Genomic DNA, 144,179 nt, shown 5'->3' with positions numbered 1-144,179 from the left:
AAAATCTGCCAAAGTGGCTACTCCTTTCGCAAATGCAGACATTTATGGATAGGAGAAGAGAAGATTGTACTCCATTGATAAAACTTTCACCTCTATCCAGACCCTGCTGTTGGCCTACCTTGTGAAAACGTAGCGGAAGTCTTATGACACCGCTAGCAGAACGTATTTAAGTAAAATTTCATAGATGTTTGTCATAAAGTATATAGTTACTTGCAGATTTTATGCCTTTTAAAATTATTGCAATTGCGCCTTCTTTTAGATCCACAAACTTTCTGATGATGCATACTGGCTCATCGAAGCTGTATTTTGAAATGATTTTGTAATCGCAAGAAAATAAAAGATGATGAGTAGTCAGTCAGATCGTCTGACAACATGTCATTTTTTTCCAAAATGTTTAACACTATTTATAGATATATGACGAATTCTGCGATATATGGATTGTACATCAATAGTCATAAGTATTAATAATCCACTGAAACAGCATTAAAATGTTGTAATTTTAATGAAATGAGATTGCTTGAAGCTTTCGAGGAGACCTGTAAGCTTGATATCTAAAAGAAATGAAGAATTCACGGTCTTTCTCACACTTATATTTGTTTGAGAATATAACTGTTTTCGGATTTACTTAAGTCTCAGCGTTCTTAGTGAAATAAGAACATGAGCCTATTACCCACAGACGAAAAACAAATATATTTATTACATTAGAAATCAGTGCCACAGACGACACCTAGTAGTAAAATGAGCTAATTAACAAGGTTGATGATACTAAAAACAATGCTCAAACACCACAAATATTACACTTGATTTAGCGACCTGTGACAAACCTCGAACAATCCAGTGTTGACTAAGAGTGATTAAATATCGGGAGGTGCCGTCAAAAACAATATTGTTACTTATTTTACCTGTTTATGTTACACATTCCTCTACATATTTCATAAATTCTGAAATATCTATGTTTTTATTTTTCTGTTATACATCTGGCGATTGTTGTAAGGACTAAAGTAAATTATCTGTTAAAATAAATAAAAGTATGACTAAGTCGGCGAATTATACAGTTGAGGAAATAATTAACTGTACTCTTTTGCCAGGAGAACGAGTTGTAAACAAGAAATATCTGTTCCTTGTAACGTAATTATGTGTTTTTACGAAAGAAAAATAAGTTCGTAACGGTTTCAACAAGTGTTTGTTTTTGGGCACTCAGGTATCTTACACACACACACACACACACACACACACACACACACACACACACACAAGCGTGCGCGCGCGCGAATCTATGGATGATAGAAGGTCATGAAATTGGAATAGATTATTTTCTTGTACCTAACGTGAAAAACAATAAGAGAATAGAGCAATATTTATTGTTGGATCATTCTCAGTAATGTACACCAGTACGTAGAAACGATAAAGTATAAACACATATGCAAACAACAACAAAAATCGAAGTTTAAAATGAAACTACTCATTGTTTTTTAAAGACTACCTAAGGAACGAAGTTAGAAGGTACCAGATGAGGACAGATACATTTGATATTTGATCAACTGCGCTATGAAACAGATGAATGTGGTGGTGAACATGAGATTAATGACGTTAGCGACAGAGATTTTGCAAGTGGTGTATACAGTAGTCCTGTAACGTTGGCTCGCCTGCATATAACCTGTCCATGTACGGTCTGTAACTCCACATCCATCCGACAAGCACTGCGAGGCGTTCTGCTGGCCGTTCGAACTTTTCATTTGGAGAGACAGTTCAGTGTATGTGGGTCTGATGTTACTTACTTGGAAGTCCTTCACGTTTTCCAGCACTGTCATAGAGCCTAAAATGTTGCCGCCACCGTCTCATTCAGAGTAACGGTGGGCGCATCCAGCGTGGTATAGTACTTTGGACTGCTCGCATCACTCACTGTTCCGTCTGTTTCACTCGCCACGTAAATCATGTAAGTGGTATCCAGCTGCAGCACGCCTCAGCCCATTTGCTCCACGGCCCATAGAAAGTGCGCTTCGACCGTTCCTCGTTCACGTTCACAGCTCTGATGGCCAGCCGATAGATGCGGTTAGGGTCGCGTTACTCTGGAATCTTTATATCAGCTGTCCTCTTGGCGGCCTGCGTCGCCGTTATGTTGTACACCCAGGTCTCGTTGGCGACGTCGGACGGTTTCACGCGCATCTGGTAGTAGTCCAGTTTCCCGCCGGCGTGTTCCGGTACTCTCCATTTGAAAACGATCCTAGAAAGTTTTTGCACACGTGCTACGGGCCTCTCCATTGTAACCGGCAGCCCTATCTCGGTGCGCGCCGTGACCGGCTCTGTAAAATTCGAACATTCAACGTTGGACGCCCTCACAGACATATTGTACACGGTGTAGCTGTTGAGGTTCCTGAGAGTGACCAATTCCTCTTCGTGGGACCGTAACTCGACGAGATGATGGTTGTACAGAACGTCGTAATGGCGGAGTCTACCATTCATAGACAGCGGAGGCAGCCACAACAGTGTAATAGAGTCATTCGTTACTTCCCTCAGTCACATACCGCGGAATGGTGGGCGCCGCTTCAAGTGTTGTAATGTACTTGGGATTACTCGCATCACTCACTGTTCCGTTTGCCTCCCTCGCCACGCAAATCATGTAAGTGGTACCCGGCTGCAGACTCGTAATATTCGCCTGTACAGACACGTTATGACCGCGCACTATCAGCACGTCCTCCTCTGTCCTGCACGTCGCGTTGTGAGGCGACACTATGGGGCAGTAGTAAATATTGTACTGTGACACATTCTGCAGTCGATTTTGACACTCCATCTTGAAATATACCGTGATATACGTGGAGCCCAAACTACTTATCTCGATTTCAGGGACCGACGTCGTGGCGGACACGATGACCAGCAGCAGCAACGTCACAACAACACCGTTCCGCGTGCAGACTTTTGAATTAGTCACGTTGCGGCTACGCTCTGAGCCCAGCTCGTGGTTCTTTTTAGGCAAGTAGTCACTGTCAGTAGCGGAGCAGCGATGATGCCCATCAGCTAGGTGCTGTGCGGAAGCACACAGACGAATCCGTGCGAGGCGTACACTGAGCAGTGGGAGGTTCCAGGCAGCGTTTATACACATTTACAGCTGACCCTGAAGGACTTCCAAGTAAGTAACCGCTGACCCTCCACAAGGAAAAGGCCTCGTCAACAAGTGTGCAGGGCAACTGCGTTATCATCAGGCAGCCTTAAGAGGCTTTCCTAGATACCACCGCGCAGAAATTCCGCTACTGTGCTGGCTGTTAACATACGAACTTGCGCAGTTTCTCATGGCACGCTCCGTGGACCCACACATACTGTCAGGTGGAGAAAAGAACTGGCTGGTGAAAATGTGTAGCTTCGGGCTTACCCGAATGAAGTGTTGTACAACCATTACTTTTCACAGCGTACCAGTATGCCCTGTAAGAGCTGTCAGACGCATTTATTGCGGTATTTTGCAGTTTCGTTTTTGCATAGTTGCAGTCACCGCAAACAAATACTGCCTATTTCGTCTCTCATGAGACTCCCAGAGCCGGCCGGAGTGGCTGTGCGGTTCTGGGCGCTACAGTCTGGAGCAAAGCGACCGCTACGGTCGCAGGTTCGAATCCTGCCTCGGGCATGGATGTGTGTGATGTCCTTAGGTTAGTTCGGTTTAACTAGTTCTAAGTTCTAGGCGACTGATGACCTCATAAGTGCCGGCCGGTGTGGCCAAGCGGTTAAAGGCGCTACAGTCTGGAACCGAGTGACCGCTACGGTCGCAGGTTCGAATCCTACCTCGGGCATGGATGTGTGTGATGTCCTTAGGTTAGTTAGGTTTAATTAGTTCTAAGTTCTAGGCGACTGATGACCTCAGAAGTTAAGTGGCATAGTACTCAGAGCCATCTGACACTTGATGAAAAGATTGGCCGCTGATCCCCTCCATCAGCAAATGTAACGTACTTCGCATAAGTAGGAAGAAATAAGCATTATTTTATGATTAGACGATTGCACAACAGTCACTGTAAGGAGTCACATTTATAAAATATCTAAATATCTGGGAGGATGCGTACGGAGTGATTCAAATCGGAGCGGTGGGGCCACTGGGTGCTGGTGCTGCGGATATTTCCAGGACAGTCAAGAACTCACAGAATTCCTAGGAACAGCTAGAGCAAGCAAGAAGACATAAGCGCTTGATGGAAGCAGTAGCCACTGGGAAAGGAATATACTTGAAACAATACAAGAAATTGGGTGTAGAAAAATACCCGCTACCAGTCACAATAAAAGGTTATTTATTTGTCACACGACCGGTTTCGGGCTTGCGCCGATCTTCGGGTGTTTACACATTCATGTATATGTTTGTACTGTTGGAGATCACTGTATAAATGCAAAAAAAGAAAACAAATTACTGTTGACTACACAGATACAAGTGGGACAATTGTAAGTGGTAAGGCAGCATTTGAGGAAAATGTATCTGTACTTACGTAAAGATGAAGCACCATTATTACAGTTATGGTGTGGTGATAGTTTTGCCACTTAGTTACACACTTATGGTCATTTTCACGTCCATATTTCAGTTTTACCAAGTATAGCTTCATATTACACTATTATGATGTGCACTCGTGAAATACACTATGTCTACATACAAACATGTGGGCTGTGGTCAAAGAACTTAGATGTAGCAGATGTAAAGATGTTGCTCATACAGAAACTTGTAGGTTATGGTCAAAGAACCTAGCCACAGGAAGTGCAAGGGTATTGCATATATAGAAATTTAAAAAGCTATTATAGACTGCAACGTTTCTTGATACACATTATGAATTTTTTTTATTCACATTTTTGTCGGAGAACTTAGATCTAGGAAGCACAATGTTGTTAGATATATGAGATTACTCAAAGCTATTACAAATTATAAAAATGACAGCTAGAACTGTTTTGAGCCACACTGTCGTCAGAGAACTTAGATTTAGAAGGTGAAAATGACCACAAGTGTGTAACTAAGTGGCAAAACTATCACCACAGCATAACTGTAATAATGGTGCTTCATCTTTATGTAAGTACAGATATATTTTCGTCAAATGCTGCCTTACCACTTACAATTGTCCCACTTGTATCTGTGTAGTCACCAGCAAATAATTTTTTTGTATTTATACAGTGATCTCCAACATTACAAACATGTACATGAATATATAAACACCTGAAGATGGGCGCAAGCCCGAAACCGTACGTGTGACAAATAAATAACCTTTTATTGTGACTGGTGGCGGATATTTTTCTATATCTAATAAAAGAACAGTCACGGAGTTCGTCAGCATCCACTATGGATAAAATTCATTTAATACAAGAAATGATTAAATATAAAAACAGGCCCCTTAGCAATCGTACCAGATAGACCTCACCAACACAGATCTGCTTAAGTATGTGAGAAATAAGTTCAATATCCCAAATTTCGAGGTGTGTTCATGCGGCATACATTATCGAAGACTATGTCGAAATCCCGAGACTGTGGAATTGTGAGCTTAGATGTTGCTGGAGGACCTGGAACCACTGGGTGACGTATGTTAAAAAAAGAAAGAAAAATACAAATAACGTCTACTGTTTCGACTCATTTGGTGACCTGCAACCTCCGCAAGAATTACAGCGATACTTGCCAAATTTCAACGCTAGCAGGGCTTTAATATTTACCTGTGTGATCATCTATGTTCCTCCTGACGTTTACCAAGAAGGATATATAGTGAGTTGCATTAAGCATCCATTCACCAATTGAGGTCCAGATACAATGTCGTATAGTCTGACTTTAAACCACGATCGTCAGTATAATGTTCAAATTACCTCCCACCAACTGATCCATCCACTGAAGATTGGAGTATTGCGCAGACTGCTAGAGACATACGACAGCATCCGAAATATCACAGAGGCTAACAATAAACTGCACCTGGAAATTAACGATGTAAAAGAAATTGTGGTAATAGATCGCGGTGCATACAATATTGGTGATCTAAACAAAGTTTTAAAACAATCTGGAAAAGGGATTGAACTACGTGCGAATGTCAATACACTTAAATCTAAAATAAGGGCAGTGAAATGATTGACTTCAACCAGAAAGCTTCAGTAGGACAACAACTGGGTTTCACAAAGGGACTGGTTGTGAAGGAGGGTCCTAGTAAATTGTACACGTATTATCAGATTGTGTATATAATACCCGTCTGTTCAATGTGTGTCGAGTGTAACATTGCAACAAAAACCTGTCTCAGCGATAGATTGATTCATACAAGTTACGGATTCTTCCCCACGGTTTAATAGGGGTATAAGTTTTCTGAGTCCTCCAACAACGCTATATACCTTCCACTGACAGTTCAGACGTTGGACTATCTGGAGCTGCGTATTGTGGATCAGAATAATGAAGTTGTTGACCTTCGAGGAGATCAAATCACAATGCGACTACATCAAAGACAGGATGGACGTAAAGTATAAAATCACCACACACAAACCACAGCGCGGCACTTCACAGTAAAACGGTTCAAATGGCTCTGAACACTATGGGACTTAACATCTGAGCTCATCAGTCCCCTAGAACTTAGAACTACTTAAACCTAACTAACCTAAGGACATCACACACATCCATGCCCGAGGCAGGATTCGAACCTGCGACCGTAGCGGTCGCGCGGTTCCAGACTGAAGCGCCTAGAACCGCTCGGCCAGACCGGCCGGCACTTCACAGCAGAACCGCAAAGTGTTAACACGTGTGAACTACGAGTTTCTTAAACAGGAGGCATGAAACCCTGCAGTCACGTCCCTCTGTATAACGATTCCGGTAGAAAATGATGAGTGAATTATACGTCGGGCATAGTTCTCACATAAACCTTTTGCGTCAGCCACATTTAACAGGAACGATGAAATTAGGATTGTCATCCAGCACGAAGAAGATTTAACACTTTCACGCAACGGTTACATATATTCGTATGGAGAATTTAGGAAAAAAAGATGATTCTGCTACAGTGGCATCGAAGCTTACTCGTAATGCTTTAGCATTCCTTTTTCAAGAGTTAAGGCATGAATTTAACAGGGTTGAGGTCGACTGTACACGTAATGTAGGCATAGCACCAACCCTTAAAACATATGTCTGGGTCTCGACCTCAGATCTGAAAGGTTTAGAAAACGGAGAATGGTTCATAGATGAGCCAGTGGGTAGAACAGCGGAAGAGTAGAAGCGACTTACTGCATGCATACCTCTAAAAATTCTTTTTCGATACTTTGAGGCTATAAGGCGAATTATTACGAATGCGAAGCAGGAACTTATTCAGGTTGTGTGCGACAGACAACAGCTCGTGCGTATCTGCCATTAAGTTTACGTTCAAATGGTTCTAATGGCTATGAGCACTATGGGACTCAACATCTTAGGTCAGAAGTCCCCTAGAACTTAGAACTACTTAAACTTCACTAACCTAAGGACATCACACACATCCATGCCCGAGGCAGGATTCGAACCTGCGACCGTAGCAGTCCCGCGGTTCCGGACTGCAGCGCCTAGAACCCCACGGCCACCGCGGCCGGCAAGTCTACGTTCATTGCAGCTTTTTCATAACCAGTGCTACCGACGGCGACCAACAAACCTGGGCTATTGAAATCTCTATTGAAATCTTTGTTCAACTGGAGACACCTAGATTCGTCACATTTGCGTTTCAGACCATCATAAGGGATAATATAGCAGTGATTCCCGTGCATTTGACAAGCGCAAGTTAAGTGATGCCAGAGTGTGCTTGAATTGAGAATTCTGTCCATATGACAACTTACTGCTACAGTGGGAAGAAAGTAAGTACAGTCTAGCATTCGACATGTATGTGAGGTTCAGCGTCTCTTACTATGAAGATGCTGAAGAGGAAGGATGTTTACTCAGTCCACAGAAATTCAAGTAGCTGCCACCAATCATCGTAATAGACAACTCAAAACAGAACGAGATAATTAAATGTGGGCCGACAGATGTACGAATTGAATTTGAATGCTCTAGTTCTGCTAGATCATTTGTATACAGGGTGCCCCAACTAACAATCGTGAGGCCAAATTTCTGTGGTATTTCGGCAGATATTCGCAGTTTCGTTGTTGCAGTTGTAATATTTCTGGCTTAGTCAGCCATCACATTAGGCTCCAAGAAGTTGTTCCCAGAGCAGTGGAGATGCAAGATGTATATAGATGACGAAATGTGGTGTGAGGTACCTGTGACAGATGTTAAGATTCGGTACCATTCCCGTGAGAAAGACCGCCTGCATAATGCTACTGCTCTGTGATTGGCTGCTGCGTTCGGATTAAGGGCGCCAAAACGTTAAAGATAGTTATTATTATTAGTTAAACCACTCATTGGAATGACTTCACTTTTTGATATAAATTCTCTCAACAGCTGACTATCAGTCAGTCATTTTAGAATTATTAAAAAAAATTTAAATCAAAAACAAAAGACTGAGGAAAGTGCAGACGAAGCACTTCGGAAGCGTTCGGGTCACGACTTTTCTGGTATGGCGCGCGAAGTGTTTCGGGCTGTTCGTCACTCTGGATTAGGCAGTCGAGAAGAACAGACATGTTATCTGTGGCAGGATGTGTTTGCCAGTATTCAGTATTAAAAGATTCACTCCGGTAGTCATGAGGCACAGACACGTGCCGCAAATAGTGTAAAGATACATTTTCGTAAACATTGTATTTGATCATGCACTTTGCTGTATGAGAAGGTGTTGTGTTAAGATCATGTAGTCTTCTCTTGTGGCTATATTAAAATACGCGAGTGGCATCCCAAAGATGTGATACATTATTTCAGAACAGAATCTCGCTAAAAGTCAGTTTCAGCCTCAAGATACAGAACCTACGACCTGCGTGCAGTTTTCTGCGCTGGGGACATCAACTTGAAGACAGCAGGTTAGTGAACTATAACAGAACCTTCGTATTCCACACAGTGCAGTGGAAACAACTAGGCGCCTCACGTGTACTGCGTGCGCAGAACAAATGTGCTCTGCAGTAATGCAGAGGAGGTAAAGGAGGATGGTCGTTATTAACAACAACAACAATCAATTCAGTCTTCCTTTCTTGCCGTACAATGTGCAGGAGCAGGTACCCCAAATAAATCTCTCATCACGTCTGTCTTGCTATGGCCAGTGTAGGGTGAAAGCGTCTATTTGTTTTCCATTACATGAAAAACACTTTTCAATGAGGCATTTTCCGTGTCCGTTCGATAGACCAGTCGCGAATTGGTCTACTGCGAAATAAGTTTTATGGATATGTGTCATCATGGACATCAAAACACGAAGAATGGTCAGTTTTCTAGCAGCGACGAAGCTGTCCTGCAGCACGGCGGAACGAACACACAAAGTTAACCGCAGGTAAAGCAAATGGCAGACTGAGACTCATTGGAAGAATCCTCAGGAAGGGTATTCCAGTCACAATCGAGGTAGCTTACAAAACCCTCATTCAACCAATACTTGGATATTGCTCGTCACTGTGGCATCTGGACAAGTTAGCTCTGGTCGCGGAAACAGAGAAGAGCCAAATAAAAATCAGTAGTTTTCACGATAGGCTCATTCAGTAAACACGAAAGCGTCACGGAGATGATTAACCAACTCCAGTGGCAGATGTTGGAAGAGAGGCTCTGTGGTTTACTGATAAAGTTCCAGAGAGTACTTTCTTAGGAGCGTCAACCAATATACTTCTTCCTCGTCCGCATATTTTATGAAAAGATCACGAAGACAAAATTATAGAGATTCGAGGAGGCATACCAACTATCGTTCTACCTGCTAATTATTCGAGACTGAGACGGGAAAACGGAGATGTGGAAGTGATAAACCAAATAACCTATACCACACGCCATAAGAAGGCTCGCTGAGAATCGACTTTGATGTAGTTCTTGTAGTATCATTTGATTTTTAGTCTATTTTAATTTTTTTCATGTTTCGTGAATCATATTTGTGAGCTCTCGCTATGGTGTGGGGCTAGTGGGGTAGTGACAAAGTCATAAAGTTATACCACATAATCAACGGCATCGTGGAATCATCGAAGGATGCTGATAGGTGTTGATATTCACAGAGAATCAGATTAATATTGTGTTAGGTTAAAGAAAGGTTCCATGACGTCAAATACTTTTTTTTTTCAATTGCGGCAGCTATCACTGAAAAGGTTCATGTATTTCACGTCAAGGAACCTTCTTTTAGCGTGATGTAATCCTGGTCGCTTGACCGAATCTGATATCTGTTCTTTATATACCGTACGTTACGGCTGTACATTGCATATTCTCAGTGAAAAATATCGCAACAGCATACTGAGCTTTGTGCTTCAAATTGCTTTCCTGTTTTTTACTTTCATTGACTTGCTACGTCTTGTTTCTCTCTCTCTCTCTCTCTCTCTCTCTCTCTCTTCCCCCCCCCCCCCTCCACCCCTCTGTCTCCCTCTCTGTACCTATCTCTTTCTCTAACGCACACACACACACACACACACACACACACACACACATACACACACACACACACACACACACACACTGGAGATATCTGGGCCATTTGGGCCATTTTGGGTACCACAAGTTACCATTTGCTATCATGAAAAACTGAGTCAGCATTCCTCAGAAAGAGGAAAAGATGTTAGCACTTTGCTACGCATACCTTTGGGTAAGTATTTCTAGAAAGGAAAAAAGAAGGGAAAAAACATAAAGTGAAGGTGTTACGTGGCATGCTGAATGTTTTATAAGAATTATTATTATTATTTATTTGTATAGCATTTTGAACCCATGAACCATGTACCTTGCCGTTGGAGGGGAGGCTTGTGTGCCTCAACGATACAGATAGTTGTCCGGTAGGTGCAACCACAACAGAGGGGTAGCTGTTGAGAGGCCAGACAAACGTTTGGTTCCTGGAGAGGGGCAGCAGCCTTTTCAGTAGTTGCAGGGGCAACAGCCTGGATGATTGACTGATCTGGCCTTGTAACTCTAACCAAAACAGCCTTGCTGTGCTGGTACTGTGAACGGCTAAAAACTAGGGGAAGCTACAGCTGTAATTTTTCCTGAGGGCATGCAGCTTTACTGTATGGTTAAATGATGATGGCGTCCTCTTGGGTAAAATATTCCGGACGTAAAATGGTCCCCCATTCGGATCTCCGGGCAGGCAATACTCAGGAGTCGTTGTTATCACGAAAAACAAAACTGGTGTTCTACAGATCGGAGCGTGGAATCTCAGATCCCATAATCGGTCAGGTAGGTTAGAAAAATTAAAAAGGGCAATGGATAGGTTAAAGTGAGATACAGTGGGCATTAGTGAAGTTCAGTGGTAGGAGGGACAAGACTACTGGTCGGGTGAATACAGGGTTATAAATACAAAATCAAATATGGGTAATGCAGGAGTAGATATAATAATGAATAAAAAAATAGGAATGCGAGTAAGCTACTACAAACAGCCTAGTGAACGCATTATTGTGGCCAAGATAGATACGAAGCCCACGCCTGCCACAGTAGTACAAGTTTATTTGCCAACTAGCTCCGCAGATGACGAAGAGATTGATGAAATGTATGATGAGATAAAAGAAATTATTTAGGTAGTGAAGAGAGACGAAAATTTAATAGTCATACGTGACTAGAATTCGATAATGGACAAAGGGAGAGAAGGAAATGTACTAGGTCAATATGGATTCGGGGTAAGAAATGAGAGAGGAAGCCGTCTAGTAGAATTTTGCACAGAGCGTAACTTAATCATAGCTAACACTTGGTTCAAGAACCATGAAAGGAAGTTGTATACATGGAAGAGGACTGGGGATACTGGAAGGTAAGACAGAGATTTAGAAACCAGGTTTTAAGTTGTAAGACATTTCCAGGGGCAGATGTGGACTCTGGCCACAATCTATTGAACAATAAATTGACAGAACCAGAGGTTGTAGAGTGTTTCAGGGAGAGCATCAGGAAACGATTGACAGGAATGGGGGAAAGAGATACAGTAGAATAAGAATGGTAGCTTTGAGGGATGAAATAAGGAAGGCAGCAGAATATAAAGTAGAAAAAAGACGAGGGCTAGTAGAAATCCTTGGGTAACAGAAGATATACTGAATTTAATAGATGAAATGACAAAATAAAAAAAAGGCAAAAAGGAATAAAAACGTCTCAAAAATGAGATCGATAGGTAGTGCAAAACGGCTAAGCAGTGATGGCTACAGGACAATGTAAGGATGTAGAGGAATATCTCACAAGGGGTAAGGCAGATACTGCCTACAGGAAAATTAAAGGGACCTTTGGAGAAAAGAAACCCCTTGTATGAATATCAGGAGATGAGATGGAAAACCAGTTCTAAGCAAAGGAGGGAAAGCAGAAAGGTAGAGGGAGTATACAGAGGGCATGTACAAGGGCAATGTACTTGAGGACAATGTTATAGAAATGGAAGAGGATGTAGATGAAGATGAAATGGGAGATATGGTACTGTGTGAAGAGTTTGACACTGCACTGAAAGACCTAAGTCGAAGCAAGGCCCCAGGAGTAGACAACATTCCATTGGAGCTCCAGACAGCCTTGGTAGAGCCAACCCAGACAGAACTCTACCATCTGGTGAGCAAGATGTATGAGACAGGCGATATACCCTCAGACTTCAAGAAGAATATAATAATTCCAATCCCAAAGAAAGCATGTGTTGAAAGATGCGAAAAATACCAAACTATCAGTTTAATAAGCCAAGGCTGCAATATAATAACACGAATTCTTCACAGACGAATCGAGAAACTGGTAGAAGCCGACCTCGGGAGCGAAAAACTATTTACAATTTGTACAGAAAACAGATGGCAGTTATAAGAGTTGAGGGGCATGAAAAGGAAGCAGTGGTTGGAAAGGGAGTGAAACAGGGTTGTAACCTATCCCCGATGTTATTCAATCTGTATACTGAGCAAGCAGTGAAGGAAACAAAAGAAAAGTTCGGAGTAGGAATTAAAATCGATGGAGAGGAAATAAAAACTTTGAGGTTCGCCGATGACATTGTAATTCTGTCAGAGAGAGCAAATTACATGAAAGAGCAGTTGAACGGAATGGACAGTGTCTTGAAAGGAGGATATAAGATGAACATCAACAAAAGCAATATGAGTTAATGGAATGTAGTAGAATTAATTCGGGTAATTCTGAGGGAATTAGATTAGGAAATGAGACACTTAAAGTAGTAGACGAGTTTTGCTATTTGAGGAGCACAATAACTGACAATGGTCGAAGTAGAGAGGAAGTAAAATGCAGACTGGCAATGACAAGGGAAGCGTTTCTGGAGAAGAGAGATTTGTTAACATGGAGTATAGATTTAAGTGTCAGGAAGTCGTTTCTGAAAGTACTTGTATGGAGTGTAGCCATGTACGGATAAGAAGAGAATAGAAGCTTTCGTAATGTGGTGCTACAGTAGGGTGCTGAAGATTAGGTGGGTAGATAACATAACTAATGAGGAGGTATTGAATAGAATTGTGGAGAAGAGGAGTTTGTGGCACAACTTGACTAAAAGAAGGGATAGGTTGGTAGGACATGTTCTGAGGCATCAAGTGATCACATATTTAGTATTGGAGGGCAGCGTAGAGGGTAAAAAACGCAAAGGGAGACCAAGAGATGAATACACTATGCAGTTTCAGAAGCATGTAGGTTGCAGTAGATACTCAGATATGAAGAAGCTTGCACAGGATAGAGTAGCATGGAGAGCTGCATCAAACCAGTCTCCCGACTGAAGACCACAACAACAGCAACAACAACAACATTTTCTTATCAAATCCCTACCTTGTTTTATCTAAGTAATCTTTCAATGTATAAAATTTATAGCAAAACTGGTACTTTTAGCTGCCTTTTTAAATAACTGTATTTCTGCAATTTCTTTAATCTCTTTTGGTAATTTATTGTACAGTATTATTCCTTGGTATAAAATGCTGTTATGAGTTTTATGTTTTTTTTCTTGGTAAATGTAAGTTGAGTCTGTCTCTTGCTGCGTGGTCATGGACAGAGCTGTTTGTGCTGTAATTACCAATGTTATTTTTAATGTGTACAACTCACTGGTAAATGTATTCATTTGGAGCGATTAAAACCACCAGTGTTTTGAACAGATCTTTACAATGGGTTCTACTAGTATTTTTTGTTATTATTCTTATTGCTCTTTTCTGGAGTTTGAAAACTGTGTTCATATTTTGTGCATTTGTTCCCCAAAAAAGAATGCCATAGGTAAGAACTGAGTGTACATATGAATAATATGTAACTAAAAGACACGGCATGTTACACACTGATGATAGGATTCTAAGGGCACAACATGTTGATGACATTTTCTTTGCAAGTACCTTTCTGTGTTCACACCACTTCAACTGAGACACAGTAATCAATCCTAGAAATTTTTCATTTGTTACACGGTCTATACAGGTGCCATCTACATTTAATTTAACATTATCATTTTTCTTCTTCAAACTAAAATTCGTGGCATTAGTTTTCTATGTGTCCAATGTCACTTTATTGTTTATTGGCCAATCATAAACTTCCTTGAGAGTTTGCTTTCTCAGCAAGGAGTTCTCTTGTTTTATCAATGACTATTGTATTGCTGTCATCAGCGAAGAGAATTTTTTCACCATGAGTAACACTACTGGGAAAGTCATTGATGTATATCAGGAACAGTATTGGTCCAAATGTGCTACATTGCAGAACCGCTATATTAATGTATTTTGGTTCTGATAAGTGTTTTACTAAATGTTTAGATCTATTTGAAGTTAGTGTTATCTCTACTCTTTGTACCCTATCTGTTAGGTATGTTCGAAACCAGTTATTAGCTACGCCTCTTATTCTTAATGCATCTAATTTATTTAAAAGAATCTTGTGGTCTACTATATCAAACGCCTTAGAAAGATCCAAAAATATGCCTGTGACACACTCATCTTTATCAAGAGCATCAGTTAAAAAAAAGGGTTCTGAGCACTATGGGACTTAACATCTGAAATCTTCAGTCCCCTAGAACTTAGAACTACTTAAACCTAACTAACCTAAGGACATCACACACATCCATGCCCGAGGCAGGATTCGAAACTGCGACCATAGCGGTCGCGCGGTTCCAGACTTAAGTGCCTAGAACCGCTTGGCCACACTGGCCGGCCATCAATTAAAACTTTTGTGAACTCTGCTATGGCTGACTCCTTATTTTTGCCACTTCAGAAACCAAACTGTGATTTGCACAAAGATTGTATTTATTCAGGTTATTCATTAATCTGTCATCCATGTTGTTGTTGTTGTTGTGGTCTTCAGTCCTGAGACTGGTTTGATGCAGCTCTCCATGCTACTCTATCCTGTGCAAGCTTTTTCATCTCCCAGTACCTACTGCAACCTACATCCTTCTGAATCTGCTTAGTGTATTCATCTCTTGGTCTCCCTCTACGATTTTTACCCTCCACGCTGCCCTCCAATACTAAATTGGTGATCCCTTGATGCCTCAGAACATGTCCTACCAACCGATCCCTTCTTCTGGTCAAGTTGTGCCACAAACTTCTCTTCTCCCCAATCCTATTCAATACTTCCTCATTAGTTATGTGATCTACCCATCTAATCTTCAGCATTCTTCTGTAGCACCACATTTCGAAAGCTTCTATTCTCTTCTTGTCCAAACTATTTATCGTCCATGTTTCACTTCCATACATGGCTACACTCCATACGAATACTTTCAGAAATGACTTCCTGACACTTAAATCAATACTGGATGTTAAGAAATTTCTCTTCTTCAGAAACGCTTTCCTTGCCATTGCCAGCCTACATTTTATATCCTCTCTACTTCGACCATCATCAGTTATTTTGCTCCCCAAATAGCAAAACTCCTTTACTACTTTAAGTGCCTCATTTCCTAATCTAACTCCCTCAGCATCACCCGACTTAATTAGACTACATTCCATTATCCTTGTTTTGCTTTTGTTGATGTTCATCTTATATCCTCCTTTCAAGACACTGTCCATTCCATTCAACTGCTCTTTCAAGTCCTTTGCTGTCTCTGACAGAATTACAATGTCATCGGCGAACCTCAAAGTTTTTATTTCTTCTCCATGAATTTTAATACCTACTCCGAATTTTTCTTTTGTTTCCTTTACTGCTTGCTCAATATACAGATTGAACAACATCGGGGAGAGGCTACAACCCTGTCTTACTCCCTTCCCAACAACTGCTTCCCTTTCATGTCCCTCGACTCTTATAACTGCCATCTGGTTTCTGTACAAATTGTAAATAGCCTTTCGCTCCCTGTATTTTACCCCTGCCACCTTTAGAATTTGAAAGAGAGTATTCCAGTCCACATTGTCAAAAGCTTTCTCTAAGTCTACAAATGCTAGAAACGTAGGTTTGCCTTTCCTTAATCTTTCTTCTAAGATAAGTCGTAAGGTCAGTACTGCCTCACGTGTTCCAGTCATCCATAATTGCTTCTATTGTTTATAGAATGATGACAGCAGGGAAGTGGGCCAGTAATTTTCTACGTCTTCTCCATTATCTTTCTTAAGCGGAAGTACAACACTTGCCTGTTTTAACTGCTCTGGAAATGCCCCTGATGTGAAGGATTCATTTATTATATGCGCTAAGGGGCCTTGTATAATCCCTATCCATGGTTTCAGTAAACACATTGGTACTTCATCTAAGCCTACTGATTTCTTATTTTTTTGTTTTTGAACAGGTTTCCTGACTTCATTCTATGTGGTTGGAAGTAACATCATTGTGTTTAGTGCAACATTATTTACAGGTGTTGTATTTGTTTTGGGTAATATTTGCTGTAACTTCTCTGCAGTACTTTAAAAATGGTCGTTTACATAGTTTGATAAGTGTTGTGGATCACTTATTACCTTATCCCCCTCCATTAGCAGCTTGTTATTCTGCGTTTGTTTGCCTCTCCCTGTTTCCTTTTTTATAACATCCCAACTGCTTTGCTTTTATTCTCTGCATTATATATTATTTTGTCATTAAATGACTTTTTTGCAGCAATCAGCACCTTCCTATAGATCTTTTCGTTTCTATGATAGAAAATTAAGAATTCTGGATCATTGTGAATCTTTTTCATGGAACTGAGGTGTTTCAGTGTTAGGAGGACTTCTTAATACCTGCTGTTAACCTTTTTTTGTGAGATGTTGATACAGACATGCATACTTTTTGAAATGCCTTTTCAAAGTTCAATTTAAACTATGTGGAGGATTTAGAGAAAATCATATTCAGTTGGTTTCCTTATACACCATCCCAGCTTTGTTTTTGCTAGTTCCTTTGAAACATCTTTCATTTTGATTTCTGATAGATGTTGTTTGTAGGCTTATAGTTTAGGGAATGATTCGATGCCTGATTTTACTGTTGTTATTTACAGCTACATCACGTTTTCCCCTGACCATATTTGTGGCCAAATGATCAATTACTGATGCAGTCGTTGTAGTAACCCTTGTTGCACTATTGACCAATAGGGACATGCCAAAACTTTCAAGGATTTTATGAACGTGCTGCTGGACTTATTTATTATATTAGTGCTGATGTTAATGCACCCACGCAGAATTATGTTTACCTTTATACTCTCTGTGAGCATACCAGTGGCAGTCAACCCAGGTGTGGAATGGGTCCTTGTGGATAATGCAAAGGGCACAGGGTGCAGCCAACTGCTGGTGATGACTGATGTCAGTACCAAGAGACTTTATCTGGAAATTCCGTTAATTTATTGAAAAAGTGCCCACACTAAATGTTATCAAGCCCAGTTAATTCAATAGCTGATATTTCGAAGTGCTTGTCTTCACTTGCTGTACTGAGGTCATGTATTGATTTGAACTAAGTTCCTTTTCTAATATAAATGCATGATCCTCCATCCCATGAAGTAGTTCTGTAGTAAGAGTTTGTCTTTTCATACAATGATAATACTACTGTGGGATTTCTGTGTCACTTACCAGTGCTCAGTAATACAATCCACTGTGCAGTTCAAAGTTTGGATCTCCACTTCTAATAGTTGTATTTTATTTTTTATTGATTGCACGTTTTGATGGAGGATTGTTAAGTCAGTGAAATGCTCCATGTTACTCTTTCCAGTGGTTTGTTTTTCTTTGTAACATCTGGTATATGTGATATTTGAAGTGTTAAAATCTTTTGTGAGTGATTGTTTCAGTATTTTTTTAAACTGCTGGAGATACTCTTTAGGCAGGGGGAAGTGGTGTCTTGATTTAGCCTAAAAAAAAGACCTACTTCTCCTACCTATGACAACAGCTATTCGACCATGTGTGGCCCGAGATCCACCCACTATACTTTCATGAATCAGCTGTACCAATCTTCCCTTCCCAGGCCTGTTTAGGTATAGGCCATGCCTAGTAAAACCCCACCTGTTGATAGACCCGACGGGCAGCAGAGACACATGAGCGAAGTTGGCTGTCTCAGAGCCATCCCAATCCCTACATTGATTCGTCTTTTAGCTTCATCAAGGTGTGGTCGATCATGACGAGAGAGCAGCTCATCAAAGTGTACGTTGGCGTCATGAGTCAGGGAAGCTATCTTGTCCAGGTCACCACCTATGTCATATGGCCCACACCTGTCCAAACTGTATCCCGCCTCACCCACTATCACTTCATGGTCCTCTTTTGTAAAGTCTTTACGTAATGACCCTAGGTCCTCTATCACATGACTTAGCCTTGCATTTGGCTTGAAGGTACTGGTAGCCTGGTACGCTGCCCCTAAACTTTCCTGTAACTGAGGGCCTACACCTCGCCCATGGCTACTACCTAGCAGCAGCACTTTCTTATTCCTAAGATTTTGTACGTTCATAGGCTTCTTGGCCTCAGTTAAATTATGCTGCACATTTCCTGCTCCACGTTTTACCTGAGGCTCTTCTCCACTTAACCCTGGCAGTGGTAGATACCTGTTTTTGGTGTTGATGATAAAACTGTCAGATCGCGTTCTCTTTCTCCCTATCCTCCTACCAGATGCCAGTTCCCAACCACCCCCCTCCCCCCTATCTCCATTGATCCTTCCTTGCTTCCTCCAACTGTGCCGGAAAGGCACAGATTTTCCTTTGCTGTTCCCCAATCAAAATGTTCCTACTGCATTCTCAGCAGTTCCAGGAGAGCAGGAGAGAGCCTCTTCTGTTCTCCCAACACTCTCCCCACTGCAACCCCCTGTGACCGCTCAATGTCATTCAATACGATCACGACGAAATCCCTCGATCGACGTTAGCACTCGTGGTGTTACTCGCCTTCATACATGGCAGTGGACGTTTGAAAATTCGTGGCGCTAGCTCAATGGTCGTCAATTGATTTAAATGTTATTCCCGGCTGACTCTTAATTCAATTACTGCCACGAGGGTGAGGAGAAAGAACACATCCTGGTGATACCAGCATTACGCGTATTTAGATGTTCGATTAATCTGAATGGTTTTCAATGTTCCAGCGATTCTATTCGAACTCTATGCTGATGTACCGACAAGGACCATTTTCGCAGATAAACATGCAAGTACGTAATGGATGTTCAGTTTCTCAATATAGTTCGTGGCACTCACACATTATACGTCCATTGTAAGAACAGTTTCATGCATTTACATTTTTGGTGTCCCACAATATTGGTTGGCTAAATATTATGACGATACATTGTATACAACTTCCACAGATATTGTTTATCATGTAGTCAAGACTACGTAATGAAGCCACAACCGTGGATAAAATTGAAATGTAGTGTGTTTATTAACTCTTTTCTTTTCACTAAGTAAATATGAAATATGAATCGTGATTAGAGGTGATGATCCTATCCTTCTTTTCAGTATTAGAATGGTCGATATCGTGTGCTGAATAACGTGTGTCATATAATGTCCAAATAACGACACGACCCAGGCTCTCAATTCGGCACTTAAATATCTATTCTTCGCTCTCGAAATGTTCGATGTGATTGTCTTTCACACGCAGGGTTCAATTTAACGGTGTATGCACTGTTTTTAGTATTTTAGGCCCCCGTTAATTAATATCTGGTAGTTAATAACCGAACTATTTTTATGCTGGCGCGTTGTTTGTATCAGTTACCCCCGCAACCGTCCAAGGATAAGATTTTCTTAATGTTCCGCGCACACGCGTCTCACAATTTCATAAAATGAAGAATTACGTAAACTCTAGCTTTCCGTTGCGTACAATTTTCGTGGGTTCCACAACCATAATAGTTTCCCAACAGTATTTTTCCCAGCTAACACAAAGTTCGAACTATGTTGTCGGAATCATTTTCACTTCACCCGACAATAAACGTCTCTATCACTTAGTCACACGTAATGTACTTTAAACGTGCTTGAAAAGTCTTTAAATAACCTCCTTAACGAATTTCGCAGTCGCGTACCACTTTTTCATCGATTAGCCCGATCGCGGTAACTGAAGGAAGAGAGCTCAATAATGTGTTACATGTCCTTTTGTATGTACTGAAAAACAAACGCGCCCCTATATCTTTCTGTCCCGCTTGGTGTTTGCTACTTTGCTTTTTATTACTCTTCATTATATTGCTTCTTAGTAATACTGTGCAGTTATTAAGTTTCATATTACTTTCCCCTTTTTAATTCTTCCAAAATAAAGTCTATTTATCCCCGATTTTAATTAATATGATGCTAACTGACACGCCTGCCCGCAAAGTACCGTTATACCCCCCCCCCCCCCCCCTCCACACACTCACAGTGAAAATATTTCCTGCAAGATTGCCAACAAATCCCTCTGCTCACTATCCTATAACAGCTCCCACATTTCTCACTCATGATCAGTTTCGAAAGAATAATTAAGTTTAAAGAATGTTACAAAGTTGTCAAGGACGTGAGACTGGCAGTGTGTAAACAAAAAACGACACAAAGGTCTTATATGCGGTGGTTGTTGTTTTTGTACTGATTTAGAGATACAGTGACAGAAGAATGAATTTTTAATTACTTTGCTTTTAGAGAATTTACGTTATCAGGCGTATTTGTTCAGGTTTTTAAACGTTTATAACTCGGAAAATTTAGGCCTAGATCACGTCTATCTAACTAGTAAACAATACGAAATGTGTTAATTAAATATGACTTAGAAACGTTTAATTACACTTTTATTGCGAAAATAGACACTGATGAAACTAGTAGTTGTCTTTTTTAAACGAATTTTGCGCTATCAAGGAAACTTGAATAGAAATTTTTGTGTTTATGTCACGCAAAATTGCGGGTTATGTCGCGATTATCGGGACTTCAGCTAAAGGACAAGTTTTTTCAAGAAAAAGCTCTGCTGGGACGCTAACATTCAGTTGTGTGACAAGAACGGACACTGCAGCAAATATACAGAACAAAGAAAATTTAAATTTGACACTATTTCCTCTTAAATAAGTTCTTTTAGCGGACGAAGAAAACACTTGTGATCTCACTCAGCGGCATCTTGGTTGACTGATTGTTGGCAACAAACTTCATAGAGCAGTAAATTTACTGTGACTATGTTACTGGACTGCCAAACTATATAAAGAAGTCTCTAAAACATTTTAAAACATTTTCTAGAGCGAACACCACATAAAAAAGTCTGTGGCATAAGCCGGTGCCAGAGGTATGGGCCCCACTGCAGGTATAGTACAGTGGGAGTAGGAGGGGGCGACTGGCGAGCTCGCGATAATGTCGCTACTGTTCGTTCAACAGCAGGCTGAGCGGACCTGCAGCCTTCTGGCAAGGTCTGGAACTGACACCAGAAACTCCAGGAATGGAGTCTAGTGCTCTACCTGCTAGACGAGCACAACCACAGACACAGATATCTTTATTGACTACCTGAATGCAACAGATACTTTGTTTCGTCACTGATGCCTTAGACGCTAGTGAGTGAAGCACCAAAGTAACTGGTATACGCATGCTTATTCAAATACAGAGATATGTAAACGGGAGGAATACGGCGCTGAGGTCGGCAACGCCTATATAAGACAACAAGTATCTGGCGCAATTATTACATCGGTAATAGCTGCTACAATGGTAGATTTTCAATATTTAAGTGCGTCTGAATGTGGTGTTATAGTCGGTGCATGGGCGATGGCACACAGCATCCCCGAGGTAGCTATGAAGTGGGGATTTTCCCGTACGACCATTTCACGAGTATACCGTGAAAGGCAGGACCGGAAAAGTATTTTGCAACAACGGGACCAATGCCGACTGAAGAGAATCGTTCAACTTGACAGAAGTGAAACCCTTTCGCAAATTGCTGCAGACTCCAATGCTGGGCCATCAACAAGTGTCAGCGTGCAAGCCATTCAACAAAACATCATCGATATGGGCTTTCGGAGCAGAAGGCCCTCAGCGTGCAAGCCATTCAACAAAACATCATCGATATGGGCTTTCGGAGCAGAAGGCCCCCTCGTGTATCCCTTGTGACTGCACGGCACGACGTTTTATGACTCGGTTGGGCCCGTCAGAACCGACATTGGACTGTTGATGACGGGAAGGATGTTCCCTAGTCGGATGAGTCTCATTTCAAATTGTATCGAGCGGATGGACGTGTACGGGTGTGGAGTACGGGTGTGGAGACAACCTCATGAATCAATGAACCTGCGTTTTAGCAGGGGATTGTGCATACTGATGGAGGCTCAGTAATGGTGTGGGGCGTGTGCAGTGATATGGATCATCTAGATGCGACTGTGACAGGTGACACGTGTGTGAGCATCCTGTCTGATCACTTGCTTCCATTCATGTCCATTGTGAATTCCGACGTACTTGGCAATTCCAGCAGGACAACGCGACATCCTATCCCACGCGTCCAGAGTTGCTACAGAGTGGCTCCAAGAACACTGTTCTGAGTTAAAACACGTCGGCTGGCCGCCAAACATCCCAGTAATGAACACTGTTGAGCATGTCTGGGATGCCTTGCAACGTTCTGTTCAGAAGAGATCTCCACCTCCTCGTACTCTTACGGATTTATGGACAGCCATGCAGGATTCATGGTGTCAATTCTCTCCAGCGCTACTTCACACATTAGTCGAGTCCATGCCATGTCGTGTTGCGGCACTTCTGCGTGCTTGTGAAGGCCCTACACGATATTAGGCAGGTGTACCAGTTTCTTTGACTCTTCGGCGTAGAAAAATTAATTGAAATTTTGACATGTTCGTCTGCAAAAGCTGATATTATTGCAAATATTGCATAGCACAGAGCTTAAGAAGCCAGTTGAGATACTTATGGAAATTAACAGCGAAGAATTTAGAGCGTTCTGTTCCATTTAGTGATTTACCCCATCATTATTCCCAATGGCGTTGTCAGACCTTATGTCGTAGAGAACTGCAGGTACTGTGTTTTATCTATGTAGAGTGACAATCTGTTTTCAGAAACTTAGTTACTAAACTGCTGACACGGTAGCTCAGAGTGTTCGGTCAGAAGGCTTGGAGCCCTCCGTAATAAAGAAACTGAGTAAAGGAATCAAAGATCAACGTGAACGAATGTCCTGTGACGTCCACCCACACAAAACGTAACGAACAATACCGAACAACGTGAATACACATAAAAAACAAGAAAGTCGGTAGAGCACTTGCACGCGAATGGCGAAGACCCCGAGTTCGAGGATTGGTCTACCAAAAAGTTTTGTTGTTATTGTGGTCTTCACTCCTGAGACTGGTTTGATGCAGCTGTACATGCTACTCTATCCTGTGGAAACTGCTTCATCTCCCAGTACGTACTGCAGCCTACATCCTTCTGAATCTGCTTAGGATATTCATCTCTTGGTCTCCCTCTAACATTTTTACCCTCCACGCTGCCCTCCAATACTAAATTGGTGATCCCTTGATGCCTCAGAACATGTCCTACCAACCGATCCCTTCTTCTAGTCAAGTTGTGCCACAAACTTCTCTTCTCCCCAGTTCTATTCAATACCTCCTCATTAGTTATGCGGTCTGTCCACCTAATCTTCAGCATTTTTCTGTAGCTCCACATTTCGAAAGCTGCTATTCTCTTCTTGTCCAAACTATTTATCGTCCATGTTTCACTTCCATACATGGCTACACTTCATACAAATACTTTCAGAAACGACTTCCTGACACTTAAATCTATACTCGATGTTAACAAATTTCTCTTCTTCAGAAACGCTTTCCTTGCCATTGTCAGTCTACAATTTATATCCTCTCTACTTCGACCATCATCAGTTATTTTGCTCCCCAAATAGCAAAACGCATTTACTGCTTTAAGTGTCTCATTTCCTAATCTAATTCCCTCAGCATCACCCGAGTTAACTCGACTACATTCCATTATCCTCGTTTTGCTTTTGTTGATGTTCATCTTATATCCTCCCTTCAAGACACTGTCCATTCCGTTCAACTGCTCTTCCAAGTCCTTTGCTGTCTCTGACAGAATTACAATGTCATCGGCGAACCTTAAAGTTTTTATTTCTTCTCCATGGATTTTAATACCTATTCCGAATTTTTCTTTTGTTTCCTTTACTGCTTGCTCAATATACAGATTGAACAACTCCCTTCTCAACCACTGCTTCCCTTTCATGTCCCTCGACTCTTATAACTGCGATTCGGTTTCTGTACAAATTGTAAATAGCCTTTCGCTCCCTGTATTTTACCCCTGCTACATTCAGAATTTGAAAGAGAGTATTCCAACCAACAATGTTAAAAGCTTTCTCTAAGTCTACAAATGCTAGAGACATAGGTTTGGCTTTTCTTAATCTAGCTTCTAAGATAAGCCGTAGGGTCAGTAAAGTTTTAATCTGCCAGAAAGTTTCATGGCCGCCTAAACATTAAACAATCTCATCTCGACTTCAGGCACAAGTCGATTTTACTTTCACAGATTTTGTTTTGCTCCTATTACATGGTGTTTCTCCACTGCGGAATAGTGCAACAAGAGGAGAGGATATGATGGAGCACCATGGTTTGCCCTGCTACAAAAGATATCACCGACAGAATAAAATTCACCGACCTGATGTGAATGGAATCAGTTTCGGCGAATTGGATGAAATATAATGAGTTGAAATCACAAAAGTAGAAATTTGTTCAGAAATAGTGAACGTCTAGTGGCGTGACTATGTTGTGACAAATGTCATCCTTTTCAGACTGGGGGACGAACCCAGATCTCCCGCTTATCGCAAGGAGTCGCCTCATTATTAACCAGAGCGAGCATGTCTTCAGTATAAACAGAGATGTTCAGTCTTATTTCTGTTTTTGTCATATTTTTCCGGACGTCTTATCACAGATTCTCCCTTCGAAAAATGTATCAACAGAGGATGCGTTTGAGACCCGCCAGGGTAGCCGAGAGCACTAATGCGCTGCCTCCTGGTCTCGGGTAGGCGCGCCAACCCTGGATCGAATCCGCCCGGTGGATTAACGACGAGGACGGCATGCGGGCCAGCCTGGATGTGGTTTTTAGGCGGTTTTCCATATCCTGCTAGGTGAATACTTGGCTGGTCCCCACGTTCCGCCTCAGTTACATGACTCGGAGACGTTTGAACACATGCACACTATTCCATGGCTTACTCAAGATGCAGACAGCTGGGGTACACTAATTCTGTGCTGGGGGTTCGGGGTGGTGGCAGGCAGGGGATCTGGCCACCCTCTGCAACTAACACTGCCAAATCAATAGTATCACGCCCGACCCCGCGTGACGCGACACAAAGGCCCCAAACAAGAGAGGAAGAAAGAGGATGCGTTTGAGAACCATGGCTTACCCGAAAATCGGCGACACTGATTGAAAGTTGACATTTCAGGAAACATAACACAGAAGGAAAGGAGCTACTTTCTTCTTTTCCCAAACGTTTATCTCGTCTAGTACAGGGTCTGTTTTTTCAGACTTTTTCAAATTTTGTTTTTATTAATTACCTTTGTTGACAAATGCCCTTCCTGACGTCACAGTCAAAGTAACATTAGGAGTGGTAACCATATGCACAGTCAGTCAGCGTATTATGTAAACTTTGTTCTGTGTGCTGTCGCATTTCAGCTGTTCGCGTACCGAATTGTTCGGGGAGGAAGTTAGGGACCCGTGCAGCAATAGCCTAAACGAGTCTGGGAAACCGCCTAAAAATCACCGTCACGCTAGCCGGTGCCACAGCCCACGGTCGTGAACCCGCTGTGCGGTTTCAATCTATGTCTGATCTATCTCTACGCCCTGCATATTACGCTAGATGAGCGGATCGATCGAGAGAGTAATACGCGGCGATAAATACGAGGATCGTTCTGAAAGTAATGCCTCGTACTTTTTTCTGGTGAATTTGGATGTCTGCACCAGATGTAGGTGGTGTAATGCTAATGCTTGAACCTTTCTCTTTCATTTGCAGGTGGTTCCGTTGTTCTGCGGTTGTTGGCGCCAGAAGAGGAATGCTCCCAAATGGATTCAGATGTGGATTCGCTTATAAAACTGCGATGTGTGATTGAATTCCTCAATGCTGAAGAAACTGCGCCGATTGAAACCCATCGACGCTTGCTAAACGTGTATGGAGACGATACAGTAGGCGTGAGCAATGTGAGACAATGAGTACAGCATTCTCAAGTTGACGAATGGGATACGCATGAGAAGCCACGGCCTAGTCAGGCTGTTATCCCTCGCAATGAAAACCGTCTTGAACTACTCAGAATTGTGTGCAAAGCTGAATGTTGTCTGTAATGCCTTGGAAACAGTGTTGAAACATCTTAGTCATCGCAAAGTCTGTGCGAGATGGGTACCGCGGATGCTTACAGAAGAACAAAAAACTCATCGAACAGAAAATTGTTGGGACCTGCTGGACCAATGTGAAGCTGAAGGTGCCAATTTTCTGAATAGCATCGTCACCGGAGATGAGATGTGGTGTCACCACGACTAGCCGGAAACCAAAAGACGGTCAATGGAATGGTGACAGGCGAATTCCCCGTCAAACAAGAAATTCAAGACATAGCAGCCAGTAGGCTGCAGGCAAAGAGATGTGCACAGTCTTCTAGGGGGTTCTTTTGGATGTCCTGGAGCCTGAACAAATTGTCAGTTCATTACGCTACAAGACGACACTGGCTAAGCTGAAAGCCCTAATTTCCAGGGTAAGGCCAGAGAAGAAGACTAACTTTCACTTGCAACATGATAACACCAGGCTCCATACCAGTTTTGCGACCACGCAGATCCTTGCAAAACTCGGTTGGACTGTCTTACCACATCCACGGTACAGCCCCGATTTAACACCTTCAGACTTCCATCTCTTTGGGCCTCTGAAAGATGGACTACGTGGTGAACTTTTTCAAGACTCGGATACTGTTGTCAAAGCTATGAGGAAGTGGTTAGCCTCAGCTGGTTCCGATTTTTACAAGCGTGGCATGCAGGCTGTGACTCATGGTTGGTCAAAGTGCGTAACGAATGGTGGTGACTATGTGGAAAAATGACAGTCTGTAGCTGAAATATTGCTATATGTAGCTGTGCTGTTGTGATTTATGTATCTCCTCAAGTTTCCTGAATAAATTAGGAGGAATTACTTTCGGAAAAACCCTCTTATTGTTGAAAATGTATTAGGACTGCTTCGAATGTTAAATGAATTTACTGTGAGTGACAAGCTGCAATCCTGTATGGTAAGTAACTGATTTTGGTATGTACAGCGCGTTTTCTGATTGCCTCCACATATCTTGACCCAACAGTTTCATTTGTTTTATTTACGAGTACGATAAAGTGTCTGTCTATATTTAGTTGCTGCTGCTAATGCCGCATAACGCACTTACTTAATTGTCCATATCGATGAGTTCACATTAAAACTGAAACTATTTGTTAATAGTAGTACTACGTGCAGTAGTACTTTTTTTGTCTCATCCAGAACACGGTAACAAAAAAGCTACAGATCACTTACAAAAAACACCACCTACACTTCTTATTCCAAAACCATTACTCACTTTTTGAATATAATCTATGAACTATTGTAATTTTCACTTGTTGTGTGAACAAAACACTTACTGTATGTTGGGCAGCCTTAAACATAACACGATATTTTGTTCTTCCATAGCCAGACATGCTGCAACGAAGTATCTTTGCCATCATCACAAACCTCATGTGTAAAGTATACAGCAGTATTCACAAACATATTTGCACGACTATACAGGGTGGTCCACAGATAGTGACCGGGCCAAATATCTCACGAAATAAGCATCAAACGAAAAAACTACAAAGAACGAAACTCGTATAGCTTGAAGAGGAAAACCAGACGGCGCTATGGTTGGCCCGCAGGATGGCGCTGCCATAGGTCAAACGGATATCAACTGCGTTCTTTTAAATAGGAACCCCATTTTTATTACATATTCGTGTAGTACGTAAAGAAATATGAATGTTTTAGTCGGACCACTTTTTCTTTTTGTGATAGAAGGCGTTGTAATAGTCATAAACGTATAAGTACGTCGTATTACGTAACATTCCTCCAGTGCGGATGGTATTTGCTTCGTGATTCATTACCCGTGTTAAAATGGACCGTTTACCAATTGCAGAAAAGATCGATATCGTGTTGATGTATGACTACTGTGGTCAAAATGCCCAACGGGCTTGTGCTATGCATGCTGCTCGGTATCCTGGACGACATCATCCAAATGTCCTGGCCGTTCACCGGATAGTTACGTTATTTAAGGAACAGGAAGTGTCCAGCCACATGTGAAACGTCAACCACGACCTGCAACGAATGATGATGCCCAAGTAGGTGTTTTAGCTGCTGTCGCGGCTAATCCGCACGTCAGTAGCAGACAAACTGCGCGAGACTCGAGAATCTCAAAAACGTCGTTGTTGAGAATGCTACATCAACATCGATTGCACCAGTACCATATTTCTGTGCATCAGGAATTGAATGGCGACGACTTTGAACGTCGTGTACAATTCTGCCACTGGGCAGAAGAGAAATTACGGGACGATGACAGATTTTTTGCACGCGTTCTATTTAGCGACGAAGCGTCATTCACCAGCAGCAGTAACGTAAACTGGCATAATATGCACTATTGGGCAACGGAAAATCCACGATGGCTGCTACAAGCGGAACATCAGTGACCTTGGCGTGTTAATGTATGGTGCGGCATTATGGGAAGAAGGCTAATTGGCTCCCATTTTATCGATGGCAATCTAAATGGTGCAATGTATGCTGATTTCCTACGTAATGTTCTACCGATGTTACTACAAGATGTTTCACTGCATGACAGAATGGCGATGTACTTCCAACGTGATGGATGTCCGACACATAGCTAGTATGCCGATGAAGCGGTATTGAAAAGCATATTTCATGACAGGTGGATTGGTCTTCGAAGCACCATACCATGGCCCGCACGTTCACCGGATCTGACGTCCCCGGATTTCTTTCTGTAGGGAAAATTGAAGGATATTTGCTATCGTGATCCACCGACAACGCTTGACAACATGTGTCAGCGCATTGTTAATGCATGTGCGAACATTACGGTAGGCGAACTACTCGCTGTTGAGAGGAATGTCGTTACACGTATTCCCAAAAGCATTGAGGTTGACGTACATCATTTTGAGCATTTATTGCATTAATGTGGTATTTACAGGTAAACACGCTGTAACAGCATGCGTTCTCAGAAATAATAAGTTCACAAAGGTACATGTATCACATTGGAACAACCGAAATAAAATGTTCAAACGTACCTACGTTCTGTATTTTAATTTAAAGAACCTACCTGTTACCAAATGTCCGTCTAAAATTGTGAGCCATATGTTTATGAATATTACAGAGGCATCCATCACAATGCGAAAAATGAGGTCCAACTAAAACATTCATATTTCTTTACGTACTACACGAATATGTAATAAAAATGGGGGTTCCTATTTAAAAAAAAAACGCAGTTCATTTCCGTTTGACCTATGGCAGCCCCATCTAGCGGGCCGACCATAGCGCCATCTGGTTTCCCCCTTCAAGCTAAACAAGTTTCGTTCTTTGTAGTTTTTTCGTTTGACGCTTATTTCGTGAGATATTTGGCCCGGCCACGATCAATGGACCACCCTGTACATTGGCCAGTGACGTAGGTAGTATTTTTAAAGATTGCTTTACATACTGAGAAACGATTCAGATTTGATAGAACATGAGAAATAAACATAATCAGAACATTATCTGTAAACTATTGAAATTATGAATGGCGTAAAGAGTTGGTGTTACAAGTTTTCTCAGTTCCCTCATTCCTCTAATGGGCAGTAATCACAATAAATTGTGACCCTCGACACAAGATAACAGCATTGTTGGCGACCCTTATCAGAACTGTTTCCTTAATAATAATAATAATAATAATAATAACATAATAAAGTTCCTTCGTTGCTAAGAGGCAGCGATCGCTTGCGCGATAAAATCGTCGTTTGCATAGAACGCGGCACAGACAAGCTTTCGTGATTTCGCAGAAGCAGACTGTTACAAACTAGCGCTTTAATGTGTTAAACATGAAACCGACATATGCCTGTTAAGCGCAGCATGATTTCCTTCTGGCGGCTGCGGACACGAAATGAAATGACACTTGGTGACCAAATCATAACGTTGCCCGATCCGTACGTCGACAATGGTGAGAGAGCCAGTTAGACTGTATCTTCGAATATAGCAACTGGGTAATATGTCTGCGAAGCAAAGTATACTGGTGAAAGTACGAAGATGAGATATCCAACACAACTTTCTCGCCTTCTAGCAGCAGTCTGCCATACATCGCTGGATAAATGAAGCGATGAACATCCATATGTCGCATTTTTCACACTGTCTGCGTCCCTGTACCACGCCTACTTACCCAGATAGGCAAGTGAATAGACCAGTGTCGCTGATGTGAACCTATCGGACAATTTTGGAGCGCGTTTTATGCTCGCGTATAATGAGTTTTGGAGATGCAAATCTCGACTGTAGGAATCGAGAGATCGATCCCGCAAGCAGCGCCCTGGTGAAACGCGCACCTTCTTTTCGTGTGCTAGACCCCGAAGATGGTAGGCACCAGTTCCGGACCGAATTCGTACAGTTCACTCTTTCACTCTACATCTACATCTACATCTACATCTATACCTACATTTATACTCCGCAAGCCACCCAACGGTGTGTGGCGGAGGGCACTTTACGTGCCACTGTCATTACCTCCCTTTCCTGTTCCAGTCGCGTATGGTTCGCGTGAAGAACGACTGTCTGAAAGCCTCCGTGCGCGCTCGAATCTCTCTAATTTTACATTCGTGATCTCCTCGGGAGGTATAAGTAGGGGGAAGCAATATATTCGATACCTCATCCAGAAACGCACCCTCTCGAAACCTGGCGAGCAAGCTACACGGCCATGCAGAGCGCCTCTCTTGCAGAGTCTGCCACTTGAGTTTGTTAAGCATCTCCGTAACGCTATCACGGTTGCCAAATAACCCTGTGACGAAACGCGCCGCTCTTCTTTGGATCTTCTCTATCTCCTCCGTCAACCCGATCTGGTACGAATCCCACACTGATGAGCAATACTCAAGTATAGGTCGAACGAGTGTTTTGTAAGCCACCTCTTTTGTTGATGGACTACATTTTCTGAGGACTCTCCCAATGAATCTCAACCTGGTACCCGCCTTACCAACAATTAATTTTATATGATCATTCCACTTCAAATCGTACCGCACGCATATTCCCAGATATTTTACAGAAGTAACTGCTACCAGTGTTTGTTCCGCTATCATATAATCATACAATAAAGGATCCTTCTTTCTATGTATTCGCAATACATTACATTTGTCTATGTTAAGGGTCAGTTGCCATTCCCTGCACCAAGTGCCTATCCGATGCAGATCTTCCTGCATTTCACTACAATTTTCTAATGCTGCAACTTCTCTGTATACTACAGCATCATCCGCGAAAAGCCGCATGGAACTTCCGACACTAACTACTAGGTCATTTACATATATTGTGAAAAGCAATGGTCCCATAAAACTTCCCTGTGGCACGCCAGAGGTTGCTTTAACGTCTGTAGACGTCTCTCCATTGATAACAACATGCTGTGTTCTGTTTTCTAAAAACTCTTCAATCCAGCCACACAGCTGGTCTGATATTCCGTAGGCTCTTACTTTGTTTACAAGGCGACAGTGCGGAACTGTATCGAATGCCTTCCGGAAGTCAAGGAAAATAGCATCTACCTGGGAGCCTGTATCTAATATTTTCTGGGTCTCATGAACAAATAAAGCGAGTTGGGTCTCACACGGTCGCTGTTTCCGGAATCCATGTTGATTCCTACAGAGTATATTCTGGGTTTCCAAAAACGACATGATACTCGAGCAAAAAGCATGTTCTAAAATTCTACAACAGATCGACGTCAGAGATATAGGTCTATATCTGCTCGACGACCCTTCTTGAAGACTGGGACTACCTGTGCTCTTTTCCAATCATTTGGAACCTTCCGTTCCTCTAGAGACTTGCGGTACACGGCTGTTAGAAAGGGGGCAAGTTCTTTCGCGTACTCTGCGTGGAATCGAATTGGTATCCCGTCAGGTCCGGTGGACTTCCCTCTGTTGAGTGATTCCAGTTGCTTTTCTATTCCTTGGACACTTATTTCGATGTCAGCCATTTTTTCGTTTGTGCGAGGATTTAGAGAAGAAACTGCAGTCCGGTCTTCCTCTGTGAACGGACGAAATACGGGCGTAAGGAGTATCAGACCAGTTTTGGTGACTGAATTGAAGCGTTCCTAGCAAATAGAACACTGTAAAGGTTCAAATGGTTCAAATGGCTCTGAGCACTAAGCGACTTAACTTCTGAGGTCATCAGTCGTCTAGAACTTAGAACTAACTAACCTAAGGACATCACACACATCCATGCCCGAGGCAGGATTCGAACCTACGACCGTAGCGGTCGCACGGTTCCAGACTGTAGCGCCTAGAACCGCACGGCCACTCCGGCCGGCACAGTGTAAAGGACATAAATCTTAAGGTATAAAAGTAACTTAGGGTCTACCCTAAGATGATTTCAGGGGAACATTACTCTTTACTGTGCATGTAAATGGATAAACTCGGAAGCTCTATGGGGCTGTTGAAGAAAGATGCGGATGAAACTAGTGAAATCACAAGGCTACAAAATTTTAGTGACATGAGGAAGACATGCAAAGGTTCGACACTTGATGCAGGCTTGGCAGTTGACCCTCGACATAAACCAATGTAACTTATTGCGCGTAAGCATTCGGAAACGCCCGTTATTGCGTGATTACACGATTGCCGAACTTTCACCCTTTGGAAGTGTAGTCCACATAGGATTATTACTCTCCATTCTATCTGATAGAGAAAGTAGAGGAAATACATAAGCGACTGCATATTTCGTCACGAGTTCGTTTAATAAGCGCGAAAGCGTCATGGATATGCTCATCCGACTCCGGTGGCACGTGGCAGAGCCTACAACAGCGGCATTGTGCATCAGCAGAGTGATTTATTGTTAAAATTCCGAAAACATACGTATGTAGAAAAGAACCAACATATTGCTTCCTGCTATATATAGCTCGCGAAAAGGTCATGGACGTAAAATTTGCTCACCACTGAACCAGGAAAGTGGGGAAATGTCAATGGTCCCTCTGCTAAACACCGTAAGGTGACTTGCGAAGTGTACATTGAGATCTAGATGAAAATCAAGATTTATTTATTTAGCAAGTAGACGACTCCCGGCTAATGAACTGTCATTGGCCAGTGCCCGCTGACCTCACCAGGGAGAGAACAGTGGTATAAACGGTGAGCGCGATGTTGTTCCTCGATGTATTTTTCGTGATGGTCATAAGCAACTATACCTTTCAGATCTGGAACATTCTAAAGCAATATGGAAGTGCTGTGGGTTAACAGGGTTACTGGACTGCTAAAAGTAGTAGAACGTTGCATAATTGGCTTTACGTCTCTCGCAGCTGCGTACGTTTATTGTTTACAATAATTAACAAATCAACGGAAATTAATTACAAATTTACACCTTTTACACATAATACGTATATACATACTCTTTTATCGATATCAGCCCGCTCTGGAGCACCTAATTAACCGCTTCTGATTTAACTCCTGGCTTTCGAAAAGTTTTTCATTCGATCAGAGTCCTGTTTTTTCCGAAATTTTGAGAACTTCGCTGCTGTTTTATTTTTAGGTTTCCTGTGGAGATGGCAAACTAAATCCTTCTTTCGAAATGTGTGTCTTCAGAATTACATGTTCCTCCTTGTTCATCTCTTTCGTCTCAGTTCTGATTTCTCGGAGCCACTTGCACCAGGGTGATTTTTTTCCAGTCGACATGTTCGAACATTCTCTCGTTTCATTCGTCCGAACCAGATGGGCGTAAAACACCAGTCTAAGTTTCTTCGTAGTTACATTTTGTTGCTTTATTGTGCATATCTACATTACTCCTGTTCCCCTGCGTTAATCATTATGTTTTTTTGGTCCCAATATTTGTTTTTGAATTTTCCTCTCCTTAATTCCTATAGTTTTTTATTTTTCCTGCCTTAGTCAAATCCAGGTATTCGTCTGCGTGTAAGAACTTTGGTGTTATTGCAGTAACATAATGCTGCAACTTAGCTCGAGATAAGCTAGCTCTCTTCTGGGACACATGATTGGTCAACTGAAAGGCCTTTTCCATCTTCCTTGTCGTGGATATTTAGCCTCACTGTTTTATCTCACCAAGATAGTTACATTTATTAATTGTTTAGTAATGAATTTCAGAGGGTCCGCCTTTTTGCAAGTACGCAGTTATTCTTTCGCTTTAATATTCAGAGACGTTTCAGCAAAGTTGTTGTATCCTGTGCGGGTTTTTTCCTTTATTTTTCCTATTGTTTACATCGTGTGTGTTCTGTTGCCACCAATCAAAATGAGCCTGAGGTTGACAGCCGCAACTGTGGTGAAACATGTTTGTATATCAAAGCAAAACAGTATTTGTAACAATCAATCGTCGTCCTAACAGATGGCCGTAGTATCGTCACACCGAAGTTTACCAATTTAGTTTCCTCCTTCGTGTGTGCCACCCAGTGCTCTGCGCTCGCTTGTGTGTTCGCCTCTGCCCTACCCAGTCTCCCGGCACTCGGGTGCGGAGCAAACAGCACACGACGTCAAGTGTTACGGTTCTTGTCTTCCACCAAGCTTCTTCAACTTAAGCGCTTTCTTTTTTTATGATTAGTTGTCGCCACGGTATTGCGACTTGTTCCGCTCTCACTTTTTACGATATCTAGCCCGACAGCTGTTTGAATTTTATGTATGACAGTCCTCATTAGTTCTCATTATTTTATGGATACAAGCGTATGTAAAAATAATTTTTTAGCCCACTTCTCTCGTTTGTTTACAGTAATTGCACCTGATGATGGGCTTTTGCTAGCCCGAAACCGGTCTCATTTAAAAAATATAACCATTACAGCTTGACTTTCATATCTATTACAATAATTTCGTACTTTCAAAAAGCAGGCGTCCCCTTAATTCGTTGTTATTTTTCTGCAAGTTTGGGAACACAGCATAATATTCCACTATGACGCGTCTCTTTTAATTTTTCCTTAATCTGTGCTCATGTAATTTGGGGAATTTTTATACACCTGCCATATACCGTTTTTGCTTACGATATTGGAAGATCTGTTGTTTCTGCAGTTTTTTTTTTTCAAAATGTTGATTATTATTGTTGCCATTGCTGTTTCTCCGGAGAGTATTGCAAGATCGTCGTCAAAAGCTACACACTGAACCCTAAGATTCTTACCATATTACAGTGCGTGTGTTATTCTGGATTACGATGCAGAAGGCAATGCAGCGACCACAGCCGTTATGAAATGCATTAAATGTATTCGCACTTGCGAATATGGACAACCGTCAGCTATAGAATGGAATGACGACGATGAACATTTGTGCCGGACTGGGCGTAGTCGCCGCAGTCGCTGTTACTCTGGACGTGCATGCATGTACAAAGGATCTTTCCATTGTAAATCGTAATGCAGAATAACACAGGCACTCCAATATCGTATTTATCCGCCGACTCCGGGTAAGCGACTTCCAAGTAATATTCGGGAACAGACATAATGGATGTACAACTACAGGTTGTAGACGCGTGGTTGACGACATATCGAAGTTTGGATCTGGCCCTGAGTCGTGCTCGGGTAGCCAGATGGTAAGGGAACCACTCGCGAGAAGCGGGAAATCCGGGTTCGGCTGCCGGTTCCGGCAAAAGTTTTCACTGCCATCATTCAATTGTAAGGCCGATGGTCGCCCATACTCGCAACTGCGAACACATTTAACCTACGATTCTTGTTCCTATAGCCCAAATGCAGCTGGTAATTTGCCCTACACATGTTGAGTTCATATTCCTACTCTCAGATCCCCTTTTCAAGGAAACATAATTGTGTTCTTTGTCTGGGACAACGTTAACTATTGTCCCGGAAATAAAGTCGTTCCAGTCCTTCGGTTTCGACCAAGGTTCGCGTGAGGTTTTTCTTGGTCGTCAGTTAACACTGGAATTAAGAGCCGCCCCTCCCCCCTCCCTGCCCATTTATTCCCAATGAGGAAACCCTAGCCGCACTGCTCCTTGGAGTCGGTAATGAAAAATGCAAAAACCTTATAAATACAAAAATAAATTAATCACTTTATGCGAATGTTAGAAATGGAAATCCCGTCCTAAAAATGCTCGACACAATTTCCTCTGTTCACTCCTAGCTTTCTGGCTGGCTGCAAAAGACGAACTCCAAAACAACCCATTCTACGCTCATGGGTTGGGAATGACAGAATTATGAAAAAAATAATACAAAAACCGACGTACTGTTGCATATCGGACTCATTAGACAATTTAGTGAATAATAGTGATTTTTCTTTAAGTAATATTTACGTAAATATCCTCGGAATTTACCCGCCATATATGCGATTTAGATGCCATACCTCCTTTAGAAATCACAGCAGTCCAAGCACGATCCGCATTATCTTTTGTAGCAGGGTGACTATTTCTCGTTTCATCTCCCTGTGCACAATCAGTATCTTGTATTTGTAGACCACGTATCCTGCCATGTTCTTCAACGTACTGAATGCCATATAATCATTGACTATGCTGGACAGTTTATAAGGTTATGGTTAGGTGGTTTCTTATTCTATGACTGAACACAACTGTGTAAGCTGTACTGACATTGTTTAATATTGCAATTTCGTCACAGAAATACACGCTTTTACACAGTTTACAATGTTAGGACAGTTGTCAAAATGACGCATCTCGGTCTCTGAAAGGGAACTAATCATAAACACAACCGTATTGAATTTCAACTCTCAGAAAATTAAATAATCCTAAACACAACAATATTAAATTTTAATTAGGAGTTTCTTTGCAAAATTATTCTTACAATTACGTTATTATGTTGGCCAGTACTACGATAAACCATCCGATTCCGGTTCAAAGTTCGGTACTATTTTTAGGATGACAATCAAGTCTATGGAGGATGGTTAGTTTTGTGACAAGTCGAGCAGAAGATTACCCAAGGTTGCTCGAGTTTACAGTGGATGCAAGCTGGTGAATTAACAAGTTTATACCTCTGCACGTGGTATTTACCTTAGCTGCGATGAGTTGTATTCTGCTTGGCTGCTCTCGCCCAGTGAAATTCCTATAAAATTGAATTAATTCTGTGCTGAATTTTCCAGCAGAAACTCTCTCTATGTTTCTCAATATGCGAGAAAACATGAGCTCATCCCTAGTCTCAGTCTATGGCGATATACATGCGCATGGCTGGAGCAGCATGCATATTATAAGGCCCTCTCAGTTCTTGCAAGAACAATTAACTAACTGGCTGGTTTGTTTCTCCACAGTTGGAGCTCAACAATGCTACAGCTAATTTCTAGTTGGAGGTCAGCTGCTGTGAATGCAGTGTTCACACAAATTTCTCCTCTGTGTCATACAAAGCATTATGTGCTCCATTCTGCACTTGACGCCAGTTCAGAGAAGAATCTTCGAAAATTTCACTCTCGTCTTTCTTGTAGCCGAACTCTCTCCCTACCTGCATTCTTTCATTCTCCAAGCCACGGCTTCTTTCGACCAATAGGAGTGTTCCTCTTATTTTGTGGAAACTCTCTCTACCAATCGAAAGGGTTATACCATTAAAATATCAGCATCTTACTCCTTCCCAATGCCTTTCCGTCAATCGGACGTTTTGTGCCTGTTCCAGACTCCTAAAAAGTTACATGTGTCTATCACGTGTGTACCACTTGCAGTTCAGGTGATCGAATGCGTCACTGGTTTTGTTCGTATCCCTTTGGCATTCCAAAATGCAGTTTTCCAAAGCTTCTTTCTGTCCTATTTCTGGCGGCCATTATTCACCCTGCAGTATGCATCACCTGTCCGGTCACTGACCCACTGCGGGATGCGCCCCCTTTAGAGCTTTCTGTAGTGCCTCCTGGGGTGTGGCCTCTGCTTCAGCCCACGCTGGCTTCCACACATAACGTTTCCTCTCGCTGCTTGTTTCACCTTCTCCTCATTGACTTGCATTATATGAGTGGCGTATTAATACCGTCAATTGAGTGTCATCCATTTTGAATTACATACTTATAGGCAAATCTGCGCATTACCACTGAAGTAAGTTAGATATCATATTCACCTTCCTCTTACAATGTATAAAACTCTTATATAAGGTGCGAAACTGACCTTCCATTATTCTGCCATCTTACAAGTTGAACGCAATATTTAGAAACGGGTTGTCTTCGGTTCACTCTTCGGCACTGTAACATGATTACTGTTAACAATGGCGCCTAGTCTGACATATAGTTGATTGGACAGACAGTTTTTGTATAATTATCTTGAGGCTGAAGCTCTTTTGTCCGTGTTTGCTTTAACAATATACATGTTTTGGGGGGTGGGGGTGGGCGCCTTTAGCAAACCACAATTTTGTTTTTTGTCCCAGACATGTTTACTGCAGTTGCAGCATCATCAGTGGATTTTTTATTATGTGGTTTATATATACGTAAATAAACATGTAAATATTAGTTTTTAGGTGTGGTTTTCCTGTTGTATTATGTTTTTACAGTGTCTGTTTTTCTTTACAGTTTGTCATCTGCAGCCATATACAACTTAATGTAGACAAAATATTTATGCAAAAATTACGATTTCTAAAATGTTACAGCTATGCCTGAAATTAATTAATTTTATGTGAAAGGTTCTGTGTATTGAGTTGTCACTGTCATGTTTACCAGCTGTAAAAACAAGATGGCGGATGGTGGAACAGTTGAAGGTGTGAAAACAAGATGGCGGACAGTGGAATAGTTGAAGATGCCATTGGTGACTGTTTTGAATCTCTCAGAGGTTTATATGTGTGTGCGTGTGTGTGTGTAAAAAGGGGAGAGAGAGAGAGAGAGAGAGAGAGAGAGAGAGAGAGAGTGAGAGAGTGTAGGTTTGAGAACTTATCATTATTATTATATTTATTTATTTATATTTAGTTTTATGGGTGTATGTATGTGCCTGTGTCTGTGTGTGTGTGTGTGTGTGTGTTTGTGTGTGTCTGGTTTGGGGGGGGGAGTTATATAGGTTAGTATTATCTAATAATTTTTTGAGAGCAGAGAAAAGAACCATTGCAGAGAGCTGTGTATTCATTTATTACTTGTTTTCCTTCAACTATGGCTTTTTGTGTTTGATAATTTTCTTCAGTTATTAGTTTTTGTGTGTGGCTGTTGTTGCATTTGAGAATTTTGAAATGAGAATTGATGTCTGTTGGGCTATGTTTCTTATCCGTAAGGTGTTCAGCAAATGTGGAATGACGCATTTGCTGAATACCTTATGGACAAGAAACATGCTGTTAGAAGGTATGATTACATAATTTTATGTGCTCTTCAAAAAATCTGTAATTACGATTTAAAGCTTACATTTACATGTATATAACCAGTAAAGAACATTCCTTACGTTTAACAGCCATATAATAAAAAACCCACTGATTACAGCTGCAGCTCTAGTGAAACATATCTCAGACAAAAAACAAAATTATGTTTTGCTAAAAGCAGATTCCCCCCCCCCCCCCCCCCCCCACACACACACACAAAACGTACGTATAGTTTTCTGTGTTGCTTTCTCCCACAACATTTAGTTATTTCAGGAGACAGAAGTGTCCTTTGGCATTCATCACTCCAAACCTAGGCGAGGCAGCTTAATTAGAGATGGAGGAGAATTATTCAAAACCTTTGGCGAAATATGTTTTCTCTGATGTGATATTTAATTTGATGTTAGCACGCAAGTTATTTGCGACACGGAAGCAGCCGTTATACAGGGTGTTTCAAAAGTGATGGTCAATATTCGGGGATATGACAGGAATGATCATTCGAAACATGAAGTCAAGTAAACATGGGCTCTAAAACTTGAGTCCTAAGAGCTATGAGCAGTTCCTGATTTTCGATACCGTGACACAAATCTCTTCTACTGCATACTCTTTGCTTTCCATATTTTGGGAAGTGGTAGTATGGACCAAAAAAAGAAAAAATATCCAGTAAACGTGTGTCCTAAAATACATACGTTAGAAGTTACGAGCGCTTGTTCATTAGAAGACTTGTGTTTCAAAGTAGCGAAAATGAACACGTGCCCATAGATCTTAAGGTATGCATTTTAGAGCACATGTTTACTGGACATTCTTTGTTTTTCTTGTTTTGGCCCATACTACTACTTCCCAAAATATGGAAAGCAAAGAGCTGGCAGAAGAAGAGATTTGTTTCACAATATCGAGGATCAAAAATTGCTCGTAGCTGTTGAGGTATGTTTACTTGACCTTTTTGTTTGGAATGATCATTCCTGGCATATCCCTGAATATTGACCATCACTTCTGAAACACCTTGTATATGAATTCGACGTCACAGTGACTAGTGACCTCTTAGAAAGAATAATACAAGAACCGCCAGAAGCAGGATTATGTATTCTAGCCGTGACTCGCGACACGTGAGCAAAAAAGTCTGAAAGTATGCTACCGTTGTGTTGAAGTGTATTGTATTGTTTTATTGATCCTCTGCATCACTTTCGTGCGAAGATATGAACTGATACCGAACAAGTCAGTTGCTATTAGTAGCTTCGGCTGTTCACAGATAAAGCATTTCCCGAGCTGACAGGATAGCATGTCATAAATATAACAAATAATTTAATATAAGATTTGCTGGATCATCGGATGTTGAGTTTCATATGTCAGAGGCTTAACTGCATATTACTCGACATTTATGCCGAAGTGTGAGGATGGCTGTACTAGTTAATCATTAATAAAAACCATCTCAGCTTTATTATTACACATATATTGTGTTACGACCGATTTCGCTCGTTGAAGATCAGGTTGCCGAGCTGTAATTAAGTCACGACACGAATGATATGGTTCGTTGAACATCGTCAAGTGGCTGAATTGTGGTTAAGGCACCACATGAATGATCTGTTTATAGTATGTAATGCTGATAAAGATAAATGCACACTTTCTTTCATGCAACTCTGTGCGAAATGTGAAATAGCGAAAGAAAATTTAAAAGAAACTTTTTAGAAATGTATTGTAGGATACAGGATGACTGCCAATCATTTCAGAAATGAGTATTGACATCCATGAAGTCATTGCTCTCTTTAGAGATATAAGAAATATGGGAACAAGACTGCTAGGCTGAAGCAAGACTTGCCTAGGGTTTATTTATCCAGAGGTTGCGGTCTTGGTCCATCTATTCCACAACAATTCCATAACGTCCAAAAAGTACGGCTCTTATAGCACTTACCGTAAATGTCAGTGCTACTCATTTGATGGTGCTACAGTTGCTGAGGACGGAATTCACCGTGCATCTCCACTTGCACTGACGTTTTCACAGTGGTAGAAAACTATACACCAGATAAGACGCTCTTCCTTTCTTGCAGATACCCTGATGTGTAACACTGAGACAAAATAGAGCATAAGTCATTGCTCATAGCTGTACGTTTCATTTTATACTTGTATTAGACTTGACATGACCATTAGCCTCAGCTCTGTTGTTACTGGTTGTTTCCTGAGGTCCTCATTTTAATTGTCTGTTACTAATATGGGTCATTCCAGAATAGATTAAGTATTTTCGGACAAGGATGAAACATAACATCACTTATTTCATGAGCCGTGTTGCTACAGTGAATGACCGCGTAACTTCGCGTACTCTTTTTTACTTCAACGGCAATTCAGTACTCACTGGTAAACTAGCAATTACAGCCTCAGTCACAGCATTACCTGGATGTATACTATCTGATCAAAAATATACTTATACCTGTTAGTAGATATTAATAAGGGATGCGTCTACCCTTCGCCTGGCCGTGCAGTTAAAGGCGCTGCAGCCTGGAACCGCAAGACCGCTACGGTCGCAGGTTCGAATCCTGCCTCGGGCATGGATGTTTGTGATGTCCTTAGGTTAGTTAGGTTTAACTAGTTCTAAGTTCTAGGGGACTAATGACCTCAGCAGTTGAGTCCCATAGTGCTCAGAGCCATTTGAACCATTTTTTACCCTTCGCCTTGATGACGGCTTGAGAACTGCCTAGCACACTTTCACTGAGATGCCTGAATGTCTGTGGAGGAATGGTAGCCCACTCTTCCTTAAGAGCCAAATCCAGAGAAGGCAGTGATGCTGGACGCTAGGGCCTGGAGCAAAGTCGACCTTCCATCTCAGCCCAAAGGGGTACCATTAGGTTAAAGTTGGCACTCTGAGCAGGACAGTCTATTCCAGCAATATTATTGTCCACAAACAGTTGCCTTATGAATGGTGCTTTACGACTGGGTGGATTGTCATGCTGACAGAAACAATCATCATCCCTGAAATGTTCCCCCGGTGTACACCGTAAACGGGGCTGTGAAATGTGTTCGTATCGTTGCACATTTAGCTCTTTCGTAAGCGCTGTAAGGCAGCCACACTCTAACGGTACCTCCTCCGTGCTTTAGTAATGATAAGTAATGTTCTTCAGGAATTCATCAAACCCAACCTTCCGTCTGATTGTCACAGGGTGTACAGTGGTTGAGCACTCGAACTTGCTTGCTTCCTAATAATAAATTATGAACGTGGTGTGGTGGCCTTCAACAACGTACCCTCCGACTCAGAGTTTAAATATTAAAAATTTTGGCTGGTTTCGTTGTCTAGGGGCTGGGATACGTAGTTGCCGCATTACAAGCCAAATACTGCTGAGTCTACAGGATGCAATATGAATATGCACATGAATCGAGTGGTCGAAGATTCCTATTACTCGGAAGATTCCTATTACTCGAATGTAAAATTTATAAATGAAAGATTGTAATTAAATAAAATCTGCAGGTACTATCTCAACGACTTTAAATGATGAGTAAGATAGTAGAAGTATTTTTGAGAATGTGGTATATTTCTGCAAAACACTTATTGGTGTCGATGGTCCAGCAATTAAATAAAATATAAGTTGAATAACAGGGAAACAATAGATTCCTACTTCACGTAATTAGTTATTAACAACAACATAGCTCGCAAGATATTCACTTCTGAACGCGTACTACGTCTTCACTGCAGAAGCCACGGAAATCACGCAAGAGCACAAGTCGGCACTCCGAAATATTTCTATCTCCTGCGACCACGTGCAAACAGCTCCACACTCTCAAAGCCTCTACCGCGACTGTGCATTCCTGTCGCATCTCCGCGTCCAGCACTCACTCCCGTGCCCTCTCCCGTACTGTATGTTCCTCCCCCACTTCCATGCAGTCTCTCCATTAACGAACGCTGTGATTGGCTAGAGCGCTCCCGCCATGTCTTCAAGCCAACACACACTCACAAACATATTAAAACACATTCGAAATACTGGATTTAGATTTAAATAACTTGAAAATAAATAAATATTCCTACGGCTGGACCATAAACACGCACTAACACACATTATAAAAGCCCGCATCTCGTGGTCGTGCGGTAGCGTTCTCGCTTCCCACGCCCGGGTTCCCGGGTTCGATTCCCGGCGGGGTCAGGGATTTTCTTTGCCTCGTGATGGCTGGGTGTTGTGTGCTGTCCTTAGGTTAGTTAGGTTTAAGTAGTTCTAAGTTCTAGGGGACTGATGACCATAGATGTTAAGTCCCATAGTGCTCAGAGCCATTTGAACCACATTATAAAATACATAAACAAATTAAATAAACATATATCAAAGGAGTAGCAAGCAAAAGTAGGCCAGTGCTTTCTAAAACAGAGTAAATATTTGACCAGTTTCTTCATGAATAGTATATATCGGATATAAACAAAGACGTAGATGAATAAATATATTTATAAGCATGCTGCTACGGTTTTCTCGTGTAACTGTGGAGTACTTATGGCCTGACGTGATAACTAGTAATCAGCCACTTTGACCTCCAGTAACTCACGCACTATTCACGTTAAATGCCTGTAATTTATACCAATTTAGGTTTACACTAATAGCTTTCTAAAGACACGTCGATCGACAAAATCGGATGTGCCGTTTGTAATTTGGAAATTCGTTGCTGGGTGTTACTTGTATAAATTAACGTCAGATACTAAACTTTAAACTAATAAAGATATTGAAAATCTGATTACACCATCAGAATCGTCGTGCAAATAACGGTAATGTGTATGTTTCTTTTTGAGGTATCATAATTCATCTGGCAACTATTAATTTCTATACGAACAGTGAAATGTCTGCAATGATGGTTTCACAAAGTCCGCCATCTTTGGCACTCTTGGCATACAAGTCTCTTTCATCGACACAACGTCACTAAGCAATTCCCAGCCACGTGCTCCGCCTGGACCATACGCTGCGGCTATCCCTCTTGACTGACTAACATTCGGCACCACATACACTCCTGGAAATGGAAAAAAGAACACATTGACACCGGTGTGTCAGACCCACCATACTTGCTCCGGACACTGCGAGAGGGCTGTACAAGCAATGATTACACGCACGGCACAGCGGACACACCAGGAACCGCGGTGTTGGCCGTCGAATGGCGCTAGCTGCACAGCATTTGTGCACCGCCGCCGTCAGTGTCAGCCAGTTTGCCGTGGCATACGGAGCTCCATCGCAGTCTTTAACACCGGTAGCATGCCGCGACAGCGTGGACGTGAACCGTATGTGCAGTTGACGGACTTTGAGCGAGGGCGTATAGTGGGCATGCGGGAGGCCGGGTGGACGTACCGCCGAATTATGAAACTTCCTGGCAGATTAAAACTGTGTGGCCGACCGAGACTCGAATCGGGACCTTTGCCTTTCGCGGGCAAGTGCTCTACCAACTGAGCTACCGAAGCACGACTCACGCCCGGTACTCACAGCTTTACTTCTGCCAGTGCCTCGTCTCCTACCTTCCAAGCTTTACAGAAGCTCTCCTGCGAACCTTGCAGAACTAGCACTCCTGAAAGAAAGGAGAGCTTCTGTAAAGTTTGGAAGGTAGGAGACGAGGTACTGGCAGAAGTAAAGCTGTGAGTACCGGGCGTGAGTCGTGCTTCGGTAGCTCAGTTGGTAGAGCACTTGCCCGCGAAAGGCAAAGGTCCCGAGTTCGAGTCTCGGTCGGGCACACAGTTTTAATCTGCCAGGAAGTTTCATGTCAGCGCACACTCCGCTGCAGAGTGAAAATCTCATTCTGGTACCGCCGAATTGCTCAACACGTGGGGCGTGAGGTCTCCACAGTACATCGATGTTGTCGCCAGTGGTCGGCGGAAGGTGCACGTGCCCGTCGACCTGGGACCGGACCGCAGCGACGCACGGATGCACGCCAAGACCGTAGGATCCTACGCAGTGCCGTAGGGGACCGCACCGCCACTTCCCAGCAAATTAGGGACACTGTTGCTCCTGGGGTATCGGCGAGGACCATTCGCAACCGTCTCCATGAAGCTGGGCTACGGTCCCGCACACCGTTAGGCCGTCTTCCGCTCACGCCCCAACATCGTGCAGCCCGCCTCCAGTGGTGTCGCGACAGGCGTGAATGGAGGGACGAATGGAGACGTGTCGTCTTCAGCGATGAGAGTCGCTTCTGCCTTGGTGCCAATGATGGTCGTATGCGTGTTTGGCGCCGTGCAGGTGAGCGCCACAATCAGGACTGCATACGACCGAGGCACACAGGGCCAACACCCGACATCATGGTGTGGGGAGCGATCTCCTACACTGGCCGTACACCACTGGTGATCGTCGAGGGGACACTGAACAGTGCACGGTACATCCAAACCGTCATCGAACCCACCGTTCTACCATTCCTAGACCGCCAAGGGAACTTGCTGTTCCAACAGGACAATGCACGTCCGCATGTATCCCGTGCCACCCAACGTGCTCTAGAAGGTGTAAGTCAACTACCCTGGCCAGCAAGATCTCCGGATCTGTCCCCCATTGAGCATGTTTGGGACTGGATGAAGCGTCGTCTCACGCGGTCTCCACATCCAGCACGAACGCTGGTCCAACTGAGGCGCCAGGTGGAAATGGCATGGCAAGCCGTTCCACAGGACTACATGCAGCATCTCTACGATCGTCTCCGTGGGAGAATAGCAGCCTGCATTGCTGCGAAAGGTGGATATACACTGTACTAGTGCCGACATTGTGCATGCTCTGTTGCTTGTGTCTATGTGCCTGTGGTTCTATCAGTGTGATCATGTGATGTATCTGACCCCAGGAATGTGTCAATAAGGTTTCCCCTTCCTGGGACAATGAATTCACGGTGTTCTTATTTCAATTTCCAGGAGTGTATTTACTGCTGGGCCCCGGCTTGCCGAGCGGCCACATCAACTCTGGACTTACAATATTTCCAGGGTGCCACAACTCGGCCGTTACCTCACAAACTCACTCGTTTGCACTGAGCGTCGTTACAGAACTGTGTGAGTTAAGAGGAGCTACTCGACTACATTGTTCCCTACATTCTTTCTAACTCCCCGAGCACAGTCATTGTGCTAACACAGCTGCCGGTCTTAACTCTGGAACTCGAGAGTCATTTATTCCGCTGATTTCATGCGATTTTTCACAACTACTCTGCAATCCTCGACGGTTCCTGTCTGGCATCACGTGACACATGCCTGCTCTTGGTTTAACTGTTTTTGTTACTTCGCTTTTCTCCTATGCAGTCGCATCACCAACAGCTTTGGAAGTGTCACACACAAACTTTTCATTCAGACGACATCCAATGACTAGTCCACATTCGAAGTCACTGAGCTCTCCTCATTCGCCCATTCTCTTGTTTTTGCTTCTCTACCAATACAATACTCCTCGCCTCCTTCTATACTGTCGTAACCGCCTCATGCGACATATAGCGCTCAATTTCGCGTTACATTTGACCAAGTACTGTAGATTATCGATTAGCGCCCACCTCGGGTATAAGCCTACATCTATTTAAAGTGACTTATCTACACCACTGTGTGTAAAAAAGTGAGACACTCATAACCAGTGGTCTACAACACGTCACAATAAGAGGACGTGTAGCCAAGCAGAACAACAAGAAGCAATTTAAAAGTCACAGTGTCGTGTGCGCTTAGCACCAACAATGCTCTATTTTGTGTCACTGGACAGGTCAGTGTTACGCAATGCTCAGTCGGTGCGGAGCAGTCATATGATATGAAAACGTGTAACCAAATGCCACTTTGGCTCCCAGCCATCAGAGGGTCGAAATCGGCATGAGTGCGTTCGAACGGGGCAGAGCGGTTGGTTCGCGGGAGGCGTGTCTGTCGTTCCATGACATGCGGCTCTTACAGGGCACGCTGCTTCAACAGTGAGGCGCATGTGGAAACAGTGGATAGTCAGTCATATGATATGAAAACGTGTAACCAAATGCCACTTTGGCTCTCAGTCATCAGAGGGTCGAAATCGGCATGAGTGCGTTCGAACGGGGCAGAGCGGTTGGTTCCCGGGAGGCGTGTCTGCCGTTCCGTGACATGCGGCTCTTACAGGGCACGCTGCTTCAACAGTGAGGCGCATGTGGAAACAGTGGATAGTCAGTCATATGATATGAAAACGTGTAACCAAATGCCACTTTGGCTCCCAGTCATCAGAGGGTCGAAATCGGCATTAGTGCGTTCGAACGGGGCAGAGCGGTTGGTTCCCGGGAGGCGTGTCTGCCGTTCCGTGACATGCGGCTCTTACAGGGCACGCTGCTTCAACAGTGAGGCGCATGTGGAACCAGTGGATAGAAGAGAGCGGAACTTAGCACCGACACAAAGTGACCACTGTGCCAGATGGTCGCCATCTTGTTCGCTTGATAGTAACGGACAAATCAGCTTTGTCCACAGCGCTGTAGCACTGAAACAGACGTGGACATGTCTGCGTCGACGGTTCAACGCCGGGGGGAGGGGGGGGGGGGGGAAGAGGGCTGGACTAGTGCTACGCATGCCACTGTGTCGGCTTCTGTGGACCAGAATCTACCAACGTAATGGGAAAGTGAACGCCGACACTGACGCGCTCAGTGGCAAAATGTAGTTTCCAAACAAATTCCCCTTCAGCTTATCCTACAGTGGTGGCCGCACATGTTTTCGACACCGTCGTGGTGAGCGCGATCGGACAGACAGTACTGGCCGTATGAGGTGGAGCAGTGGCTAGCACATTGGACTCGCATTCGGGGGACGACGGTTGAAACCCACGTCTGGCCAACCTGACTTACGTTTCCCGTGACTTTCCTAAATCGCTTCGGGCAAATGCCGACATGGTTCCTCAGAGAGGGCACGGCCGACTTCCTTCCCCATCCTTCCGTAATCCAATAGGGTAATGATCTCGCTATTTGGCCGCCTCCCCCAAATCAACCAACCAACCAACCGACAATATTGAGGAGCGGCATAGTGGACGAACGCCAAGTGTGATGGTTTGGGCAATCCTAAGTCTTGAGAGCAATCTGAACAGCTGCCGCTACATCAGGGGGATTTTATAGCCCGAGCCACTGCTCCTCCTGCAGGCCATTCCAATGCCACATTTCAGCAGGAAAACGCCCGGCCTCATTCGGGAAGAATGTGCAAGGCTACTGACGAGGGAACCTCCCCATCGCACCCCCGTCAGATTTAGTTATAAGTTGGCACAGTGGATAGGCCTTGAAAAACTGAACACAGGTCAATCGAGAAAACAGGAAGAAGTTGTGTGGAACCGTGATAAAAATTAGTAAGATATACAAACTGAGTAGTCCATGTGCAAGATAGGCAACATGAAGGAGAATGTGAGCTCATGAGCGCTGTGGTCCCGTGGTTAGCGTAGGTAACTGCAGAGCTACAGGTCCTTGGTTCAAGTTTCCCTCGACTGAAAATTTTACCTTCTTTATTTTCGCAGAGTTATGATCTGTCCGTTCGTTCATTGACGTCTCTGTTCACTGCAATAAGTTTAGTGTCTGTGTTTTGCTACCGCACCGCAAAACCGTGCGATTAGTAGACGAAAGGACGTTCCTCTCCAATGGGAACCGAAGACATTTGATCGCAAGGTCATAGGTCAACCGATTCTCCCACAGGAAAACAAGTCTGATATATTCTATACGACACTGGTGACGGCATGTGTGTCACATGACAGGAATGTGTTGTTGACCCACCTAACTTGTACACTTGGCGAATGGGTAAAAAGATTCTTCTACCTTGCCCGATTTAGGTTTTCTTGTGGATGTGATAATCACTCCCAAAAAAGTGATGAAAACGTAAGAGTTTGTCACATAAACTGAAAATAAAAAATTAAACTTTTCACTCGAGGGGAGACTTGAACGTAGGACCTCTCGTTCCGTAGCTGCTCTCGCTAACCACGGGACCACGGCGCTCCTTGCCTGACAGTCTCCTTGATGTTGCCTATCTTGGCATGGACTACTCAGTTTGTATATTTTACTAATTTTTTTCATAGTTCCACACAACTTCTTCCTGTTTTCTCGATTGATCTGTGTCCAGCTTTTCAAGGCCTATCCACTGTGCCAACTTATAACTAAATCTGAGGGGGGTGCGATGGGGAGGTTCCCTTGTGAGAAGGACGACGGGTATCACTGCTTCCCTAGTTTGCCAATTCGCCTGACATGACTGGGATATGGTCGGTCGGCAACTTGTTCGTTCAGGTCCTCCTGCCCTTGCCTACAAACCGCGTGACAGTGTGTTACCGAGCAGCATATTCAGGAGCTCTTTCATTCCATACCACTACGTCTATAATCCGTTCGTCATAAGAATCAACCTGATGTAAACAAATACAAACGCGATGATTGGTCAGAAGCCGTAGCATTCGTGCACTGATGTTGTTACACTCTTGAAAGTAGGTCCTCCTTATGTATTAGATATCTTATTACTACGTTAAGTTAAATGAAACTTTAAGATATTCAAATGTATTAACAGCCATCAACGTCTTTCTTAATTACGCTTTAGCTACGTAGTTTTATTTTAAAAATCGTGTACAGTCACAGCCTCTGCAGCTTTGTGCTCTGATTGTGGCGCTGTTAAAGCGCAGTATGAAAATGGCTGAGGCTGCTTTCTGTTCCTTATTGAAACACGCGCGTGGAACACGGTTAAAAAGCGCCGAGAAGTAGGCTGCTCTTAATCTTATTCATAAATTTACGGAGATAATTGGCTTTGAAGTTTTCCCAGTGTATTATGTATTGCAGCTGAGAAACACTTGCAAATTGAGCGTATAGGGCGGGCGGTAGCGTAATGGAATATGAAAGACGTGCGGTTATTTGTGCGTTGGTTCAAATGTCTCTGGTATTTTTTTTGTCTCGTTCAATTTGAAATACCTGCATTTCGTAATTATAAAACTCATCGCCATTTTTTATGAGTAATGCACGTCTTATTGTTTCTAATTACATACTGGACGCGAAATTCCTGTTTCCATTTCAAATACAAAATTCTTAATTATCGATGATTTACGAAAGACTGTTCATAAAAGTTGCTTAAATTAAGAAAACATAACAATTTAATTTTTTAAGGCAAAAATGGAAAACCAAATCATCTTTATTTGTACTATGTCCATCGTTTTATACCACAGAGGTAGATAAGTAGAAACGTGACAATCATTTTCACAGCATCGAGCACGTCATATAAATGCTGAATTTTTACTTTTGCTACTGTACCATTACAATATGAACCCAGCAGAACTGATGTGGAGCCAAGCTGCAGGGTTTGACCCGAGAAATAACATGACTATTAAGCTGCCAGACGTACTGGAACTAAGGCACGCAGCTTTTTTACACGTCACTGCCGAACGCTAGCGAGTTATAGAACGGCTCGTCATAAAAGAAGAAGAGAAAATACTGCGCCTGGTTGGCTTCGTCGATTCTGTTGTTGACAGGCTGGTTATCAACGTAGCAGGTGACACTTCCAGAACTGAAATTTATTTCTCGGATTCGGATAAGGAAGCCAGGCAGCTAAGAGATAACCAGACGACTGACTGTAAGTAATAGCTTCAGTGGCTTCAATATTTAAGTAAACGGTGAAATCCTTAAATACTCTCTTACGTTACACCCAGGTTATGCGGAAAAATTACCCAGTGTTAAGTCAGGAGTTTTCATCATTCTTGTTTTTTATTACAATAGTGCGTTAGCTAAAAACGATAACGTGTTGCGATTTTCGTCTAGTCTTCTAAGGAGAGTATTGTGGAAGGTTTGCAGTGTATTGTTTCATTCTGCTTAAAAATTAAATGACATTCGAAGCGGTATTGCTCCTCTGCTCGTCCCTTTTTACGTGTGAAATGCGGCTGGGCACGTCACTGCAAGCTAGCTGTACCAGCTGACCGGCCAGTGCTGTCCAAATTAAATGCGCCGGTAAAGCTATCGTCCCGCATTATCGCTAAGTCGATGTGCGCGTAACGCAGAGCACAAAACGTACCCTTATTATCATACTTGACGGTACTCGAGACAGCTTGGGTGCAGTCCCACGTGAAACGGAAATCTAATGAGGTTCCAGCAAACTCGGAAGAATACATACGTAGTGCAATGTTTACATCAGGTTTATTCATATGATGAACGGATTATAGCGGCTCTGATTGCAGCACACGGTGGCGCTAGTCCGTACTGTATTTCCACAGTCGCTGTACATGTACAAAAAAAAAAGTGTGTGAAATCTTATGGGACTAAGGCAGGGTGACCAAATTATTTTCGGTGAAAACCGGGACACATTCACTCGGGTGTCAATGGACACCTCATTCCACATGTACCCAGGTTTCTTAATTTTAAATATTAATGTTTTGTTGATACATTTTGTTATCCCGATTATTATAACTAATAAGAGGATACAAAAGATCGATATAATCTAGAATATCTGTATAATTAATGACATTTAATAAACGTATACAGTAATAAAGAAATGTATTAGCATTTTACAAAATTTTACAGCCATTCAACTTTTACTCAATTAATATTAACATGAGCTTTAATATTACTGAGCACTTGTAGATGGAATTGACTGTCCTTGGAGAAAAGGGCATTTTTCACTGCCTCCAGCCTTCTTGATCATGTCTTTGTTCTTTGAGACACAGTGATAAAACTCGGCACAATCCATTTTGTAGTTGTAAAGGATCTGCAGGATTCTGTTTCTTTCATCAGTCCACTGGATATTCATGAACGAAAATATTCTTTCCACATCGGCATTATGGGCTGGGATTGCAAATAAATGCCTTGCAATTATTACCAACTCAGAGTAATGCTGAAGACAGTCACAGCTTTTAAAAAAACTCACCCACTTCTCATGGCATTCCAATGGTGTTTTTTTTCCTCATCATTCCACTTGTGAAGACTTTCTTCAACAAAATTAATCAGTATGCCGAACTGATCAAAGAGAATGGAATCATCGATTTCAATCTCTTTACTCTTCAAATAAGAAACTGTCTCTTCAACACTTTCCCATTTTGGCACTCTGTTCAGTAACATCAAATCAAACACCGGCGAAGAGGGTAAATATGAGGCGCTCCACTTGCTGAGATATTCTACACAAGTGTCATAAAACTTGTTAACTTCTTCTCTAAAACTCCTTTCCGCTGCATCTGATACTTCTGCTCTTTTAAGGACAGATTTAATATTAAAAGAAATGAACTGCTGTTCTCTCCTCTTAGTAACAGTTTCAAAACGTCATTTACCTCAATTTCCTTTATCCCATGCTGCAATGTGCTAAGCTGACTGTGAATGAACCATAAGCAGGCTTCACTTAAAGGGTTACTGAAAAACTGAACCAATATTTTGGGGGCTTTGTCTTCATTTAGGAAAAAATCTTTTAACGGTTCAAACAGGCGGATTACTCTTGCAACTGCTGGAAACAGTGATAACCAGCGAGTTTTCGAGTGACACAATACATTCATATATTCATTTCCCGCATAATCACAGAACTCCTTAAGCCTCTCTGTTCTAACAGTATATATGTAAAAGTGTGAGTATACCTTCATGACGATAGTTTCAACATCACAGCTTAAACTGTCAGCAGATGTCTGCACGCTATTGTGTAAATCATGTGCATTAGGTAGGAGCTCACCTTCAAAAGTTTGATCTGAATTCCCTGATTAATATCGAAAAACTGAACAACAAACGGAAATATTTTAGTAGCCTCATGATTGCTGGCATCAGTGGATATCCCGTAGAAAGAAGACTTTTTGATGTATTCAAGGATTTCCTTTACACTCTTGGGAGCAATAACTCCTTTCACTAAGGCTGACACTTTAGTTCTTGCTGAACTAAACTTTTTTGCAATGGAAGAATCATCAAACATAATGCTGTTAAGCTTATTAGTACAATCACTAGATCTATAAGTTTGGTGATGTTTTTCCGTGTGGTAGGCTAGTGTAAGCTCGGCTGCTCGAACTTTCGTCTCTTCACTTGACTGATGTTTCACAAAACAATTTTGTAGAGTTTTACTGCAGCTCGGTGCACTGTATCTGTTAATGTGTTTCTTTGACCTGATGTGATCAACTATGTCGGAACGTCCACCATGACTTATACTAATAAAACAGTTGCGTACGGAACACTCTGCTTCGTAATCAAAACGACCTTTCTTAATGAAATTCGATTCCTTGAAATAACAGTCACTGAACTTGCAGGCACGTTTCGGCATTGCGTTTCACAGTACTGCAGCAATAATACCACTAATATTAGAAAAAACTATTGCAGTTTGTCTGACAAAACATCAACTACTACACTGTTCTGACAATGTGTGTGTGAGTATGTGGCGCGAAAATCGGACGGTTTCATAGTTCTGTTGCAATAATACAACTTACTACTTGTTGGCCAAAGTACCGCTCAAAGTAAATTATTGCCTGAGTGTATCAATACTGATACTGTGATTACTAGTATGGGACAATGGAGGTTTTAGACAAATAAGCTAAAATATATTAACTTCCTGTGTTGTATTTCCTTTAATATAGCGAAATTCCAAAAATTTGAGAAAGTTTCACGAAATGTATTTAAAAACTGAATTCCGGGACTTTTGAGCCTCCCGAAACAAATTTTCGGGACACCGGAACACAGGGATGAAAACCGGGACAATCCCGGTTTTCCGAGACGTTTGGTCACCCTAGACTAAGGTCTTCAGTCCCTAAGCTTACACACTACTGAACCCAAATTATCCCAAGGACAAACACACACACCCATGCCCGAGGGAGGACTCGAACCTCCGCCGGGACCAGCCGCAAAGTCCATAACTGCGGCGCCTGAGACAGCTCGGCTAATCCCGCGCGGCAGTACATGTACAGATCCAGTCATTTGTGTAGTGTCCTGACCCCATCGGTGGAGTAAATTTCATTGCGATCGTATCTCACGGTCTTGGTGTTTCACTTCTTCTAAACAGTAGTGTAGCAAAAACACAGCTATGTTAATTGATTCATCAAAGAAATTTCCCTTCACACGTGGTACTGCAGCTGTAGCATCGGATCATACGATGCTACTTCTGAGCTACGGTCTCTGAGAAGGAACGAGCGCAATGGAGAAGAGGAACTGTGTAACGCCGCAAACAGGAAGCCGGGGCGGCGGCGTACCCTGGCGTCCCTTTCCACCTGTCGCGGGCGCCGGAGTCGGGTCGCAGGTATACAGCGAGTCAGCACTGCTGACGCCAGCCGTTAACGCAGCTCCTGCCCGTCAGCGAGTCCTGCATTCCTGCCGATTCCCGGGAAAACGACACACTTCGACCCGGCAGAACGGCCCTTCCGGTAAAAAGTAAACCCGGAGGAAGTGGCACACTTCCGAGCGCACCGCGAGAGTAAATGTCGGCGTTGGCTAAGAGAACGTGCCGCATCTGCTTACAGACGTACAGAATGCGGACCAATATCGCTAACGCCCTCCTGTTGCAGGAACCTCGAGCATACCCAAGACTCGAACATTAAGCATTCCGGGAAGACAAAAAAAGGAGCTTCTCTAAAACAACCAGTACCTATTCAGGAAAAAAAACTCTTGGGTATTACAGAGCTTGTTTTATTTGTTGTTGTGGTCTTTACTCCGATGTCTGGTTTGACATAGCTCTCTGCGGTACTTTATACTGAGCGAGTCGTCATCTACTGCAAGCTGCACCATTTGAACGTGCTTACTTTAATCAAGCCTTTGCTCCTGCCTATACTTCCACCACTGTCCCCTTTTCCCTACAAGACCAAATTGAAGATTCCTTGATGATACAGGATGTCCCTCCAAATGATCCTTTCTTTTTGTCAAGCTCTATCGTCAATTTATATTGTCTCTCTCCTATTCAGTACCTCTTCATTAGTTATTCGATTTACTCACTTCTTACACTACGCTTCTCCGCCCTTTTCCCAACAATACCAAATTGACGATTCCTTGCCGGCGGAGGTGGCCGAGCGGTTCTAGGCGCTACAGTCTGGAACCGCCCGACCGCTACGGTCGCAGGTTCGAATCCTTCCTCGGGCATGGATGTGTGTGATGTCCTTAGGTTAGTTAGGTTTAAGTAGTTCTAAGTTCTAGGGGACTGATGACCTCAGAAGTTAAGTCCCATAGTGCTCACAGCCATTATTGTTTGATGATCCCTTGATGCCACAGGATGCCCTTGCAAATAATCCTTTCTTTTTGTCAAGCTCTATCGTCAATTTATACTGACTCTTCTCCCGTTCAGTACCTCTTCATTAGTTATTAGATCTACTCATTTCTTACAATACGCTTGTCCACCATTTTCTGGAGTATTGCTGTGCGTTGTGGGATCCGCGTCAGATAGGATTAACGGAGAACATCGAAAAAGTTCAAAGAAGGGCAACTCGTTTCTGTCATTGCGAAATAGGGAAGAGTGTGCCACAGATATGATATGCGAATGTAATGTAATGTGTGTGAAATCTTATGGGACTTAACTGATAAGGTCATCAGTCCCTAAGCTTACACACTACTTAACTTAAATCATCCTAAGGACAAACACACACCCATGCCCTAGGGAGGACTCGAACCTCCGCCGGGACCAGCCGCACAGTCCATGACTGCAGCGCCTGAGACCGCTCGGCTAATCCCGCGCGGCTGTGATATGCGAATTGGGGTAGCAGTCGTTACGGAAAAGGAAAAAAAAAGCACTTTTCGTTGCGGCAAGACCTTTCCATGATATTTCAGTCACCAAGTTTGCCGTCAGATTGTGAAGTATTTTGTTGGCGACCAGCTACATATAGAGGAATGATCATCATAATAAAGTAAGATAAATCAGAGCTCGCACGGGAAGATTTAAGAGTTCGTTTTTCCCGTGCGTTTGTAGAGAGTGGAACAGTAGAGAAAAAGCAAAAAGGTGGTTCCACGAAGCCTTTCCTAGGTAATTAATTGTGAACTGCAGACTAATCATGTAGATGCACATGTAGATGAAGCACCACATTTCAGAACCTCTGTTCCCTTTTCTGCCTGATCTTTTCATCGTCCACATGTCATTTCCGTAAGGGCTACAGTCTAGATCAATACCTCTACTATAGCTTTCCCAACGCTTAAATTTAATATTATTTTCTCCACGTCTGAATGATGCTGATTCTGCAGCTGTTGTTCCTTTAATGAAAAGACTCACCCACGACCGAGTTCGTCCTTTATACTAGAGCATCAACAAGAGTATCCTAAACTGCCAAATGTTAATACATAGTATGATGTTTTTATGTACCTTGGGGCAATTATTGAAATTATCGAGTTATTGGAAATCATGTTGAAGTATAGCTAATTCGCGTTACAAGACAACGTTTACCTTCAAAAAGATGGATTACCTTATGGGATTTCCGTTGGCAGGTGCACCGGCAGATATTTTCCTCAATCACTTGGAAAATAAATTATTCAAAGATCATCCTAGAAGTAAGGCTTGTACAGAGTACTACAAACTTTGACTATGTACTCTTCTTATTCTGTGGCTAACAACAAGAAATTGACCAATGCGCAAATGCATTTAGTCCGGTGCACAATAATATTACTTATACGCTCGAGCACCAGCAGGAGAACAGCGTTAATTCCTTAGATCCATCTATCGCCATGAATAAACCTAGAAGTGTTTCTGGCATTTATCGTAAACCTACCTCTTCCGACGTCATTGTTCCAGCCGCGTCGAGCCATCCTGATCAGTATCAGACTCTGAGAAGCTCATCTGCAGAAATCAGCACGGTTTTAGGAAACAGCGATCATGCGAGACACAGCTGGCCCTCTTTGTGCATGATATACAACAGGCTCTAGATACCGCCTCCCAGGTTGATGCCATATTTCTCGACTTTCGAAAGGCGTTCGACTCAGTTTCGCACTCTCGCTTGCCCCAAAAAGTGAGCTCTTATGGTCTATCCGATGACATATGCAGTTGGATAGAAAGTTTTGTAACAGACAGAGCAGTATGTCGTTCTGAATGAGGTGACTTCATCAGAAACAAGCGTAACTTCAGGTGCGCCCCAGGGCAGCGTAATAAGTCCGCTGCTTTTTACGATTTACATAAACAATCTGGTTGATGGTATTGACAGCGGCATTAGACTGTTTGCCGATGATGCTGTGGTTTACAGGAAAGTAGTATCACACGAAAGTTGTGAACAAATCAATGAGGATTTGCAGAAAATAAATGCGTGGTGTAATGACTGGCAGTTATCTCTCAATATTTATAAGTGTAACCTAATGCCTATAACAAGACGAAAATCCACAATAATGTACGAGTACAAAATAAATGCCCAGTCTTTGGAAGGATAACATCCGTCAAGTATCTGGGTGTGACTATTCGAGATGATTACACGAGAAACGGGCAAGGGAACTCTAGATTGCGGTTTAATGCTAGAATCCTGAAGAAGTGCAGTTCTTCACCTAAGGAAATTGCTTACAATACGTTAGTTCGTCCAATCTTAGAGTATTGTTCGTCTGCATGGGACCCTTACCAGTTGGGTCTGATTCAAGGGATTGAGAAGGTCCAAAGAAGAGCGGCAAGATTCGTGACTGGTACATTTAGCCATCGCGAGAGCGTTGCAAATCTCATAGAAAGTTTGAAGTGGGACATACTTGCAGATAGACGACACGCTAAACGGAATTCGGAAATCCGATCTTCGCCGAGGATGTAGAGCATATATTATTACCACCAACTTTCAAATCGCGCAGTGATCACCATTCAAAGATAAAGGAAATTAGAGCTCATACTGAGGCGTTCACACAGTCGTTTTTCCCTCGGGCGATCTGCGAGTGGAACAGAAGGGGGAGGGGGTGGGAGGAGGGGAGGGGGGGAGGGGGGAGGGGGAAACGTGACTTTGGCGCGAATTGTGCCCGCCGCCATACACCGCTTGGTCGCTAGCGGAGTATATATGTAGATGTAGTATCAAAAGGCCTTTTTATGTTCAGCGAGAAACATTCTCCTTGAACTGCCGCTCCCAGCTAAGGAAGTTGAGAAAGAACTTGGCTGGTTGGGAAATATAGCACGGAATAACGGCTATAGAATGGTCGTTCATAAAGTTTACAGTTTGACGAAGTCTAAAAAGAATTGATTGACACAAAACGAGGTTCCACATAAAAACAATTTGTTTCCTTTCCTTTCAAATGGAAGCTTTTATACAGGCTAAGTATCAACCGTCACTTGTACGCCTTTTCATAATATGCCATTAATATTGCATATGACGTATACCAAAGCAGTAGCGTATACAAAATTTACTGCTCTGAACGTAAGGCGAGTTACATCGGGTAAACAGGAAGAAATTTCAAAACGCGATATTAGGAGTACACGGAATTAAAAAGGAAAAATGTAAGTAGCAAATCCACATTCGTTGCTCACCTTACAAACGACAGTCATGAATTATACAGTATCGAAAACAGCCTTGTAATCCTTCATAAAATGAAGAAGGGCTACTTGATAGACTTTTACGGAGACACAGAAATTTACGCTCAGAAATTTATGCACTCAATAAAGCCAAGGGAAAGACGCTTAGCGAGCAGCGCTCATTAAGGAGCACCAATTTCTTGGATACCTTTCGCCCAGTTATTGACAACTTTCTTTAAAGATTTTCCGCAAGTTCGCAGTGGTAGCTAGTTGTTTGCGAACATACTTTTGTGAGCAGTCGATGATGCGTCCCACTTTACCCTCGACTTGGGCACCTCGTTCATGGCAACTGTTTAACACTTTTATAATTGCGAATAACTACTTTCAATTTTCTTTGAAAAACATGCAATTTTAGTTCTGAAACACGTCAGAATACAACTCTTTTTAGGCTAAGCCATATTAGCAATTTTTCGGATTGCATGTTTCTATAATCCCGACATGCCCATTTCTCTCATGACATCACTGGGCGAAAAACTTTTGTAAATCTACTCAACTTGTTCTGTTTTATCGTTTCCTGTTAGCATTTCATCCGAAAAACATGCAATGTAAATTCGAAACAAATTCTTCCCTAGCTAAACCGTATTAATAGTTTTAAAGTATTGCATTGTACAACTTTTATAATTACAAAACGCCTATTTTTCTCTTGATGTCATTAGGCACGAAACTATATTTAAAATCCATTTCATTTCTATTATTTTTATCATTTGGCGTTGCTTCCCTACAGCGTAACTTAATTTTTATATTATTTGAGCGCTTGTACTGTTTAATTGTACGTTATTTCTGCACTTGCACTGTTAAATGCATATTATTTCTGCACTTATGCTGTACTGCGTAAGTGTTGTCTCTCATCTACTATCCTACAAAACAAAAATATCTGTGCGCCCATTATATTACGTATCCACACTTGGCAGTTTCACGCACTCGTGATAATAACCGGCCGAGTGAACTTCGTAAAGTCCGACAAAAGCGACCGGAGCGGCTTTTCATTCACATACATTTATTTTCCTTATTAACAAATTTCTTGTTTTCAGAAAAGATTTTCCAGCTATTGCCAGTCACCACTTTATATATTCTCTATTTCGGTCATTATCATCAATTCAAACAGCTAAACTCATCACCTAATTTCAAGGTCTGATCTAATTTCCTTAGCATTGCCTGGTGTAGTTGAACCACATTTCAATACTTTGTTTTACTTTCGCTGATGTTTTATCTTATAACCCACTTGTTCTATATGCCCACCGTATCTTTCAAGCAGTAAGTGTAGGTAATCAGGTAGATGATACCTACTGAGAATGTTACGTACCACTTGCCAAATGTGTGGTATATTTACCATAATATTTATCGGGACTACATTATGCCATTATCAAATCCTATAAAATAAGGAAACAAATCAATACATCGTAATACTCCACACATCTCTGAACAATATGTCAAATCCCTTCAGATGCTATATACAGTACTAAACTTGTATTGCAGTGTATGCATGTACACTCCTGGAAATGGAAAAAAGAACACATTGACACCGGTGTGTCAGACCCACCATACTTGCTCCGGACACTGCGAGAGGGCTGTACAAGCAATGATCACACGCACGGCACAGCGGACACACCAGGAACCGCGGTGTTGGCCGTCGAATGGCGCTAGCTGCGCAGCATTTGTGCACCGCCGCCGTCAGTGTCAGCCAGTTTGCCGTGGCATACGGAGCTCCATCGCAGTCTTTAACACTGGTAGCATGCCGCGACAGCGTGGACGTGAACCGTATGTGCAGTTGACGGACTTTGAGCGAGGGCGTATAGTGGGCATGCGGGAGGCCGGGTGGACGTACCGCCGAATTGCTCAACACGTGGGGCGTGAGGTCTCCACAGTACATCGATGTTGTCGCCAGTGGTCGGCGGAAGGTGCACGTGCCCGTCGACCTGGGACCGGACCGCAGCGACGCACGGATGCACGCCAAGACCGTAGGATCCTACGCAATGCCGTAGGGGACCGCACCGCCACTTCCCAGCAAATTAGGGACACTGTTGCTCCTGGGGTATCGGCGAGGACCATTCGCAACCGTCTCCATGAAGCTGGGCTACGATCCCGCACACCGTCAGGCCGTCTTCCGCTCACGCCCCAACATCGTGCAGCCCGCCTCCAGTGGTGTCGCGACAGGCGTGAATGGAGGGACGAATGGAGACGTGTCGTCTTCAGCGATGAGAGTGGCTTCTGCCTTGGTGCCAATGATGGTCGTATGCGTGTTTGGCGCCGTGCAGGTGAGCGCCACAATCAGGACTGCATACGACCGAGGCACACAGGGCCAACACCCGGCATCATGGTGTGGGGAGCGATCTCCTACACTGGCCGTACACCACTGGTGATCGTCGAGGGGACACTGAATAGTGCACGGTACATCCAAACCGTCATCGAACCCATCGTTCTACCATTCCTAGACCGGCAAGGGAACTTGCTGTTCCAACAGGACAATGCACGTCCGCATGTATCCCGTGCCACCCAACGTGCTCTAGAAGGTGTAAGTCAACTACCCTGGCCAGCAAGATCTCCGGATCTGTCCCCCATTGAGCATGTTTGGGACTGGATGAAGCGTCGTCTCACGCGGTCTGCACGTCCAGCACGAACGCTGGTCCAACTGAGGCGCCAGGTGGAAATGGCATGGCAAGCCGTTCCACAGGACTACATCCAGCATCTCTACGATCGTCTCCATGGGAGAATAGCAGCCTGCATTGCTGCGAAAGGTGGATATACACTGTACTAGTGCCGACATTGTGCATGCTCTGTTGCCTGTGTCTATGTGCCTGTGGTTCTGTCAGTGTGATCATGTGATGTATCTGACCCCAGGAATGTGTCAATAAAGTTTCCCCTTCCTGGGACAATGAATTCACGGTGTCCTTATTTCAATTTCCAGGAGTGTATATAAAATGCAGCAAAACTGAAGTATTGTCTTTAGGATTCACTAGAATTTGTCACATTGTTCAGAGATTTTGCGATAAACAGCAACATCGATTGGGGCTGTAATATACGTGTCACAGAACAGTACTATCTTTGGCAAGTGAAGACCTTTGCCTTACAACTTGGGAGACTATTTTGTGCCAACAGGAGATGTTCAAGAAGAGTTTTATGTTTGATGAAGGTTGTTTGATGGTGTTTTCTACTTTTGACTGTGCTAATGACATGGAAACTTTAAGGCTATGTTATTGCAGGATAGTATATATATCTACATGGCTGTAAGTATGTGTAATATTGCGGTGCACTGATTTATTTCCTTGTTTTATAGCTGTTGGCAATGGGGTAACGTAGTCCCGAAACATGTTCTGTCAGATATATATCACATTTTTGGTAAGAGGTGTGTAACATTGTCGTTACTGATTCATGAGACAGTGTGCGATGGCTTCACAACAGGTAATCCGTACCTCGCCGTTCAATAATATTCAGTATACAATCAAATACACCTTTCGCTCGACGAGTTTTTGTCCAACAGAACCCATTTCGCAGTACTGGACTTGGAATGTTCAACAGAGATGAAAGTAACAGCGGGTGCAAAACAAGGAAGTCTACTTAAACCATTAATTGTTCCAAACGTAAAAGATTTATTATATAGGACCAGAGGCACAATGCGATTATCCTCTGGCGACACTGGTGTCTGGAACAAATCGGTGTCGTTGGCTGGACGTAAGGAAATTCAGAAAAATTATGTGACAGCTAGCTGGGAATGTGGATAAATGCGAGATGGTGCCTATAACGAAAAGAAAGGAACTTATAGTATACACGTACAGGCTTGATGATGGATATATTCAGCAAGTATAAATGTTGTTGTTGTTGTGGTCTTCAGTTCAGAGACAGGTTTGAAACAGCTCTCCATGCTACTCTATCCTGTGCAAGCTTCTTCATCTCCCAATACCCTACATCCTTCTGAATCTGTTTAGTGTATTCATCTCTTGGTCTCCCTCTACGATTTTTACCCTCCACGCTGCCAATACTAAATTGGTGATCCCTTGATGCCTCAGAGTATGTCCTACCAATTCTATTCAATACCTCCTCATTAGTTATGTGATCTACCTATCTAATCTTCAGCATTCTTCTGCAGCACCATATTTCGAAAGCTTCCATTCTCTTCTTCTCTAAACTATTTATCGTCCACGTTTCACTTCCATACATGGCTACACTCCATACAAATACTTTCAGTAACGACTTCCTGACACGTAAATCTATACTCGATGTTAACAAATTTCTCTTCTTCAGAAACGCTTTCCTTGCCATTGCCAGTCTACATTTTATATTCTCTCTAGTTCTACCATTGTCAGTTATTTTGCTCCCCAAACATCAAAACTCATTTACTTCTTCAAGCGTCTCATTTCCTAATCTAATGCCCTCAGCATCACCAGACTTAATTCGACTACATTCCATTATGCTCGTTTTGCTTTTGTTGATGTTCATCTTATATCCTCCTTTCAAGATACTGTCCATTCCGTTCAGCTGCTCTTCCAGGTCCTTTGCTGTCTCTAACAGAATTACAATGTCATCGGCGAACCTCATCGTTTTTATTTCTTCTCCATGGATTTTAATTCCTACTCCGAATTTTTCTTTCGTTTCCTTCACTGCTTACTCAATATACAGATTGAATAACATCGGGGATGGGCTACAATCCTGTCTCACTTCCTTCCCAACCACTGCTTCCCTTTCATGCCCCTCGACTCATATAACTGCCATCTGGTTTCTGTACAAACTGTAAATAGCCTTTCGCTCCCTGTATTTTACCCCTGCCATCTTCATAACTTGAAAGAGAGTATTCCAGTCAACATTGTCAAACGCTTTCTCTACGTCTACAAATGCTAGAAACGTAGATTTGCCTTTCTTTAATCTATTTTCTAAGATAAGCCGTGGGGTTAGTGTTGCCTCACGTGTTCCAACATTTCTACGGAATCCAAACTGATCTTCCCCGAGGTCTGCTTCTACCAGTTTTTCCACTCGTCTGTAAAAAATTCTTGTTAGTATTTTGCAGCTGCGACTTATTAAACTGATAGTTCGGTAATTTTCACATCTGTCAACACGTGCTATCTTTGGGGTTGGAATTATTATATTCTTCTTGAAGTCTGAGGATATTTCGCTTGTCTCGTACATCTTTCTCACTAGATGGTAGAGTTTTGTTAGGCCTTGTTCTCCCAAGGCTGTCAATAGTTCTAATGGAATGCTCTCTACTCCCGGGGCCTTATTTCGACTTAGGTCTTTCAGTGCTCTGTCAAACTCTTCACGCAGTACCATGTCTCCCATCTTATTTTGATTTACATCCTATTCCATTTCCATCATATTGTCCTCAAGGACATTACCCTTGTATTGACCCTTTATATACTCCTTCCACCTTTCTGCTCTCCCTTCTTAGCTTAGAACTATGCTTCCATCTGAGCTCTTGATATTCAAGCAAGTGGTTTTCTTTTTTTCAAAGGTCTCTTTAATGTTCCTGTATGCAGTAGCTAACTTACCTCTAGTAATATGCACCTCTACATCCTCACATTTCTCCTCTAGCCATCCCTGCTTAGCCATTTTGCACTTCCTGTCGATCTCATTTTTGAGACGTTTGTATTCCTTTTTGCCTGCTTCATTTACTGCATTTTTGTATTTTCTCCTTTCATCAATTAAATTCAGTATCTCTTCTGTTTCTCCAAGGATTTCTATTAGCCCTCGTCTTTTTACCTACTTGATCTTCTGCTGCATTCACTATTTCACCTCTCAAGTATAAATATTTAGGGGTAATACTAAGAAGTCGGTATTAGGGAAGGCAAATTTGTTGGAAGAGGTGTGAGAAAATTCACTGCATCTGTAAAAGGAGTGTAGTACAGAACAAAAATAGCACTTATGCTATCGCTTCGGAGTTATCAAATAAGCACAACAGACAACGATCGAATTCAGAGGGGTGTAGATGGTATAGTCACAGATCCACTCGGAAGTGTAACAGAAATTCTCAGTGAAGTTCCATGGGGGCCTTTGGGAGAAACGTGAAGCTGTATTCGTGAACGTCTGTTTGATACATGCAGAGAGCCTGCTTGTGTGGAAGGTTGTGGAATAGCTCTGCTTCCGTCGTCGTATATCTCGCATAAGCGCCACGAGGATGTTGTGGGAGAGATTAGGGTACATACAGAGCCGCTGTTGTATTCAGCTTCCCTGATTCTGTACTAGAAAGGAATAGGACATAAAATAGCTTCAATTGGTACGAAATACATACCGCCAAGCACTCTGCAGTGGCTTGTGGGGTGTATATGTAAGAAACAGATTTTTGGACTACTTTTTTAAATTGACTCCTTCAGAATGTACGAGCATGGATCGAACCTCTCATGTATTGGTATTATATAGTGGTCAGTTTTGTTACACGGCACGACTGACGGTGAGCGCTACTTTTGTAGCAGTTTTGGCAACTATCTCAAGAAACTGACATGACCCATTTCATAGAAATCAAGCAATGTTACAACATTTTTGTAAAGTAAAATTGATGGTCTGTTGATCAGACACAAACTGAGTTGAAGGAAGTTCAAAATGACTCCGGAACACTTCATGCTATTGTTAGATAACTAGCTTAATGCCAGCTGCTTTGCTTCTCGTAGACTTTATGGTCTACACAGACATTTTCTGTTTTTCTTTGATCAAATTTTTATGTTGTTCACAAACTGCAACATCTTCTAAAGTTTCCACACAGAAGTATGGTCTTTTCCGACTGTATTTCTGAGCAAATAGCAGTTCTGGTAGCTGGAGTCTTACGCTGTTGTTAATCATGCCTTTTTCTTACTTGTGGTATTTCCATAGAAACTTTCATCCCGTTACACATATTTCTTTATATCTAACCCAGAAATGAATTACCAGTTTTCAGACATGTAGGTTCAAAAATTTCTTAACATAACAAATATTTTCTTAAAATTTTTCATTCCCTATTTCACCCCCTTAGGGATTTCTAACCGAGAAGCCAATTAACAGTTTTAAAAAAGTTAGCTACAAAATGCTTTCAAAATTAAACATTTTCATAAAATTTTTCATTCCCTGTTTCACCTAAATAGGGCTGAATTTCTAAAAACAGTGAAACAAATATTTTTGATTTCTAACATAGAAGCCAAATACAAATCTTCACAAATTTAGAAAAAATACGTGCATAATGAGATATTTCCACAAAAACTTAAGTTCCCTCTTTCACCCCAGTAGGGACTGAATTTAGAAAATAGTCAAGCACGTATTTTTGTCAGAAATCGAGAAGCTAAATAAAAATTATCTCAGTGTTAGCTGTAATTCTTTCATAATGAGACAGTTTAATAAAAATTTTCATCCATTATTTGATCCCCTTACAGGTTGAATTTCCAAAAACAAGGAAACACACATTTCTTTATTTCTGACCGAGAAATAAAATACGAATTTTCGACGTTCCAACTTCAAAATTGCCTTAATAATGACTTATTTCCAAAAAACCTTTCATTCCCTATTTCATAGCCTTAGGGGTGGAATTACGAACAACCGCTTCTTAAACATCGCCCACAGTGTAACACTCTCACCAAGTTCTAGATTTCTCTTCTTAACGGTTTGGGCGATGCTGAGATAGTTAGTTGCTTATGACGCTGCGTTTTATACAATTACATAGACAAATGAGAGGGCAGGTTTACGGGAAAAAAGGAGGGGTACTTTGCTTTAATTGACTTGAAGGAACGTTTTCTGTTTGTAGGGTGTGGAGGGTACAGGGTGTACTACTCTCGATAGTGTTAAGGTCGCACCCGTTGCGCATCGCTGGTTCTCTGGAACTTTCGGAATTGAGCATGCGTCTTCCAGCAGGGGCGTTATCTTGCTTTTTTGTTCAGCAATGCACAAGTGCCAGAATACGAAGCGGGGCATCGTTGTTCGGGTTTCAAGCAGAGTCCTCGCGTGCAATTGTGTCGTAACGAAAATTATTTAAATAGTTCGCTGAGGTGACGAAATAGAAGTAAGTTTGGAATTTTTATGCCGGTAGCTGTGAATGAGTGATTACTCGCTTTATTCGCGGATGTTGTGCGTAATTACACACGTAATTAATCAGGACTGTTATTCTTAGTCGACAGCATCCGCTGCCGAGACATACTGTAATTTGAACACTTGTAAAGCCTACCATGGCCTGTCATAGCGCGAAAGATTAATTTCGATAAGCAGTAGGGTAATGGCGAATTTAATTGCGGAAATGGAACTAAATTTTAATTGTAAATACGAACATCTTTGAGTCTAAGCAATTTTGTGAAGCGTGTTACTTGCGAATTTCGTAAAAAGTGAAACGAAAAGAAATAATCGTCTGAAATTATTTGCCGGGAGACCCCCATCTGGGGTTGTTCGACCACCTGGCGCAAATTTTTCTATACTGACGGAAAAGTAATGGCAACACCAAAAAATAATTACTGTGGAGTAATGAAATTTCGATAATACATTTGTGTAGGTATCATGTTTAAGTCATTAACATTGCAAAATCATAGATTAATGCAAGCGCGAGATAAGCACTGTAAATGTGAAATGTTGGTACACTAATAACCGGTGTAACCTCCAGAATGTTGAATACAGAGGTGCAGACATGCATGCATTCTGTTGTACGGATGCCAGATGTAAGTTCTTGGGATGAGTTCCATACCCATTGCTCTTGGTCCGTCTATATAGGAACGGTTAAAGGTATTTGTGGATGACGCTGGAGTTGTCCTACGATGATGTGCCTTATGTGCATGATTGGAGACAGATCTGGTGATCGAGAGGGACAAGGCAACATGTCGACGCACTCACTATAGAGCGTGTTGGGTGACAAAAGCAGCGTGTGGACTAGCGTTATCCTGTTGGGAAACACCATCTGGAATGCTATTCTTGAATGGCAGCACAACAGATCGAATCACGAGATTTATGTACAAATTTGCAGTCAGGGTGCGTGGAATAACAAGGAGAGTGCTCCTGCTGTCATACGAATTCGCATCCCAGATCGGTGTAGGTCCAGTGTGCCTGGCACGCATACAAGTTGGTTGCAGGCCTTCAAGTGACCTCCTTCTATCCCCCAAATGGCCATCACTGGCACCGAGGTAGAACGAGCTTTCATCAGAAAATACAACATACTTCCATCCTACCCTCTACTGAGCTGAAGTCGCAAATGGTGGTGGTTTGGGATCAACGGAATGCGCGCTACAGGGTATCTGGCTCGGTGCTGTCCTTGAGGTAACCGATGTATAACGGTTCATTGTGTAACTGTGGTGCCAACTGCTGATCACATTGCTGCTGCAGATGCAGTACGATGTGCCAGAACCATATGCCGAACACGATGGTCTTCCCTCAAGCTAGTGCCACTTGGCCTTCTGCAGCAAGGTCTTCTTGCGGGCGTACCTTCCCGTGACCACCGCTGCCAGTAATCACGTACAGTGGCTACATTCCTGTCACATCTTTCTGCTGTATCGCGAGAGGAATATCCAGCTTCTCGCAACCCTATTACACGGCCTCATTAAAACTCAGTGAGGTACTGATAATGTGTTTGTCGCCATGAAGGCACTCTTGGCTAACATCAACTCACCAGGTGCAATCTCAAAAGTAACTAACGCACACGCCCGTTACAGAGCTCGTGTTTAAAGCAAACCTGATTTGCATCCCCATATTGACGCTACTAGCTCCACACTTACGCGAATGGTGCGAAATTGGACTAGACATCTTCTCTGAAATGTAGAAACACGTCTACCACCTTGCGTTTATGTCGCGCAACTCCTACTTCGCGTTGCGATTCTTTATTCAGTCACTGCATTCGATGCCACTTTGGCTGCTTGATCGTGTTTGTGATTAAGATGAGACGAAATGATAAGGACAAAACAAACAACCTGTCCTAGAGCGAAGAAAATCTCACCTGTCTGAGAACCGAACCTGGGACCACGCGATCTGGAGGCAGCGATGTTAACCTTCAGACCACGAGCTGCAGACGTAAGAGAAGTAAAAATCTTATGTACCGTTAACCCATGAAAGCAACATGAAATGACACAATTTCGGAGACTTCAGTAGTCTCGTGCAGATGATTTTATGTATACAGGGTGTTACAAAAAGGTACGGCCAAACTTTCAGGAAACATTCCTCACACACAAAGGAAGAAAATATGTTATGTGGACATGTGTCCGGAAACGCTTACTTTCCATGTTAGAGCTCATTTAATTACTTCTCTTCAAATCACATTAATCATGGACTGGAAATACACAGCAACAGGACATACCAGCGTGACTTCAAACACTTTGTTACAGGAAATGTTCAAAATGTCCTCCGTTAGCGAGGATACATGCATCCACCCTCCGTCGCATGGAATCCCTGACGCGCTGATGCAGCCCCGGAGAATGGCGTATTGTATCACAGCCGTCCACAATACGAGCACGAAGAGTTTCTACGTTTGGTACCGGGGTTGCGTAGACAAGAGCTTGCCCCCATAAATGAAAGTTAAAATGGCTCTGAGCACTATGGGACTCAACAGCTGAGGTCATTAGTCCCCTAGAACTTAGAACTAGTTAAACCTAACTAGCCTAAGGACAACACAAACATCCATGCCCGAGGCAGGATTCGAACCTGCGACCGTAGCGGTCTTGCGGTTCCAGACTGCAGCGCCTTTAACCGCACGGCCACTTCGGCCGGCTAAATGAAAGTCAAGAGGGTTGAGGTCAGGAGAGAATGGAGGCCATGGAATTGGTCCGTCTCTACCCCTCCATCAGTCACCGAATCTGATGTTGAGAAGCGTACGAACACTTCGACTGAAATGTGCAGGAGCTCCATCGTGCATGAACCACATGTTGTGTCGTACTTGTAAAGGCACATGTTCTAGCAGCACATGTAGAGTATCCCGTATGAAATCATGATAACGTGCTCCATTGAGCGTAGGTGGAAGAACGAAACTAAAATGAGCTCTAACATAGAAATTAAGCGTTTCTGGACACATGTCCGCATAACATCTTTTCTTTATTTGTGTGTGAGGAATGTTTCCTGAAAGTTTGGCCGTACTTTTTTGTAACACCCTGTATAGATCGAGACGGCTTCAGTCTATATACATGAAAGCAATATTTTACTACTTAAATATGTGGAACTTTAAAATCCGTGAAGTAAAGGGGCACGGTCAGATTTTGCAAGAAAGCAAGCTCTTACTTTTAACTGTCCCTTACGAATGTCCGATCGCCACAGATTAAACTGCTGAAATGAAACGTGAGCAGAAAGTATAGGCAAAGGGTAGTCACAAGTGTGACAGACCTTCCTCCTCTATCACTTGTTAACTCCGCTGCCGAAGAACGACTAGCTGATACCAAATAACGAATTTGTACATTGTATGACAAATAGGGCGAAGCACACAGAAGATATGATCAGATGTCAATACAACTTCATACACATACACATCATCAGTTGATGTGTATTTGATTAGAGTTGCAATACTCTGTGACAGAACCACCGCAAAGTACATTATTTGTTTTCGTGTTTAAAGTCGTTACCAGACCTGGTAGGATATATGAGAGGCGCGAACAGCGTTAGATGTTGAGCTATCCTTGTAAGGCACACGGAGATGCAGTTTACTCATATGAGACAGCATTGTTAGCAAATTACAGCGAGGACTGTTTGATTATGGCAGTGTCTCGGTGCTGGATTGCACGCGGATATGACGACAGAAATATTCGTCTTCGTGGTTCCGATGGGCTACTTCTGACCACCAGAAGGGATGATTGCTGTATTGTGCAGCAAGTTCATTGTAACTCCTTCACATTCATGCATGCCATCCGATCGTAAGACATGGGTCCCATGGAACACTGTGTCATTCCACGCAGTTGGCTGGAGACTGAAAGCAACCGGTCTAGGGAATTACTGTTCCACGCGTAGACTGTCGTTAATTCCACAACACCATCAGCTGTATATGAATTAATTCCGTGTCCGGGAAACACGGACTGCTGATGAATGGCGTCGCACTGCGTTCAGCGATGGATCACGGTTCTACACTATCCTGGATTGAACGTCATCGACTTTTATGGTGGAGACCTCGGGTGACGTCCCATTCTTCCAGTGTGGCTCCTGGCGTTATGGTGTGGTTAGTTAGCCATCGGGTATGACATCTGGTCATTGCTGATAGCGATCGAGGAGATCTGGCGACACAACGGTATGTTACGGGCATCCTGAGTCCGTATTTGCTACCCCTCAAGCGACGCTACTGTTGTGCCACTTTTCAACAGGACAATGCTCGTTCACACGCGGCACATGTCTCTATGACCTGTCTGCATGTAGATGAGGTATTCCCACCGTCAACAAGACTCCCAGGTTAGTACGCCGTGTATCACGCGTCGGAACAGCTCGGACGTCAATTCGTCCCATTGCCAGTGTCCATGATATCAAGGACCCGTTGCAACAGTTCTGAGTCAGTTTGCCTCAGGAAAGTCTACAGAGGCCCTAAGACACCCTACCTAAACGAATCCATGCCAACAAAGGTGCAACATTCTACTGACTGGTGGTTTCGCACTGTAAAATTCTTTGTCAGATTGACTTGATTTTATAATCCTTCCAATAACATCACTTACTCTCTCAAACCGTGACGTTTCATTTTGTTTTCTCCTCCTGTTCTAGATGGAAAACTTTTTTTATCAGGTAGTGGATGTCTGAATTAACTTACATGACGTAAACTTGTTAACTGACTTGTGATAAGACTTTGATAAGTGAGATGATATTATTGTTTCGTGTCTACATCTACATCTACGTGATTACTCTGCTATTCACAGTAAAGTGCCTGGCAGAGGGTTCAGTGAACAACCTTCAAGCTGTCTCCTTACCATTCCACTCTCGAACAGCGCGCTGGTAAAACGAGCACTTAAATTTTTCTGTGCGAGCCCTGATTTCTCTTATTTTATCGTGATGGTCATTTCTCCCTATGTAGGTGGGTGCCAACATAACGTTTTCGCAATCGGAGGAGAAAACTGGTGATTGAAATTTCATGACAAGATCCCATTGCAACGACAAACGCCTTTGTTTTAATGATTGCCACTCAAATTCACGTATCCTGTCTGTGACAGTATCTCCCCTATTTCGCGATAATACAAAACGAGCCGCCCTTCTTTGAACTTTTTCGATGTCATCCGTCAGTCCCACTTGATGTGGATCCCACGCCGCACAGCAGTGCTGGAGAATAGGACGGACAAGCATGGTGTAAGCTATCTCTTTGGTAGACCTGTTGCACCTTCTAAGTGTTCTGCCAACGAATGGCAGTCTTGCTTTGCTCTACCCACAATATTATCTATGTGATCGTTCCCATTTAGGTTATTTGTAATTGTAATCCGTAAGTATTTAGTTGAATTTACAGCCTTCATATTTGTGTGACTTATCGCGTAATCGAAATTTGGTGGATTTCTTTTAGTACTCGTGTGAATAATATCACACTTTTCTTTGCTCACGGTCAATTGGAACTTTCCGCACTATAGAGATATCTTATCTTAATCACTCTGCAATTCGTTTTGGTCATCTGATGGCCGTAAATGACAGCATCATCTGCAATCAATAAGAGGGCTACTGAGATTGTCTCCTATGCCGTTAATATACATCGGGAACAGTAAAGGACCAATAACACTTCCTTAGGGAACGACAGATATTACTTCTGTCTTAGTCGATGAGTTTCCGCCTATTTCTTCGAACTGTGACCTTTCCGACCGGAAATCTCGAATCCAGTCGCATAACTGAGGCGATATCCCATAGGCACGCAGTCTGGTTAGAAGACGCTTGTGAGGAACGGTGTCGAAAGCCTTCTGGAAATCTAAAAATATGGAATCATTTTGACATCCCCTGTCGATAGCATACTTCGTGAGTATAAAGTGCTATTCGTGTTTCACAAGAACTATATTTTCTGAATTCGTGCTGACTATGTGTCAATAAGTCGTTTTCTTCGAGGTAATTCATAATGTTCGAACAGATCAGGGCTTAAATGTTCCAAAACCCTACTGCAAATCGACTTTAATGATACGGGCCTGCAATTCAGCGGATTGCTCCTATTTCTGTTTTTGGGTATTGGTGTGACTTGAGCAATTTTCTAGTCTTTAGGTACGGATCTTTCTGTGAGCGAGCGGTTGTATATACGAGGGTTGAACTTTAATAGTGGCAACTATTTGTTCACAACCGACACAAAAGTTACATGTTTGCACATGTTACTGTCCTTCAGAGTAGTCACCAGCGTTGTATACAACCCGTTGCCAGCGATGTGGAAGGCGTAGTATACCGTTGGCAGAGCCCGTTCTGTTGATGGTGCGAATGGAGCGGTCTAAAGGTATGGTGATTCTCGTGTACGACTGTGATGGTGTTATCCTAACGCATTACGTTCCTCCACGGCAGACCGTCAATGCACAGTATTACTGTTCGATTTTGGAGCATCACCTGTTACGAGCTTTGCGAAAGAAGCGGCGACACTTTCTACGCAACCCACCCATTATTTTGCACGACAATGCTCGGGCGCATAATAGCGCAACCTGTGGATGCTCTTTTCGGTCGATGGAACTGGGAAGTACTGTACCATCCACCATATTCCCCGGACTTAAGTCCTTGTGACTTTGATTTGATTCCGAAAACGAAGAAACCACTTCGTGGCATTCGGTTCAGAACTGTTCCAGAGATTCGGCAGGCAGTAGACCGCTCCATTCGCACCATCAAGAGAGCAGTTTCTTCTACTAACGGTATACAACGCCTTCCACATCGCTGGCAACGGGTTCTACACAGCGCTGGTGACTACTTTGAAGGACAGTAATAGGTGCAGACATGTAACTCTTTTGCATCGGTTGTGAATAAATAGTTGCCACTATTTAAGTTCCAACCCTCGTATTTGCTAAATATTGGGCTATTGTATTAGCATACTCTGAAAGGAACCTCACTGGTATACAATCTTCTTTAGTCCCGGCCGCGCGTTCTGTGGGGTCGCAGCGACCACAGTCGGCTTATACTGTCAGGCATTAGGCGGAGAATGCGTCACTCGAGTGAAGGTCGTGAAAATAGCTACAAGGACATGGAATTCATATAGTTTACATTAATTGTTTTTATTTTTTAGTTAGGAAAAATGAAGGCAACTGTTTCCAAATAAGAGTTTCAGTTGATGTTCAGATGTTTTACGATTTGCACGGCGTGTTCGTAACCATTCAGATGCATATGCATTGTGGAAGAAAATAATTATGGAGTTTCAGTGGCGTAACTGAGATAACCGACGCCACCGCCAAACTTCGACTTGCACAGCGTTGCCCAACATCTCACTCCCACCCCAGCCCCCACTGCACTTATCACTCTTCATTATTTCTTTAATGTTCTTCTTAGCATTTTATTCGCTTACTGATTTCACTGGTTTTACAACGAAGTAAAAGGAACCCATTGATGGCTCTCTTTTTGGATGATAAAATCCAAGACATGGAAATCACAAAGTCCAAAGTTGTGATGCTTGCAAACATATCGCAGTATTTTGTGTCAGCATTTTAGGTTTAACTTAACCGTCAGCACGCGCACGCGCACACCAACCCACCCACCCACACAAACACACACGCGTACACACGCACACGCACATAATACAGATTTAATTTAATAACTACTATTACTGTTATTAAAATTGTTACATAAAATTTTCCGCTGTTACCAGTATTATTATTTTATATTTTCATTGTAGCTGTTCACTTACAATACATGATTTTTGCATAGTTCAATTTTTAGAAATGTATATTATGTAAATGGGACTGCAAAAGCAGCCTGTGGCCTCTGGAAACTATTTACGTTTATATTACTTTTCACCCACGCAATCAAAGCATCGACATAGCTTTGAGTTTTGTACTAAAATGCTCTTTTGTCTTCTACTACCAGACAATACCACAGGTTCCCCGAAAGTTGTACATACAAATCGTCCATGTCATACCTATCAGGATGTATCCATCTGATGATGGAGGAACACGCAATCCTCTGAACCACGCAGTCGAAACAACAGTTAATGTGATTACAGCAATTTATTGTTTAAAATGAAATTAATAGAGCGATACTTTTTTCAGTGTGTCATTGCCGACCAAAAAATAGCAGTATTAAATAAAACAACGAACGTAAAACATGCTCGTTTCCGTTCGGTTTCGTTGGTTCATTTGGTATAACGAGAGCGGTTCACAGTCTCCTTCAGATTCCGTTATATAGCCCTCCGCTTCTTTTCCTTTTTGGTAACTGCCTGTTTGTCCCTTCCTTCTTCTTCTTCCTCTTTTCGTCCTTACGCCTCCTCTTTCCCCTTTTATTTTGCCTTTCTCCATTCCTTAGCTCCCACTGAAACCGCACCCTGGGTACAGGCCCAGCTGCCCCAGCTTCGTTACGAAGCAATAGAAATACGAAGTAAGATATCTTCAATTTGTGTCGAAAAATTTATTTTCTTCCTTTAAATATGATGTGTTCCACTAAATTTTCTAGAAATTGGTCAGTTTCTGGTATGGCTGTGTGGTGTCCTGCTCACTCGCCTCTTAAGGGGTGTCTAAAGAACGCTGCTTTCTCGGACAGGTATACAACAATTCAAGCAAATCTCATTAACGGTTTTTATTACAAGAAAATAGATTGACAATACTTAACTTTAGGTCGCAAGCAATTGGCGACTTGGAAATAATCAATGTACTTCACTGTACGATGTGCATTCAAGTTCTGAGGCCTCCGATTTTTTTTCTAATTAACTACTCACCCGAAATCGATGAAACTGGCGTTACTTCTCGACATAATCGCCCTGAAGACGTACACATTTTCACAACGCTGACGCCATGATTCCATGGCAGCGGCGAAGGCTTCTTTAGGAGTCTGTTTTGACCACTGGAAAATCGTTGAGGCAATAGCAGCACGGCTGGTGAATGTGCGGCCACGGAGAGTGTCTTTAATTGTTGGAAAAGGCAAAAGTCACTAGGAGCCAGGTCAGGTGAGTAGGGACCATGAGGAATCACTTCAAAGTTGTTATCACGAAGAAACTGTTGCGTAACGTTAGCTCGATGTGCGGGTGCGTTGTCTTGGTGAAACAGCACACGCGCAGCCCTTCCTGGACGTTTTTGTTGCAGTGCAGGAAGGTATTTGTTCTTCAAAACATTTTCGTAGGATGCACCTGTTACCGTAGTGCCCTTTGGAACGCAATGGGTAAGGATTACGCCCTCGCTGTCCCAGAACATGGACACCATCATTTTTTCTGCACTGGCGGTTACCCGAAATTTTTTTGGTGGCGGTGAATCTGTGTGCTTCTATTGAGCTGACTGGCGCTTTGTTTCTGGATTGAAAAATGGCATCCACGTCTCATCCATTGTCACAACTGACGAAAAGAAAGTCCCATTCGTGCTGTCGTTGCGCGTCAAAATTGCTTGGCAACATGCCACACGGGCAGCCATGTGGTCGTCCGTCAGCATTCGTGGCACCCACCTGGATGACACTTTTCGCATTTTCAGGTCGTCATGCAGGATTGTGTGCAGAGAACCCACAGAAATGCCAACTCTGGAGGCGATCTGTTCAACAGTTGTAAGTAGGTTGTTTATGTTTTCTTATTGGCAACGTTACGTAGCCCTCTGTATGAAAATTACTGGCTGTGCTGTGTGCAGTCTATGGCCAGTTGCATTGTTGTCTGCCATTGTAGTGTTGGGCAGCTGGATGTGAACAGCGCGTAGCGTTGCGCAGTTGGAGATGAGCCGCCAGCAGTGGTGGATGTGGGGAGAAAGATGGCGGAGTTTTGAAATTTGTAACACTGGATGTCATGAACTGCTATATATATTATGACTATTAAGGTAAATACATTGTTTGTTCTCTATTAACATCTTTCATTTGCTAACTATGCCTATCAGTAGTTAGTGCCTTCCGTAGTTTGAATCTTTTATTTAGCTGGCAGTAGTGGCGCTTGCTGTATTGCAGTAGTTCGAGTAACAAAGATTTTTAGTGAGGTAAGTGATTTGTGAAACGTATAGGTTAATGTTAGTCAGGGCCATTCTTTTGTAGGGATTTTTGAAAGTCAGATTGCGTTGCGCTAAAAAATATTTTGTGTCAGTTTAAGCACAGTCTTGTATAATTGTTCTAAGGGGATGTTTCACAGTCATTCGGCGATCCCTCAAAACAATTCTCTCCACTTTCTCGATCATGTCGTCAGACCAGCTTGTGCGAGCCCGAGGTTGTTTCGGTTTGTTGTCACACGATGTTCTGCCTTCATTAAAGTGTCGCACCCACGAACGCACTTCCGACACATCCATAGCTCCATCACCACATGTCTCCTTCAACTGTCGATGAATTTCAATTGGTTTCACACCACGAAAATTCAGAAAACGAATGATTGCACGCTGTTCAAGTAAGGAAAACGTCGCCATTTTAAGTATTTAAAACAGTTCTCATTCTCGCCGCTGGCGGTAAAATTCCATCTGCCGTACGGTGCTGCCATCACTGGGACGTATTGACAATGAACGCGGCCTCATTTTAAAACCATGCGCATGTTCCTATCTCTTTCCAGTCCGGAGAAAAAAAAATCGGAGGCCTTAGAACTTGAATGCACCTCATATACAATGTCCGTGCAAGTTTGTCACATACTTAATTTGTATCACTAATCGCGGCTCTTCTGGTGTCTCTCTTCTAGTGCGTGGTTTCTAATCCAGGTCTGCTAGTGCCTCAGCTAGTTCGCGTCTTATACTGTCCGGTCTAGGCTGGCAGGAGCGGCGCCTATGTTCTCTTCGGGTAGAGGCCGCTCCTGCTGTCCTAGTCAGCGCACTGTTTGCTGACGCCGCCTCACAGCTTTCTCTGCGGTTACGTTCTTCATCTTCGCGCCGGCGCTTGTCGTTACGCTGGTACAGACCGTGGGTCGCCTATAAACACTATTTGAAGCATTTTAATGCAACAGACTAACTCAGTGGACCATTGCTTTCGAGGTATAGTTTCGGCTTTTTTTTGGGGGGGGGGGGGTTAACAGTCTTTCAGTTTTCTGACTAGTTTGATGGGGCCAGCCACGGATTCCTCTCTTGTGCCAACGTCTTCATCTTAGAGTAGCACTTGCAACTTGCGTCCTCAATTATTTGCTGGATGTATTCCAATCCCCGTCTTCCTTCGCAGTTTTTGCCCCCTACAGTTCTCTGCAGTACCGTGGAAATAATTCTCTTGTGTCTTAGCAGATTTCTACCATTCTGTCCCTACTCCTTGTCATTGTTTTCCACATATTTCTTTCCACTCCGATTCTGCGCAGAGCCTTCTCATTCCTTACTTTATCAGACAACCTAATTTTCAACATTCGTTTGTAGCACCACATCTCAAATGCTTCGATTCTTTCCTGTTCCTGTTTTTCCCACAGTTCATGTTTCACTAACATATAACGCTGTGCTCCAAACGTACATTCTCAGAAATTTCTTCCTTAAATTCAGGCATATGTTTGATACTGGTAGACTTCTCTTGGCCAGGAATGACCTTTTTTCCAGTGCTGGTCTGCTTTTGATGTCCGTCATTGGTTTTTTCCTGCCTAGGTAGCAGAATTCCTTAACTTCATCTACTTCGTGACCATTAATCCTGCTGTTAATTTTATCACTGTTCTCGTTTCGGTACTTCTCTTTACTGTCTTCTTTCTTCGATTTATTCTTGGTCCATATTCTGTACCCATTAGACTAATCATTCCATTCAGCAGATCATGCAATTTGTTCTTCACTGTCTACCAGGATAGGAGTTTCATCAGCGAATCGTATCGCTGATATCCTTGCACCTTGAATTTTAACTCTATTCCTGAACCTTTCTTTCACTTGCATCATTGCTTCCTTGGTGCACAGACTGATCAGTTGGGGCGAAAGACTATATCCCTGTGTAACATTCTTTTTAATCCGAGCACTTCGTTGTTGGTGGTCGGCTGTTATTATTCCCTCTTGGCTTTTGTACAGGCTGTGTATTATGCGTCTGTCCCTATAGCTGACCCCTATTTTTCTCAGAATTTCGAACATCCTGCACCATTTTACATTGTTGAACGCTTTTTCCAGGTACAGATTCTACGTACATGCCTTGATTTTTCTTCAGCCTACTTCCATTATCAATCGCAACGTCAGAATTACCCCTATCGTGCCTTTACCTTTCCTAAAGCCAAACTGATCGTCATTTAACACATCCTTAATTTTCCTTTCCATTATTCTGTATATTATTCTTGTAAGTAACTTTCATGCATGCATTTTAATCTGATTCTGCGATAATTCTCGCGCTTTCAGCTGTTGCGGTCTTCGCAACTGTGTGGGTGATATTTTTCTGAAAGTCAGGCGGTATATCGGCAGACTCATACATTCTACACACCAACGTGAATAGTCGTTTTTTTTTTGCCACTTCTCCCAATGATTTTAGAAATCTGATGGAATGTTCTCTATTTATTCTGCATTATTTGATATTAAGTCTCCAAATCTCTTTTAAATTCTGATTCTACTACTGGATCTCCTATGTCTTCTAAATCGACTCCTGTTTCTTGTTCGGTCACATCAGACAAATCTTCCCCGTCATAGGCGCCTTCAGTGTACTCTTTCCAACTATCCACTCCCTGCTCTGAGTTAAACAGTGGAATTCTCGCAGCACTTTTGATGTTACCACCCTTGCTTTTAATTTAACCAAAGGTTGTTTTGACTTTCCTAATGCTGAGTCAGTCCTCCCAGCCATTTCTTTTTAGAATTGTTCATATTTTTCATGCAACCATTCAGTCTTAGCTTCCCTACACTTTCTGTTTATTTCATTCCTAAGTGACTTGTATTTCTGTATTCCTGAATTTCCCTGGACGTTTTGTACTTCCTTCTTTCATCGATCAACTGAAGTATTTCTTGTGTCACCCATGATTTCTTCGCAGTTACCTTCTTTTTACCTATGTTTTTTTCCGTCTTCTGTGATTGCCCTTTTTAGAGATATCCATTCCTCTTCAACTGTCCTGCCTGCTGAGCTATTCCTTATTGCTGGAGAGAACTTCAAGCGCATCTCGTCATTCCTTAGTACATCCGTATCCCACTTCTTTGCATATTGATTCTTCCTGAACAATCTCTTAAACTTCAGCCTATTCTTCATCACTACTCCATTGTGATCCGAGTGTATATCTGCAGCTGGGTACGCCTTACAATCCACTATCTGACTTCGGAATCTCTGTCTAGCCATGATGTATTCTCTCTGAAATCTTGCCGTATCGCCCGGCCTTTTCCAAGTATAATTTCTCCTCTCGTGATTCTTGAACAGAGCTTTCGCTATTACTAGCTGAAATCAGCCTTTCTGCTCCTTGATCCTTGTCCCAAGCCCATATTCTCTTGTAATCTTTTCTTCTACTCCTTCCTCTACAACTTTTGCATTTCCCTTTCCAGATTTTCTTCCTTCCCTACGATGTTCAAGCTCTTGACATTCTACGCCCCGTCTAGGAGAACGTTATCCTTTCGTTAGATATTCAGTCTTTTTCTCATGGTCACCTCTTCCTTGGAGATACGAATGGGGAACTACAGGCGTACTTATCATACTGTGGCCTATTGCAATCCCTTCTATCATTTGGCCCCCAATTTCTCCTACCATTGTTCCTGAAATCTCTCTGTAAGCTTCTGTTGTCTTCTCTGTAATTCATCCTCTCCCCCCTCCCCTCTCTTCCCAATCGTGATTTCTGTCATTTTGGAATCTTTTTCCGATTCTAAATGGTAAAACACTATCTATATCCCCTACGTAGTCAATGAATGAGTCTATATTATCTACTGGAATGTGTATGACATCCTGTTCTACACTTCTCGGAAATCTCCTCTTAGACACAGAAAGTATAATTAATTAGGTATTAGCTTGACTAGATGTGCCAAATCATCCATCTAAAAAATCATTTTGGATTCTGGATTTTTTTGCGCTCACCAGTAGTTATTTCACAGATAACAAAATTGTTCTGATTTTGGTTTGCCTATGACAAAGCTTCCCGTTCCAATGCCCTTTGCACGAGCCACTTCGTTCACAAATCTGTCCCTGCAACATGCAACAAAATCAGCAGGATGATATTTTTCACCATTATTCAAACAATTAAATCCTGAACACTATTTATGGGGAGCAAATTCACAATACTGCTAACATTTCCGTGCGGCATCATGGTAACCATTCAATCTATGCTTTCAATTTTATTTCATATCATAGTACTGACATTAACTTTTAATTTACTGTGCTATCTACTTCACTGACATTTTCCATTATACCAACAAGACTCTTATCAAATTCCCCTGTCAGCCTTTCTTCCAGCCTGAAATTTTCAGCTACGAATTTTTCAACCAGCTTAACAATTTCATCCATTAGCTTAGGACTTAATCTGACACAATCCATTTCTGGCTGTTTCTAATCTTAGCTCCCCTTCTACTTCCGAAAGCCCCAAATTTTATCTCTCCCCCACAGACTGAATACTGATGTTTATTTCACTCACGATACTCTTAACTTCTTTTAATTTTTCATTAATTTGGTTCCCTCAGGTTTTTAATTGCACATATTGTGTTTGCACACTATTTTGAAACTGTTTTGATTTGCAGCTCCTTGGTTCAAATGGCTCTGAGCACTATGGGACTTAACATCTGAGGTCATCAGTCCCCTAGAACTTAGAAGTACTTAAAGCTAACTAACCTAAGGACATCACACACATCCATGCCCGAGTCAGGATTCGAACCTGCGACCGGAGCTGTCGTGAGGTTCCGGACTGAAGTGCCTAGAACCACTCGGCGACTCCGGCCGGCCAGGTCTTAAATGAATACACTACACTGTACAAGGGCACGCTATTTAACACACTAAAGGAACTTTACAAGTAAAAACAGCACAAACAGATAAAGTCTACACACATACGCACGCACACAAACACACACACACACACACACACACACACACACACACACACACACACACAGATAAAATGCAAAGAAAATTCAAATTTTGAGCTGAACTCTCTGGTGAACAAATGAACACTGACTAGGCAGGGACACACAACAAACCACAATCACACTGTGTTTTGGTGAGGTGAAAAGTGTTTTACTACGTTATTTGTGGAAAATACTTGTTATAGTTACGTGTGCATCACAGCATCTCAGCATGATGCGGAGAATGGAAGTGCTTGCCACACGAAAACGTAAGTAAAAACGAATATAGGCGCGAGAACATCGCGACAAACTAAATTACATTCTAGAAGATAGGTTAACTCCCAGCAAAAAACTTTCTCATCACCATCGTTTGGTTGCAGATGACAAGCTACCTGTAGTAATTAACACACAAGTGATCCAGAAAATTCATGCACGCCAAATGCAAAGGTATTTACAAAAAGAAACGATCTGTTGTTTGAACTAAAGATGCACATAATTTTATAATGATTTAACAAAATCGTTCACATTGCAGAATAAATAAAAACGAAAACCGACTGATGATGGGACAGTGGTGCCGAAGCATGTTTGGGTACTGAGGAGAAACGGTGCTTTGCATAACTGGCGGACCTCACATCCAACAATTTTGAAACTGATTTGCACTTTTCTGCAACTGACCAAGAAACCTGAAAATTTCTTTTAAAACACCCCCATTAATAACGTTAACTAAACAATAATATTCTCATCTGCCGATTACACATCGCTTGCAACATTAATGTATTTATTTATCGGTTTTGGTTCCTCCTTTATAGGAAATAAAGAAAAGAAAACACGAAAGTTTGATGTACGCGACAGTAATGCGACACGTAGCACGCACTTGCAGATTTAGTTAACTTCTTAAGGTTTCGTTTCCACTGTTGCACTCTGTAGCGCCGGAATATGCCGCCGCACCGAATCTGCTGTGGACTTGGGTCGCATTGCACTGCCGCACTGCCCACATGGTTCTAGCTGCGTCGTCCTCCGCCTATCTTCTTCCGCTGAAGCGCCAAATCGTCGTTGAAGCATTTTCAATTGTTTTGGAGAAAAACAGTCTTGCTAACCAAGATTGTTTCTTTTCAAAATGTTTGTACGGTGGCCGTATCAGCCGGCCTCATAGAGTGGGAAAAACCTTTCCCACCGCTTCAAGCAACGGTGCCTTCGGATTGTCAGCTTTGAATCAGACATTCCGGACGAGTGGTGCAATTCTATAACGCTAAGCGGCCCTACTCACTATGAAAATCTTTTCGAAGTTACAGTTTACTAATAAGCTCTCTAGAGGATGACATAATCGTTCAGTTCCTTGAAAGTACTAGTACTGACCACGGATTCGTTTAGTGTACGCAGCTGGTTGTAAGACACACGTCGCCTTATCTCGTTTCAGTTTTTACTGATTCTTCCTCCTTAAGTTTACTGTAGGTACACTACTGTGCTGAGTGAGAACACACAGAACGTCTGTTCGATTTACAAAAGCGAGGTGAAGTGTAAATAACGCAAATGCAGCGCAAGAAAATACTGTAGAAAAACCAAAATTGCCAAGCGTATACGTGAGACGAAGTCTTTCGACATCAACCGCTGCTAACAAATAGGGAAGAAGCATTGGTTTAGCAATATGTAAACAAGACCAATAACAATGGAAGATGCTTTATAAATAAAAGCGAAACGCGTCTGGTATAAAACTCTTTTTATTTAAATTGCAGTAAGCTTAAGAGGAAAGAGCAGTAATAACGGATTTTAACAGCTGCTGTAGAAAATGATTGAAATCTGGTTTCACAGGATAGAAAATGGCTCTGAGCACTATTGGACTCAACTGCTGAGGTCATTAGTCCCCTAGAACTTAGAACTAGTTAAACCTAACTAACCTAAGGACATCACACACATCCATGCCCGAGGCAGGATTCGAACCTGCGACCGTAGCGGTCTCGCGGTTCCAGACTGCAGCGCCAGAACCGCGCGGCCACTTCGGCAGGCTTCACAGGATAGAGCGGATCAGGTTATGGTTATGGAGGGACGGCCGTAATCAGTTACTGTCAGTTGCACAAAACACACAAACTTTTATTTTCCTAAGAACCACTTAATTTCACATTGCCTTAAAAAGTTCAAAATAAAACAATATGGCTGAAGGCCTAGTTAAGAAAACTTGAGATACTTCCTGGGTTGAATGCCCAAAACCACACGAAAAACAAGAACAGCTGAAGGCCTGAACACAAGTTATAAAAAATTGCCTTAAGGAATACACGCAGCTGAAGGCCTTACTTAAAAAAAAAATATTTCACGTAAATACTCGGCTGCATGCCACACACAAGACATCGACCAACTCAGGGCTTAGGGCCTGGATAACGAGAATTTCAGATAGCCAAAATTTTCGAAAAAATTGTTTTAAACAAATGAATCTGCAAATTTTAAGTTAAGATGGCTGAAGTCCTTATCTTAAAAATATTTCACGTAAAAGCTCAGCTGAAGGCCACACACTGGACATTGGACAAGTCAGGGCTTAAGGCCTGGATAACATGAATTTCAGATAGAACAAACTTTCGAAATCTAGTTTTTTAACATATCAATCTTCTAATTTTAATTTAAGTCAGCTGAAGGCCTTATTTTAAAATTAAAACAAACTAGTTTAATAGATGGCTGAACGCCTCACACAGTACTTCAGACTCAAATGAAAATCACAATCTAAAACCAGCAGAACAGTGGTGCTCAGAAGTGTTCCAAGGGTCGGCCTGAGGAGGTAGCTCTAACGTACGGTTAGGTGAGACAGGCAGCCAAGTGTAAGGTTAAATAATCGGATGGCAACCCAACCCAGGGACGGCTGAAGGACCAAACAACAACTTAATCAATTCCCTTCCACCCGACCAACGGCACGACAACGGAAAGTATCAGCTGAGGGCGAAGATACCTGCAGCACTACATCTTCAAATGGTTCAAATGGCTCTGAGCACTATGGGATTCAACTGCTGTGGTCATCAGTCCCCTAGAACTTAGAACTACTTAAACCTAACTAACCTAAGGACATCACACACATCCATGCCCGAGGCAGGATTCGAACCTGCGACCGTAGCGGTCGTGCGGTTCCAGACTGTAGCGCCTTTAACCGCTCGGCCACTCCGGCCGGCACTACATCTTCAAAATTGACGTCTAAAAACAGCGAAGGCACAGTAACCACTCTGAGAAAAAAATATGAACAAAAAACTACAAAGCTGTCCAAATACACGCCATGCCGGACAGCATCAACACAGCGAGGAAAAACACACTGCCGGAATACTACGCTAACGACCAGGCCAGGCAACTGGGGCGTTAGTGGCCACAAGGCAGAAAATACCGCTGGTGCGTTTCACTGATAATTAACAACCAATTTAATAGTTGAAGACCGTACAGGAAGATGGCTGCAAAATTTCGCTGACACCAACACACTGCTGCTAGCCGGAATGGCCCAGGAAGCAGCAACCGGCAAAGAACGAAGAGATGTCACAGCAGTTGAGGTTTCATAACAGGTTAACTGATCACGCAACTTCAGTGCCCAGGTTTGGTGGGCAAAGAACTTGTAGTCTCACAGCTAGCACCTCACAATCTGACAGCATGTGCAGACCGCCAGTGGTCCCGGCCTGACCTCGTGCTGCGGAGACTTCCTCGCTGCTCTGTCCCAACTGACGGAGTGCGACACACACCACCACACGGAAATATAGCGGTCACACCAAAGATGGTACAGCAGTACTAGTATCGATAAGTGCTACTGCTGCCGCTGACAGAGGCAAGTCAGCAACTCGTTATGGTAGTAACTCAGGGAGAAATGAGACGCCACTCGATTGTGACAAAACGCCAAAGAACAAACGGCATCAACGCGATCTGGCCACGGTTCAATGATCATGCAAACTAACATATTATTCCATTTCAATTCCACATCCACACTCCAGCACTGCTCCAACAGAAAACATGTGTCTGGGCCCTTCACTGCTTGCGCTGCTTCCGCCACAGTCCTGAAGTACAAAATAGTTTCCTCCAAAATAACAATAATGTTCACAAGCTTCATACATCCTATCATTCTAAGATATTGTTAAATGCTAAATTTCGTTGTTGTTAATGAAATACGAGGGCTATCCACAAAGTACATTACGTTTTGGAATTAAAAATAAATAAAGTATTGGATTTTTTTTATTATATACAGATGAAAGCCACACTTAAATACTACTTTTCTACATAGTTGCCATTTAAATTAAGGCACTTATCGTAGCGATGGACGAGCTTGGAAATTCCTTCGTCGTAAAATTCGGCCGCCTGCGCCTTCAACAACGTGGTTACCTCTTCTTGAAGCTGTGCGTCGTCATCAAAACGCTGCATAGCCAACCACTTCTTCATTGCTGGGAATAAGTGGAAGTCGCTCGGGGCTGTACGGCGGATGAGGAAACAACTTCCACTTAAAAGATTCGAGAACTTCACGAGTGGCATTTGCCGTGTGGGCCCGGGCGTTGTCGTGAATCAGCAAGATCTTTGAGCCCAACTTTCCCCTGCGCTTGTTTTGTATTGCTCTTCTGAGGTTGTGCAGAGTTTGGCAATACCTTTGAGAGTTTATTGTAGTGCCTCTTTCCAGGAAATCCACAAAAATCACAGCTTTTCTGTCCCAAAAGAGGTAACCACGTGGTTGAAGGCGCAGGCGGCAGAATTTTACGACGAAGGAATTTCCAAGCTCGTCCATCGCTACGATAAGTGCCTTAATTTAAATGGCAACTATGTAGAAAAGTAGTATTTAAGTGTGGCTTTCATCTGTATATAATAAAAAAATTTCCAATACTTTATTTATTTTTAATTCCAAAACGTAATGTACTTTGTGGATAGCCCTCGTATAATTATATTGTTTTACTCCTATGGAAATATCTCCATGATATGTGGGGCCGCAGGGATAGAATTATACAATTACACTCATGTTTCCCTGTGACGAATGAACATCATATCTAGGAACACAGTTCTTCGCTGAAAACAAATGATATTCGCAAATAATATCTCTCTAGGACGCAGCCTACCGCAAACCACCAATATTAATTGTAACTTAATAATCTTGTGTTGCAAAACATGATCATTGTACGCTGATCTCATGCACAAGATGTTAAGTGGATAAAAAGAGCACATTATCCATTTGACATCTTGTACGTGAGATCAGCCTAAAATGAACTTGTTTTACAACAAAGGATTTTAAGACCTCAAGATGACAGCATAGCGTGTTCAAACCGGTTGTCTTAAATTTTAAAAAATATTTTTGCGATCTTGGCTATTGGTTTTTAACAATTATACAGATCGCCTTGCAGTTCTCTCAAAATAAAAAAAAATTGCGCTTAAATAGGTCCTGCTGTATGATTAAGCGTTTATCGAACAATCACTAGAAGCACTCACGTCCATTGAATATCTAGGAGCATACATACAGTGTGATTTAATGTGGATCGTTTGCTAACGCGCTTCCTACGCATTAGAGTAGGTGGTTTATCACGCGATAAGTTCACTAACATAATATTACAGAGGTCAAGCTCACAAGTAGACTTTCTTCTTCCTGTACGCCTTTCGCGAACGGAAAGAGAAAAGGAAGAACAAACAGTTGCACACAAAGTACCTTGCTGAGTTAAATTAAGAGAAAAGTCTGAGAGGCAGCGAATTGGCTGCATGATAAATGCAACTGAAATGTTTGCTCCCAGAGGCAGTTTCGTTCCGGATCTAATTAACTGTGTAATTAATCGGTTTTCTAATTAATTTACATTTTAATTAGTTTGTTTGCATGTGATTGTGCAATTATCATACAATTATAATAAAAATTTTAAACCTTTCTTGTTACTGCGTTGTGATGCGATAAATTATTATCAGACATGTGGGAGTGTGAGAAAGAGTGTAACTGTGCCTCGTTTCTGTGCAGGCTCTGTGAAACACGTGATGGCCGCTTTTAAATTGTGTTCAATACTCCTCTGTGGTGATGCAGAGCTCTGCCAACTCGTAACGAAGATAGATAACAACTTTTGAGGCTGCATCCAGCTCAGAGGCAGTTGACTCGAATACTAATACTCGAAAAATATTTGACCAGCGAACTTTACCCATCACAGAACAGAATATTACACCTCCCCGACCGTGATCAGTGGAGTGTGGCCATAATCTTACCCTTGAAACAGCTGCTCTCTCACTCTGTACCGTGGTGTGAGGATCTATGACACAGCTGATGATGACCTGTGGGTCAGGTGGTGGGTCTAAACTTGATAGCCTCTAACATAATTTTACAGTTGAGTAGGAAAAGCAGGTAGCCTTTTTTTCATTATCTTAGGATGGGTCCGTGGAGAACTAATTGTATTTTGTGGATTTCAATCCAGAGACTCCTTTAGTAGTTTAAATTGCGGCGCGGGAGAGTGGCATTGTTGCTGATATGGTTGAAGATGTTATCGAGGGCCACAATCAGTACCGACAAGAAGAGAAGTTTTTTAAACGTGATGCTACAGAATAATGCTGAATATTATATGGATAGATCGCTTTACTAGTGATGAGGTAATGAATTGAATTCGGGAGAACAGAAACTTATGGCAAAACTAAAGAAAGTACAGGTTAATATAACATATTCTGAGGCATCAAGGAACCATTAGTAATGGAGGGAGGTGTGGAGCGTGAAAATAGTAGAGGAACACCAAGCCTTGAATACAGTGAGGAGGCACAAATGGGTGCAGGTTACAGTAGCTACTCAGAGATGAAGAGCCTTGCACAGGATAGACTAAGTTGGAGAGCTGAATCAAAACAGTTTTGGAGAGAAGCTCACAGCAACAAAAATACTGGTTTAAACTGTACGGAATATGAGAAAATGAGATAAAGAGAGAGAAAGGTAAAGAGATAGATAGATAGAGGCATAGAGAGAGAGAGAGAGAGAGAGAGAGAGAGAGAGAGAGAGAGTTTCATCCTTGATATTCGGAGAGAGGGGGGAGGGGGAGGGAGAAGGCTGTTGGTTACATACCAGGGATGATGCTACTGAAGGCAGTTGCAGGGGCATGCGGAGGAGGTAGCTTAAGTTGGCGTGGTATTTTCTGTGCTACTTTGCCATTTCTGCTCGAGGACGTTCACCTTACTGAGGTGAGGAGGTTTGTGCGTCCCATTCTACCCTGAGAGCTATGCCGGCGGGAGCTTAAGCTCCTGGCACGATCACCCAAACCAGACAGATCTAAGTGTTCGCACCAGACGAAGAACAGTCCGCAACGAAGCCGCTAAAGGCTTCACATTAGTCGGTCTCCAGGAGGGCTCCGACATGGTGCAGGAAGGACTCTTATGCATGGTGAAGTCAACCTTTCTAGTGGAAATATCCCGAAAGAAAAATTAAACTGCTAGCGTCTTGCTTAGGTGATCCGTTTACCAAAGGCTATAGGAAGTAAACCTTGATCCAAAATTACTGGCAAGATATGGAGCCAAAAGGTGGCAGCCTCACCACGTGTCTACGCTGGCTACTGGGTGGCATCCAGTATCGGGGACTTTAATTCACTCATGATCTTCAAAGAAACCAACCGGCTGGATTACGTAGAAGACGACGCAAGCAAGAAAAGGACAAACGTTTTGAAACAGTGGAAAAGCCCAACATTGCGACTTGTAACGTGAGAAGCCTGCCCTTAAAAGAAACCGAGCTATATAAATAAGTGAAACAAAGAAAAAGTAGTATTGCGACAATCACAGAAACAAAGAAAAAGCTGAGAGGAACTGCAGATTTAGATGAATACCTAATGATCTACAGTGGTGTAGGAAGTGAGACAAGAGCAAGTAATGGAGTAGCTGTATTAGTAGATAACAGGAAATTTAAAATCGAATTTTATACTTACGTAAATGACAGAACCATAACATCGAAATTCAGAACAGACCGAGGACATCTAACAGTGAATAGGATGTACGCTCCCAAAGATGGAAGAAAACAAGAGACTGGAGCTTTTCTTGAAACCCTGCAAAGAGAAGCGGATAAATACAACAGAACGGACCACTATTAATCTACGGAGATTTAAATGCCGCCGGCCGAAGTGGCCGTGCGGTTAAAGGCGCTGTAGTCTGGAACCGCAAGACCTCTACGGTCGCAGGTTCGAATCCTGCCTCGGGCATGGATGTTTGTGATGCCCTTAGGTTAGTTAGGTTTAACTAGTTCTAAGTTGTAGGGGACTAATGACCTCAGCAGTTGAGTCCCATAGTGCTCAGAGCCATTTAAATGCCAGAATAGAAAATAATCCAGTGCCTTTAACAGCGGGAACTTTTGGCGAACAGTACATAAATAACAATGAACATTCTCATACACATTTTTGCCTCAAGTAATGGATTCAAAATTACTAAGTCTTTTTTTTAGGAAGAGAGACATAGAAAACACACTTGGAGCGGGAGGGGACAGAGATGAATAACATGTTATATGATGCCAACAATGAATATGCAAGCAAGTTCAGTCACTTCTACTCAGACCACAATAGTAGCAAAAATAGTTACCTTTACTAAATGGAAGTAGACAAAATAATGGAGACAAGAATAGAAGTCGGTTTTGTCTACCTGTCACAGGCTGGGAGTATAAGACATCTACACCAAAACAAGCCAGGTCTTTGCGCGAACAAGGAAGACACAAGCGACAGTTTAGAAACCAGATGGCAAAATATAAACCTATGTATTGAACAGATCGCAACTGAGTCACTAGGAAAAATGAAAACCAAAAGAATTAAAAAGGGCTTGAAGTATGGAATGAAGATATCGCAAAAGCAGTCGAGGAAAAGATATGAGCATATCAGATAAGTTTACAGCCGCAAATAGAACCTGGAAAACAAGAATATAAAGAGAAAAGAAATAAAGTAAAATCCATTGTCAGGAAAACAAATGAAGAACCGTGGAATAACCTTCTAAATAGAATTGTACACGAGATCCACGAAAGACAGTCCATAGTTTACAAGATGATAAAGCATTTAAATAAATCAAAAATGAACATCTGGCATAAATATAATACCAGAATATAAATGAATTACACATTATAATCAGTTTTGACGTAATGAAAAACAAGCGTTATAGGAGGATCCCTGAAGTGTATAAACAATATGACGGCGGTGTCATAACAATCCAACAACTAAACAACGCCATGAATGATCTAGAAAAATCGGGAAGCAAAAAGCCCCGACACCATAAACGCCTAAACGCCGAATTACGTAAATAGGGGGGACTATTGTTAAAGTTAGACTTATTCATTTATGCAATATGTGTTAGTAAAGACGCCAAATCTCAAAACCATGGACAGTTGCAAATGTCATATTAATATTTAAAATATGTAAACGAAGCGAATGCAGCAATTACCGTGGTATAACATTAACTGACACTGCGTATAAGATCTACGCCAAGATAATGAACCAACTCCTACGAACTATTGTCGAAAATCTGTTATCTAAAGAACAAATTGGTTTCAGAAAAGCAAGATCCTGTACCGTTAATGTTTTCGCACTTAAAGAAATTATAGAAAAACAGGGAGAGTTCAAGAGGGAAACGATATCGCATTTATGGAATTAGAGAACGGTTTCGGCCATGTAGATAGGAAAATCTTATGAGGAATTTTACATAAGAATGTGTTCCTCAGCACATAATAAAGGTGATAGAAAGTCTTTGCAGAAGTACCAGATAAGAAGTAAGAGTAACCATCCTCTGTCAGAAGACATGGCGATAAACCAGGGCCGGCCGGAGTGGACGAGCGGTTCTAGGCGCTACAGTCTGGAACCGCGCGACCGGTACGGTCGCAGGTTCGAATCCTGCCTCGGGCAAGGGTGTTTGTAATGTCCTTAGGTTAGTTAGGTTTAAGTAGTTCTAAGTTCTTGGGGACTGATGACCACAGAAGTTTAGTCCCATAGTACTCAGAGCCATTTGAACCATTTTTTTTTATAAACCAGGAGATTCGACAAGGATGTAGCTTATCGCCCATTGTTTTTAAATATAACTGATGATATGAATGAAACATGGGAACGAAAAATTAATCTGGGCTTGATATTATAACACGACATAGTTTTAATACAATTATTTTTACAAACGACCTTGCAATTGTACAGCACAGCGAGACTTCGCTACAAAGATCCGTCTACAGACTATTAAATTTCTAAAGAATACAATACGAAAATATCCCTTCCACACAACAAAAATGATGACTTCCAAACGGATAAAACCACTGAGGATGAAGATCATAATACGAAACTGAACCACTGAAGAAGTTACACACTTCAGCTACCGGGGGAATATTATACAGCGATATGCACACATACAGAGCTAGTATCGCGTACGCAAGTTACAAAAGGACAATGCATTGGCGGAGATGTCATTTGAACAATGTGAAAAGATTTCCGACGTGATTATGGCTTCACGACGGGATTTAGCGGACTTTGAACGCGGAATGGCAGTTGAAGGTAGACGCATGGGATATTCCATTTTGGAAATCGTTAGGAAATTCTGTATTCCGAGATGTGCAGTGTCAAGAATGCGCCGAGAATACCAAATTTCAGACAACGCCTCTCACTACGAACAACGCCGCAGTCTCCGACGGCCTTCACTTAACGACCGAGAGCAGCGGCGTTTGTGTAGAGTAATCAGCGCTAACCATAGAAATCAATGTTGGAAGTACGACGAACGTATGTGTTAGGACAGTGGGGCGAAATTCGGCTATGGCAGCATACGACTGACGCGAGTGCCTTCTGCTAACAGCACGACACCGCCTGCAGCGCCTCTTCTGGGTTAACCATATCGATCGAACCCTAAACGATTGGAAAATCGTGGCCTGGTCAGATGAGTTCCGATTTCACAGGCCAGAGCTGATGGTAGGGTTCGAGTTTGGCGCTGACCCGAAAAATCATGGACCCAATTTGTCAACTAGTCGCAGTACAGGCTTTCGTTGTGTCTCCATAATGGAGTGGTCTGCTTTTACATGGAATGGATTGGGTCTTCTGGTGCAACTGAACCAATCATTGACCTGAAATGGTTATGTTCGGCTACCTGGAGGCTATCTGCAGCTATTCATGGACTAATGTTTCCAAATAACGATGGAATTTTTATAGATGACAGTGCACCATGTCACAGGGCCAAAATTGCTCGCGACTTCTTTGGAGAACATTGGGGACAATTCGAGCGAATGATTTGGCCACTCAGATCCGCCGACAAGAAACCCATCGAACATTTGTGGGGCGTAATCATGAGGTCAATTTGTGCACAAAATCCTGCACCGGCAACAATTCCACTATTATGGATGGCTATTGAGGCAGCATGGCTAAGTATATCTGCAGGGGACTCCCAACGATTTGTTCAGTCCACTCCACGTCGAGTTGCTGCACTGTGCCAGGGAAAACGTGGTCCGACACGGTATTAGAAGGTAGCACAAGACCGTTATCTCCTCAGTGTAAGCTACCACAGTGAACTCGACATTGACAACGAACTGCAGAAATATGAAATAATATGCAGAACAATCAATAGAATATTGTAAAATAAAATGAAAAAAGACACAAAACTCAAGTTTCATATGGCAATCGCTACCCACACACTGCCGTTTGGAAGTGAAATTTGAACAATTGCGAAAAAGCAATAAAGTAGAATCCAAGCAACAGAAATGAAATTTCTAAGAATAGCTAAGGGCTGTACAGGATTAGGTAAACTAAGAAACGAAGACAGAGCAGAGCTGGGCACATGCGACATAAATGAAAAGATAAAGTCTAATCGACAAAGCTGGCTAGAGCATCAACAAAGAATGTCAGATTCAAGACTATCAAAACAAGCCTTAAATTTCAGACCTTTGGGTACAAGATCCGTAGGGAGATCAAGGAAAGGCTGACTGCTTACTTAGGGGATGGAAAAGGCCTACGGCCTAGACCATGATGAAAGAAGAACAACTTCGCCTTTGTGTGTGTTATTTCCATTTGTCCTTCATGCAGCCATTGATGTCAACTACTACACTGCTATTAAAATTGCTTTATGATTGACAGACGGCAGTGGTCGGGAGCACAGTTGCCAGCAGGTACACAGCACACCACGTGCTTATGAGATCGACGCGCAACACAAACCAAAAAAGAAACAAGTCGTCTGCTTACCGAGATTCCGTAATCACACATTATAGGTGAATAATGGCAATGAGACGAATGTTCAATTACACGCCGGCCGGAGTGGCCGAGCGGTTCTGGGCGCTGCGGTCCGGAGCCGCGCGACCGCTGCGGTCACAGGTTCGAGTCCTGCCTCGGGCATGGGTGTGTGTGTGGTGTCCGTGGGTTGGTTGGGTTTAATTAGTTCTAAGTTCTAGGGGACTGATGACCACAGCAATTAAGTCCCATAGTGCTCAGAGCCATTTGAACATTTTTTTTCAATTACACGAAAGTCGCAAAGTAACGGGTTATGTAAATAAGCGGAGAAAATTACGTAGGGCGAACACAGCTGAATTTTTGGTAACACACTGGATAACTAACGTACGAACGCCAGCTGTAACTGAATCAGTTACACCACCGTCTGTGTAGTCACAAGAACTGCTGCCAGAATTTAATGAAATAATAAGTTGCTCTACGGTATTTTCTACTACACATCCATTTTCCTATGCTTTCAGTATATTTCCTATGTGTGGCTTGCAACGTTTTGCCAATCCGACGACGAAGATTGGTTTATAGCGTCCTTTGCCAATCTCTCCACATCTGCCAGCGTAAAACCCTTGTTGTTCCTACCACGTAACCATTAACTTGAGAATTCAATGGAATTGAAATGGCGGTAGTATGATGGGAGACTGAGGATCTTACGCCCTTACCTTCTTGCCAGTTCATCTGCAACATAAAGAGGAAAGGTTGACCTATTCTGAGCCACGAGATCCAGTATTTCTGCATTTCTACAGTCGCCTGCTGTGGGAATGTTTTTATGTTGTAGCCAGGCAGAAGTTACTGCAGACGCCTTATCAAGCATAGTTGAATGGTGTGAGGCGTTGTCCTAACTATTAGTGTAGATTTCTTCAAGTTTGTGAAGGTTCTTTAATAATAACAAAAGCTACAGAAATATTCAGACATTCCAATTCTGTGTGCCTTTAGCTGAGATAAATCTCCGTTGCATTTTAATGCATCGATCATAAACTAAATCCCAGGAATAATGATTTAGATAAATTCTCAGCTTTTTACGTCCATGACTGTAAAAATAAAATTACAAAACAGTCTGCTAAGCTGATAAAAGAAATAATTAAAACGAGAGCTATTGACTTTATGACTGCATTACTATGACAAAATAGATCCTTAGAGAAAATGACAGTAAGCTTAAAAAAGGACTGAATGTATATTTGAACTCACAACTTTCTCATTAACAGTGTCGTGCTTTACTTTTACACTAATGTCCCAGACTGACGAATTCGTTTCATATAATGCTGTTTCAATGCGCTGTAAATGTGACGCGAACTTAGATTGCAGGTGTGATTAATGTGGTAAAATGTATAACAAACAGAAAGACGAATTTGTCATAGTGCATGGGCACAATTTTAACTATGTCGAATAGTGACGTGTTGCGAGCACATAAATTATATTTACTCCACACTGTACTGAGATATCGCTCTCCTGTCACACTTAAATACAAATTCGGTGTGATGGCTGAATTTTGAGTACAGTAATATATGACCTGAAATTAAGTGAATGCAAGGGAATACATTTCTCACTGCAAACTCACCGAATTAACTGCTGTGGATTTCTTAATTTCAAAGCAATTTGGCACCTATGACCACTAAAAGATGTGAGACTATAAAATACGAAAAAGTCGAATTCTTAATTTGTGTGGCCATATTGTCCACATTTGCTTTACAATTCTTGAGAGTATTTTTGTTGAGTGGTTACAAAAAGAATATATATATATATATATATATATATATATATATATATATATATATATATATATATATATATAAATTTGCGTGATTTATTTTTTCGCCACACTGGTTTCGCTTTATTGAGATAAAGCATCATCAGTGATCTGGAATTAAGTTTTTTTCTGTTTTGATTTTCTTTAAGATCGAAAAATTGTTCATTAACAATATGTTGGTTTTTACTTACGGTGATTTCCGCTTGATTTCTCGCCTACATTGGGATATGCTGTCTGCTAGCACATCGTTGATGTTTTTCTGCTTTAGACACTGGTAGGTGTAGTCTAATTTTTAGTTGCTCTACAGAACAATGCTTTTTTATGTTTTGCACATCACACTTTTTCGCACATCTCTGTTTTCTGTTTGTTTTTGTTCTTCTATACTTTGTACATACAACCTGCAGTACTACAAAAAATGACCTACCACACAAATTCACACATAAAATAGGTAAAATATTCAAAAAATAAGGCATAAACATTGCTTACAAAACAAACAACTCAATACAAAAGCACTTACTAAAACTGAACCAGACAAATACCAATAACCTGGTATCTATCAGATCAGTTGCAGATATGGTGGAAAGACATAAAATGGAATGACTGGCAGGATATTCGACACAAGTTATAAAACATGCCGGAGCATTTAAATACTGTTCAAGCCAATCAACATTTGCAGATCATCTAAAACGAGAAGACCATGGAATATGCATGTTTGGAAAAGATATGAACAGCATAAAAATTAGTAAAGACAGACACCTCCTCCATTTCCAAGAACATTTTCACATACACAAAGCATTAACACAAAATAAATAGTTGCTCAATGACCAGATCAATATTGGAAATCAAAATCCATATGAAATAAATGATGAAATTACATGAAAAAGGAAAGAGCCCGCTCTCCCACCCAATCCGCCTTCCATCTCAATTTCGTTTCAGTTCTTGTTCCTTATCTTCTCCTCCAACTCACACTCCGTCACACTACTATACACTTATGTCCGCTCATCATGGCTTCTCCCGCTCCCACAAATAAAAAAATAAAAAAAAGGCTGCTCCTTCACTACTCTTATACAGTATGCAAATACACAGCAGCATAATTAAATAGAATTACGCACACACAATAAACTAAAAAAAAGAGTATAAGCCAAAGAAAATCTAGTGGAAATGTTATGTTGGCAACGCTGCAAAACAAAAACCACAACACGTACTTAGAAGTATAAAAACAAACAGAAAACAGTGGCGTGCGAAAACGTGCGCTATGTTAAACATAAAAAATGCATATTTCTGCAGAGCAACTGAAAATTAGAATACGACTATCAGTGTGTAAAGTAAAGAAAACATCAGCGTTGTGCTAGCAGACGGCATTTTCCGAAGTAGACGAGAAATCAAGCGAAAATCACTGTAAGTAAAAACCAACATATTGTTAACGAATTGTTTCTCGATTTTAAAGCAAATCAAAATGTAAATAACTTAATTCCAGATCACTGATGATGCTTCAACTCAATAAAGCGAAAAGCCTCTGTTGAAAAAAACACGCATTTTTTGTAGTTGCAACGACACAATGAAAAATACCCTCAAGAAAAGAATAAAAGCTTTTAACACAATAGTTTGTTTCTGATAGTTTGCTAAAGATGATGAATCGGAGATTTTCCTTTTCAATTTTTGCTGTGCAGAAACGAAAATGGTTACCAAAGTCTAGCTTCAGTAGCAGACATACTTTTGCCTTATTTGCACAGCCGGCCGGAGTGGCCGAGCGGTTCTAGGTGCAACAGTCTGGAACCGCGTGACCGCTACGGTCGCAGGTTCGAATCCTGCCTCGGGCATGGATGTGTGTGATGTCCTTAGGTTAGTTAGGGTTAAGAAGTTCTAAGTTCTAGGGGACTGATGACCTCAGAAGTTAAGTCCCATAGTGCTCAGAGCCATTTGAACCATGTTTTACTTGCAGAAAAATGCAAAAAAAAAAAAAAAAAAATAAAAAAAAAAAATAAAAAAAAATCGCTGAGTATTCGTCGCTTCTTCCCTTCCAGTGTTTTCTCTGGCCCTTTCTAATCCCTGGAGGCGCGTCAGAGTCGCCTGGAAGGGCTTCGCCCGATGAAAAGATGAAACAGCGAGCATGTGGTGTCCGAGAGACAGATGTGATTGGCTGACGCCTGGTCCCTACGACTCGAGTCACTGAAACTTCAGTCAAAAAATAATTTTAATCTGAGTGTAGACCACGGGAGGAGCCTTTTCTTTGTGACTGTGGACCGTGGAAAACGGAAGGGAATGGGGACGGGAGACGCGAAGCGGCCGCTGGCTCCAGTTTCCCGACGCGCTTAATTTGTCGGCGTGGTTCTGCTGCCCTAGACGGCCGGCGCCGCCCGCCCCGCCTCCAGCCAGTGTTCTCTGGAAACACGAGCGAAACGAGAGTGGCGTTCTGGAGTGAGCGCTGGAGTGGACTGCTTTTCGCAGAAGGCGGTCAGCGCCGTAGCGGCGGCGGCCCTGCTAGGACTTTGGAGAACGTGGGCTCTTACACGGAACTTCTGCGCTGCCGGCAACAACGGCACGGCAGAGGTGGGAGGCTGATACGCCTCTCTGTAAAGGTCTACCGATATTATCTGCGACCTGGCCCTCCGGCTAATTTCTCGTTTCTCCTTTCTGCCAAGAGAGCACATACGCTTCATAAAGGCGTACTTGTGGAAACACCAGGGTCGCCATCGTAAGTTGCTAGTCATTTAATTATTTACCGACAGTTTCGGATATTATACAACCCGTATAGCAATCGGCGCTAAAAGATTACAGACAGACTCATAACAGTAGCCTGGTGTATAAGAAAATGTAACTTCAATATTATATACATTTGGGTTCATGGAGACAGTTACACTATTATATTTCGCATACATTTTCGATCTGTCAGCTTCTTGTCCCTGTTACGGGCTATATATGAATCTGACTGCAACGCACGCACGCTTAGCAACAAGATATTATTTATTTATTTGTTTTTGAAAGTTTACTTTGAGTATTTTTCTCTGAATATTGTCTGTACTAGTTTTTGCTCCACAATTAATTCGTCAAACGCTGAAAATAAAAATTGGTTAAAATGGTTCTGAGCACTATGGGACTTTACATCTGAGGTCATCAGTCCCCTAGAAATTAGAACTACTTAAACCTAACTAACCTAAGGACATCACATACATCCATGCCCGAGGCAGGATTCGAACCTGCGACCGTAGCTGTCGCGCAGTTCCAGACTGTAGCGCCTAGAACCGCTCGGCCCCTCCTGCCGGCTATTGTATATCACTCAAATATTTTAGTTCATTGATGTATCTAACACAAACAATAATGGTGAGCGAGGTTGATTCACAATCTAAATTAACAGAGATAATTAGTACAAGTCTCAACAATAATAATTATACACTGAAGCGCCAAAGAAACTGGTATAGGCATGCGTATTCAAGTACAGAGACACGTAAACAGGCAGAATACGGCCCTGCGGTCAGCAACACCCATATAAGAAAACCAGTCTCGACGGCAGTTGTTAAATTGGTTACTGCTACTACATTGGCACATTGGCCGGTTATTAAGATTTAAGTGAGTTTGAACGTGGCGTCATAGTCGGCGCACGAGCGATGGGACAATGCATCTCCAAGGTAGCGATGAAATGGGGACTTTCCCGTACGACCATTTCACGAATGTACCATGAATATCAGGAATGCAGTAAAATATCGAATCTCCGACATCAATGCGGCCGGAAAAAGATCTTGCAAGAATGGGGCCAACGACGACTGAAGAGAATCGTTCAACGTGACAGAAGTGCAACCCTGCCGTGAATTGCTGCAGATTTCAATGCTGGGCCATCAAGAAGTGTCAGCGTGCGAATCATTCAACGAAGCATCATAGATATGGGCTTTCGGAGCGGAAGACCCTCTCGTGTACCCTTGATAACTACACGACACAAAGTTTATGCCTTTCCTGGAGCAGTAAATTGTTGATGACTGGAAACATGTTGCCTGGCCGGACGAGTCTCGTTTCAAATTGTTTCGAGCGGATAGTCGTGTACGGGTATGAAGATAACCTCATGAATCGATGTACCCTGCATGTCAGCAGGGGACTGTTCAAGCTGCTGGAGGCTCTGTAATGATGTGGGGCGTGTGCAGTTGGAGTTGTATGTGTTTGCAGTTATGTCTAGATGCGACTCTAACAGGTGACACGTATGTAAGCATCCTGTCTGATCACCTGCATCCATTCAGGTCCAATGTGGATTCCGACGGACTTGGACAATTCCAGCAGGACAATGCGACACCCCGCACGTCCGGAATTGCTACAAAGTGGCTCCAGGACCACTCTTCTGAGATTAAACACTTCCGCTGATCACCAAACTCTCCACACACGAACATAATTGAGCATATCTGAAATGCCTTGCCACGTGCTGTTCAGAAGAGATCTCCACCCTCTCGTATTCTTATAGATTTATGGACAAACATGCAGGATTCATGGTGCCAGTTTCCTCCGGCAGTACTTCAGACATTAGTCGAGGCCCTGCCACGTCGTGCTGCGGCACGTCTGCGCGCTTGAGGAGGCCCTACACGATATTAGGCAGGTGTACCAGTTTCTTTAGCTCTTCAGTGTAATATGATTGCTTTAGCCAGTTGTAATAATGCGTTCTCTCTTTAGTAGCGACAGGACGTGCCTGTTTTTATAAAATTAACCCTTTCGAGGAGCCTTGGAATAACTGGAGGGTGCCGGCCGCGGTGGTCGTGCGGTTCTAGGCGCTCCAGTCCGGAGCCGCGCTGCTGCTACGGTCGTAGGTTCGAATCCTGCCTCGGGCATGGGTGTGTGTGATGTCCCTAGGTTAGTTAGGTTTAAGTAGTTCTAAGTTCTAGGGGACTGATGACCACAGCAGTTGAGTCCCATAGTGCTCAGAGCCATTTTTTGAACTGGAGGGTGGCAGCGATAAAAATATGTGCGCTTCACGCCTCTGAATGATACCGACTACACATAGGTGCCCTGGATTTGCTATATTGCTTACAGTGTATTACAACTAGGGCCCCTAGAGATGAAAAATGCGGCGTCAGTTCTATAAAGTCTGTTGTGTTGGCAGAAGAGCCAACACCGTGTTACGAAGGGAGGCCGAAATGCACGCGTTTTAGCTCACGCAGGCTGGCGTGAGGAGGGAAGGACTATACTGACGTGAGGTCTGGAATATGACAAGGAATTAGAATTCAGAAAGCGGACATAATTAGTTTGATACTTAACTTTAATCCATTAATGATGAACGTCGCTCTCGACGGTACATTATTCACGATATTATCTGTTCAGAATACATTCATAGTAACTGAATATGGCGTCTTGCTAGGTCGTAGCAAATGACGTAGCTGAAGGTTATGCTAAACTGTCGTCTCTTCAAATGAGAGCGTTTGTAGTCAGTGAACCATCGCTAGCAAAGTCGGCTGTACAACTGGGGCGAGTGCTAGAGAGTCTAGACTAGATCTGCCGTGTGGCGGCGCTCGGTCTGCAATCACTGATAGTGGCGACACGCGGGTCCGACGTATACTAACGGACCGCGGCCGATTTAAAGGTTACCACCTAGCAAGTGTGGTGTCTGGCGGTGACACCACAAGGTCGACCCTAACAAAAATGTCAAAACTTCAGCGATCGTTGAGGGATATTTCCTGGCTACAGTGGCATATCGGACTCGTGGCCCCCGATGGCTCGTCACAAATAATTAAATTATGTTTTATTCCGTTTGTTATCCGTGTCATTTTCGTTTCTGTGAAAATTACTTCTCAGCAGAGAAGAAGCTTGTAACGTGGAATCACCACAACGCGTCACACAAAACGTGGAGCAATGCACCAACCATGTAACGAAAGACATGTGTTTAGTGTGTTCCATCTGTCTTCTTTCTTCAGCTTGTGCTTCATCCCGCAGTTTCGCAGGGTCGGCGTGGTTAGGATGGGATTTGGCAAGGTTAATGTTAAGGGGTGGCTGGATGCCCTTCCTGCCGCCACCTCGTACCCCCTGGGATGGAATTAGTGTACCCCAGCTGTCTGCATCTAGTGTAATGTATGAAATAGTGCGAACATGTCCAGGTGTCTGAGAGTCGTGTAACTGAGGCGGGACGTGGGGACCAGCCCGGTATTCGCCTAGGGGGATGTGGAAAACGCCTAAAAACCACATCCAGGCTGGCCGGCACACCGGCCTTCGTCGGTAATCCGCCGGACGGATTCGATGCGGGACCAGTGGGCTACCCGAGTCCAGGAAGCAGCGCATTAGCGCTCTCAGCTAACCTAGCGGGTTTAGTTTCTTCCATCTGTGTACAGCCAAAAATCCTAGATTGTCTAAAGACACTGAATACCCTGTGTAAACTAGTTTCAATTTCCTGGTTACTTTGTAAATGAGTTTCTAAGTGCTCTCATTATTAAATACTGACGAGTATAATGTGAGTAATTAAAGCTCCGTTTGAAGCAAAAAATAATATTTTTTCATGCGTCTCAAACCTTCTGACGTCGTATCTCACGAAGTATGCCCCGTACAATGATATTATGATGCATGTACACGTAGTGGTTTATATACATACTGTCTACAAAATGTGTTTAAAACAGAGTTTGTAGCAAGGAAGTAATGAATTAAAATTTCACATCTAACGTAGAGTTTTACTGCATAACCAGCGAAAATGTAGTAATAGATATACTTTTTTTATTTTCATTATTTTGTGGGGCTGTGGTATCAGCGAGCCAAAATTTCGTTAGCGAGGAAAAATTGCGCATGGATTTGTAATTATGTGTAAAGTTTGTTGGAAGTCGCTAAGTATTCTCAAATATTGGTTGAATATAATCTGGGTCATTTTCGTCCTGTGAGTTTGCTGCCTCAATACACAGTTTCTAATAGCTGTTTATCGTATTAAACTTTAACATAAGATCACACTCCTTAACGAGAACTACATTCTTATAGGTGCCGAACAAAATGTCGACCACGATGATCACGGGCATCTGCAACTGTCTTACACGCTCAAGAATTGCAAGAGTTTTAGTGTAGTACCTCCACTGTTGCGACTGTCCTAGGAACCAGGTCCATGTATCGACCGGAGTTTCGTGAACCAACTTTCCACTCGCAGGCCGAAGAAAAGTTCCGTTGGTATCATTCTTTACCACGGAGCAGGACAAACGCAAATACTCCATTTAAGTCCAAGCTGTTACTCAGTTTGGCTCATCAACGTGTACGTCGCCCTGTGATGCCGAAACAAGAAGCAGACGAATTCTCAACGACAAGTCTTTTACGATCTGTGGGCGGACACGTTGCAGGAGCGTTTTGAACACTACCCCAGAGTAAGCCTTCAACTCTGCAACGTTCTCTCACAACACTTTTAACAAATTCACAAAATAAGTACAGACGCTACCAACACACACTTCCCGACACGACAGTACCACGTCAACTTGTTATACTTATATGGATATGGTGTCTGTTCTTTCCGATATGTCCGAAAGAAGAAGTGACACCTCGCCGGCCGAAGAAAAGTTCCGTTGGTATCATTCTTTACCACGGAGCAGGACAAACGCAAATACTCCATTTAAGTCCAAGCTGTTACTCGGTTCTTTCCGATATGTCCGAAAGAACAGACAACATATAGTTCTGGCAACACCGGCCATAACCTTCTTCTTCCGTGCGGATGCACACATATTGCATGGGGGCTTAATTATATATAATGCAAATATTTTTTATTTTTTAGTAGCTGTCTGTCCGATTACGCTGTCTCTTAAACGGTTGGCCCTGATTAGTATTTGTACGCAATCTGACTGCATAGAATAACAACAAAGAATAAAAGAAAATTTCCGTTAACACAATTAATTAATTAAGTCCCCAGCAACTATAAAACCTAGGAAACAACAAAACACAAGTGTAGCTGTTCTGTGTGTGGAAGTGTGATACAACTTACACATCTGGCACGGTTCTTCCTCAATAAGACCAGATATTTTAAACACCATTTATACTAAAGTAATCGAAAAAAAACAATATCTGGTGTCTAGCCCATCAAAACAATATGACAACATCTGAACAAGCACTCTCCATGGGAACTTCTCAACAAGCACTGCCTACTGCTACTTCTCAATAACCACTCTCCACCACGACTTCTCGACAAGAACTGCCAGTGGAGGCGGCTGAGTAAAACTCTTTGGCGCAATCTCTGGCGCTGTGGCTCAGTGTAGCCACTTTTCATATGCTCCTCCTCCACGGGCCAGAATTTGATGGTATTTTTGCCAGCATTGGTGGTGAAAATACCACCAAATTCGTCCAAAAAAAAATACAGACAGAAATAAAAGATAATATTAATAAGTAAATATCACATAACCAAATAAATTTTGGCTTTGCACTGACCCTTCATAACCTAATATATAAAATACAGTAAGGAATACAAATGCTTTCATACATGTTATTTCACATAATAGTTTACACAAGTACCATTTAATCAATGGCACCAGCAATGTCAAATAGGTGTAGGTAAGAGTCTCATAACATTTCACAAACAGTAAATAGACAAAAAAATCAGTTTATACAAATATTCATAAAAAATGCTTTCCATAGTTCAATAAACAAGTACTTGACAGTTCCAGCAGTAGCACCCAGCAATGGTCAACAGGTGCAGACACCAACGAGTGACATTATTTCAGTAGAAACAGTTCCAACAGTGGCACCCAGTAATGTTGAACAGGTGCAAACAACAACAAGTGACATCATTTCCGTAGAAACAGTTCCATCAGTGGCACCCAGCAATGTTGAACAGGTGCAAACACCAACAAATGACATTATCTCAGTAGCAGCAGTTCCATCAGTGGCACCCAGCAATGTTGAGCAGGTGCAGACACCAACAAGTGACATCATTTCAGTAGAAACAGTCCATCAGTGGCACCAAGCAATGTTAAACAGGTGCAGACAGCAACAAGTGACATCATTTTAGTAGAAACACTTCCATCAGTGGCACCCAGCAATGTTGAGCAGGTGCAGACACCAAAAAGTGACATGTCAGTAGAAACAGTTCCATCAGTGGCACCCAGCAATGTTGAACAGGTGCAGACACAAACAAATGACATTATCTCAATAGATGCAGTCCATCAGTGGCACCCAGTAATGTTGAACAGGTGCAGACACCAACAAGTGACATCATTTCAGTAGAAGCAGTTCCATCAGTGGCACCCAGTAATGTTCAGCAGGTGCAGACACCAACAAGTGACATCATTTCAGTAGAAGCAGTCCATCAGTGGCACCCAGTAATGTTGAGCAGGTGCAGAAAGCAACAAGTGACATCATTTCAGTAGAAGCAGTCCATCAGTGGCACCCAGCATTGTGAAACAGGTGCAGACACCAACAAGTGACATCATTTCAGTAGAAGCAGTCCATCAGTGGCACCCAGTAATGTTGAACAGGTGCAGACACCAACAAGTGACATTATTTCAGTAGAAGCAGTCCATCAGTGGCACCCAGTAATGTTGAACAGGTGCAGACACCAACAAGTGAAATCATTTCAGTAGAAGCAGTCCATCAGTGGCACCCAGTAATGTTGAGCAGGTGCAGACACCAACAAATGACATTATTTCAGTAGAAGCAGTCCATCAGTGGCACCCAGTAATGTTGAGCAGGTGCAGACACCAACAAGTGAAATCATTTCAGTAGAAGTAGTCCATCAGTGGCACCCAGTAATGTTGAGCAGGTGCAGACACCAACAAGTGACATCATTTCAGTAGAAACAGTCCATCAGTGGCACCAAGCAATGTTAAACAGGTGCAGACAGCAACAAGTGACATCATTTTAGTAGAAACACTTCCATCAGTGGCACCCAGCAATGTTGAGCAGGTGCAGACACCAAAAAGTGACATGTCAGTAGAAACAGTTCCATCAGTGGCACCCAGCAATGTTGAACAGGTGCAGACACAAACAAATGACATTATCTCAATAGATGCAGTCCATCAGTGGCACCCAGTAATGTTGAACAGGTGCAGACACCAACAAGTGACATCATTTCAGTAGAAGCAGTTCCATCAGTGGCACCCAGTAATGTTCAGCAGGTGCAGACACCAACAAGTGACATCATTTCAGTAGAAGCAGTCCATCAGTGGCACCCAGTAATGTTGAGCAGGTGCAGAAAGCAACAAGTGACATCATTTCAGTAGAAGCAGTCCATCAGTGGCACCCAGCATTGTGAAACAGGTGCAGACACCAACAAGTGACATCATTTCAGTAGAAGCAGTCCATCAGTGGCACCCAGTAATGTTGAACAGGTGCAGACACCAACAAGTGACATTATTTCAGTAGAAGCAGTCCATCAGTGGCACCCAGTAATGTTGAACAGGTGCAGACACCAACAAGTGAAATCATTTCAGTAGAAGCAGTCCATCAGTGGCACCCAGTAATGTTGAGCAGGTGCAGACACCAACAAATGACATTATTTCAGTAGAAGCAGTCCATCAGTGGCACCCAGTAATGTTGAGCAGGTGCAGACACTAACAAGTGACATCATTTCAGTAGAAGCAGTCCATCAGTGGCACCCAGCAATGTTGAACAGGTGCAGACACCAACAAGTGACATTTCAGTAGAAGCAGTTCCATCTGTGGCACCCAGCAATGTTGAGCAGGTGCAAGTAACAGTCCAAAATATTCACTATCACTAATAAGACAGTTCATCAGAGTTTATCAGCAGAAATTAAACATTTCCAAGTGGCACCCATTAATGTTGAATAGGTGCAAGCATGAACAACAGTTTGAAGGCACACACAATTGCTTTTACAAAATTATTCTCAATGTTCTTACACTAAACATACAAATTGTAATAAACACAAAAATGATATCAGATAATTGTCATATTAACTGTTACAAATACACAAATATCAGTAAACCTGTATATTTATGGGTGTCAGTGCAAGCCACAACAAACAAGTAAAATAATATTTAGGAGAGAGGTCGGTACCAATTATTTGGGATTAGGAAAGAAAAACACACAAAACACACTCACTCATCTTTCATCCACATTAAGTGCTACTGTGTAATTGAATAGTGTTAACTGTGTAAATGCAATTCTGTCAAAATTGGATGTTCAACTTGTGTATCAAGTAATAGTGGCAGCAATGTATAACAGTCAATAATAGTTAGTCAATGTCGTAGTCATCATGTCAAGACCAATGTTTGCCAAGCCAAATCAAATGTACGGTTGCTGAACAACTGTCAGTGTGCCAAGATATGCAAATACTTCCTCTCTCCATATATATATATATATATATATATATATATATATATATATATATATATATATATATAGGTATACTGCTTATTGATTTAACAAAGTGTGTGTGTAGACAATCTTTCTTCCACTTGAGTGTTCTAGTCTGCTATCTTCATCCTCCTTGTTCCATATAGATCAACAAACAAACAAAAAATGCTCCTCACTTACTTCACCTCTTATCCACCAAAACTCCAATAATCATTATCATCACATAATCTTAATACTTCAATAATACCTCTTACGTCGATACATATAAACCTTATCATCAATATCATTTACCTTACCTCTTGTCCACCAAAACTCCAATAATCATCAACTTCACACAAATACCTCAATAATACCTCTTCAATATGTCGATACATATAAACTGTATCACCAATATCATTTCACTTCCATAACAACTCTTTCCTCTAGTCAGTCTCCTCGAACAAGTACAGACAAAATCCTAGTGCAAACTTCAATTAATCATCCCATACAATCCGAAGACACAATGTCCACACACAACCTCTGTGTAGTCCACCTGAGCCAAATCTTCTACTCATTATGAATTATAAAATACATTTTGGTTACCTTGCCCATCATAAAATAAAAGAAATGCATACATCACCTCTAACAGCCTTTAGTTCGAATAACTTTCAGTAAGTAAGTACGAGTACGGAGTGTGAATGATCATAATATTTCACAGTGTGTACACCACTTCAAGAATCACGGCAAAACAGAAGCAAACATGTGGAGTATTTCTTGTGTCAAGTGTCACTTGCTATTTCAATTGCTCACGAAGAATGCAGTGTAATAGCTATCAATGGTCTAAACATAGTGTTGGTATGTCATGTCGTTAGCTTCCTTCCTATTAGCATAAATTTATACAGCTTCCATGAAACCTCCATCTCATGTAACTTCAATGAAGTTTCTTGTACCAATGTCGTTCGTAGAATTATAGCAGTTCATTTTCTTATCTTAAAATAGAAAGCACTGAGCGTAAGCAAAACATGCAATAGCGAGTAAATATACCAGTGGAGAACAGAATGTCAACCAGTGGATGCAGCACAATTCCTACAACGAGGCTCTGCCAAGCGAACAATCTATAATTAATACCATAGTGTGACCTAATCATGTTCGTACACCGTATATCAGCATTTCTATATACCAAATTAAAGAGTAGTTATGACAACAAACAGAAATGTATAAATATGCAATCCATACGCAAAGCAGCAAATATGTATCTTATATAATAAACAGGTCATTAGCATCATATCATCATAAGCAAATAAATGTTCATATGTAATCTTAATAAGTAAACATGAAGGCGCAAGCAGATAAATCACAAAGTGTAACCTACATACATAACCACATCAGCACAATTAATCAGGTGACAATTATAATTTAAATAAATAAGCACAGCAGGCACATAGTACAAAAACTGTGACATCAGTGAAAATGCAGTGCAGCCAAGCGATGCATAATATACACAAGTAACAACCCTGTTCATTAATAAAACATTGTCAAAATCAGCAAATGTACGCAAGCACGTCGCTTCCCAAGTAAATTCATAGAACATAAAATTTAGCACAAAGTATAAATCACGTAATCGCGAGCAGAAAATTACGTCTGAAGTACGTACCTAAGTGGAAATATGTTACCTGAAAAATAAACTCAATTAATAGTTACCTTTTTGGTTTATTACTTTTTTTTTTTTTTTTTTTTTTTTTTTTTTTTTTTTTTTTTTTTGAAATTACATTCTTCCTGAAATTTTCTCCATAGCAAGTCCTCTTAACGTCGGAGACACACAGAATTTACCTGAAGTTCTTAAATATTTTATACAACCGTATCCTGAAAAATACTGAACGTTAATAACATAATTTATCAAGTCACTATAGCTTTATACTGAATTTATTCGGAGAAATGAGATTGTGTATTTGTTTACGGCTGTCAGTGCATTCGCACTGAGCGCTCGATCAGATGTAGGTACGCGTGACGTAGGAAGTAATTGTTTGCGGTCAGCGACTGACTTGTGCGGCGCGCAGACTTGACTGTTGCTTTGAGTATGTGCCGCCGCCGGAACACGGCGCGGTATCCTTGTATTCTCTGCATGTTTACGTATAACTGTTGGTTTCTCGAAAGTATGTCATTCCACAAAAATTTTAACGTTCGATATGTGATGTATTCCTTTAGAGCGCCGAGATTTAAGAGTTTCTACTTCGACAGTGTTATCATGAATAATTTTGCGAATCCTATATGGACCGTTATAAAGCAGAAAAAATTTGCGACACAAGCCTTTTCCTTTGTGAGACAAACGGTGAGATTTAATTAACACCTTTTGATCAACTGACAAGGTTTTTAAACGACCAGGACGTTTAGCTGATTTCTCTCTTCTAGCAGCCGCAGATGCAATATTCTGCAGAGGCAGGTTGACAACTTCAGAATGCCGCAGTTTCCGTGTAGGCGGAAAAGGAACGGTTTCAGAAATGCGATTTGTCGGTGCTTTATTTTTTAATATCAATAGAGGCGGTAAAGAAGTTGAATCATTAGGGAGTTCATTCAGAATGTTTCGAAAAATATGAAGATACTGATCCCAAGTTCTGTGATTCTGATGACAATAAAGTCGACACAATTTATTTATTTCCTTCATCCATCTCTCTGAAGCATTAGATTGAGGGTGAAAAAGTGAAATGAAAATTGGTTTAATCTTACGACGCTGTAGAGTATGAAGCCAAATTTTAGAGCGAAACTGTGATCCATTATTTGATATAACCTTGTCAACATGACCCACTTCTTTAAGAAAATGTTTGATGAAAGCGTTAGATACTGAACGAGCTGTTGCTTTGCGTAAAGGTGTAAAACACACATATTTTGACGTCAATTCCACTGCTACGAAAATGTACGCAAAACCATTAGTAGAACGAACCACTGGACCGAACAAATCCACTGCAGCCATCTCCTTTAATTTCGCTGGAATGATAGGAAACAACGGTGCTCTGTGAGAAATAGTTGGCGGCTTAGCCTTTTGACATAATTTGCATTTGGCAAGAACAGATCGGCAATAGTTTTCTATACTACAACGCCGCTTTCTTCTATCTCTTGAAAGAAGTGTGCACCTAGGCCTTTGTATGATGAGTCCGTCGCCAAACAAAAATCTTTAGATAAATCTGGATGGGAAAGAAGTGGAGCAGCAACTAAAGCATCACAAAGTTGTTCAAATTCTGACTGAGCTTCCTCATCCCAACACCAATTAGATTTCTTTCCAGATAGTTCACATAAACGAGGTGTGGTCAAATCGTCCAATTTAACAAAGCGTCTAAGAAAATTACAGACACCAAGGAAACTACGAACATCACGTTTTGTGGTAGGAACAGTACAATTACGAATAGCATCTAGTTTCTCTGGATCAGGAATAATACCTTCTGTCGAAATAATGTGACCAAGAAATTTCACCTGAGAACGACCAAATTCAGATTTTTCCAAGTTCACTGTAATGCCAACTCTTGCAAAAATACGTAATAATGAATCCAAAATTTTGTTATGCTGACTCCAAGAACGTTTAGCAATAAGAATATCGTCAACATATGAAGTAATATTGTCACGAAGATAAACAGGTAAAATTTCATTTAAACTACGAATGAATGCTGCTAAAGATACAGTAAGTCCAAATGGTAATTTCCAAAATCACTTTTGGGTAAAATAGTCATATCCGGTTATTCTTTACCGACTCTCTAGATAGATTGATAGTTGAAGAGTTGTTTTGATAGATACAAAGAATAGTAAAAGAGTAGGCAGCAGTGCAGAAAACTAAAAGGGAAATAGCCCTACTACAGCTCGGGGACCTGTGCACGCTACGGCACATATTCACTTAGTGAACCGAATCCCCTGAGGACTTTAATAGCCGCACGTAAATTCCAGTTTGTGACTTAGTGGCAAATTTGGCGGAAGTGCGTACGTAAATTGATCTAACCATGAACATGGATGTATGTCGTTCTTAGAATTGCGAAAGATCTTAAATTTCCGAACAGTTAAGAAGTGTTCATAGTCAAAGTTTTCTCCTCGTGGCGACAAAGACTTACCGCGTCTGTCCCAGTCCTAATATCGATTATTGTCAAGTTCGCGCGCCTGGCGCTCTCTTGTTGCATCTCGTAAATGAAATAAATTATTTTCTTCAAAGCCCTCTGCTATTTGTGATTCTAAATTTCTTCTGCTGTCTTTTCCTACGATTTCGCCTTCAATTTGTTTGACTTGCTTTCGTAACGCCTCAAATTCCCTTTTAACGCGTTCATTAAACTTTCCCTGATTGTCATCATGTTTATTTACGTTCTGGTACTCTTCGGTTTCTGCAAATGGCAAGGGAGCTGTATCATCTGAATCTCTGTCCCCATTTAAACTAAGATCTCTTTCTTCCTGTTCTCTATCCTGTTCCTTTTGTCTAATCTCTACTGCAATTAATCTATTATTGTGAGAATTCAAAATCGGTTGTACTTCTTCTCTAATTTCTTTCTTTAATTCATCTTTCATGTTTTTGAAACATGTCCCTATTCGTGAATCTAACCGTGTTTCCATTGTTTCCATCTCTGTTTTAATAGTTCCTATTTGTGAGTCTAGCTGTGTTGCCAAAGTTCCCATCTCTCTTTTTAATTCAGATCCTAACTGTGTTTCCATTGTTCCCATATCAATTTTAATTGTTCCTATCTCTGTTTTAATTGTTCCTATTTGTGATCCCAGTGAGTCTAACCGTGTTTCCATTGTTCCCATACCAGTTGTAATTGTTCCTATTTGTGATCCCAAATTTAATATTGCACTCATCAACTGCTCCATATTAACTGGTTCAAAATTCTTTTCGCCCGTAACATTTCCCATAAAACTAACTTCCTTCGTCATAGCCGTAAAGCTATCTGTGTTCGATACTATTCCAGAATCTTCTGTCGTTAATCTTGTATTCTGAAAATTTTTTGATTGTGAAAACTTTTGAACTGGTTCCGGACTATTTTCCCGACTTATTAAATTGTTTTCAACTTCACTATTCATCATCCTGTTCTCCTGTGTTGGCGAATTCGCCATGTTAACAATTTCGTCATTCTCACTATTCATCATTTTTACCTTTTTCATCGATCGCGTAATCATTTACAAAACATACAAAACTCGTCACTATATGAAAATTACACACAATGAGACTTTATCTCCAACAATACCATTCACACGAAATGTTTCCCGACAAACACGCCTAACGAACAATTAGAACCTTCACAATTGCACAAAATTGTCAGACCTGTATACAAGACATCAAAAATTAAATTCTGCCAATATACCATTAAAAGAAAGACAAGACAACTACAAATGTTCATTACCAAATCTACACATGCAATATAGACTACAATTACTAAACTACAAATTACTCCAACAATACTACTGTCTGCTATTTTTACTATCAGAAGAATTCCAAGGGACGATCCGAAGCAGCGGTCGCCACGTGCTTGGGGGCTTAATTATATATAATGCAAATATTTTTTATTTTTTAGTAGCTGTCTGTCCGATTACGCTGTCTCGTAAACGGTTGGCCCTGATTAGTATTTGTACGCAATCTGACTGCATAGAATAACAACAAAGAATGAAAGAAAATTTCCGTTAACACAATTAATTAAGTAAGTCCCCAGCAACTATAAAACCCAGGAAACAACAAAACACAAGTGTGTGGAAGTGTGATTCAACGTACACATCTGGCACGGTTCTTCCTCAATAAGACCAGATATTTTAAACACCATTTATACTAAAGTAATTTAAAAAAAAACAGAAATACTATAATTGCACATAGAAACCAGAAATACAGTCTAATACAAGAACACGAGCCAGATGCTTTGTTGACGGAAACCTGTGACCAAGAGGCATTATTGTTTAAGACATTGAAATAATTTAAAAAAGGAATTTTTTACCTTCATATATATTAACGAAAAGCACACTCTGATCATTACAGCATCCCCAATCCAACAATATCTGGTGTCTAGCCCATCAAAACAATATGACAACATCTGAACTAGCACTCTCCATGGGAACCTCTCAACAACGACTCCCCACTGCTACATCTCAACAAGCACTGCCTACTGCTACTTCTCAATAAGCACTCTCCACCACGACTTCTCGACAAGAACTGCCAGTGGAGGCGGCTGAATAAAACTCTTTGGCGCAATCTCTGGCGCTGTGGCTCAGTGTAGCCACCTTTCAATATTCCCCGAACTCTTACGGGACTTGGTAAGAATGTCTTCCACGAGTAATGAGTGTGTTGGGGTGGGAAACTACGAACGTAGTGTGTGGACATACAAGGTGAGAATGTGGGACTGGCGGGAGGCATGCGCGAGATAGTCCCTGCAGTCGCGCTATCCTCTGTGCCCTCGGTGGCTCAGCTCGATAGAGCGTCTGCCATGTAAGCAGGAGAACCCGAATTCGAGTCCCGGTCGGGGCACACATTTTCACCCGTCCCGGTTGAGATATATATCAACGCTTGTTAGCAGCTGAAGGTATTAATATAATTCTAATTACGTCAACTTGTGTGTCAAGGGACAGTGCTGCCCGTAGTTCGCATGCACGCTACCTGTGTTAACGCACCGGGATTCACCACACTTTCTCTTCTACTCGCTACGGCGTAAGATTCAATCGCATAGTCATTGACAACATCATCCCGTTTATTCACGGCGAATTTTTGTTTATTGCACTGTTACATCAGCACACGTTGGTTTTCATTATTCCTTCGATAGCTATTCCTACTGTTGAACAGACACTCTGTCATAAACATGGCGTCTTCTCTAGACAACACGAGACCAGAAAAATGTAGTTTTCTGCTTATTGCTGTAGGAATGTGTTCCGGCGTAATATCAAGCGCCGGGACGTCGGCCTGGAACGTTACAGCCGAGAGGGCTGTGGGACGTCGCCAACCAATAGTACGCTGAAGACGAGCCATCATCGAAACGCTTTAGCCGTGACTTACGAGCTATTGTGTTTTGTTTGCGATGAAATTGTATATGCCAAAGGGCATTATTTGCATGTCGCCATTTGCTTGCGACACCTCTTTGTGAATACCCAAAGATAAGTACTGTCAATTTAAAGCCGGCGGGTGTGGCCGAGCGGTTCTAGGCGCTTCAGTCTGGAACCGCGCGACCGCTACGGTTGCAGGTTCGAATCCTGCCTCGGGCATGGATGTGTGTGATGTCCTTAGGTTAATTAGGTTTAAGTAGTTGTAAGTTCTAGGGGACTGATGACCTTAGCTGTTAAGTGCCATAGTGCTCAGAGCCATTTGAACCATTTTTTGTCAGTTTAACTTACTGTAATAAACTCCGTTAGTAAGAATTGCTTGAATTGTTGTCTAGCTATCCGAGAAACAGCTTTCTACGCACCCTATATTAGACGAGTGGGCAGGATGCGACAGCACGAATTTGTAAACTCCACTGGATGGGGTAATAACTGTAGCTTCTGTGGATGATAAGGATGTAGTTGTTGTTTATGGAAGATTCTGAAAATAGTTGTTTGACTTTTCAGAGCTCGTGTAAGGCGTCGACTACTGGTGGCACGATTGTCAAAAATTGCCTGTGACACAGTCCCTTCGGGATTGGCTGTTCTGAGGTACCTCAGTCCGTTTGCATCTTCAGTTCTACCACAGATGTATACAAATTCTTGCAGGCGCCGATGTGAAGACGCAAAACTACTGTGGTTGGTTGCGGTCCCTTCAGAGACGGCTCAGCGTAAAATTGCTTTTCTGCTTTTCCATTGCATTCTCTGAAGCCATACACTTCATCTGTAAACCTATGCACAAAGCAGTATATTACTGTTAACGGACACCTAACACTGCAGTCAGCAGCACAAGTATCATTTTTCGGATCTGCTAGTGAAATCAAAGACTGCACTTTGAAATAGATGAGACCGAACGGAAAGACCTAGCATTACCAGATATACGCCAATACCTACCCGCATTCCACCGCTGTACTACAGATATCATGCTCTGAAGACTTTATGTAACACTAGCTGTTACCCGCGGCTGCACCCATATATCAGTAGTTTTGTTATGATGAGTAAGTAAGCTACAGTATGTAATTAAGCTACAGTACGTGCGATAACACCAGCTGCCCTTACGTGTCTGCCTGGTCGCGTAAGTACAGTTCGTAAAGTGCCGCTACCCTCCTCCCCTCTCAAACAGCCCCAACGTACGATGCGTCGATATGTGCAGCTTCGCTGACGACGAGCATTGTGTATGGGCGGAAGTGCGCACCTAAGTATCATGCTACTGAAGTAGCCACACACTATACAATGTGTACATTATGCAACAAATACTGTCGAAGTAAACACATTAAATATTGTATAAGCATTGTATTCATTCCTTTGAATCGTATCACGTAGATCATATCAACCAATAACAGCATTTGCACAAATACGATAAAGATCAAAAGTCAAAGAGAGTAAACAGCTTTCCCAAAGAGTAAATATTTTTCCCTAATTCGCGTAATATTCTTAAAATCAATAAGTATCATGTAATACGCATGTTCTGAAGTACCCAATGTTCTCTCTCAGGGTTCAAGCTATCTCTGTATCAAATTTCATCAAAATCAGCTCAAAGGGTTAGTCGAAAAAACGTAACAGAGTTACTTTCGCATTTATAATACTAACATGGATAACACTTTCAATTGCAATATATTTTTCTTAAGCGATCCAATTTTGAGAAATAAAGTTTATACCGTCACGCATGTTACCTGTAAAAACCCCGTGAAAGAGATTAGCGTTTTCAGACACACACTTAGGACGGCTTTGGACAAGACTTCAAATCTCGACAACTATTTTTTTGTGATCTGATTTTGATGAAATAAAGCCTTTACTGTGCCCCAAAGCTGAGCTCAAGTTACCTGCGGAAGCCCTATAAGAATTCGCCTAGTAGCTTTGGAGATTAGCATGTTCAAACAGAGAGACACAACAGTTTTACAGATTTTTGTTAGTATAGATTAGCACGTTTGATACCGGTATGCAACCCTCGACTTCTCAAGCACTACGTATTCTTGGGAAGTTCGTTTGTAGTTTTTGGTAAAAGTCACTTTATGTGATGTTACCAATTAAAGTCACTACGGCAAAGAAGTCTAAAACAGCAGAACAAGTTTGTCCGCGTGGCCATCCTCCGCAGCAAGCATAGAAATGTTTGTTTTGTAAATAAAACTGTACTTGCCTGCTGCCACTTTATTTATTTATCCCAGACGCGTTTCGCTTTTTTCTTGTTCTAAGGCATCAGCAGAAGGATCTGTGACGATACAGTTTTGTTATTTTTAGATTATTAAACAGCTCAAGTCGCTATTTTTATGTAAAAAAGTAATTATTTACAATTTGCTGATGTGCGTTTCCTCTCATCTGGTTTGGAGGTCGCACTACCACTTTATTACTGACATATAAACTAAACTTTGCATTCTGACCTCCTTCACACTGTTCATCATGTTTCTCCTTCTTTTATGTGGTGCACTATTGTTCTTTTGCCACTCGATATAAATATTTCGACGGACACTGCTTTTAACAACGTAAATATTGCAACTCCATTGCTTGTTTCCTTCTCTTTAGCGTGTTTACCCACTTGTTGCCAACCTAATGAAGTATATGTTCAAGACTAACTTCTATTCATGATGATTATACAGTGTGTGTGTGTGTGTGTGTGTGTGTGTGTGTGTGCGTGTGTGTGCGAGAGAGAGAGAGAGAGAGAGAGAGAGAGAGAGAGACAGACAGACAGAGAAAGAGCTGAAGAGTTGTTTTCTTTTTTGTTGGTGGTGATTGGTGTTTTGAATTGTATGGTGTTGAATATGTATGTATTAGCTCTTAGCGTGTGGTTGAAAGTTTTGGGCCGGCCCAGCGGTTCTAGGCACAACAGCCTGGAACCGCGCGACCGATACGGTCGCAGGTTCGAATGCTGCCTCGGGCATGGATGCGTGTGATGTCCTTAGGTTAGTTAGGTTTAAGTAGTTCTAAGTTCTAGGGGACTGATGACCACAGCAGTTTGAACCATTTTTTTTTTTTGAAAGTTTTGGGCCTTGGTGACAGCTGATTTGACTTTTCGTTTCAATATTCTATGGAGGGGTTCATGGATAAGTGAGTGTAAGGGTTGGATGGTATTAATCTTATATTGGATGGTATTATTATAGTAATCCTCTTCGGGAGCGTTATTCTATTATTTAATCTATTAGTGTAAATAATGAATTGCTTGGCATGTGTACTTGATCATTTAACAGGGTTTTTCTTTCCGCTTTGGCTTTCTGTATGTGGCAATTTTCTTGCAGGGTTAGGAGATTCTTTTTACTGTAGATTCTAATTATCTTCATGTCATCATCAGCAATAGAAATCATAGGTAAGAACCTGAAAACTTTTAGTCAACTCCCCGATGAACAGTTTAAGGAAATTTGCACATTAATAAAGCTCATAACAGAACAAAATTACTTCCAATTCGATATTGAATTTTATTTAGATGAAGGATGGATTACCAGTGGGGTCCCCAGTTTCAGGAGCCTTAGCAAATATTGTTGTAAACCACATTGAACAGATCATTTCCACAAAAATAGTAGCAAGGAAATGCAACATATTATATGGGTTCAGGTATGTCGATGACATCCTTTGCTTAATACACGAACGACAAACAAAAATTGAAAAACTACATACTGACATCAACAAGATATATAAATATATATAATGCACAATTGAAAGAGAACAGAACAACCAAATTAACTTTCTGGGTATAACAATCGAAGCCGGGCGGTGTGGCCGAGCGGTTCTTGGCGCTTCAGTCTGGAGCCTTGAGCAGCCGCTGGTGAAGTATCAGTGCAGCTGTAGTGCAGCAGCAGTGCAGTAGCGAGTCGCATATTTAGCTTTCATATTTGTTTTGTAGTTTGATTCTTACTTTCTTTCCGAGTGTTTGTGCGCTTGCATATTTAATTACATAGAATCCTTGCGTAATCTCGTATTTCAGAGGACTAATATTGCTTATTGATAGCTGTAAAGTATAGATCACGGTGTCGTTAGTCAGTTGTATGCTTTGGACAGGCAGGACTTTATTTCGTAGCGTCTGTTAGCAGCAGACAGAGGCCAGTGCAGTTTCATCTGTGCTTGCAAAGTGACATGTGCGAGCAGCAGTAGCAGAAACTAGTCGTATATTCAGTTTTTCGTATTAGTTCCGCAGGTTTAATTCAAATTACTTTGTGTGTTTGTGTGCTTGCGTGGTGAAATTTTTCGGATCTTTGCGTATTTTCGAATTAGAAATGGGTAGTATCAAATTTTAATAACGGTAGAGTGTAACATCGCGTAGGCGGTTGTCATTTGTACTAAGACAGGGGTAGGATCGCATTGTAATATCTGTATAGTGGCGTAGTCGTGGTCATTTGATTGCTTAGTTCGTAAGTAATTCTTCATCTATAGCAGCTCAATCTGGCACTGGTGACGCAACTGTACAGTCGCATATTGCTGTTTTATTTGTCGCAACTCTATACGTCCAGATATTAGCAGTAGGATGGACAGGGTGTGTGCGTGCTGTGTGCGGGCGCAGGAGGAACTGGCCGCGGTTCGGGAGCAGCTGAGCGTGCTGTTGGCCACGGTCAGCCACCTTCAGGCTGCTGCCTCGGGGTGCAGCGACGGCGGAGGGTCTGGCGCGTCGCTTCAGACACCCCAGGTGTCGCTTACTGCGTCCGCTGACTCAGCCGCCGAGGCACCTTCTAGTGTACCCGGCGCTTTGGGGCCGCCCTCACCTCAGGGTGAGTGGCGGACTGCAACGCGTTCGCGTCGCTCGAGGCGGAGGGTCAATGTGGAGGCTGTCCGGATGGCCTCGCCCATTCATCCAGTCAGTTCGCAGGTGGCCGCTCCTTCAGCATTGCCCGAGCAGGCACACGGGCGCAAAGGCTTGCTGGTTATTGGGGGCTCCAACGTTAGGCGGGTGATGGAGCCCCTTAGGGAAATAGCGTACAGGGCTGGAAAGAATTCCAACGTGCACTCGGGTTTGTCTGCCGGGGGGGCCTCATCCGAGATGTGGAGGCGGCCTTGCCTGCGGCTATCGAGCGTACGGGGTGCAGTCGTCTGCAAGTAGTTGCTCACGTCGGTACCAATGATGCCTGTCGCTTGGGTTCTGAGGCGATCCACAGTTCGTACAGGCGGCTGGCGGATTTGGTGAAGACCGCTGGCCTCGCACGCGGGGTGCAAGCAGAGCTCTCTATTTGCTGTATCGTTCCTAGAGTGGATCGGGGTCCTTTGGTTTGGAGCCGAGTGGAGTGTCTCAACCAGAGCCTTCGTCGACTCTGTGACGGTCTTGGCTGCAGATTTCTAGACTTGCCCTATTGGGTGGGGAATTGTAGGACGCCCCTATATAGGTCAGGGGTGCACTACACAAAGGAAGTGGCTACTCGGGTAGCAGAATACTTGTGGCATGCACACGGCGATTTTTTTAGTCTAGGCAGTAGTGCGATGTGTCCTGAAGAACACTCACCAGTCGACGTGCAGGCAAGGAAATCAGGACGCGTTCAGTGTAAAGACACTTCAGCTATCAAGGTATTAGCAGTAAATTTTCAGAGTGTTCGGAATAAAGATCCTGAATTTACTGCCCTCCGGGAAGCGTGTGGCGCGCAAATTATTCTCGGGAATGAGGCTTGGCTGAACCCTGAGATAGGAAGTTCTGAAATATTTAGTGAGGGTTGGAACGTGTATGGGAAAGAGAGATTAGACACCGTAGGAGGTGGTGTCTTAACTGCAGTTGACATAAATATTGTGTCTAATGAGGTCGAAGTAGAGTGTGATTGTGAAGTTATCTGGGCACGTTTAACAGTGCTAGGAGAAATAAAGTTAATTGTTGGGTGTTATTACCGGCCACCAGGTTCCAGCGTGACAGTTCTAGAATCATTCAAAGGGTGTCTACACTCTGTATCGCAGAAGTACCCGGATCATGCTGTATTAGTCTGAGGCGACTTCAACCTACCTAGTATAGACTGGGATGTCTATGGTTTCATTACAGGTGGTACAGGCAAGCCGTTGTGTGAATTACTTTTGAACACATTATCCGATAACTGTCTTGAGTAGCTAAATCGACAGCCAACGCGTAATGGATATATTTTAGATCTGGTAGCCACGAACAGACCAGAACTCATCGACGGTGTCAGTGTTGAGACAGGGATTAGTGATCATGATATTGTCATTACGATTATGGTTATGAAAATTGAAAAGTCGGTCAAGAAGGCTAGGAGAGTATTCTTACTAGAAAGAGCAGATAAGCAGTTGTTAGTGTCCCACTTAGTAAATGAATCGACTTCATTTACTTCCAGTATGATGGACGTGGAAGAATTATGGGCAAATTTTAAACACATTGTAAATCACGCATTGGAGAAGTGCGTGCCGAAAAAGTGGGTTACGGACAGAAAAGACCCACCGTGGTTTAACAGCGCAATTCGGGGAATGCTCAGGAAGCAAAGACAGTTGCACTCGCGGTACAAGAAAGACAGGGAGTATGAGGACAGGCAAAAGTTAGTAGAGATTCGTGCTGCTGTAAAAAGAACGATGCGCGAAGCATACAACCACTACCACCGTCATACCTTAGCAAAAGATCTTGCTGAAAACCAAAGGAAATTCTGGTCTTACGTAAACTCGGTAAGCGGATCAAAGGCTTCCATCCAGTCACTCACTGATCAGTCTGGCCTGGCAACGGAATACAGCAAAACGAAAGCTGAAATTTTAAATTTAGCATTTGATAAATCTTTCACGCAGGAGGATCGTACAAACATACCGCCGCTTGAGTCTCGTACAGATTCCCGTATGGAGGACATAATGATACACATCCCTGGGGTTGTGAAGCAGCTGAATGGGTTGAAAATAAATAAAACGCCAGGTCCTGATGGGATTCCAATTCGGTTTCACAGAGAGTACTCTACTGCATTGGCTCCTTACTTAGCTTGCATTTATCGCGAATCTCTTGCCCAACGTAAAGTCCCGAGCGACTGGAAAAAAACACAGGTGACGCCTGTATATAAGAGGGGTAGAAGGACGGATCCTCAAAATTACAGACCAATATCCTTAACATCGGTTTGTTGCAGGATTCTCGAACATATTTTCAGTTCGAATATAATGAATTTCCTTCAGACAGAGAAGTTGCTGTCCATGCATCAGCACGGCTTTAGAAAGCATCGCTCCTGCGAAATGCAACTCGCCCTTTTTTCACATGATATCTTGCGAACCATGGATGAAGGGTATCAGACGGATGCCATATTCCTTGACTTCCGGAAAGCGTTTGACTCGGTGCCCCACTGCAGACTCCTAGCTAAGGTACGAGCATATGGGATTGGTTCCCAAATATGTGAGTGGCTCGAAGATTTCTTTAGTAATAGAACCCAGTACGTTGTCCACGATGGTGAGTGTTCATCGGAGGTGAGGGTATCATCTGGAGTGCCCAGGGAAGTGTGGTAGGTCCGCTGTTGTTTTCTATCTACATAAATGATCTTTTGGATAGGGTGGATAGCAATGTGCGGCTGTTTGCTGATGATGCTGTGGTGTACGGGAAGATGTCGTCGTTGAGTGACTGTAGGAGGATACAAGATGACTTGGACAGGATTTGTGATTGGTGTAAAGAATAGCAGCTAACTCTAAATATAGATAAATGTAAATTAATGCAGATGAATAGGAAAAAGAAACCCGTAATGTTTGAATACTCCATTAGTAGTGAAGCGCTTGACACAGTCATGTTGATTAAATATTTGGGCGTAACACTGCAGAGCGATATGAAGAGGGACAAGCAAGTAATGGCAGTTGTGGGGAAGGCGGATAGTCGTCTTCGGTTCATTGGTAGAATTTTGGGAAGATGTGGTTCATCTGTAAAGGAGACCGCTTATAAAACACTAATACGACCTATTCTTGAGTACTGCTCGTGCGTTTGGGATCCCTATCAGGTCGTATTGAGGGAGGACGTAGAAGCAATTCAGAGGCGGGCTGCTAGATTTGTTACTGGTAGGTTTGATCATCACGCGAGTGTTACGGAAATGCTTCAGGAACTCGGGTGGGAGCCTCTGGAGGAAAGGAGGCGTCTTTTCGTGAATCGCTACTGAGGAAATTTAGAGGACCAGCATTTGAGGCTGACCGCAGTGCAATTTTACTGCCGCCAACTTATATTTCGCGGAAAGACCACAAAGATAAGATACGAGAGATTAGGGCTCGTACAGAGGCATATAGGCAGTCATTTTTCCCTCGTTCTATTTGGGAGTGGAACAGGGAGAGAAGATGCTAGTTGTGGTACGAGGTACCCTCGGCCACGCACCGTATGATGGATTGCGGAGTATGTATGTAGATGTAGAACCGCGCGACCACTACGGTCGCAGGTTCGAATCCTGACTCGGGCATGGATGTGTGTGATGTCCTAAGGTTACTTAGGTTTAAGTAGTTCTAAGTTCTAGGGGACTGATGATCTCAGATATTAAGACCCATAGTGCTCAGAGCCATTTTTGAAGAATCGACAAAGAAAAAATAGTTAGCATATGTTTGAAATTTACCGTAAACCCACTGCAACGGACATTATCATTCCCCAGTCCTCGGACCACCCACACCCACAAAAGCAAGCAGCACTCTGACACGTGATCCACAGACGCAACACAATGCCTCTCACCACAGAAAGCTACCAAGAAGAACTGGACATAATTATGCAGATAGCACAAAATAATGGTTACAATAATAACATGGTCACAAAGCAAAACAACAAAATTAAAAGTAAAATAAAAGCAGAAAGCGCCAAATCACAGACAACAACACAACAGAACCACACACAAACACACAGTCCCGTGTCAAATACACAGGATAATTAGAAAAAAGATGGTACACAATGAAATGCAAACACAATTTCACCCATAAAGTCAACAATATTTACAAAAGACAGGGAATAAACAATTCATACACTACAGACAATTCTATACAAAAATGAATGCACCCCAAAACTGACAAAAAGCAGAGACATATACCAGAAAGCAGGTATATATCAACTACAGTGTAACACTGTAAAGCCAGATACATAGGACAAACAGATAGAACATTTGATGTCAGATACGAAGAATGCATGAGAGCCTGGATATATGGGACAAACCACTGCACATTTACAGAACACCTAAGAGAACATTACCACAAACCAACCACTAGAGAAGATGTGTGTATTTCCATAATCTGTTCATCGGGGAGTTGACCATAAGATTTCAGGTTCATATCTATGATTTCTATTGTTGATGATGACATGAAAATAATTAGAATCAACAATAAAAAGCACCTCCTAAGCCTGCAAGAAAATTACCACAAACAGAAAACCAAAGCAGAAAGGAAAACCCTGTTGAATGATCAAGTACACATGTCAAGCAATTCATTATTTACACTAACAGATAACATAATGGAATAACGCTCCCAAAGAGGATTAATATAATAATACCATCCAATATAGTAATAATACCACCCAACATCTTTACACTCCCTTATCCACGAACCTCTCCACAGAGTATTGAAAAGAAAACTCAAATCAGCTGTCACCAAAGCTCAAAGCTTTCAACCACTCGGTAACAGCTAGTACATACATATTCAACACCATACAATTCAAAACACCAATCTCCACCAAAAAAAAAACTCTTCAGCTTTCTCTCTCTCTCTCTCTCTCTCTGTCTCACACACACACACACACACACACACACACACACACACACACACACACACACTCATACACACATCATGAATATAAATTAGTCTTGAACATATACTTCGTGAGGTTGGCAACAAGTAGGTGAACACTCAAAGAGAAGGAAACAAGTAATGGAGTTGCAATATTTACGTTGTTAAAAGCAGTGTCCGACGAAATATTTATATCGAGTGGCAAAAGAACAATAGTGCATCACAAAAAAGAAGGAGAAACGTGGTGAAAAGTGTAACGGAGGTCAGAACGCAAAGTATAGCTTATATATCAGTAATAAAGTGGTAGTGTGGCCTCCAAACCAGATGAAAGGAAACGCAGATCAGAAGATTGTAAGAAATTACTTTTTTACATAAAAAATCGCGACGTGAACTGTTTAATAATCTAGAAATAAAAAAACAGTATCGTTATAGATTCTACTGATGATGCCTTAGGACAAGGGTTGGGTTGGGTTGGGTTGGTTTGGGGAAGGAGACCAGACAGCGAGGTCATCGGTCTCATCGGATTGGGGAAGGAAGTCGGCCGTGCCCTTTCAAAGGAACCATCCCGGAATTTGCCTGGAGTGATTTAGGGAAATCACGGAAAACCTAAATCAGGATGGCCGGAAGCGGGATTGAACCGTCGTCCTTAGGACAAGGAAAAGGTGAATCGCGTCTGTGATAAATAAATTAAGTGGAAGCAGGAAAAGGCGGTTTTACTTACAAAACAAGTGTTACTAACACAACACGTTCCTCTGATGGTGAGAAGAATCGTGTTGTTTCTACGTCATGATATAGATCCAACACATCTCAAGAAAACTTTTTTGAATGCACTGGCCGAAGAGTAGCGCGCCTAAGGAAGGTGCGAATTATCGGCTTGAACGCACATATTGATCTAAATCCTTTGAATTTTTTTGTGGGGATAACTCATTTGAACGAATTTACATGTGCAAAATTATGACCGAAAAGAACTAGTTTAATTATGTGCAGTAGTACGAGGTAGAAGTTATGAAAAGAATGAAACTGGGCGAACCTGTTGGACAGGAAACTGATCATCTTTTGGATAGATGTATGTGTTTCCTGGCAGACATTGGTCAATGAATCTCGAGTTAATGTTGCTTAACTGCGCTGAGCCACATTATGAGTAAACCAAGTGATGCTTTTGATTTTACAGGACTCATACTGGAAAAGCTTTGTAAATTTTCGTCAACAGTGTGAGTTTCATCAACAATTCTTGAATTTGTTCCGTAGCTCACAAAGGCGAGACACTGAAGAAAAAAAAAAATAACAGCACGGCATTAGGAAGGTGTGCAGGTCATTCCTGTTTAGAAAGTGGATGAAAGAACATATGTATATAAACCAAAAACCATGTCGTAAACGTCTGTCTGCTGCAGATTCCTAAATTATATGCGATGCTTTCATTCTCTCAAGGTCCAGCTTGGGTTCAGAAAAACCCACTGCTACGAAAATCACGATGATTTGTAAACAGTATATGCAGAGGACGAGGTAGGTTTCGTTATCCTTGGTTTTTAGTCGAGGTTGTACATTTTACAAGATTTTTGAATGCTAACCAAGACACGACCGCATGGAGTATCGTCCGAAATAAGCGACTGGTTCGAAGAATTTTGATTATTAGTAACCAGTACGATGTACTGAGTGGTTAATTTTCAACAAAAACGGAAGTGCCCTCATAAACCGTACCAAGACCTCTAATTTTCTCATTGTACTTAAACGATTTACTTATACATTCAGCAGCATTCTTTGTGTGTTCACTTAATGATGTCGTCGCTCACACGAAAGTACGTTAGCTTGATGATTGTAAGAAAAAGGAAAACGATGTAGACAGAACGCCTACATGGCGTCTTCAGTAGCCGGTCAGTTTGATAGGGATTAATAAAAGATAAGTTCTGAAAGAAAAAAGAAGAAAAATTCCATAGCTTGTGATTGCAAGACACTTGGTAAGGTTATGTAGCCTGTCACGCTTCATTCCTTGGGGTAGGGGACTACTGTTTAATAGTGATATGCAACGGGACAAACTACTAAAATTAGTACAAGAAAGGTAAATGAAAAAAAGAAACACGTTGGAGAGCTTTGGGAAAGTATGCTGCGTATTTTAGGGATACCGTGTAGCGTCATCTATTCTGTACATGTACTGCTTCAGCATTTTTACGAGGCCTATTCGGAATGTAATGTCCGATCGATCGCATAACGGAAACCCCTGTCAAAATCAAAAGGGTTTTATTTGCGACAGCTAGCTACAACTTCTAGCTACTTCTCTACCTAATCGCCGCTCGGATTTAGACATTTGTCGTAGCGTTGTACCGACTTCCCAATCCCCCGTCATAGAAGCAGGTCACCTCTTCTTAATACCAATTCTCAACGCTGGTCTACAGCTCGTTGTCTGTGACAGAACGCTGTCATCGCAGCTAAGGGTTCATGTGAGCAGAGATGAAACATAGAGTCAATTACGGGCTCTATTGTGGGTGATCAAACACTTCTCTTTGGAAACGCTGCAGGAGCATCTTCATTACCCCTTCAGTGTGCGGCCGAGAATTATCATGGAGTAGGAAACTTATAACAGTTATGTTATGTGGGGTGCACGACATCAGGCGAAATCTCACAACAGTCCCTCGTACTTGGCGCCAGACAGTACTGTTCTAAACATCTTTACATGCTCACTGTGCGCTCAGAACTGAAAAGAGCAAAGTGTCGCGATTGACGGGCATACTGCCCAATACATCTGTGAAAAAGCTTCATCGGATGTTCACTGTCGTTTCCATTTCGCACCCCATCGGACCTTACTTTCCGAATGACCTTCGTAGTTTCTACCACACATACAGGACAGCAGACGTGAACGGATTCGGTGATGCGATGGCAGTATCGTAGAAGATTATTACAGCGCATACATCCACTTCTATATCTGTATCAACTATATTCCGCAAACCAGCTATTGGAGTGTGGTGGGTGGGCATTTGTGAACTACTGTCACTCCCTGTCTCTGATCCAGTCGAAAACGGTGTTCATAAGTCCCCATGTGATCTCAAATCTCTCTTATTTTTTCTCCATGGTCTTTGCGCGGCATATACGTAGAAGACAGCAATACGTTTGTTGTCTCTTTCAGGATCGCAAGCTCTCGGAATGTTGAAGTGAACATCACCGCGCTTCACAACGCCTGTCTTGTAGCGCCTGCTACTGCAGTTGGATGAGCATTTCGGTGGTTATATCGCGCTTGTTAAAAGAACCCTTGACGAAATGCGCTGCTTTTCTTGAGGTATTCTGTATTTCCTGTAACAGTGCTGTTTGGTAAGTATCTCAGACGACGAAACGCGCTGCTTTTCTTAAGGTATTCTGTATTTCCTGTAACAGTGCTGTTAGGTAAGTATCTCAGACTGACTAACAATATTCAAGTGTTGATCGAACGAAGGTTTTGTAAATTATTGAGGCGTAGCAATATACGTCACTCGTACGGAATCTCACAGAATCGTTCGCGCCACACGCAGTGAGATGTGACCCCGTAGTACGCTTTCGCACGTTGAGCAGAACAATGTTCGCGTGACAATCAGCCAACTCTCCAGGCTGCGCGCATGCACTGAAAGGCGACAGAATATTACATACATCGTTATGAATTTCTAAAGACAGTGCTAATACATCAGTTGCTGTGAAAAGTTTTACAACCTTTTGTAAAGGTGACAGTAAACAACAATGTGATTTTAGCTTTTTTTGTTAGCTAACTTTAGGTATGCATAAACACTGCCTAAGTCACAGGATTTATGCCTTTCCCTGATACATAACCTACTAACGTATTTATCTGGTTTGTGTAGCATTCAATGAAGAAATTTTCAGACACCATAGATGTGTGGAGATAACAGCGATTAACTTACTTACAATCAATTATTCAAAATGACAGTGACAATCGCCTTATTTATTTTTCCGCCAACCGGTTTCAATCCGCGATGGGGTCATCTTCAGGATAATTTACACCATTTGGTCGCTCGCTGGATTCATCACGGTTGGTGACGACTCCAGCGAGCAACCAAATGGTGCAAATTGCCCTGAAGATGACCCCATCGCGGGTTGAAACCGGTTGGCGGCAAAATAAATAAGGCGATTGTGACTGTAATTTTGAATAATTGATTCAGTTAATAAATTTAACTAAACATCCGATCATTAAAAAACGAGGTAAGCAATACTTTGGTGAGAAGACTAAAAAATTACGTAACAGTTACAGTTTTATACTGCCAGTAATACACTCCTGGAGATGGAAAAAAGAACACTTTGACACCGGTGTGTCAGACCCACCATACTTGCTCCGGACACTGCGAGAGGGCTGTACAACCAATGATCACACGCACGGCACAGCGGACACACCAGGAACCGCGGTGTTGGCCGTCGAATGGCGCTAGCTGCGCAGCATTTGTGCACCGCCGCCGTCAGTGTCAGCCAGTTTGCCGTGGCATACGGAGCTGCATCGCAGTCTTTAACACTGGTAGCATGCCGCGACAGCGTGGACGTGAACCGTATGTGCAGTTGACGGACTTTGAGCGAGGGCGTATAGTGGGCATGCGGGAGGCCGGGTGGACGTACCGCCGAATTGCTCAACACGTGGGGCGTGAGGTCTCCACAGTACATCGATGTTGTCGCCAGTGGTCGGCGGAAGGTGCACGTGCCCGTCGACCTGGGTCCGGACCGCAGCGACGCACGGATGCACGCCAAGACCGTAGGATCCTACGCAGTGCCGTAGGGGACCGTACCGCCACTTCTCAGCAAATTAGGGACACTGTTGCTCCTGGGGTATTGGCGAGGACCATTCGCAACCGTCTCCATGAAGCTGGGCTACGGTCCCGCACACCGTTAGGCCGTCTTTCGCTCACGCCCCAACATCGTGCAGCCCGCCTCCAGTGGTGTCGCGACAGGCGTGAATGGAGGGACGAATGGAGACGTGTCGTCTTCAGCGATGAGAGTCGCTTCTGCCTTGGTGCCAATGATGGTCGTATGCGTGTTTGGTGCCGTGCAGGTGAGCGCCACAATCAGGACTGCATACGACCGAGGCACACAGGGCCAACACCCGGCATCATGGTGTGGGGAGCGATCTCCTACACTGGCCGTACACCACTGGTGATCGTCGAGGGGACACTGAATAGTGCACGGTACATCCAAACCGTCATCGAACCCATCGTTCTACCATTCCTAGACCGGCAAGGGAACTTGCTGTTCCAACAGGACAATGCACGTCCGCATGTATCCCGTGCCACCCAACGTGCTCTAGAAGGTGTAAGTCAACTACCCTGGCCAACAAGATCTCCGGATCTGTCCCCCATTGAGCATGTTTGGGACTGGATGAAGCGTCGTCTCACGCGGTCTGCACGTCCAGCACGAACGCTGGTCCAACTGAGGCGCCAGGTGGAAATGGCATGGCAAGCCGTTCCACAGGACTACATCCAGCATCTCTACGATCGTCTCCATGGGAGAATAGCAGCCTGCATTGCTGCGAAAGGTGGATATACACTGTACTAGTGCCGACATTGTGCATGCTCTGTTGCCTGTGTCTATGTGCCTGTGGTTCTGTCAGTGTGATCATGTGATGTATCTGACCCCAGGAATGTGTCAATAAAGTTTCCCCTTCCTGGGACAATGAATTCACGGTGTTCTTATTTCAATTTCCAGGAGTGTATTTTATTTAGTGGATGATGTTATTTTTATTGTTTTTTTTTTATCTGAGTGAATGAACAAATGACTGCTGCATCCATGTGAAATACGAATAATTCAAAATGTGATTAAGTTCGTACTGCCTTGATGCGAGACACACAGCAGCCAGTCTTTGGAACTTTGGGATTATAATACAATCTTGTTCAGAAAAAAGGAAGAGACCACCTAGAACGACTAGAGACAGGACGTTCATATTCACAGGACATGTACATTACTATGTTCTGCAGAAGCGATTAGCATTTCAGTCACCTCGGTACAGCACTTATCCTGTTTCCTAATAGGCACAGGGTCCGCCATGGGCCTCGATAACTTGTTACTTGCGTGATGGCGCCGACGCGTATAAGGCGGGTACGGCAACAGCATTCTGTGGTATAGCCATCCATGCTGCATTCACCTGGTTCCAAAGTTCATTTGCGGTGGTTGGCATTGGATCACAGCGCTGCACCTGTCATGTCACCATATACCACACATTTAAGGTTGGCGACGAGTCTGGTGATCTGGCGGGCCAGGGCAAAAGACTGTCATCCTATGACACCAAGAAGGCACGTGTTCGTGCAGCAATATGTGGTCGTGCTTTGTCATGCTGAAAAATGGCGTCTGGGGTGTTGTGCAGAAAGGGTATGGTTACAGGTCCCAGGGTGTTGGCATTGGATCACAGCGCTGCACCTGTCATGTCACCATATACCACACATTTAAGGTTGGCGACGAGTCTGGTGATCTGGCGGGCCAGGGCAAAAGACTGTCATCCTATGACACCAAGAAGGCACGTGTTCGTGCAGCAATATGTGGTCGTGCTTTGTCATGCTGAAAAATGGCGTCTGGGGTGTTGTGCGAAAGGGTATGGCTACGGGTCGCAGGGTGTTGGCATTGGATCACAGCGCTGCACCTGTCATGTCACCATATACCACACATTTAAGGTTGGCGACGAGTCTGGTGATCTGGCGGGCCATCCTATGACACCAAGAAGGCACGTGTTCGTGCAGCAATATGCGGTCGTGCTTTGTCATGCTGAAAAATGGCGTCTGGATTGTTGTGCAGAAAGGGTATGGCTACGGGCCGCAGGGTGTTGGCATTGGATCACAGCGCTGCACCTGTCATGTCACCATATACCACACATTTAAGGTTGGCGACGAGTCTGGTGATCTGGCGGGCCAGGGCAAAAGACTGTCATCATATGACACGAAGACGGCACTTGTTCGTGCAGCAATATGTGGTCGTGCTTTGTCATGCTGAAAAATGGCGTCTGGGGTGTTGTGCAGAAAGGGTATGGCTACGGGCCGCAGGGTGTTGGCATTGGATCACAGCGCTGCACCTGTCATGTCACCATATACCACACATTTAAGGTTGGCGACGAGTCTGGTGATCTGGCGGGCCAGGGCAAAAGACTGTCATCCTATGACACCAAGAAGGCACGTGTTCGTGCAGCAATATGTGGTCGTGCTTTGTCATGCTGAAAAATGGCGTCTGGGGTGTTGTGCAGAAAGGGTATGTCTACGGGTCGCAGGGTGTTGGCATTGGATCACAGCGCTGCACCTGTCATGTCACCATATACCACACATTTAAGGTTGGCGACGAGTCTGGTGATCTGGCGGGCCAGGGCAAAAGACTGTCATCCTATGACACCAAGAAGGCACGTGTTCGTGCAGCAATATGTGGTCGTGCTTTGTCATGCTGAAAAATGGCGTCTGGGGTGTTGTGCAGAAAGGGTATGTCTACGGGTCGCAGGGTGTTGGCATTGGATCACAGCGCTGCACCTGTCATGTCACCATATACCACACATTTAAGGTTGGCGACGAGTCTGGTGATCTGGCGGGCCAGGGCAAAAGACTGTCATCCTATGACACGAAGACGGCACTTGTTCGTGCAGCAATATGTGGTCGTGCTTTGTCATGCTGAAAAATGGCGTCTGGGGTGTTGTGCAGAAAGGGTATGGCTACGGGCCGCAGGGTGTTGGCATTGGATCACAGCGCTGCACCTGTCATGTCACCATATACCACACATTTAAGGTTGGCGACGAGTCTGGTGATCTGGCGGGCCAGGGCAAAAGACTGTCATCCTATGACACCAAGAAGGCACGTGTTCGTGCAGCAATATGTGGTCGTGCTTTGTCATGCTGAAAAATGGCGTCTGGGGTGTTGTGCAGAAAGGGTATGTCTACGGGTCGCAGGGTGTTGGCATTGGATCACAGCGCTGCACCTGTCATGTCACCATATACCACACATTTAAGGTTGGCGACGAGTCTGGTGATCTGGCGGGCCAGGGCAAAAGACTGTCATCCTATGACACCAAGAAGGCACGTGTTCGTGCAGCAATATGTGGTCGTGCTTTGTCATGCTGAAAAATGGCGTCTGGGGTGTTGTGCGAAAGGGTATGGCTACGGGTCGCAGGGTGTTGGCATTGGATCACAGCGCTGCACCTGTCATGTCACCATATACCACACATTTAAGGTTGGCGACGAGTCTGGTGATCTGGCGGGCCATCCTATGACACCAAGAAGGCACGTGTTCGTGCAGCAATATGCGGTCGTGCTTTGTCATGCTGAAAAATGGCGTCTGGATTGTTGTGCAGAAAGGGTATGGCTACGGGCCGCAGGGTGTTGGCATTGGATCACAGCGCTGCACCTGTCATGTCACCATATACCACACATTTAAGGTTGGCGACGAGTCTGGTGATCTGGCGGGCCAGGGCAAAAGACTGTCATCCTATGACACGAAGACGGCACTTGTTCGTGCAGCAATATGTGGTCGTGCTTTGTCATGCTGAAAAATGGCGTCTGGGGTGTTGTGCAGAAAGGGTATGGCTACGGGCTGCAGGGTGTTGGCATTGGATCACAGCGCTGCACCTGTCATGTCACCATATACCACACATTTAAGGTTGGCGACGAGTCTGGTGATCTGGCGGGCCAGGGCAAAAGACTGTCATCCTATGACACCAAGAAGGCATGTGTTCGTGCAGCAATATGTGGTCGTGCTTTGTCATGCTGAAAAATGGCGTCTGGGGTGTTGTGCAGAAAGGGTATGTCTACGGGTCGCAGGGTGTTGGCATTGGATCACAGCGCTGCACCTGTCATGTCACCATATACCACACATTTAAGGTTGGCGACGAGTCTGGTGATCTGGCGGGCCAGGGCAAAAGACTGTCATCCTATGACACCAAGAAGGCACGTGTTCGTGCAGCAATATGTGGTCGTGCTTTGTCATGCTGAAAAATGGCGTCTGGGGTGTTGTGCGAAAGGGTATGGCTACGGGTCGCAGGGTGTTGGCATTGGATCACAGCGCTGCACCTGTCATGTCACCATATACCACACATTTAAGGTTGGCGACGAGTCTGGTGATCTGGCGGGCCATCCTATGACACCAAGAAGGCACGTGTTCGTGCAGCAATATGCGGTCGTGCTTTGTCATGCTGAAAAATGGCGTCTGGATTGTTGTGCAGAAAGGGTATGGCTACGGGCCGCAGGGTGTTGGCATTGGATCACAGCGCTGCACCTGTCATGTCACCATATACCACACATTTAAGGTTGGCGACGAGTCTGGTGATCTGGCGGGCCAGGGCAAAAGACTGTCATCCTATGACACGAAGACGGCACTTGTTCGTGCAGCAATATGTGGTCGTGCTTTGTCATGCTGAAAAATGGCGTCTGGGGTGTTGTGCAGAAAGGGTATGGCTACGGGCCGCAGGGTGTTGGCATTGGATCACAGCGCTGCACCTGTCATGTCACCATATACCACACATTTAAGGTTGGCGACGAGTCTGGTGATCTGGCGGGCCAGGGCAAAAGACTGTCATCCTATGACACCAAGAAGGCACGTGTTCGTGCAGCAATATGTGGTCGTGCTTTGTCATGCTGAAAAATGGCGTCTGGGGTGTTGTGCAGAAAGGGTATGTCTACGGGTCGCAGGGTGTTGGCATTGGATCACAGCGCTGCACCTGTCATGTCACCATATACCACACATTTAAGGTTGGCGACGAGTCTGGTGATCTGGCGGGCCAGGGCAAAAGACTGTCATCCTATGACACCAAGAAGGCACGTGTTCGTGCAGCAATATGTGGTCGTGCTTTGTCATGCTGAAAAATGGCGTCTGGGGTGTTGTGCGAAAGGGTATGGCTACGGGTCGCAGGGTGTTGGCATTGGATCACAGCGCTGCACCTGTCATGTCACCATATACCACACATTTAAGGTTGGCGACGAGTCTGGTGATCTGGCGGGCCATCCTATGACACCAAGAAGGCACGTGTTCGTGCAGCAATATGCGGTCGTGCTTTGTCATGCTGAAAAATGGCGTCTGGATTGTTGTGCAGAAAGGGTATGGCTACGGGCCGCAGGGTGTTGGCATTGGATCACAGCGCTGCACCTGTCATGTCACCATATACCACACATTTAAGGTTGGCGACGAGTCTGGTGATCTGGCGGGCCAGGGCAAAAGACTGTCATCCTATGACACGAAGACGGCACTTGTTCGTGCAGCAATATGTGGTCGTGCTTTGTCATGCTGAAAAATGGCGTCTGGGGTGTTGTGCAGAAAGGGTATGGCTACGGGCCGCAGGGTGTTGGCATTGGATCACAGCGCTGCACCTGTCATGTCACCATATACCACACATTTAAGGTTGGCGACGAGTCTGGTGATCTGGCGGGCCATCCTATGACACCAAGAAGGCACGTGTTCGTGCAGCAATATGCGGTCGTGCTTTGTCATGCTGAAAAATGGCGTCTGGGGTGTTGTGCAGAAAGGGTATGGCTACGGGTCGCAGGGTGTTGGCATTGGATCACAGCGCTGCACCTGTCATGTCACCATATACCACACATTTAAGGTCGGCGACGAGTCTGGTGATCTGGCGGGCCAGGGCAAAAGACTGTCATCCTATGACACCAAGAAGGCACGTGTTCGTGCAGCAATATGTGGTCGTGCTTTGTCATGCTGAAAAATGGCGTCTGGGGTGTTGTGCAGAAAGGGTATGGCTACGGGTCGCAGGGTGTTGGCATTGGATCACAGCGCTGCACCTGTCATGTCACCATATACCACACATTTAAGGTCGGCGACGAGTCTGGTGATCTGGCGGGCCAGGGCAAAAGACTGTCATCCTATGACACCAAGAAGGCACGTGTTCGTGCAGCAATATGAGGTCGTGCTTTGTCATGCTGAAAAATGGCGTCTGGGGTGTTGTGCAGAAAGGGTATGGCTACGGGTCGCAGGGTGTTGGCATTGGATCACAGCGCTGCACCTGTCATGTCACCATATACCACACATTTAAGGTTGGCGACGAGTCTGGTGATCTGGCGGGCCAGGGCAAAAGACTGTCATCCTATGACACCAAGAAGGCACGTGTTCGTGCAGCAATATGTGGTCGTGCTTTGTCATGCTGAAAAATGGCGTCTGGGGTGTTGTGCAGAAAGGGTATGTCTACGGGTCGCAGGGTGTTGGCATTGGATCACAGCGCTGCACCTGTCATGTCACCATATACCACACATTTAAGGTTGGCGACGAGTCTGGTGATCTGGCGGGCCAGGGCAAAAGACTGTCATCCTATGACACCAAGAAGGCACGTGTTCGTGCAGCAATATGTGGTCGTGCTTTGTCATGCTGAAAAATGGCGTCTGGGGTGTTGTGCGAAAGGGTATGGCTACGGGTCGCAGGGCGTTGGCATTGAATCACAGCGCTGCACCTGTCATGTCACCATATACCACACATTTAAGGTTGGCGACGAGTCTGGTGATCTGGCGGGCCATCCTATGACACCAAGAAGGCACGTGTTCGTGCAGCAATATGCGGTCGTGCTTTGTCATGCTGAAAAATGGCGTCTGGATTGTTGTGCAGAAAGGGTATGGCTACGGGCCGCAGGGTGTTGGCATTGGATCACAGCGCTGCACCTGTCATGTCACCATATACCACACATTTAAGGTTGGCGACGAGTCTGGTGATCTGGCGGGCCATCCTATGACACCAAGAAGGCACGTGTTCGTGCAGCAATATGCGGTCGTGCTTTGTCATGCTGAAAAATGGCGTCTGGGGTGTTGTGCAGAAAGGGTATGGCTACGGGTCGCAGGGTGTTGGCATTGGATCACAGCGCTGCACCTGTCATGTCACCATATACCACACATTTAAGGTCGGCGACGAGTCTGGTGATCTGGCGGGCCAGGGCAAAAGACTGTCATCCTATGACACCAAGAAGGCACGTGTTCGTGCAGCAATATGTGGTCGTGCTTTGTCATGCTGAAAAATGGCGTCTGGGGTGTTGTGCAGAAAGGGTATGGCTACGGGTCGCAGGGTGTTGGCATTGGATCACAGCGCTGCACCTGTCATGTCACCATATACCACACATTTAAGGTCGGCGACGAGTCTGGTGATCTGGCGGGCCAGGGCAAAAGACTGTCATCCTATGACACCAAGAAGGCACGTGTTCGTGCAGCAATATGAGGTCGTGCTTTGTCATGCTGAAAAATGGCGTCTGGGGTGTTGTGCAGAAAGGGTATGGCTACGGGTCGCAGGGTGTTGGCATTGGATCACAGCGCTGCACCTGTCATGTCACCATATACCACACATTTAAGGTTGGCGACGAGTCTGGTGATCTGGCGGGCCAGGGCAAAAGACTGTCATCCTATGACACCAAGAAGGCACGTGTTCGTGCAGCAATATGTGGTCGTGCTTTGTCATGCTGAAAAATGGCGTCTGGGGTGTTGTGCAGAAAGGGTATGTCTACGGGTCGCAGGGTGTTGGCATTGGATCACAGCGCTGCACCTGTCATGTCACCATATACCACACATTTAAGGTTGGCGACGAGTCTGGTGATCTGGCGGGCCAGGGCAAAAGACTGTCATCCTATGACACCAAGAAGGCACGTGTTCGTGCAGCAATATGTGGTCGTGCTTTGTCATGCTGAAAAATGGCGTCTGGGGTGTTGTGCGAAAGGGTATGGCTACGGGTCGCAGGGCGTTGGCATTGGATCACAGCGCTGCACCTGTCATGTCACCATATACCACACATTTAAGGTTGGCGACGAGTCTGGTGATCTGGCGGGCCATCCTATGACACCAAGAAGGCACGTGTTCGTGCAGCAATATGCGGTCGTGCTTTGTCATGCTGAAAAATGGCGTCTGGATTGTTGTGCAGAAAGGGTATGGCTACGGGCCGCAGGGTGTTGGCATTGGATCACAGCGCTGCACCTGTCATGTCACCATATACCACACATTTAAGGTTGGCGACGAGTCTGGTGATCTGGCGGGCCAGGGCAAAAGACTGTCATCCTATGACACCAAGAAGGCACGTGTTCGTGCAGCAATATGTGGTCGTGCTTTGTCATGCTGAAAAATGGCGTCTGGGGTGTTGTGCAGAAAGGGTATGTCTACGGGTCGCAGGGTGTTGGCATTGGATCACAGCGCTGCACCTGTCATGTCACCATATACCACACATTTAAGGTTGGCGACGAGTCTGGTGATCTGGCGGGCCAGGGCAAAAGACTGTCATCCTATGACACCAAGAAGGCACGTGTTCGTGCAGCAATATGTGGTCGTGCTTTGTCATGCTGAAAAATGGCGTCTGGGGTGTTGTGCGAAAGGGTATGGCTACGGGTCGCAGGGCGTTGGCATTGGATCACAGCGCTGCACCTGTCATGTCACCATATACCACACATTTAAGGTTGGCGACGAGTCTGGTGATCTGGCGGGCCATCCTATGACACCAAGAAGGCACGTGTTCGTGCAGCAATATGCGGTCGTGCTTTGTCATGCTGAAAAATGGCGTCTGGATTGTTGTGCAGAAAGGGTATGGCTACGGGCCGCAGGGTGTTGGCATTGGATCACAGCGCTGCACCTGTCATGTCACCATATACCACACATTTAAGGTTGGCGACGAGTCTGGTGATCTGGCGGGCCAGGGCAAAAGACTGTCATCCTATGACACCAAGAAGGCACGTGTTCGTGCAGCAGTATGTGGTCGTGCTTTGTCATGCTGAAATATGGCGTCTGGGGTGTTGTGCAGAAAGGGTATGGCTACGGGTCGCAGGGTGTTGGCATTGGATCACAGCGCTGCACCTGTCATGTCACCATATACCACACATTTAAGGTCGGCGACGAGTCTGGTGATCTGGCGGGCCAGGGCAAAAGACTGTCATCCTATGACACCAAGAAGGCACGTGTTCGTGCAGCAATATGTGGTCGTGCTTTGTCATGCTGAAAAATGGCGTCTGGGGTGTTGTGCAGAAAGGGTATGTCTACGGGTCGCAGGGTGTCATTCACTAAGGTCACACTGGACACGCATCAGCTGTGATTTGTGCTTGTACCCAACAGCACCCCGCACCTTAAGGCCTTGAGCTGGCGCTGTACGTCTCGTGCGAATGCAGTCACTGTGATGCGGCTCCCCGTGTCTGCGGTGAACCAAAATGCGGCTGGTGAAATGAAATTTAGCTCAAGCTCCAAATACACTTCATTAATAAAATAGCTGGAAAACACAAGCGATGATCATAGCAAAAACTAATCAAACAACACATTATCACAAACAAGTGGTAATTTAATCGACATACAATTTAATAATTCTAATTTCTGATCAGTTCTGAAAATAATCAAAGTTCACAAAGGCAAACTGAGACGAAAATCTAACTCACTGCAAATAATTCCAAGTATAATAGCTTCACTTGCAGAAATACAGTTTTCCTGAACAACCAACAGAAATAAAAAAGAATTCTGACCAGTGCTGAGTATCTTTATAGGCAGAGGTATGGAAATTTATAAGCAGTTAATTAAACTGACAAACCAAATATTATAAGCGGTGTGTAATCACGTCTGTCAGGACATTCTGCCTTGCTATTAGTGTAGCTGTTTTCGATTAAATGATTTGATTTTAATCAAAAGTTCAATTGAAATGTCTATCCCAGGTTAATTAATTACGTTATGAAACATGTGAGTAGTTAAGTCGATGCACAACAATGAAAGCCGAAAATTGACAGTTCGATCTCTTTAGTGTAACTAGAACTGGAGAAGGTATTATTTATTTACTGGATTTAAGTTAAACAAATCTATTCAGAGATACCGGTATACCATCGCAAATACACACACACTCAAGAGCCAAAGAAACTGGTACACCCGCCTAATATCGTGTAGGGCCCCCGCGAGCATGCAGTAGTGCTGCAACACGATATGGCGTGGACTCGTCTAATGTATGAAGTATTGATGGAGGGAACCGAGGCAATGAATCCTGCAGGGCTGTCCATAAATCCGTCGGAGTGCGAGGGTGTGGAGATCTATTTTGAACAGTACGTTGCAAGGCATTCCAGATATGCTCAGTAATGTTCATGTCGGGGGAGTTTGGTGGCGAGCGGAGATTTTTAAACTCAGAAGAGTGTTCCTGGAGCCGCTCTGTAGCAGTTCTGGACGTGTGGAGTGTTGCGTTGTCCTTCTGGAATTGCCCAAGTACGTCGGAATGCACAATGGACATGAATGGATGCAGACGATGAGACAGGATGCTTACGTACGTGTCACCTGTCAGCGTCGTATCTAGACGTATCAGGGGTCCCATATCACTCCAACTGCAGACACCTCTCGCCATTACAGAGCCTCCACCAGCTTGAACAGACTTCTGCTGACATGCAGGTCTATGGATCCATAAAGTTGTCTCCGTACCTGTACACGTCCATCCGCTCGAAACAATTTGAAACTTGACTCGTCTGACCAGGCAACATGTTTCCAGTCATCAACAATCCAATGTCGGTGTCGACGGGCCCAGGCGAGACGTAAAGCTTTGTGTTGTGCGGTCATCAAGGGTACAGTAGTGGGCCTCCGGCTCCGAAAGCACGTATCGATGATATTTCGTTGAACGGTTCGCACGCTGACACTTGTTGATATTCCAGCACTGAAATCTGCAGCAAAATGCGGAAGTGTTACACTTCTGTCACGTTGAGTGAGTCTGCTTTCCAGGATCTTTTTCGAGCGGCAGCGATGTCGGAGATTTGACGTTTTGCCAGAGTCCTTATAACCACAGCACACTCGTGAAACAGTCGTAGGGGAAAATGGCCACTTCACACTTCATCGCCACCTCGGAGATAGTGTGTCCCATCGCTCGTGTGTCGACTATAACACGACGTTTAAACTCACTTAAATCTTGATAACCTGCCATCGTAGCAGCAGCAACCGATCTAAGAACTGCGCCAGATACTTGTTGTCTTCTGTAGGCTTTGCCGACCGCAGCGCCGTATTCTGCCTGTTTACATATCGCTGCCAATACCAGTTTCTTTGACGCTTCAGTATATTACCTTCAGAGCATATCTTCATATCAGCAGTATAGTCTTCACTTCTTCTTTAACACTATGTATTGTGCTTTTCTCTATCTATAACAGTTTGCGCTGTACTTGCACAAACGCCAACAGTATAAAACTACCCTCTCTGCGCGTCTCCGTGTGGAGCTGTTGTCAGGTACGTTGCGTTCAAATCTGACAGGCCCCTAGCCTCTCTACAGCCTTTGCTTGCCGCCACGCTTTCACCTGGCTCTCGAGATGCAAAGCATGCAATCCAAACGCAGCAGTGACCAAAATAATCATCAATATTCAGATATGACCTGTAGTGTCAAAAGTGACATTTAAAAAAAAGTAATCACTATAACTGAAAAAATATCCAGTGCCCGAGGCAATTCCTATCAGATGCTATATAGAATTTTAGTTCTTGTTTTAATAATAATACACGTAGAGTCCCTTAAACTGTCCACTAAAATGCAAAGCATGCAATCCAAACGCAGCAGTGACCAAAATAATCATCAATATTCAGATATGACCTGTAGTGTCAAAAGTGACATTTAAAAAAAAGTAATCACTATAACTGAAAAAATATCCAGTGCCCGAGGCAATTCCTATCAGATGCTATATAGAATTTTAGTTCCTGTTTTAATAATAATGCACATAGAGTCCCTTAAACTGTCCACTAAAATGCTTCCGGAAACGTTTAAGATATGGTAATTTTCTTTTCACCGGATTACTTGTGAGCAAATCCATGGTAGGTATAGTAATTACTGAGATATTGGTTTAAACACCTTTTAGGCGAAAGTGTACTCATTTCTGCTGCTAGTAGCGTAGTCTAAAAAAGACCGACTCAGCCACGTTTCGTCCTCACAACCCTATTAACAGTTACGGAGAAACTTCAGTATTCGTAACTAGATTTTTCTATTTGAAACATGGAGCCGATTACTTTTTTTTGCTGAAGTTCGTGTTCACGTAAGGAAATACGTCACACCAGATAAGAACGAAAACGAAACATTGTATTGCACCGCCGCGATACTGGTATAAAAGGAGCACAAAATAAATGTAGCTTTGAATCTCGTGTCGTTCGCATTGTAACATTCTTGGGCTGTTATATTATGACGATTTCTGGTTCACTTTCCTCTGTTTAATAGTTAACTGACTGCAGGTTTTGATCATTTAGGGAAGTGAATGATGATAGAAATACAGTAAGAACAGTGACTGTTATGACTGTTAAAGATATCACAGACCGTATGTTTCATTATGACGACTCAAAAATTACTAACAATTTTAATAACACACAGTTAAGCCACATTCCACATGCCACCAGACGTTACCGACCAGGTTCGCATTGAAAGTTGTACTGTAACCAACCCCAGCGAGAATAACCATTTTAAGAACTCACCAGCCAAACAGCCGAACAGTGCCAGCTGGTCCACTGCTTCGACTCAGCTCCCAGACTTCCTCGATGCAACCACTACACCCGTGTCCGCGTCAAGCGACAACAGTTACCGTCTCCTGAAACGCATTGTCTGCGATCACGGATTATTTCGTACCTCTGACCCACAGGCATACATTACTGGACTGGCAACAGCGTATACAGTATCATTGGTGTCACTGAATCCAGCATCGAGAATCGCAATATGGTGGAGAGCTCAAAGGACGAGTAAACAGGTTATTGTTTACAGATAAAACAGTCGTAAGAAATGTGTATAAACTGATGTGGCTACGTTACCTATAGAGTTTCGACAAAATGCTAAACACATGCGTCGTGTTTGGCTGTAACTTTTCGTACAGCAGACGAAAGATACAAGGAGAGGAATACGTCTCAGTGCAAGCACAACTAGAAACATCATACGTGTTATTGCTCCTGTTTTTAAGCCTAAATGTTTGTATCACAGTTCGTGTTATCTGAAAAACCGGCAGTGCTTAAATAGTTCACGTGTATTTTTACGCTTATAATAAATGTATTATTAACAGACGGAGCTCACTGATGTGCTTTTAACTGGTATTGATCAGTTTCGGTTGTTCTTCGAGTACAACAGTGAAAGTGCTCTATAAGTAGACGTGCTATTTGTGGTTGATAAAAAGTGTCTTTATTTATCCGAGTGTTATTACGAAAACTACAATTTGCTTTACACGTGTGTAGATGTGACCCGACGTTCTTTTCATAACACGATTCTACAATGTATTTGTTAAACTCAACTAGTACGTGAATGTTTGCACAACTGCAGAATTCATTTTGACCACGTCTTAAAATTTACTGTGGTGTCACCGCCAGACACCACACATGCTAGGTGGTAGCCTTTAAAACGGCCGCGGTCCGTTAGTATACGTCGGGCCCGCGTGTCGCCACTATCGGTGATTGCAGACCGAGCGCCGCCACACGGCAGGTCTAGAGAGACTTCCTAGCACTCGTCCCAGTTGTACAGCCGACTTTGCTAGCGATGGTTCACTGACAAAATACGTTCTCATTTGCCGAGACGATAGTTAGCGTAGCCTTCAGCTACGTCATTTGCTACGACCTAGCAAGGCGCCATTACCAGTTACTATTGATGCTGTAAAACATGTATCGTCAAGAGCGATGTCCACCATTTACGGATTAAAGTTAAGTATTCCAGCAGCTACGTACGTTTTTTGTTAGTCTCATTTCCTTGACCTGTTCCAGACCTCACGCCAGCCTGCGTGAGCTAAAACGCGTGCCTTTCGGCTTCCTCTCATAGTGGGTGGCTGTCTTGCCAATCCACAACATTTACAACGTCATTTCGTTTCAGAAAATTGTAGTAGTACCATTCACGAACTTCCTGACTCCGCTACCTTACCCCGCCAAACGTCAGGTTTCAGTAAAAGATGACTCTTTGCCAGTCTAGTAATGTACATCTCTGCTCTGACCTCGGCTAAGCCAGAGGTAGCTGTAATACACACTATGGCGTGGCGGATCGATAACTTTCCTATTTAAATTAATAAAAACGTTGTGTTCTGCCTTACGGCAGGTCTTTTCATGGGAGGAGCCTCGTCAGAGAGGTCCACAGCATGAGCACCTAGGGAAGTGGCTCCAGCGGTGGTTCCCCGTTGCCTTCCACAGGTCATGATGAACTGATGATGAGGACAACACAACGCCCAGTCCCCGAGCGGAGAAAATCTCCGACCCAGCCGGGAATCAAACTCGAGCCCCTTGGAGTGTCAAACCGCCGCGCTCACCACTCAGCTATTGGGGCGGACCATTTAAATTAATAAATTATGCCAAAATACTTGCCGCTTGACAGTACCGTATCCTCAAAACATGTGCAGAGTGTTGTTTACTTTGAACATACAGGGGTATTACAAATGATTGAAGCGATTTCATAAATTCACTGTAGCTCCATTCATTGACATATGGTCACGACGCACTACAGATACGTAGAAAAACTCATAAAGTTTTGTTCGGCTGAAGCCGCACTTCAGGTTTCTGCCGCCAGAGCGCTCGAGAGCGCAGTGAGACAAAATGGCGACAGGAGCCGAGAAAGCGTATGTCGTGCTTGAAATGCACTCACATCAGTCAGTCATAACAGTGCAACCACACTTCAGGACGAATTTCAACAAAGGTCCACCAACTGCTAACTCCATTCGGCGATGGTATGCGCAGTTTAAAGCTTCTGGATGCCTCTGTAAGGGGAAATCAACGGGTCGGCCTGCAGTGAGCGAAGAAACGGTTGAACGCGTGCGGGCAAGTTTGACGCGTAGCCCGCGGAAGTCGACGAATAAAGCAAGCAGGGAGCTAAACGTACCACAGCCGACGGTTTGGAAAATCTTACGGAAAAGGCTAAAGCAGAAGCCTTACCGTTTACAATTGCTACAAGCCCTGACACCCAATGACAAAGTCAAACGCTTTGAATTTTCGGCGCGGTTGCAACAGATCATGGAAGAGGATGCGTTCAGTGCGAAACTTGTTTTCAGTGATGAAGCAACATTTTTTCTTAATGGCGAAGTGAACAGACACAATGTGCGAATCTGGTAGGTAGAGAATCCTCACGTATTCGTGCAGCAAATTCGCAATTCACCAAAAGTTAACGAGTTTTGTGCAATCTCACGGTTTAAAGTTTACGGCCCCGTTTTCTTCTGCCAAAAAAAAAACGTTACAGGACACGTGTATCTGGACATGCTGGAAAATTGGCTCATGCCACAACTGGAGACCGACAGCGCCGACTTCATCTTTCAACAGGATGGTGCTCCACCGCACTTCCATAATGATGTTCGGCATTTCTTAAACAGGAGATTGGAAAGCCGATGGATCGGTCGTGGTGGAGATCATGATCAGCGATTCATGTCATGGCATCCACGCTCTCCCGACTTTACCCCATGCGATTTCGTTCTGTGGGGTTATGTGAAAGATTCAGTGTTTAAACCTCCTCTACCAAGAAACGTGCCACAACTGCGAGCTCGCATCAACGATACTTCCGAACTTATTGATGGGGACATGCTGCGCCGAGTGTGGGAGGAACTTGATTATCGGCTTGATGTCTGCCGAATCACTAAAGGGGCACATATCGAGCATTTGTGAATGCCTAAAAAAACTTTTTGAGTTTTAGGATGTGTGTGCAAAGCATTGTGAAAATATCTCAAATAATAAAGTTATTGTAGAGCTATGAAATCGCTTCAGTCATCTGTAATAACCCTGTATATATATCTTTCAAATGGTTCAAATGGCTCTGAACATTATGGGACTTAACAGCTATGGTCATCAGTCCCCTAGAACTTAGAACTACTTAAACCTAACTAACCTAAGGACATCACACAACACCCAGTCATATATGTCTTTCACAACTACTCTGATCAGCCAGAACACTATACCACC

Source organism: Schistocerca serialis, chromosome 5, assembly GCF_023864345.2.
Source record: "Schistocerca serialis cubense isolate TAMUIC-IGC-003099 chromosome 5, iqSchSeri2.2, whole genome shotgun sequence".
NCBI lineage: Eukaryota > Metazoa > Arthropoda > Insecta > Orthoptera > Acrididae > Schistocerca > Schistocerca serialis.
The sequence above is the reverse complement of the archived record's forward strand: the minus strand, read 5'-3'. Positions refer to the sequence as shown.